Source organism: Gouania willdenowi, chromosome 10 (genome assembly GCF_900634775.1).
Source record: "Gouania willdenowi chromosome 10, fGouWil2.1, whole genome shotgun sequence".
Classification (NCBI taxonomy): Eukaryota; Metazoa; Chordata; class Actinopteri; order Blenniiformes; family Gobiesocidae; genus Gouania; species Gouania willdenowi.
Genome location: NC_041053.1, coordinates 22454933 through 22573651, shown reverse-complemented (window position 1 = coordinate 22573651; position 118719 = coordinate 22454933). Strand labels below are relative to the sequence as shown.

Genomic DNA, 118719 nt, shown 5'->3' with positions numbered 1-118719 from the left:
TAACATGGTTCATAGTCAGCATTAATACAGGTAAGAACAAAGAGTTTTGTATATTTTTGTTATCATTTTGTATGTTTTTCTGTATTTTTTTTCATCTGTTTGTTTAATATCTGGTTTGCACAAATACAATGGGTTTTGGCCAAATGCACTGTTGTGCCATCAAACACTGGAGGATTGGGATTTATGAGAAGATATTTGTGGAAGGCTAAACCAAAGGAGAGAGTATCTCTGCAAGAAGGCTGTATTTTAGTTGTTCAGAGATATAAGTTTGCAGGTGCATCACTATAGCAAATCCCACTACGGTCACTTTATTGTCTTTTAAGATCACTCTTTAAAGCCTAGAGTTTGCTTTTTGCTTTCATATCACTGCATTGACAGAGGTTTGTATATTTTAGTGTATTTGTTGAGTTTTATTTTTAGCCTGCTCAGTGTATTCAAGTATATGTTTTTGCTTCTTATTCAAAGCTGAATGTTTAGTACTTGCACTTTTAGTCGCGTGCTTGAAACTACTGCTTTAAATCCTTCAAATACTTTGGAGGGCCAAGTTTGCACTAGTTGCTTTAAAAGAACACTCAGTATTCCTGGCTTTTAATGACCATATTTGAAGTGCTTCAAGGGTCTGAAAAACTAGGATATATGTGATTGTGAATTAATGTTTTTCAGTTCAGTTTTATATGTGCTGTGTTCTATCTGAGATTTGTGAAAATAAGTAAGTGTTGCTAACAGGCAAGGACATTTGTACTGCAATCGTGAAAGATCTATTTAAAGCCTATTCATGCTTTCCACATAAACCTCTCTTTGCCCCCATTAAGTGCAGCACTTTATAAAAAGCATTCAAACTTCACATAATGACAATGGAGGCCAAAATAATCTTCAGCAGACTGAGAAATGTTGGCTCTCCAATCTGGAGGTGATGTGGGTTATTGTCAATCAAGTCTCATCACAGTTTCTGTGGTCTGTTTCTACTTGCACAGACTCACTAACATTTCCCTCCATATTCCTTTGATTAAAGATTACATCTGACATCCATTAGAGCTTCCACAGGCAGATACTGCAACAGTTTTGGAACTTTGAAACCTTTTTTTCTTCATTTTCTGTTCTATTTATTTTTAGACGATCAGACGTTAAAATCACTAAAAAGTGACATTTAAATCAAAGAAGTTGTAAAATTTAAGATGTTACAAAAAATGGAGCTACGCTGTATGCAGTGACGTGCAGTCAGGGTAGGCCAGGTAGGCAGTACCTCAAGGGTGAATTGATATTTTGATTATTTGTTTTAATTACAAATTATTTCTGATAGCCTACAGTACCTATAAGTTTGAAAATGTCAGCATTTTGTGCTTTTCATAGCCCAAATGACTAAACATCGCTATTTCCTGGTACGGCAGAGACGCTGCACAGTCTCCGCTGTAAGGCAGGAGGAGGACACACCATCTCCCAAAGGCACATTGCTGCTCTGCCTCTGTTCCAGTGCGTGTTTTTATGTGTTTGCGCACTGTAGTCAGTTCCACAAGATGAAAACCATTTACGTAAAAAGGCAGCTCTCCACGCTTCCTTTGGACGTAACCGTGCTATGCTAAATGCTATATGTACCCAAGTGCATTAATGAATTGATCCACCGTAGCTGCTGCTGCTACGTTCTCTAGCTAGTGGGCGGGACGATAAAGAAACTTCATTTTGAGGAAAAACGACAGCTTTTAGAAGATGGGAGACCAACACCTGAGCTACCAGACCTTCAGCAAAGGTAAAGTCAAAAAATTATTCATACTTTCCACAGTGAATGGTACAAAAGAAAGGATTGGCTTTGTGGATGCGCCTCACTGATGCTGTTCTGAGTGGTTGTTGTCATTTTCTCCATGTTTGTGTTTCCAACACAAACAACGGATGCGCTGCCTTGTCATGAGATATATCTTGTTGGGAGAGAATGGAGGCTGCTATTGAATAATTGTTTGTTTCTTTAATGGTGTTTTATGATGTTGGTTTTGTTAGATTAACACTTGCCAGCAGAAACATATGGAATTGTCATTGGTGTTGTCATCGGTGGTCTCGATTTGCAACGCCCTGCCTACCCAACTCTAGTGCTCATTGCACGTCACTGGCTATATGAAAGCACAAATGCTCAAAAAGGTGCCGTAGATTGGAAAAACCTCACATATTTGTTGGCATGTTCTTCAGGACGTATTAATCTAGTGACAGGCTGTAAAATATATTGGAAGAAAAGCTTCAGATTGTCCAGACGACCCTGCGGCTGGGTGTAGTGCTGTGGTCGGGAGAGGCAAAGAAAATCTTCACTTTATTGTCTTTTAAGATCGCTCTTTAAAGCCTAGAGTTTGCTTTTTGCTTTCATAACACTGCACTGACAGAGGTTTGTATATTTTAGTGTATTTGTCAAGTTTTATTCTTAGCCTGCTCAGTGTATTCAAGTATATGTTTTTGCTTCTTATTCAAAGCTGAATGTTTAGTACTTGCACTTTTAGTCGCGTGCTTGAAACTACTGCTTTAAATCCTTCAAATACTTTGGAGGGCCAAGTTTGCACTACTTGCTTTAAAAGAACACTCGGTACTCCTGGCTTTTAATGACCGTACTTGAAGTGCTTCAAGGGTCTGGAAAAACTAGGATATACAGTATGTGATTGTATGTGAAGATTTTTCAGATAAATAAGTACATTACATGTGCTGTGTTTTATCTGAGATTTGTGAAAATAAGTAAGTGTTGCTAACAGGCAAGGACATTTATTCTGCAATCATGAAAAATCCATCTACAGCCTATTCATGCTTTCCACATAAACCTCTCTTTGCCCCCATTAAGTGCAGCACTTTATAAAAAGCATTCAAACTTCACATAATGACAATGGAGGCCAAAATAATCTTCAGCAGGCTGAGAAATGTTGGCTCTCCAATCTGGAGGTGATGTGGGTTATTGTCAATCAAATCTCATCACAGTTTCTGTGGTCTGTTTCTACTTGCACAGACTCACTAACATTTCCCTCCATATTCCTTTGATTAAAGATTACATCTGACATCCATTAGAGCTTCCACAGGCAGATACTGCAACAGTTTTGGAACTGAATGGAAAACCTTTTTTTCTTCATTTTCTGTGCTATTTATTTTTAGACGACCAGACGTTAAAATCATTGAAAAGTGACAATTAAATCAAAGGAGTTGTAAAGTTTAAGATGTTACAAAAAAGGGAGCTACTCTGTATGAAAGTGCAAATTTCACTCTTATGAAAAGTTAAAGTGAAAATGCTCAAAAAAAGGTGCCGTAGATTGGAAAAACCTCACATATTTGCTTGTGTGTTCTTCAGGACATAATAATCGAGTGACAGGCTGTAAAATATGGAGGAAGAAAAGCTTCAGATTGTCCAGATGACCCTGCGGCTGGGTGTAGTGCTGTGGTCGGAAGAGGCAAAGAAAACCTTCCTAATTGAACTTATATTCCATCGAGAGGAAGGATGCAATCAAGCTATTGAAATAAAGATTGCCAAACACCAGGAATTCATGGAGGATTGTAAGAAGACACGTTTGCCGTTCCCAGTTAAGGTCGTGTGTAAAGAGCTCTCTGTGTGAAAGAGAATCTATTCACTTATTTTATCCCATTTTGGATCATTTCTGAAAACGACATTAAATTCCGTCCATTAGTTTTTGAGTTATACCGTTCATTCATTGTCTTTACTGAGGAACAGTTGTCTCAATAAATGAAACATTAACATATTATTCAAAAAGAAGACAGAATCTTGCTGAAATTATTACGCAAAAGTCAAGGAAACACAAAAGTCGCAACATGTCAGGAGATCAAGGTGGATTTCCTGCCAAATAGTTGTCTCAATAAATGAAACCTTAAAGCTAGGGTAAGAGATTTTCTCTCGATACACTTTTTTAAGTTTTTGGTTGAAATTGTCTTTATGTCCTGACAGAAATTAAGATCTTATGTGCTCTGAAAAAGGAACGAAGAAAATCTGTCAACTGTAGCAGCTGTAAACCTGTAATAACTTCAACCAATGGAAAAAAACACTATTTTAACCATTCACGTCTCTCTGTCTCCCTGCACGTTCTCAATCCCTCACAGGCACGAGCTCACACTGAAAGCGCGTCACCGCTGATAGAGATAAAACAGAGTTTTATTTATCATATATAATAGTAAAGTTTATTGTTGTTGGAAGCTGCGTTCAAAATCGTGCTAGCTTTTGAAAATTGCCTACCTTACCTTTAACATATTAGAACATAACCTTGTTGGCAGAGGTAATAATAATAATCAATATAGGAGAATTTACTCGCTAATAAATGTCGAAGATTGAAATTGCCGCTTGCACGATCCAATATAAAGAAATTGAGTTTGATGATTAATGGTCATGTGACTTGAATTTTTTGAATATTTTTGGAAATCCCTTAGATAAAAGCATGGATGGCATCGAAGCCTCAAGGTTTCATGACAGATTTGGCGAGAATATATAGGTTTAATCTGAAGTAAAATCTATTCTTTTTCATGGTTTTGTCATAACTTGAAATGCCTGACGTTATTACACAAATTTATGATACAAGGTCAGACGGCAATGTTCAAAGTTACAATTCTGAAATGTGAGAACTGTTTTTATGTCAGTCTTACAGTTTTTCGTGTTTCTTCACCAGACAGGGAAGACATTACTTCACTTGACGCCGTGATACGACTTCATTTTGCGATGATTTAAGTTTTGGTCGTATGAAGGTGTTTCCGTGGAAAGTCACAGAATAAACCTCTGCATAAATTGTTTCGCCACAACTTTCAATCGTGAAAACACCAGAAATGTGTTGGGAAGTCACTTTGGTTAAAGTGGCATCATTAGTGAATTAGAACAACTTCTGAATGAAACAGGTACAGTTTTAAATAGCTATGGATTGTCGCGGGACCTTTAACCGACAAACTCAATATTAAACCCTGCAGCTCAATAGCACAGAGATGACTGGTGACCCAATGCATTTGACAATATAGTCATGCATTCATTGCTTGCATGCATGTGGCAATTTATTGTTTTCATATAGATTTTTTAATTATTCCTGTAAAATATTGAAACTCCGTACAAATGCATTATGTTGCTAACTAATATTGAAAATAGAAGTTTGATATGTTTTTTTAATTTACTCAAATTCTACAAACAAATTTCTTCAACGATAATTAATCTTAGTCCTCAACAAAAATGAGCATAAACTGTCATTTTAAAATATTTTGCCTAATCTTTAGGCCAAATTGAGATTTACCAACGACACCTGTCCTACAGCACCTCTTTATTACAAGCAGATTATTGGCATTAGAAGTCTGGCCATTTCAGGTTACATACCCATGCTGCAACACCTCCAGAATGTTGTAATTTGAGCCTGTCAACAGGAATTTATTGTCTGCTTTTTGCCAGAAAACATAAATCAGACTCTGCATGCCTTCGGTGTCAGCCCTCTTCAGCACTGCGAGGGGCAGCCAGGGGTATGAGAACCTTTGACAATTATAAAAATTCAACTTGGTTTCAGCAAACAACGAGCCCAGAAAGTTGAAATGGTCTTTCCGACAGGAGGTTGAAAGTGTGCACAAAACATCTATTAACATCTGGACACCAAGTTAGTCATTGCATATATCCAATGGAGGAATCCAGCATTATAATGATAATAATGCTTGACTGGTTGCTTGTTTTCACGAGGCCCTATTTCCTGAACGTCTAGGATCAGATAAATGTTTGCAAGGTCTAAGCTAAACAAAGATGACGTTGGTAGCTTGAGCACAACCACATACCTTCATCCAATCTATCTCCTCATCTCAGTCTAGATCCTGTCCAGACAATACCCAGCTTCCCTTGGCTGCACCAATAAAAACATACCATTATATGCCAGCCATTAGAAAAGCATGGAGACAAAAAGGCTGAATGTGGTAACAAGGTTATTTACAGAGAAAAGGGTTGAGTCAAATGAACAGCACCAGTTGGGGAGAGGTTTTTATGTGGTCCATTTTGACCACCCTCTCCACCTTTGTTTAGCCCTTTTTAGCTCCTTATTTATGGAATCAGATTTGTGTCAAAAAGACACAATCAAAAATGTGTGAGTTGCAAACAAGAAAATAAGATTTTTCGAAAAAAAAGTAATTTAAAAAATAAAACGTATTATGTTTCCACATCCTCCTTCTTTTCTCGTGCTTGCTTACTTTTTGATCACGATTCTTGAGTATTTCCTTTTGATTCTTCACTTTTTGCTTGTGATACTGTTTAATATGCATTAAGTGCTGTTTTTACGCCCTTGATTTCAGTTTCTGCTCTAAGCGCTCATGCGTAATTAAGGAAGCCAAGTAACACCATAGTTGTTCTTCTGTTGGTTTAATGTAGTGTTTGGGTTAATACTCCTGCCCCCGCCTTAAAGTACCATAGACACAGATCAACATCTGGGTCACTGAATGAAAACACACTACTAATAAACTCCACCCACATGAGACGTTTGTGTCAGAATGGCAAGCAAAAAGTGAAGAATCACATTCAAGAACTCAAGGATCAGAAGCAAAAACTCAATAATCGCAAGCAAAAAGTAAGGCAGCACAAGCAAAAAAGCAGGATGAGGAAACAAAAGGAATGTTTTATTTTTTTAGATTACTATTTTTTTTGTTTGCAATTCAAAAATTTTTTGCTTGAGTTTTTTTGACTCAAATCTGATTCCATACTCATTCCCATGGGTTTGCTGCATCGACCATACTCTCCATAACAATTAAAAGGAAAAAAAACAACAATTAAACAGAACTGAGTGGCTCTGTGATGGACTTGGAAGGATGGAGCTGCTGGTCAAGCACAGTGAACCGAGTCCTCCTCTGGTGCTTTCTAACAGTCACTAATCCATTTAGCATTAGCCCTGGCAGAGAAGCTCAAGGCTGACAAAGTCCAAGTCTGTCCCTGTGATCCGACAGACTCACTTTTAAACTTTAACAGATGCGTAGAGAAAGTAGGCACCGACTGCCTGAGTCAGGATGGCCGACTGACTGAACGCAGGGAGTAAACCTGCTTTTCAATAACAGCCTGATGACTTTTTCACATCTGTGTTCCGACTCTGTGCAGCGCAGGCAAACACACACAATGAAACAGGATCACTAATGAAAGATATGACAGCTTTCTCATGCTTTTTTTTTTACTCTTGTTGTGTACAAGGCAGGGAGCCAAATTGCTTATCAACCTAGATGTTGTTCTTGGTCTTAGTCCCAGAAGTAGAGGAGGGTCTGATGAAGAATGTAATTTCTTTGGACTCAGATTTCAATTTGTCAGAAGATGTCACGCAATCCTTATCAAACAGTACTCCTGCAACAACAACAAAAAAGACAACATCTCTCCCATCAGGCAAAACCAAGCAACAATTATTTGACAAGAAAAGCTTCAAAGGACATTAAGCATCAAAGCACATGGAGTAAATGGGCTTAGATGACTGGCACAACAGCTAGATTATGTTATGGCACATGAATACAAGACGATTTATTCAGTGTAACAATGGAACAGATGTCAGCATTACATTAATGTATGAATGTCACATTGTTTCCTTTTCCTGTGAAGAAAGGAACTCACAGGCTTGTCTCGAGTCAGCCGTGCTTCACACCCAGCACTAAAAACTCCTGGTCCAATGAAGAGAGAAATAATCTTTTTGTGAAAAAGCAAAACAATGGACTGTCGTCTTAAATAGACTATTTCTGTGAGGTGAGGAGGAGAAGGAAGACTGTATGATTTACACTCCTGTTGCTGTGATAAACACACACACTGAAGCAGCGCTGAAGCCGGGTGTGTGTTTACGCCCACTCATGAATATGCATGAAGGCACAAAAACAGCATGTTTTTAGGAGCGCTCTTAAAGTGACTTTTCAGAGGGCTAAAACTCCAGAAAACAGGCAAGTTTGGGAAAATATACCTCAAATACTATGTTGTTGGGGTTCTTAGAACAATTGGAGATGGGTAATACTGGACCTTTAAGTTATCTGTTTTTTATAAAGCATATCCCATGCTTTTATTTTGAAAGGCTGAAAGTCGTCAGCTTTTATGTGTGTGTACAGTTATTGACTGTGTGAGCTCAGAAATAGGGTGAATATAAAATAGTCAAAAGTCAAATTAGAGGTGGATGCTCTTAAAAGTTTGAACAAACTAAAATATAAATGTGTAAATATATAAATAGCTGTAGGCATTAAAGAAGGAGTCTCTTCTGGATTGGTCTCTTTGTCTTTGTGGTAAATTTAGCCTGCTTATTTTACCTCACCTCATTCCCAATTATTAGAGTTTGACAGCCTTATGTGAGCCATTATAGCCTATTATATTATATTCATTGGTCCTCCACTGCAGTTTGTTCAGCTGTGTCACAATAATTTGACTTGGTCAGGTTGAACAGATGATATCTGATTCATAACTGAGATGACACCTAGGCGTGTATGCATGTGTGTGTACTGTATATGTGCTTGTGTGCGCGTGTGTGTAGGTGAGGTATGACGGCAGCCCTCTAACACTGCATACACAATTAAAAAGGCACAGCTCGCCCACAACGCTCTCTTCTCTCACTCTCAGTCCACAGCACACTGACAAGGTCAGACTCCATTTGAACAAATAACATCACTCATCATCCGGTCCAAACATTTCCATAAAAATTGAATAATTCTGCACTGATGTGAAGTCTGTACTTTCAGACTTTCAGCTGAGTCAAGCAGTTCTTACATTAATTCACACAAACAATGAATAGCTGAGCGTTTGAGGATGGAAAAGGAGCTGGAGTTTATTAGAGGAGTGACAGCCAAAGAGGGTTTAAAGAAAGAGCAAATTTACTGCTCTAAATGAAAAGCTCATTTTTTAAGATATGGGTTTTGTAATTTTTCTTTAGCATGACTTGATGAAATTGAAATGTGATATTTGCAAAAGTGGTCGAGTGCAAAGCTTTCCTCATTAACTGAAAGCCTGACACTTGAGACGAGCAGTTAATTAGAGAATTCGTCTTCTTTCGGTGGATTTAATATTTAGAAGAGCTCATATGAATTTGCTTTTAATATGGTAATGAAGAAAAAGGAAGGAGAAAAATGAGCGATCATTGTGTGATTTATGTAGTTACCCACATATTGGCCCTGGTACGATCCAGTAAACTGGCCAAGTTATATTATTGTACGACCCTATGAGAGTAAAAAAAAAAAGAGTCAGGTTATGAATGAATGGATGCTCTGAATCTGCTTCACGTTCAGCCATTGGACTGTCTTTAATCCTTTTTAATTTTATCATTTGTTTCTTAGTCATCTTGGGTTTTTTATCCATCCATGTGGAGCCATTAAATTATAGGGAAAGGAAAGGTGTAATCTTCTTAGATACTGTGCATTTTTTTAAAATTTTTTTACCAATTTTAGCTGTTAGTCGGATACTATTCACAATGCGTCCATTTCATTCATCCTACCAATCGTCATTACCCTTCGTGCAACTGGGAAAGAGTTTGGAAAGAGCCTGTCACAAATTTATGTAATCAAGTAAACATTGCTGATAAACACTGAAGATAAAAGTAAAGAATTCACACAGCCATCCGTCTCAACCGAAGAAGAAAAAAAATATTGTACATTGCTCAGCAACACAATAGCCCAACACAACATGGAGTGTTTATTACTCTTATCATCTGTATCATAAATATATGTCTAGTCAGAAATTGAGGCTGGGCCTTTTCTTCTTTTTGTTTTGGGTTTTCTTCCCCACCAACACTTAGCTTTTCCAAATCCCAGTCCATTTGCTATGCTTACCCATGGTGAGACTAATTACTGCCTGCCGTCTAAATTTTACTGACAGTTTGGGTTTTACTATATTTTGTACTCTTAAACCCTCCACCAAGGCCTATAACAGCAAATGGAAAGAAGTGGGTGAGAAATTTCCATTTTCTAGTGACCTGTACAACAGTCATGAGTTACAGATGTTAAAGAAACACATCCCAGGAATGAGCGGCTTCCTCTGAGCTGTGGATCAACACTCACGGTGTATTTAAACAGTCCGTCTTTGTTTTGAGAAGTTTTAATTAACGTTTTTAGATGATATTTGATGAGTTAATGGAAGATGAGCTGGTAAAAGAAGACATGAAAATACTTTCAATATTTTAGCAGAGTATTCCTGTAAAAAGAAAAGCAATCGTAGAGTTGAATTAAAATGAAAGAATAACATGAAGAAGCATCTCTGGCAACATGGAGCCGTGAGTAAACTCACTCACTGGCTTTTGGAATGGTAGTTATGTAACTTAAGCAGGCCTGGAGACACCACCAAATATAAACAGCCTGAAATACTTGTCCGTCACTCTAACCAACGGTCACTACATGTGCTTCTCCAGTTTCTGTGCTGATAAGAAAGTAGAGATAGTGAAGAGATATCTGCACCAGGTATCTGTTCAAGCTGACTCAATGAAACTATCTCTTTCTGTTGGGGCTCATGGGCGATCAAGCCAGAGTTAAAGCCTGCCAGGAAATTCTGCAGCACTCCTCCACTAACCCTGTCGGGGATTTAGGATCCATATTTGACCTTTTGGCTTGATTCTGTTCCTGGAACTTTTTTTCTCTCCTGAAGGCTGTGTCAGTCTCCAAAAAGTCCCACTGGAATCATCTGCTAATGCTATGGCCTTGGCTTTTTAAATGCTATGCTATGCTTGAAGAAAGTATTACAAACTGGTTAGAAAACTAGCAGCTAATCAGTTTAGCTTGTTTGCATGGTTTGTAAAACTCCAAAGTGAGTTTATTTTTACCCTCAAATAAAAAGCAGTATAGTAAAACAAAGAAAAAAGCAAGAGAACTACAGAGAAAGTGTTTCAAGATGGAAAATGCATCAAGGAAGTGACTGTTATTATTATCTACGAGGTCGAGTTGTTTGTGAACTTCAGCATAAAAATATTTATACACGCGTAATTATCTAAAGAGGGGGGAAGGGCTATCTCAGACTTGAGCCAGTTTGACTTCTTGTGAATAAACTTGCACAATCTTGAGCAGAAACATGAAGTCACTGCAATATTTAGGCTCCCACCCACATGTTGTCCTTAACAACTGTCTCGACAGCAACAGAAACATTCTTCCTGTGACTTATCTGCACAGAGCGACACTGCAGAGGTGGTCACTCCTGAACACGCTGCCAACCGGAAGTTTGTCCGCAGTGATGTTGATCAAGGCGGGAATGTGTTGCTCTTGCTTTGGGTGTGACCGAGGTCAAGTACTGAAGGGTGCAGCTCATCCATCCTCCAGAAAATGGAAAGATGTCAGGCATGTATTAGTGCTGCAAAGACTGCCCTGCACTTCCATCTCGGTATTTGCAGGAGTGCTGCTGTGAGCAGATAGCAGTGAGTCATGACTTTCCACTCCGTTGCCCTGCTAATACTGACATTTCTCTAGATCGAAAGTTGCATTGCATAAGCATCTGCTTTCAGCTCACAATTGCATACAGCCTCAGAAACGTTTAGATTAAAAGCATATGTGATTTGATGGCTGAATGCAAAAAGAAAACATCCATGTTTCATCCTGTTGGCTGCGTGCTGTATTTGACAGTAAGATTGGCAGTCGCTTCAGTCGTTTGGATAAAAACAGTCTTTATATTGTGCTGTGGTTCGCAATGACTTTAACAAAAACATATTTTTTTTATGATTCCTGTTAAAATATCTACCTTCTGCCAAAACTATAAAGCAAAAGCAAGATAGATGTGATCAACATTGTGAGTAAAACACAGCATGGGTGTTTTTTTTCTTCTTTTTGTTAAAAAAGAAGAATAAAATTGTCAAAACATCAAAATCGCTCTGTTTTTTTCCCTATCTTTAGGTGAAATGTAACTGATGGTGTTAAATGAGTGTATATTATTGTTTTGAATCAATCGAAAATACCTGGATAGAATCAAGTTGAATCGTGCCAGACTTTGTTATATTGTCAAATATACAAATCAATATCTAATCAGATCGTCATGAGACTGGTGATTAACACCTGTTCTGCAGCAACAAAATCTGGCCCACATTGGGTCAAAACCAGATGCCAGCAGAGTTAACCTAACCACTAGGAATAAAGTCCTAAACCTAAAAATAGGAACTAAAAACTAAGATTATATAGTAGAACACCAACACTATATTTAAACACAACCCACCATCTACACATAGCTCTAATGGGCTGCAATGGGTGAAGTCCAGTCAGACAAAGTTGTGCCAAGTTGTAGCCAATCCCCCACTTCTGAACCTTGTATAGCCATCACACTGATGACCACCCCATATTCATTCTCATTCCACTGTATTCCTGTATCAGGTTTTTCTGCACTCTGTGCCTTCTCCTCGCCCTTCTCTCTTTTTTCTGTTACAGGTGTCTTGAAGCTAGAGTTGATAGTTCCTGATCTGTGGTTTGTGGCTCAAATAGTCTGGGATGTTCTCTCTCTCCAGCCTGTTCTGTTCCCCCTAATGTCCACTAACCCCAACCGGTCAAGGCAGATGGCTGCCACCTCTGAACCTGGTTCTGCTGTAGATTTCTTCCTTTTAAAAGGGAGTTGTTTCTTCCCACTGTCACTACAAGCTTGTTCATGTGGATCTTTTTTGGTTTTTTCCTTTTTATTATGAATTTATTATTTTGATCGTGCTTTGGAAAGACTTTGTTGTAATTTGCACTATATAAATAAAGTCGAATTGAACAGTCAAAGTTAACCCTCCAAAGGTCAATTTGACCTAATTCAATGTGTATCATTCAAAAACAATAGTTGAATCTTTTTTTCTGCGTTATATTTCATGACTTTTCCTAATGTGATGGGTACAATTGATCGAGCACAATATTATCATGATATTTTTTCATTGTGCTGAACCCATATTTCACGCATTGGTGGTCCTCTGGGGTCAATTTGACCCCAAGCTGTTTTAGCTGTGTAAAAATTGTCTGTCTAAAAATAAGTTATTAATTATGTTTATGAGAGGAAATGGTGGTCACCAACATCAACAGGTGCGCGCCATTCTTAGTAAGCAAACCTCTTCTCCTTGTTCGAAAAAGAAGGGTATTCTGGTGAGACATCTCACTCATATTACTCATAGCACCGGGGTTACAAAAGTAACCTATAGTTCTATTTCATAATAATTTGTGAGATGTCTCACTATGGGATATGAAAACATCTGTAGTGAAGACATGCTTACCGAACGTCACCAGCCCAGGGGGCAGGAATCTGCTTACAACAGGAGAGTAAAACCGCCCATGCCACCCATGGGGTAGATACGTCCAGCATGTAAAAGCAAACGTGAGGGGCAAGGCCCAGCTCGCTGCCGCACAGATGTCCTGGACAGACACTCCCCTGAACAAGGCCCAGGATGTGGCAAATCCCAGAGCAGAGTGTGCACGCAAACCCGTAGGCGGCTGCAGACCCTGACACGAGTAAGCCAAAGCAATAGCCTCCACCACCCAGTGTGACAGGCGTTGTTCAGAGACGGGCTTCCCCTTACGGGGGTTGGCCCAGGAGACGAACAGCTGATCGCTCCTCCCGAGCCCCCTTGTCCTGTCCACGTAAGTGCAGCTCGCACGAACAGTACACAACAAATGAGGTCGCTGCTCACTCTGAGGCAGAAAAGGCAAGCTGGTCAATGGGAGAACATGAACCCACAACCTTCAGCACAAAGCCCGGGGTGGGTCTCAATGATTCTCGCATCACCTCAGAAAAGCTGAGCACACAACGGGTGAACCGAGAGTGCATAAATGTCATTAACTCTTTTGCGGCAACAAAACAGCTTTAAGGGAGGCAAACGTCAGGTCCGTCTCACTCCGTTCAAACGGAGGTCTCTAAATGCCCTCCAGAACTACCGCCAGATCTTACGGTGGAACCACCGATCTGGACACGGGGAGGAGCCTGCGCGCACCCTTCATAAACTTGCATATCAGCGGATGCTAACTCGCTGGTTTATCCGCCACGTGACAGGTGGCGATCGCCGCCAAATACACTTTCACAGTAGAAAAGGCCATCCGCCTGTCAATCAGGCCCTGCAGGAATGACACCCACCGAGCACTGAAAAGGAATGTGGCCTCCCTGGAGACACCAGTTCTCAAACACCTTCCACTTAGAGTCATAAAGAGATCTAGTGGAGGGGACCCGAGCGCTCTGTATGGTAGAGATCACGTCCTGTGATAACCCTACGGCCAACAGATTGTGCCACTCAGGAGCCAGGACCACAGCACCAGACTCTGGGCGTGGATAGAAAACTGTGCCTCCCACAGATCCCTGCGCAGCAATTAGAAAGGAGGAAAGAGGTCAGGCCGTTTTTTTCTTTCTCCGTGCCTGCGTGCGCTGGGACTGCTGCACCAGTGCAGCGGCAGCTGGGGCCGGGGACTATCCAAGCCAGGCAGGCGGGCCTAGCTGAGGTTGTGGAAGCAAGGCGGAGTGTCTCGGTGCCTTGAACAGTGGGCCCTGGGGAGGAAGCTGCGGGGCTGTTCTCCGATGCACAGGTGAAGACGTGAGAGGAGGCCTCATAGGGAGGCATAGGTGCAGAGCCTCATCCTCCCTTTTCTTCACTTCACAGCGCCGCTGCATGGAAGATAGGGCGGAGCCAGCGAGCACGCTCCTGGATCGCCATATTTCCCATAACCTTCCCCATAGTCTGTAGTGAGCAGGCTTGGGTACGGAGGCACACATCCATCATTGTGGGCATCTCCTGGTAGGCGGTGAGGAGGGAGAGGACATTCATGGCCCTGACAGAGAGAACTGAGCTACTGCCGACCCAAAGGTCATCTCATCACCACAACCAATAGGCTTCATACTCTCGTGGTCATTAATGTTGTCAGTAAAATTGAGAAGATTTGGATGAAAAGTATCCAAGATAAATTAATTATAATTTAAAAGATGGTGGCGCTAGAGAACAGGTCATGGTTTCATTGTCAAGGAGTTATTTACGTATTCCACAAATAAGCAAAGTTCTTCACACAAGAACTTTGTCAACATTTTTCTGGAGGCAAATGTCCTTGGGGTCAAACTGACAGTAAAATGTGTTTTGTAAAATTTGAGGATAAAAGGAGGGTTAAAGGACCACACAGCATCAACAACAACTGGTAACAAGCCCTTGCAATGCATCAGGGTTATCTTAGCAGTGATGACCTCAGGCCACACCAGTAGATAAACTCCCACTGAAGTGCTCAGAATGCACATGTCTGAGTCATTGTTTGCCTTGGTTAAATTTCAATATGTATAAATGTTGTGAACGCTCTGTTCCAATTGGGGGTGTGTCAGGAGACAACTGATGTCTGTCTGTCTAACCTCAAATACATCTACAGATTCTCACAGTATTGGTGTCATACTTGGAGTCGTCCAAGTTGGACTTTGAATCAATATTTTTAGAATTGAACAAATGTAACCACTTCTTACCTGTCAAGTAAGTTGTAAACAGAGGTGAAAGTAACATATCACAAGTACTCATGTTACTGTAATTGAGTTGGTTTTTGGGGTTGCAATTCAGTAATATAACTCATATAAATCAATACATTTTTAATGAAGTAAATTATTTCATTACATTTCTATACCCAACTATTAGTGAGTAAATTATAGTTTTTTGTTTAATGATTTTTTGTTGAAATGATCAACGTACATTGTGAAACTACAAAAAAATGAAATGATCAGACAACAATCAAATGCATCCCATCATTGCCAACCAACCAGATTAAACGTAATGCATCGCACTGAAACAGCATTGAATGGAGGTTATTTTCTCACTTAATTTTGCTAATTTTGAATGGAATTCTTTGGCATTATTTTATTTTAAAAAGAACTGTACCTCTTGACAAACCTTTTATTTCATACCTTTCATACCCTGCCTTTGTGGAAAGTACTTTACGTTCCAATTGTGCCAGATTTCATCTAGTCATTTTTAAGCTAATAAATTAGATGTTTATTGTACGCAAGGTAAACCGTGGCCAGATTCATTATTAAAAATAAACACGGGGTGTAAGTAACTAGTAACTTTTACTTTGAAAAGTATTTAATTTGGCTAATTTTTACTTGTACATGAGTACAATTTCAATCATGTAGCAGTACTTCTACTTGAGTAGGACATATCAGTTTTCTAACCACCCAAATAAAGGGAAATAGCCAATGGTAACAATACACACCATGTTTTTAAAACTTGTCTGTAATGAATCTTTTCTAAGGTGAATTACTATAGCTCTCAGGTTGGGGTTTGAATTCCATTTCACTAAGAAATCAAATAAGTCCCTCCTGCCCTGCACTCCTGCATTGACTGCACTAAAGCTGATCAAACGCTATTTTTTACTTTGTCTCCTCATCTTCTTTGTAGACTCATCTTGTTAAAGGAGCAAATCTACTTCTTCAGTATGTGACATTTCAAATGCTTAGACACAAACAAAAAATCCACTGATACTCTCCTTTATTCCACACATTGATCCAAGTCAAGCTCTTGGGAGGGAACTCCAGCACTTCTTCTGTGTGTCTATGAAGCAGCCATGCATAAAGAGAGGTTTGGGATGCTGGGCTTTTGTGGGTTTAATACACACCGGATAGTTGCACATTAGAAATGTGTTGTAATTATCTCCAATGTCTCCCTGCACACATTCTCAGCTGCCAGCTCACTTTTTATATCAGGACCTAATAGGCCTGAACTGTCCAACACGCTTGCGGCGTAACTTTCCTGAGCGAGACAACAACAGTGGTTCTGTTCCGATTGTTGTCCTAATTGAAATAATCCATTTACTTTACAGGGCATTATTGTTGGCGTGTTGCTGACTGTCTTTGGGGCATGTAATTCATTTATTTAATTAATCTTGTTAGGGAGGATATTGTTAGGGAGGAGATTGCAAGGGATTATGTTGTGCCTCGCATTAGTGAATTAAGATCTTGCAAGGCAGGTGCACAGATTCATGACTCCTCGCTATAACGGTCAGGAATCTCATCCTCTATCCTCTTTGCTGAGTCAGCTAAATGCATGGGAATCCTGCGCATAATGAGACAGCAAATCTCATTTTCAAGATGATATCCTGGGTAGTTTGCTTTTGAATCAATTTATTTGTGTGCCTTCAAGCGGTCGGATTATTCATAGACATCATAGATAAAGCTGTTATCAGTTTTTGTTCTAAATGGGAAGCTGGAGATTTAGGGTTGAGAAGCACAAGAGACAGACAAATAATCTTATCGAGTGTTTGGGAAAAGAAAATTCAAATAAAAAAAAGGCAGAACAAATAAACAGAATCACTTCCTCTGTTCCTAAACAGCTGTTTGGTTGAAGGTGGCTTTAGGCATCACTGTCTCACTGTAAGAAGGTGAAGTGTTGAAGCACGTGTAGGATTCTTTTTCAAATGAAAACAAAATAATTTCAACATTAATGTGCCCAAATTTGTACTTCCAGTTATAAATTTGACATAAAGTCTGGAAGGCATCAACTGCCAGTGAGAGACAGATACTTAAATGTCATTTGATTTTTCTACCATGTATTTGATTTGGGGACATTTTGCAGAATAATTTGAGAAAAATTGCAGAATTTTGGAAAAATTTAGAGCTTTTTCAACAACAATTTACAACCGAATTATTTGGTAATATACACAATGATTCATGTTTTCTCTGTCATTTTCACTTGCTCCTGGGGGCAGAATCGGATGTTTTTAAGTTTCGTCAATGGTGAGGGTTAGGGATTTTTTTTTTTTATTCTTAAACTGAACCTGAATCAGTATATTGATCTAGATCCTCTCTAAAATGTCATGAATCTTCCATGGCGTAAGGTCTGTCTTTGGTAAAAATGTTGACAAAATTTGTTAATGTACTTAACAAGCAGATAAACAAACGCAAGTGAAAATATTTCCTTCTAATAATCCAGACAATAAAGACAAGTCACTTTCCTTCTGCTCAGATATAGCAGATGAATGAGCTTTGAGGCCCCCTAGGGACCTCATAGCCAGCTATGCTAATAGTAACACCTCCATCTGATTATATTTAACCAGTCTAAATGAATGGAACTCTGATCATTAAAGGCACACTAACATTTGGCCACTAGGGGCGCTAGACAAGTAACGTTCACACAAGCGCCCCTAGTGGCCAAAGTGCTGCAGCACTGTCACAAAAATCAACAAACAGTCAGTCGGGCCAGCCTCCCTTGTCTTTTGATTGTGTATGCAGACAGTAGTTGACCTGTAACTTCGGGGAAAGGATTGGCTCTGAGGGCTGGGGTGCGAAGCGGGCCTGGGCTTGCGTTGCGGCTACAGTCTATGGGCTGGAGGAGCAGCCGCCACAGCCGCTGGAGGCCCGGCCCTCCTCGCCGCGTCGGTGGCCCTCTTCCCCTACTCTCTGGCCTTCCCGCAGTCGTTGGCCCCCTTCGCCGAGGGTTGGCGCGGCGGCCAAGGTTGGGACAGACAGGCGAACCCGAGCACGCCTCCAGCCCCTGGCAAAGGGGGCCGGCAACGTTGGCGACGCCAGGGAGTAAGGGAGGAGCGCCATAGACGCGGGCCTATCACCGGGTTTCCGGCGGCAGGGAGAAGAGCGCGGCGGAGGCGGCTGCTCCTCCAGCCCATAAATTGTAGCCACGGCGCGAGCCCAGCCCCGCTTCGCACCCCAGCCCTTAGAGCCAATCCTTACCCCGAAATTACGGATCTGACTTGCCAACTTCCCTTACTAAAGAATTCACATTTAACTGAACTACTGCAGCAATTAGTGCACCATTAACTCAACACGAAACTACCATAATGTGCTCTTTTGGCTGTAAACAGAGGCTAAACGTGAAATGCCGTATGTTGTGACGTCATGTGGGAACAATATCTGAGCCTGTGGTCACGTGACTACCGTAAAGTAAAACGGTCTCCAGGTCACATGACCTGGCCAAAGACGGTCCGTCTCTCCAAACTTACATGGGTGGTATTTCAAGAGGGCAGCGCCACTCGGAACATTGATATTGTCAGGTGCTGTATATTGGCCTGAGGAATCATTTAAAATAACTCATATGGATCAATTCTTTAGGTCAAAAAGTCCACGATGTGCCTTTAAATAGTTTTATTTGTTGAATGAAAAAAACTACAAATGTGTTTTTTTTTTCTTTTTTAATATTAGTCAATTTCTTGTATGTAGTGATGCTTCTGCTAAAAAGTGTTGATTTAGGCGACACATTTTATTTTGTCTAATAATACGTTTTAGTCGTAGTCTTCCTTAGAAACCCTTTTCGGCTAATTCTAGTTTCAGTCAAATACATTAATTATAATTTCATCAACTTTATTGTAGCAAAAGGTTTGACTAATTATCAGTTAATAAAAATTAATCAAACGTTTAATTTGTCTTTGTTCTGAGTTTTATGCATTATATGTACGTGTGTGCATCCGTGCGTGCGTATGTGTGTGTGTAAAGCAGCAGGTAATGAGATTGGAATGACAATCAAGATTTATTTCTCATCCCTTGACACAAAGGCTGAGGTTTCCCAGGTTTGGAAGCCCACATGGCTAAATTTATTCATCAGAACGGGCATCATCAATTACAGATAATTAACCAGATGATGGTCTGGTGAGCAGAAAATGAAGGTGGTGATTAATCACTGGGAGCTCATACAAGCCTGCTGCTCAACCTAAGGTAGGGGGATATGTACTAAAGAGCTTCTGTGGGTTTCATGCTTATAACCAGGATGTCAAATCCCCCAGTATGCATCAAATAAAGAAAATGAAAACTAGAGATGTAGGATTATATTGATAATATAACCCATCCAAATATGATATCCGGGTAGTAGATGTCATGCTGACCTATTGGAGAGATATAACACAGCAAAGCAATATGAAAGCTTCTATATGCTTAATTTTTATGAGCCGAGGGAGTTTTCTCGCTGCGTTGATGCTCTTTTCATCTCTGTGCCAGGTTATTTTCTGCGAGGGAGTCGCAGGCAGTTCGGTTGATGATGTGATTGTGGAAAAATCTTGGGTGCAGAGAAACTGCGGCCAAACTCACTGAGGAATTTTTCATCTGGTCAAAGCTGCGTGCGTGCTTGTGTGTGTGTGCGCGTGTGTGTGTGAGATACTTATGTGGACTAACCTGGCAAGGCTGAAGAGACAAAGTCTGTCAAATCAATCAACAACACTGGAGATGCTTGAGATTGAATTGTAATCCTTATTACAGTCCTGTTTACAGTGTCAGGCTCTTCAAATACGATGTAGCCGAGGCTGAGCATACAAATGACTCATGCTTTTCAATCCAAGGAAATATCATCCTGGTCTGAGAAATACGGAATTTGTTATGCAGATGGTGTTGTTGGGAACCATTCAAGGAGTTTTCTACAAAACCAGTTAAAAGGTTAGTATATAAAACCCCCACATGCATGCATGCATTCCAGCCATTTATCATCATGATCGCCAAAGCTGTGTTCAGTTTTAGTAATCATCCTACATCAAAATTTAAAACCCACAATGTGTTCGTGATGGAAATTAAAAAAAAACCAAAAAAAAAACAAGGTAATCCAGGTGCAGCCTGATGCCACTGCTGAAAGTCATGCTCCAATAGTCTCCATCATCTGTGTTTGAAGAGTGGGAGTCAGGGCCGTGTCAGTGCAGTGCTGGACTCGCCCTATGGGTGCTTTATTACCTCATCTTCAGCTGTGATTTATGGCTCTCACACAGGCTTCTTCTTTTTCTGGGCTGTTTAAAATCTGCTGAAGATAAAAAAAAATCATAGCTTTATTGCAGGGACGATGTGGGATTACACACACACACACACACACACAAGTGCTACGTTCCTGCATCACAAACATGTCTGATGATGTGTGGTAGCATCATTTAGTGAACTACACAGAAAAGTCACACCCTGGGACTCTCGGTGCATTATCATTCAGACATTTTGTTCCTCCCACGTCGAACACACACACACACACACACACACACAGTCTGTTTGTGTGGATGAGGACTCCTTGTGCCTACACAGTGATAATTACAGTGAATGGTTACAGCTTTTACACCAGTGTTAAATCAGACTTTAGGGCTATACTGTGTGTGTCCTCAAATATCTCCAAAGCTCACCTTCCACAGATAAAGCTGAAGCACAGCCTGGTTCTCTTTGGCTCTGGCCCCACCCTGTGGACAGGAGGAGGACAGCACGACACATGAAGATTTTAATAATTCAATCTGCAAACATCGTCTCAAGCAAAAACTTGTTTAGGCCAGTGTTTTTCAACCTTAGGGTCATCTGAAATGTCTAGTAATTGAGAAAAAAATATTCCTAATTAGAACAGGGGTGTCAAACTCGTTTTCACTCAAGGGCCAAATACTGAGTAATTTGATGTAGCGGGAAGCAGATTTAAGACAGTGGGGGAAAAAAAAAAACAAATTCCTTGATTTTGAAACCAATTTTTGTGTAAGTCTGTACAAAAACAAAATGTTTTTAAATAAATAATCAAAAAGAATAACAATCAATAAATAAATATAGATATTTAGCCATTTATCTAGGTTAACGCTACATGCAGTGCAATCTTTTTTTACAGCAATGCATGGTTTATTCTTGCAAAAATTAAAATAATGTAGTTTTTTTTTTACAACTGTGAGACAAGTTAATTTGTTTGGTATTTTACACAATGATAAATGTTTTGTCTCTGTCATTTTTACCTTCTCCTGTGGGCCGAATTGGATGCTCCCAAGGGCCGGATTTGGTCCCCAGGCCATGAGTTTGATGCTTGTGGATTAGAAACACATTTTTGAACTATTTCACTTTTCACAACAGTGTGTTTTATACTGTGTTCTAAACCAGGGGTTCTCAACTGGGACCCACATTTTTCCACGGCCATTAAATCACGACCCACGTTTTTCAAAAATAGCTGTTGAAAACACACACACTCTTTTTTAAAAACATATATCTGTATTTTTTCCTGTGCAACATGCACTTCACAGCATGCCTGTCAAAAGAAAAGTTTCTTTCAAAATAAAAGATAAGTCCAACATGAGAGACTTTAGGTATTTATTTATTTTTGACCAGCTGTTTGCGACCCACTCAGTTCAGGTCTGCGACCCACTTTTGGGTCCCGACCCACCAGTTGAGAATCACTGTTTTATACTTTCACGTTGCAGAATATAAATCTAGTTATTATTATTGATAATAATAAAATGCAGTTAAAATGTCTGCGCTGGCACAACTTGTCACTAAACCTGGCAACCCTGTATTTTGTCAATGATGTACGTATAAGCATTTCACCGTATGATGGTAAATTTTTTTGGAAAAAAAAAAAATCAAGTGAGCGCATATACAGTATACTAAGTTACTACGCATTTTCTATCTTTTTATGCATTTAAACCTTTTTGTAACTAAAAACAGTAGGTGCCACGTTATCGACCCAGTAGTATAACAAACATGATCAAGAAGTAATTCAGGAAAAAAAAAAATGATTTCGGGTCCCCAGAAATTGTTGATATCCAAATGGGGTCACAATCCAAAAAAGGTTGAGAACCACTGCTATAGGCTTCCATACACACATGCGCAAAGATGATGCATTCATGTAGATGACAGCTGTATGAGTGTAACTAGGGATGTCCCGATACAACTTTTTCACTTCCGATACGATACCGATATTGCAGCCTTGAGTATTGGCCAATACCGATATCAGCACAAATCATACATACTTAATATTAATTATTATGTCGTGTGGAATGTTAGAAAATACTTGATCAAGTGCTGTTACTCAAACAGAGAACAATAGTCTCTGACAGTAGAGATGAGAAAAACTGCTTACATCCGATATTCGTTTTCTGGCTGATATCGGACCAATATCCGATATTAATATCGTATCGGGACACCCCTAAGTGTAACCTCTCGTGATGCAGCTTTCAGTGGGCTTTGTGAGTGCAGCTCAGTGTATGTAGGTGTTCTACTGCACTCAGTGAAAATGCTCTCTAAAAAGAAATAAAAAATAAAATAACTCAGACAGGCCAAGTTTAAGGCGAGCCAGTGAGCTCAGTGTACCATTTAAAAGCTGAGGAGATGTGTAATTCTCCCAGGAGTCAGCGTAGAGAAAAAGCTGAAACAAACAGTGTTGATGGTGACATTAGGAGCTACACAAAAACAAGGTCCCAACGGGTGTTTAGTGACTGTAGGACAACCAATTGTTTCCATTCTTCATTGTGTTTTTAAGGAAAACAAAGAATACACTTACCATAGCCAGTGTTTAGATGTTGGGAGTTTTTTCTCATAAACCAAAGCTTTATTTTCTATTGTTTGATTTGTATTGTTTTAAAACACATTCATTCAGGGTATATCCTCCTAATAAAAGGACCAAATAAATGAAGACGGTTGCCGTATCAATATGCCGACATTCTATCCATACGTAGCGCCCCTATTTGGCCAGTTTAGGTCATGTGATTGGTCAGTCTAGGTCACGTGACTAAGACTAACCCTAACCCTAAAAATGGTTGTGATATTGGGTTATAACTTAACCCTAAACCGCTACGTATGTGTACTTCTATATATATATCAGAGATAACTAGACACTTGAATCAGCTGTACTTTATTGCCATGGTCATACCACATGTGACAGTTAGGCACTGGCATGTACAATTTTCATTCTGAAGAACTCAGACAGCTCTGAGGCTCTCAGGACTCAGGAGTTCTTCAAACTACATGTTTGAGGTTTAGACAGAGGGCAGTCACCGTCTACCAATCATGTGCACCTGGTGTCTAATAAACCATTTTAAGCGGGAATAAATGTGAGGGTGTCCTAACTTTTGCCTTAGTTAAAATATGCATTTCTGAAAATCTGCTTTTATAAGCTTAAATATACATATTTATTCTTCTTATTTAATTGCTTAGATATATTACTTTAAACTCTCAGTATTGATAACATTGAGAATAATGCTACAAAAATGAACAGGCTTCCATAGGGTGTACTTTTTCTTGCTGTGAGGTGGACGTGCTAAATTTTCTGTTTTCATTTAAAAAAAATATATAAAATGTTTATGGCATTGACAATGTTTAAGTATTATTTTAATGATAGTTAATTTAACTTGATTTGATTAGGTAACATGACAATCACAAAGAGGGAAGTAAAATTGTGGAACAAAAGTTCCAATTTCACAGGAAATTTGAACGCTATACCTGTTCCTGTTCTGTTAATGTTTATTGTCATTTATAAATATTTGATAAATGTTTTTTTTTTTCCCATTTCATTTCATTTCATGTACTGTTGATTGCTTTTTTCTTTTCAAGTGGAGGTATTAAGAAAAATACGCTTTTGCAGTTTTTTTTTCCACATATGAACTTGAGGGTCCACCGGCACACAAAATGTGAAATAAATCCATTCAGTTTTTCTTTCTTTGTGTGTGGTCTTTGTAAATCTTGCAACACAGAGAAAATTGCTCCGTTTGAAATTTTCCAGATTTGAAAGGTCACAAGTTTTTTGTTAAATTACATGGTGGAGGCATCTCATAAGCTTGAGTGTTTGCCTCTTCTTTCAATGTAATTGTAAATGTGTTGTTGTTCTGTGTTTAAATGTGCAAGTAAATAAACAAGTCTCAATATTATGTGGTGATATATGATGAGGTAAAAAAAAAAAATTTCCAGGTTTTCAGGTACAGTGTTGCATTATTTATTATCAGCTCTTACAAGCAACAACAGCTGTGTCACTGCAGATCCAAACATGATGACAGCAGTTTGGTGCAGACAACATGGCATCACAGCAAAACAAACACATTTGTAACCCGAGGAAACAATAGTGTTAAAGTTAACTAAATGTAATCTGAACTCGACTTGTAATCCTTCTTTATGGAGTCTCCCTGTGCATGTTCACACCAAAACCTTTTGGGATCAAAGGAACTGAAACTGATGAAATATTCCGTGCAGTCATTTATGACGGTTGGCTGGTGAGGCCAGCTCTGTCGTCTACAGACATGTGTTGATAAAGGTTACTACAGGTTACTGACGTCTGTTTAACTCTTATTTTATGATACAAACAATTGTTTAAACTATCACATAAAGCTTTTAATCTACCAAACAGAACCCAGTCCTTCAATAAACGTCTCTCAAACACTGACTCGTAGTGTTGGCTGTGTTGTGTTTTAGTCACATGCGCTGCAGATTTAATACTAAATTAAATATTTATACTATATAGGCGATGATTCATATATTACACAAATAATGCAGCACACAGAGCTCAGCTGTTAAATACGCTGGAACGTTTAAAAGAAGTCACTCGCACATGTCCATGAGCCGAATCAGAACTTAGGGACAAATTGATCGCACAGTAAAAGAAGTTTAGAGCCCACTGGGGCGGTCCCGCTCAGGGAGCGAGGGGCCCAAGTCGCAGCTCCACATGGTGTGTGAGCCAGACGGCTTCCACCGCCGCTTCACTGCTTTCCTCGCTGGGCCTGATGGGTGCGGTGAGGTTTCGGAAGTCGTGGCGGATCTTAAATGAAACGGTGACGTCCGAGTCTTCCTCCTTCTGGGGAATGACTTTTATGAAGAAACCAATTTTGTTGGATTTCCTGAAGGCAACAACGCTGTGGAGCAAAGGGGAAAGTGTGGCTTATCTTAGCAGATTTCATTAGTGTGTTGTTTTTATTTTTAGGTGTGTGTGTGTGTGTGTGTGTGTGTGTTTGGAGATGAACTCACTCTGGGTCATCCTGGAAGTCCTGTGGTTCAGCCAGCTCGTCATACTCTGCAGCAGCGTCCTTTCCTGCTAAGGCCAGCTCCTTATTTGGCAAAATTACCTGAAAACAAATCATTGCAATAATTAATTCAATAATCAATCAATACCAGCTTTTTGTGTCAAATCAGTCAAGTTTGTATCCTTTTGTGCATCAGAAACACACACAACTGTACCCAATGCAGTAAAACTCACAAATTGTATTTCTTAAATTGAACTAGTTTTTTTTTCTTTAAAGTATTTTTTTTAGGTGGGGGGTTCCAATTAAACCTTGTTTTAAAAATGTTTTTTCATTCATTAAAAAAGGGCATTTAAAATGTTGAATCGTCATGGGGTAAAAAACAAAATAAAACAAAAAAACAATATAAATCTCATCTATCAGATCCCTTTTCAAATCACAACCCAAACCCCATTTCTACCAATCTGCATATTCTCTGTAATTCAATGTTTCATAATTTCTCCTACATTGTTGGGTTTTTTTGGTATTATTCTGTATTGTACTGTTTTTTATTATTCTGTTTTTATTGTAAAGTGTTCTTGGGTGGCCTGAAAGGCACTTTTAAAATAAAATGTATTAATAATATTAATAATAATTTTAAACTACAGTAAGTAGTGAAATTTGACCAACCATTCAAATCCCCCTAATCATCAAACAAACCAGGATGTTCTCAAAAAAAAAGAAAAAAAAGTGATTTCCTACATTTTGATCGTGCTCATTAGAACCAAACGTGGCCACTATCTAATCATAATGCACTAATGAATAAAATAAACACACTCAGTGAAGCCAGCCGTGGTTAAAAGGCAGCCAGTAAAATCAACTGAGCGTGTGATAATGTGGTTCAAACTGCCCTGTGGCTGCATGAATGTCAGACCAAGCAGAAAGACAGCAGTGCACGTTGGTTCTGCCCTGATGTCAACGTTAACAGGTCAGGAGGAGGTTCTGTCGTGGCTGGGAGCTCCTCCTGACCTGGGCTGCCCTCAGAATTCATCACTAAAGATGCTGAGGAGTCTGTGAAGATGCTGTGGAAGGCTCAGGTGAACATTGTTGTCGTTGAATGTATCTGTGTGCAACACGACCTCTGACCACACGTCAACATGAAAGTCTAACATCAGCGTCCACAGTAAAATGTATGGATTTGATCCAAGAAACCCTGACAAAGGTGACAAAGACAAATTCATACAATGCATTTACGGCGTACCTCTGCTGTGCTGTTGATGTCATCGGGATCTTCCTCGTTGGAGGCGCTCAGCGTGACGTGAGTGATGTTTTCCACTGGGTTGGTCAGCGTCAGCAGCACCTGACTCTCCTAAACACACAGGAAGTAAGAAACAATGAGTGTTATCCGACTGTGAGCTTAAGGGCTCTGCTAAAGACAGACAGAGTTCTTTAGATGATTTATTGTTATTTAGAAACATTTATACTACATACAGGAAATGTTTTTCATCAGAATATGCAGCATATGTTGTTCTCAAACTGTTCCTGTTGCACCCCCCTTTGAAGAATGAATATTTTCAGACCCCCATCCCAACAAATTTGGGTCAAAAATGTACCTTTCATTGAAAAAATTAAAAACTGTAAATATTATTTTTCAAAAATCAGAAAAATAACATCAAATACACAATAAAATTTTGGAACAGTAATAATAATCTATCTATAAAAACAAGAAACATTTGTGTGCGTGTGTGTTTGTGGAGCGAATATCTCCTCAACGCAGTGTCTGATCGACCTGAAACTTTGTCAATGACTTGCGCATACCCCGAGTGTGTGCATCCGTAATTCTGGAGTCATTTGCTCATTGCAAAACCAATTTAAAACCAATTTGAAATGACCAATCCACACTGTGGAACTCCTGTCAAACATTTTTTTAAGAACACTGATGTCATCAACAGTGATGTCTGATGATGTCATCAACAGTGATGTCTGATGATGTCATCAACAGTGATGTCATCGGTGTTCTAAGAATGTTCAAACTGATGATGTCATCAACAGTGACTTCATCATCAGTGTTCCATTCTATGCTAATGCTAAGCTAATGCAGTGCGACGCTGTCTGTACACGATAACTTGAAAAGTTACAAACGGATTTTGATAAAATTTTCAGGAAATGTTGTTAATGGGTCAAGGAACAGCTAGTTGCATTTTGGTGATGTTCTGGATACCAAAGGGAAATATATATATATATATATATATATCCCATTCACACTGTGGAACTCCTGTTAATGTCAATATGAATACATACCTCCAACGGGCAACTGTACTAGTAATAAATAATAAGGCCAATTTTAATTTTGTATTTTTTAAGGGGGTGGCAAACTGGTTCCTATCTATTGAGGTCATTAAATTAACTCACAGTATTCTGATGTGACTTACAGACACTCACACATCTGTTTTATTAGATTTAGAAATAATAATAAATAATAATTCACTTTATTTAAAAACACCTTTCAGGCCACTCAAGAACACTTTACAATAAAACAGAATAATAAAACAGTGCAGTGTCATGCTCATGGCACAGGACAATAAACAGGGCAGATACCACAGTACTCTTCCATTGAGAAATTAATCCCCCATGCTGGACAATTTTACCTCATGCTCTCTTATGTGCAATATGTAAATTAAACTTAGGTTATATTTATTTAATTTTTTGTTGCATATATTAATGTCCTTTGCTTGTTTTTGCACCTTTACTTATACCGTCTTGGCTGATTTGTTGTTGTTTGCAAAAATGACTCTGGGACATGCACAAGAATTCCGTGGTACTTGTTCTTTTTTTAGCATGTGCTTATGGTAATAAACATTATTCTATTCTATTCAAACACTATGAAACAATATAATACAAAAAAAAAAAAAAAACAACAATGTAGGATAATTTATGGAATGAGATGAAACATTGAATTACAGAGAACATGTGACATATATATATATATATATATATATATAAATAATAGTGATTCATCTGTGGCACTCAGCCTACTGTTTGTTTAATGGGTGTGGCTTAAACTGCTCCTATGTTGCTAATATCTGTTATATACGGATTAGAACAGCGCCTGCTCCTTTTTACCTACACTGTTTATAAATAAAGTGAATGTGAGAGTGTAACATTGTGGTTCTTTGAAGTTCTTTTTACTACATTCTGTATTATGAAACGATCTTAGCCTGAAGAATTAGAAATGGATTCTATAAATAAAAAGCAAAACTGAGCTTAACAAGACACACACGCACCTTCAAGTGACGAAGATTTGGAATGGACATAATCCTCACTTCTGGGATGTAACTCCTGTGGAAAGCAAACACACACAAACACATAAAGCAGAGCTTAACAATCACTTCTGTGTTCTTTAACAGATTATAAAATGAAGTGTTGTTTTGAATTCACAACCAGTACTCACACAGCCACTAGCTGTATTTTAAACTTGATTGATGTTGGATTGAACTCTGGTTTGCTCAAATTGTGCTCGCATTTCTGAAAAAAAGAAAAAGAAAAAAACTTGTTATCTGTTGGTGATCTTTGAACACTAGATAATTTGAAGGATGGAGCCCTGAGGAGGGACTGACCCTACAACGCAGCGAGCGCTTCATCAGGAGGTGTTTGTGTCTGGGGTGGAGCTGTGAAGCCCCCGCAGGCTGAAAATCTGGCTGGAGAAGGCGCTGACGCAGCGTGGTCACTGAAAGGACAAGAGGAAACATTGAGCTCCAGCTTGACCTCAATTACTGGACTTATCAGTATTTCTGCAGCGAGGTCGTACCTTCAGGTAAACTGATGGGTCTGCTGTAGCAATCTTCTGGCAGGGGCTCCACTTCATCCAGGGCCTGGGCCGGCTCGATGCTGATCTCCTTCTGGTCGTCTCCCTCTTTAAGGCTTATAGAGATACGTAAACTCTGAATATTAATGTGCTGGCCACACGTTAGTTTATGGCTCTGTTTTAATGGCTTTATGTGTGTTTGGTTGTTTTTAGATAGAGAGCGGGACTAAAGTGCTCCACTCCGTCCCACGTTTTGCCCACAGATTAGCAAATAAATGACAGACCAAGAAAAGCATACTTTATATCTGTAGAGCAGACATGGCCAACTGGCCCCAAAAAATGTAATTCAAGAAGTTGGAAGGAATATGAAGCCCAACATAATACACCCTAAAAATACACAAAGTGACTCGTAAAACATAAAAAGACCAGAACAACTTCAACAAAACGCACAAAACAACACATTACAGAATAGCTCCAAAGACACACAAACCGTTAACAAAACTACACAAAATGACAGGACAATAACAAAAATACAGCTAGGGACCCCAAAAAACACACAAATTGACAAAAAAAATGCAGAAAATGACAGAAAAATATACAAAATTACACCAAGAACACAAAAAAAAAATTACCAAAAACACACAATGACAAAAACTGATTAAAAAAAAAATCAAAACCACAGACAAGATAAAATAAAGACAAAACCCATCTTCCCCCTATATTAATGTGCAGATTGATCATTATTCTAAATGCTGACATGAATGTTGATATGTGGCAGACGGATCAGATAAATTCACATTTTGTGGCCCCCACTGTGATAGAGTTGCCCCTCCCTGGAGGAATAACACACTAATCCAGATCCATCTAAAACCAATGCAGTTGTATTATTTTTAATCTGATGGGACTCCTTCAGAGTAAAACTCATCTCAACCAGAGCCAAATGTTACGCTGGTTCTTGCTGGTCATACATAGTTTATCTCAAAATGTGTTAGTGTCGCTTCACCTCACATCTCGTGACACCCTCTAAAATGAGCACTTTGAGTCTGATAATCCAGCCTTTGTTTCAGCAACACTGGCCCTGCTGATGTGCACCATTAACTGCTTGTAATGTCAGACAAACTCATACAAAATGAAAACTGAATCAGTCTGAGGCGACATGTTTCTCAGTAGAGACAACACTCCAACGTATACTTTGTCAGCTAACCATTGATTCTGCTAAACAGGGTCCTTGACTTGATTTTGGTAAACAGATTTCAAAATGATTAATGCTGAGAGTTACAACAGCACAAGGTGACGACAGTACTTAGGAAGGAAAGACTGGTGACAAACGTGATGGATTCTATTCCCGCGTCAGGCCAACTTTCAAGGTTCTGCAAATTGATTCATACGGTGCGTTGTTATATTAATCACACCCAATGGCAGCAGTGAAGTGGGAAATCTGTTTTTCAGAGTCACCATTAGAATTTAGACAAACAATGTTTTGTTCCTAAGCTGAGCCGAACCAATATATAACAGGAGGGTAGACACACAGCTTCTCAGCAAAAAGATTATGGGTTTGGTTCTGCCAAGGCTTCAATTATTCTGGATAGAGTTTCCAAGTTTTACAAAGAGAAAACAAAAATAGAAACATGCATGTTTGGATTTTTACATCGTGCCATGGACTGGTCCCTAGACCATTTAGTGCCACATAGAAAGATTAAAGTTTCAAAAATGTTTATGTATTTAATTTCCATGTGTTTTATTTTGAAAAATTCCTACTTCTGATTTAATGCTCATCACTCCTGCGTGCCTTTAACGGCATTGATGCATTATTGTTTATTTATTTATTCAATTCAGTTTAAAACCTTAGAGTTCTAAGTAAAAAAAAAATGTTTTTTTAATGAATATAATAATAATCAAATAAAAAATAAAAAATACAATATCGTATTGATCCCACTAAACCAATATTGTGCATCATATTATGAACTCAGTGTATGCTCACACTCCTACATATACTTTGTTTTATGGGGAGAGATAAATAAATCCACAAATTTCACGTGTTTTTCAGATCCACAAATATATATTTACAATTTACACGCATGTTCTATAATTTGTGTGTGTATTTCTCATGAATTATCATGTGTAAATCTTCCATTGTGCTTGTGAATTTATTTCTCAGACAAACGCAAGTTAACGCAGTTTTGTTCAGATTCACACAAGCAAAGCCTCCTGAAAAACACATGTGCAAATTGTGGCACTATTTGTGAATATGCCTGAGACAAATCTCTCCATATATTCATATCGTGGTAAAAGCAGTGATTGTTCTAAATTGATAACAAAACGTGACTCACGATAGGCCGGCCAGGCTGGATATTGGCGCTCCGGGCCTCTGTCTCTGCAGTCTGGTGCCAAGGCCGTATTTTTCCTGTGTTAAAAAAAAAACAAAAAACACACACACAAAGAATAATCAGCTTGTCTGCCTCCTCTAATAATCTGGACTCCAGGTTATTTATAAAAATCAATCTAGAGCTATTTGTCTACTTAATCATTTATACAAAAAAATGAAGCAAATGGGGAAAAGATACAAAAAAAAAAAAGTAAGAGGATGATTTCTGACATTCACTGGACGAACAAAAGGAGCCTTTCTGTGCGGAAATGAGGGAGACAATCTATTCCAAAGAAAAGAGAACAGAGTGAAATGTTCCCTGCGGCTGAATTTGACTTCAACGCTGATTTTGTCTGCTTCGTCTCTGCCTCTGAGGAACAGAAAAGCTCCTCATGTGTGATTCTCATTCACGACAGGAGAGATTCATGTGATCTGTGAGGTCACTAGCCAACAGGAGCATTTCTAATAGATGACACAGGGTTACTGTACAGACCAGACTACTTATGTTGTGAAAAATACAACTCACCACCACATGAATAGTGTGTTGCTGGTAAGGGGGGGGGGAGAGAAACCAAATTATCAGAATGCAGAAGCAAAGGAAAACAAAAAGAGAAGACAAGGCGAAACCAACACAACACTGGAAAACTATCGTGACTTGTCGTAACATGTGACAGCGGCAACAGAAATGCATCAGTGATGAGGAGCAACTGCTGGGCCATTCATTTGTGCAGCAAAACGCAGGATGCAGGAGTGGTAAACAATGTGCCAACAAGCTGAAACCATAATGACAACATGGCACTCAACACAAAAATAGGTCATTCCAAGTCATTTCAACAAATTTTCAGGACATCCCACACACTTTGGACTCATAACTCTGAAATTATTACCAGTTGTTCCGTGAATACTCCTATCATTAATCCTTTTTGAGATATGGCTAATATAGTGAAGGAGGTATGTGTCAATATTCCTTATTTTTCTTCCATTTTCAGCTTCCAATATGTCAGGAACTACGCCACATAGGAAATTTAAATTTGGTATAGTAATACAGCTCCACCTACTCTTTCAGAATATACAAAAACATCTACTATACATCCTATCTGGTGGACATGTCAGCTTCTCAAAATTGGAAAAAAGTTTTGGGGGGTTTCGACCTCAAACATGTTTGGGCCTTCAGTGAACAACTTTCAACAACTTTTAATTTGATTAGCTTTGAGCTATGTACATAAACTGTTCACATCATTAATGATTAGTCACATATATGCATTAGTTCTTTGGTGAAAGTCTCTTGGAATTCTTTTATTTTATTTTTTTTTACTATATTCATTGGCCCATAATTGCATGTGGGAATGTAAGGAAAAATCAGATCTTTGTTTTAATTTATAGCATAAAGGTTACTCTTTCTTGGGATATAAAAATGTATTTTTCATGGGACTTATTTCTATTTTGGATGCCAACTTTGGGTTATTTCACCACTCACGGATATTAAAATTCCCTTACGTGAGGCCGTTGTAGCTTGCCTTTGTGTCTTATAAGCATTGTTATTAAAAGTTTTTCACGAGTAACATCAAAAAACATTTTCAAGGAACAATAGGTAAACATTTTTGCATTGTTTGAGACCAAAGTGCGTGGACCATTTGTGAAATGGAATGACCCAAATGCCCTTTTCCCTTAGCTTTGAACGCATTGGAACCAATACGTTTATTTATTACTGCTTCAGTGAAGGTGCAGAACCTTTGAATTTTATCTTAAATACACAGCACCTCAGTTCAAAAAGGGAACACATGTTTTTGAGAAACAACATAAAGACAGCTGTGTGACATTTTAAACTTAACAGCTTTAGAGATTACAAAAGACAGTAGGGTAAGTCTGAAGAGGATGATTTTAGGTTTTTGATGTCAAACTACCGAAAAGGCCAGGGGCATGCACTGCCGTCTCCTCGCCAGCTTCTTCCTGTCTCTCTCCTGCTTCTCTCTGTGAGCCAACTGCTGGTAATACTCAATCAGCTTGTTGATCTGCAGGAAACAATAGACTGATCATTATAACCTCAGTAGTTTCCAAAATCATTGAACACAAAGACAAAGTACAGACATAACCATGGTTTGTAAATGTACATAATGTATGTCACAGCTAATTTCCCACAAAAAGACAGTCATCAACATCCCCCGCCAGATTGGTTCTCATTATAACTCACAATCTTTTCTTACATGTCATAAATCTGACTTAGATGTATCCATGAGGAAAATATTATCACCTCGAATATAAAATTACTAACTATCTTAAACGTTTTCTAAAAAAATTAGAGATGTTCGATAATACATTTTTCTAGAACAAATACGAGAACGCAGATTCGTTATACAAATACCCATTGATGCCAATTCATATGAATGATTAATCACAACACAATTTTGCTCATTCTTACAAACCATAAAACAGCCGACATTGTTCTTTCACAATCAAACTGCATATTTACTCAATGAAATTTATTTGGGTGGGCTACAATTACGTCAGTGGTGTCTTGGTATTGTCAAATACATTGTTAGAATAAGGTGCTTAACAACTTGTGAAATGGGTTTTTAATTTAATTAAATAGTAGAAATCTGGGGGGGAAAAAAAGACTATGAAGCAGTAAATGTGTTGCTTTGAGATATCCACAATAACTTACTTTGTTTCCTTTTTTGCATTCTATGTGTGTATGTTTTCTATTCAGGCATCTTAAAGCAGGCGGAGCATGATCAAAAAACATGTGAGCAACTCCAGACACATACTTAAAGTGACCTCGGGGTGGGGGCGGGGAGGGGTGACTTACCCGCTGAGTGTAAGGATTCTCAGGCTCCTGCCATCCACCGCTGGCTGTATTCAAAGAAAATGCCAAAACATCAAACTTTTAACACAATACAGTTCAGTCATTTCTGCTGAAGATCAGACCAATCTAGGTCCCTTTCTAAGGGTTTTTAATAAGCACCCACCGACTGATTTGTCAGCCATCCCAACGTCCCTTGACGTCCAGCGGCAGAAACCACAGGCCAAGTAATAAGCTTTCTTCATTGCCGTCTTGGTGGGATCATCAGGCAGTGGAGCAGGGATGTTTGTGGCCCGGGTAGATAACGTGTGCATGCAGCATGGGCAGTCAAAACAGTTTGCACACCTACAGAGGGGCACAGAGATCAGCAGGAGAACATCAGAAAGTGTTCCGTGACCACAGAGGAATTAAGCATTCTATTCATCTGCAGGTCAGTCTCACCTGTTCTTCTTCAGCTTGGCCTCTGCAGAGGGCATGTTCTCCAGACAGCTGGGGCAGTAGTGAGAGTCCACCTGGATCACCAGGAAAGTGGACATAACAGGCATTTAGTCACACATGGCATTACAAGATAGACATTCGGGAACTTCCAATCTAAGGGCAGAAAAAAATGTTTACAAAGACAGGAACTGCAGTTCATATGAAAATAAGAAAACTAAAAATATTGTATCCTCCTTGAGGTTTAAACCTGTGAGTTTTCCAACAGTTTTCCCTGAAAAATAAAGACAAGGAATAACAGATGATACGATTGAAGTTTAGCTGTTTATGAGGAGCTCAAAGCAGAGCTGCAGCTCCTCATGAACTACCTCAAATGGAGCTCTAGACACTGGGGCTGGGCAAAAAAAAAAAAAAGTCTATTTAATCGATTAATCAAATTTGGAGATAAAAATGATTTCTATTTTGCAAATTCGAGTTTCAAATTAATTTGAATTTTTTTTCCCCCACTTTTTCGTGTTCCAATGTGAGCCAGCCCCCTCTTTGTTTACATTTGTTTACCCTTTGAGTAGGCTATGTGTGTGCCACAGGCATGTTCCATTTTTTATTTCGCACTATACTGAAATGCTATGGGAAGAGTTTATTTTTTCAAAATGTAATATTATATGTTGTAAAATATGTAATTAGCTGATTTCTTAATCAGAAAATTTAAGCTAATGTGAAGTTGCTGTTGCACTTTTGCTTAAACCTGGGTTAAAGCTTGAAATTGTTGAATGACAGAACCTCATGTACTGTTTATTTTGGGATTGTATAATGCATTTAAACTCTTGGGGACATTCACAGCAATAAAGTTGCACTTTTGACAATATATCTGATGTCTGCAGTCATTTTAAGTGCAGTTAAATAAAAAAATAAAAATAAAAGATCGAATTGAAACTCGATTTTTTTATTAAATTGGAGATTTTTTTTTTTTTTAAGGCTAAATCGCCCAGCTCTACTAGACACTTTAATTGAGGTGGCACAGGGCTATTGCCAAGCCAACTGATCAGCTCTTTTGGAGTTTTACTTTTTCTACAGAACTAGGACTAATCCATCTGTCTTGTCTGTGGATAACTGCATACACTGAAAAAACATAAATAAAAATAAAATAAAACTGGACCAAACTGGGATGTCTGGGCATCTCTTGCCCTGAAACTCTTTCAACTAACTTGGGTGAACATGGAAATAATGATAATAACACTCAGCTGTGAGTAGGGAAAATCATTTTATTTTAGAAATTCAGGTAGAAGGACTCGATTAGTGTTTGCAGAAAAAGCCCTGCTGGATATATCTGGGTGTGGTTTCATTAACAGACACGGTACAATCAACATTTTAACCACATTGACGTTATCTATGATCAAGTAACGTGAGCTCAGATGTTCTTTCATTGTTAGTCAAACTCATTTCTAAGCCAATTTCAGCATTTCACGACAAATCTTCAGACTACTTGGGCCTTTTTAGCTTCCCAGCTAAAGAAACGGGTGGCTAACCTGTCAGCCAATCGCAAGAGAGGATTCCAGAAAACCAATTTGATTGACATGAAGCTTAGCCACTCACATTCCTGCATTCTTCATCTAAACCCGCCCAGCTGTCTGCGGTTCTAACAAACCTGCTAACAACAAAGTAGCTGGATGATGCTAACCAAAGACAACGAGTAATAACGGAGACAAACCTCGTGAGACACGCATTCCAGGGAGCGCAGTTCACTGCAGTAACGGCAGAAATAAAGCTGAGATAGTGGGGCTCTGATCTGCTTCTCCCCACGGACCAGATAAACCACTTTATCTGGCTGAAGAAGGGACGCCATCCTTCTCACAGTGAAGGGAGACCGACAGCTCTGTCTGTAGTCTGCCCTGTTGGAGGTGACGTCACAGGGTGAGCTCAGTGTCGCCCTCCTGTGGTGCACAGAAGAACAACAAACTCTGAGCAGTTGGTAATCTTGATCGGATAGATCACGTGTGTCAAATTGAAGGCCCGGGGGCTAAATCGGGCCCTTTAAAGCTCCTCATTTGGCCCGAAAATAAAGTAAAATTGACAACAAAAACACGACTCATTGACTCACTGTGTCAATCACCAACTAATTCAGTTGTAGATATCTAAGTCCCTCAATTTTATTCAAGAGCTCACATTTTTTCCCCAATGTCTATATCACACGTTTACAGCCATTTTTAACATGAAATTGTTGTTAGTGTTCAAAACCAAAAAACGGATTCTGAGATTGATCAGATCACGTAATCCAGTCTCGGTTTTAATCTGGATCAAATCATCAGTTTGTGTTGTTCCAAACCTTTGAGTAGGATTGGGATAACTTCAATCCCAAAGAACATGATCATTCTGATCCCAGCAGTTTGGTGGATTCAGGGGGGCTTTTAGGAACAAAATGTGATTTAAATCAAAATCTATGTGGTCAAATAAACAACATTTATTATGCAGTTCAACAGATTTTCAAACCATACAATTACACATACGAATTGCCTTACAGACCAGTAAGGCAGAATAATATAACACATAATAATAATAATAATAATAATAATAATAATAATAATAATAATAATAATAATAATAATAATAATAATAATAATCCTGTTAAAAGCTGTCTGAAACAAACATTAATGTATTCATCTCTAACTCAATCATCCAAAAATCATTGTTCAAAAATAGTTTCTGACACTGGTAAACCTTTTTCTGAATGTCATTCTGAGAGAAAGTCTGATCTATATATACTGTAGGTCTTCATTTTCAGCTGCTGAAGTGCATCATTGACCTCATCACAGAGAGGGACATTTTCCTTTGGCAATATTGTGCATCACTGCAGACCCCTCACACCCTGCACACAATCTGTTTAAACTCCTCCCCTCCGGCAGACGCTACAGATCACTGTACGCCAAAACTACCCGCCATAAAAACAGTTTCTTCCCCCAGGCTGTCACTCTGATCAACACTATACAGTCAAAGAGTGTCAGACCTGTTTCTGTTACTGTGAAATAACCTGGAACTAAACATATCAACCCTGGAACAATCCTGTCACTGTGAAATGTTCATGGACATCATTTTTTCATTTAAATGTTCACCTGCACTACTCATCAATGCACTACTGCACTATTATCTTATTATTATTATTATTGTATTTTTATTTTATTTCATTATTATTATTATTATTATTATTATTATTATTATTATTATTATTATTATTATTATTATTATTATTATTATTATTATTATCTGTTATTTTTATTTAGTTTGCACATATTAGTCTAACTACTCTTATATTTATGTTTATACTTCTTTTTTTTATTTATTTATTTTTCTTTACTTTCTTTGCTTTCTTTATTTTTCTTTATTCTAGTTGATTGTTATTATTTAACGTTACACTACCTGAGAGAGCACAGGTCACCATAAGAAATTCCTCGTGTGTATTCATACACCCCTGGCCAATAAAGTTGATTCTGATTCTGATTCTGATTCTGACAATATACACATTATGTTGGACACTCCTTGGGGTTCCACTGAGATATGCAAAGCTCCTCTTCAGAACTCCATTTAAATGCTTAATAGCACACTCGGTGCGAGAAAAGGTGTCGTCAGCCATTGGATAGGCGATAGACACCGTCTCCTAATATTAAACCATCTGATCAGTTAGTCTAGACTCTAGACAAGGGGTGTCAAACTCATTAATGTACCAATAATTTCACCATTATTGGGCCCTAGTTTGTACTTCTACATATACATAAAGTACAAAATATGTAACAAACTGACAATATCCAAGCAATAAGTGATAGATACCAATCCCAAAAGGATCTTAACTTTAAATTTTCGAGATTTTGTGACCAATTTCTATTTAATCAAGGAAAATGTTATGTATGTAATAATTGGGGGAAAATTTAAGTATTTTGCAAGAAGTTTGAGTCTTTTTCCATTGTTTAACATTGAAAATGACTGCAATCATGCATTGTAAGCACTTTTGGAAAACTGTGAGCGCCTGCAAAGATTGTTTGCCTTGGATGCTCCAAAGGGCTGGATTTGGCCTCCGGGCCATAGCTTTGACACATGGTCTGGAGCCTTCTGTAGAGAGCTTTCCCTCAGAATACATGCATCGTGGACAGAACCAGGCTACTTCACAACACAGTTTGTGATGAGTTCAGCATCACCTACACATTGTTGTGGTTGATGATGTACTCCCACTGTCTCATGTGGGCCCTGTATACACACATGAGTGCAATAAATAAGCCCTATAATGGACACTTTATTGGTGTATATGTTTGTGGGTCTTAACTGAGTGTGTCTCTGACTGTATATAAGTAGGTACCCCCCCGTGACATTGGGTTGTTGCTTGACGGGGTGGAGCACTAATGGTTTCTGACCACAACACCACAAACATTTATAGCTGGAAATTGTGAGGTGCGGAGGGTGAAAGGTGAATTGTTTGCATTAATGGAAGCATTGGTTTTTACTCCACTGGTGAACAAATCAAAACAAAATAAGTATACGTCATGAAGTCCTTCGTTATTCACCTCAACTGACAATAAAAGGTATACATGGTGGGCGCGTCAGTCACTCAACCCTTTAGTAGCCCATCGAGATAGCCAAGTACTGGTCTTGGCCACTACAACCTCAATAGTTTTGGACATGATCCTCAATGGTAAGAACTTGTGCTTGGTCTGGGACATCTGGTCACCCTTTGGAAAACAAACACACTAATTGGCGAGGCTGGTCAAAGCTTTGACCACAATATATATTGATCTGTCCATTCCTACTGTCACCAAACACTTGGTAAAAAAAAGCCAGAGCAATGAAGACAGACTGTGACTCCTGCTTCTACGTTGAAGCTCTGGCCTATGAGGTCACTGACTAATTATTAATGGAGGGGACTATTCCCATCTCTACATGGGATTCAGGGTGTTGCAGGGGGCGGTGAGCCCACAGTTGAAGAGGAAAGTAAGTCAGTTCCTACGAAAACTTGGATTCTTGATGTCAGTCCTGTTACATTGGCCAAAGTGGATCTGCACAACTGGAGAAAGTAATACCTGCAACAGGAGGTCAAAGAGACTTAAAACACCCTTTGCCAAGCAAAGAGGATGACGTTACCTATGATTCACCTGCAGAGGAACAAATATCACCAAGCTGAAGCAAATCAAAGCCAAGCTTAAAATCCTTCTTCTGAAAGGATAAAATATAAACCCTCAAACGTCCATAGAGGGTGTGGAAAGAGGATAATGTGTCCTTTCTAAGGTGTTACCTGGATTTCACATAAACTGGGATGGGTTAATAAGTAATTTATAAGTAACACATTCCCATTTTATTACCCATGATTAATTCAGGGGGGACAACACAATTGTAAAAGTCTTTGTTTATATAAGCTAGTGATTTAAGTCATTTATTTCAAATGAATTCAACGTCACAGGTAAGTGTCATTGCAGATGAGAAGAGTGTAGCGCAAACATCCATCCATCCATCCATCCATTTTCAGACCCGCTTTGTCCTATTTCAGGGTGTCTGTCTCCGGCTCACACTGGGTGCCAGGCGGGGCTACACCCTGGACAGGGCGGCAGTCGATCGCAGGCCAACACACAGACAGATAGACAACCACTCACACTCACTCCTACGGGTGAGTTAGAGACTCTCATCAACCTAACAGTTAGCTACATTTTTGGATTGTGGGAGGAAGCAGGAGTACCTGGAGGAAACCCACGTAGCACAGAGAAAACGTGTAAAATCCACACAGAAAGCACCTAAGTGTCCGCCCCAACGCTTGTACCCAGGACCTTCTTGCTGTGAGGTGGACGTGCTAACCACTAATCCACCGTACGCCCTTGCACTGTAAATTACACTGGTAATTTACACAAGGATAAATGTTTTCTATGTCATTACTTTCCCCTGCGTGCTGAATGTGATGCTCTAAGGGCCGAATTTGATCCCCGGGCCTTAAGTTGGACACGTGTTTTACATACAGTATGACGTTTTGGAGGATGATAATTGATAGACCTCCTAGAATGTATAGAAATGTGCCCCCAGCTGTTTTGAGGATGAGGGATCAACAACAATCTTGTAATATAAAAACTGTTCTTGCCAGTGTCTCAGTTTTTAACATGGGTCCCTGTTGTCAGGACTGCGAAGCTGACCTCAGCACTGTGTCAATAAAGACAGAGAGGTTTTAAATGGCTCTTAAAGGTCTCAGCCACTCACAGGGCTTATAGCTGAGGACCAGATCACCATGGCAACAGCTGATCACAGATGGGTGGGGGGTTATAATAGAGGGATAAGTCTGTCCTTTGGGGAAGGGTAATGTTTATTTTACGGCATTCAAACACAGTCAACCAGGCTCACCTGGTGATTTATTATCATGTTGTTTTTCTGAAGGTTTTTTATCTCCACTGATGGTCAGAAGTAAACATGTTTATGAGGTGTTGGTACATTATCTGGTCATCCTATCCTTTTGAGCTGATGTCTCCAGAAATGCTGGTTTTTGATGTACTGTACAGATGTATGAATGTATTTATTGTTGTTGTAACTTTGTCTGCTGCTGCCATTTCTAATCTCAATGAGGCTTTTATCTGGTTAAATAAAGGATATAATAATATTATAGAACATATATGTAATTCATTCAAAACCTTTAAATCCAGGTTTCCACAGCAAGTGTCATATAAACAACTTGGAACACGCTGTATAAATAGATTTTCACTATTATTCAATGATGCAAAAGGATTGTGGACGCAGAAAGATTTTTTTTTGAAAGAATCATTTTCATTCATGTAGTTTTTCTTTCTTTCATGGATTCATTTTATTTGTTTTTTGTTTTTTTCGAGCAATTTAATGCAAACAGAAAAGCTTTTGTAGTATTATATACATTTTTCCATTTGAGCCCACATGGCTAATATGTACACTACTCGAAAGAGAGTGGAATGAAGTAGCACTTATTATCTCCCACTCCTATCTTTCATTAAGTTTTCAATACGTATGTTCCTCACATTTTCATCCTTACATCCATTAATTATCATTATATACATACTGTACACAAGGCTGATAGACATGCATACTTCCACCATGTTAGATCTTCCTCAGCTCTATACTTTGAGAGTGTGGATTGTTTGTAGATTGATTCAAAAACTGTAGATGAATATTTTCATTCATTCGTTCGTTCCTCCCAGCTGCGTGACGTCATCATACAGCGGTGTGGCGCTGCCCCTGCCTGAGGAGGATTTATAAATACCGCAGTCAGGCTGACACACCTCCACATAGAGGTGGGAGCTCCACGGTCTGCTGGTGACGGTGTATCGGCTCGGCACCATGAGGCGTCTGTTCCCGCTGCTGCTGCTGCTGCTGCTGCTGCTGCTGCTGTCCTGCTCCGCCTGGGCTGCACACTCTCAGGTATATAATAATATTAATAACCTGTTGATATTACATACCAGTGTGGTTTAAACTAATGATGTTTAAAGCAACAGGCTTTTTTTTTTTTTTTTTCTAAACCAGGTTACTTAAAAACATGTAAATATGTCAGATTATAGCCATAGGCTAATTTCCATCTGTTGTTCCTAGAATGAAAACAATACCATTACATTTTAACATTTAAATGCATGTATTTATTTATTTTTTGTTGTTTATCCAATGTGTATTTTACAGTGGTTCTCAAACTTTTTTTTTGCCTCAAGTATTCCTTTCTCTTATTTCTGAATCCAAGGACCTCCTTTGTCCGACTACAACATTTTGCTTAGGAAACTATTTAAAAACAACTATAGGTCATAATGATGGAATGAACGAGTGATAACACACATTTTAAATAATCTCATTTTGTTTATAAGTTGAAAGAAACAGTATTTTTTTGGATCGTGACCCCATTTTGATATCAACAATTTTTGGTGACCCAAAGACATTTTTTTTTCCATATAATTAGGTTTTGACTAGTTTGAGCTCAGATATTTTTATTTATTTATTTTTACTGCATTTTAGCTTAACTAGATTTATTTTTTATAAAGTGAAAGCATATAAATCTGAGATTGAGTGTTTCAATAATAATAATAATAATAATAATAATAATAATAATAATAATAAAAGAATGATGATTAAAAATTTTTTAAAAAAACTATATTAATTTTTCAGAAATATCAGACGATCCAAAATGGCGTCCCAACCCCAAGGTTGAAAAACACAGTTTTAATGGCTCTGGAATATATTTTTTTTCTATAGGTTTTATCACACACTCTCTCTCTCTCTCTCAAGTATCCCCTGTAGTGCTATATTGTACCCCTATTTGAGTACACGTACCCCCATTTCAAAAACATTGACTTAGAATTATGTCACTTTTGAATTTGATCCAAAGGTTTTAGGATTATTTATTTTTAGTTTAGAGCTGAATCTTGGGGTAGTGGCCCCATATGGGGTCGCCTGGAATTTAAATGGGGTCGCCTGAAATATCGAGGATTTGGTTAAAAAAACAAAAAAATAAAAAATATTGATTAAAATTATATTTCTAAATTAAAAAAAAAACATTATTTATCAAATTGACACATCACACACACAATACATGTCAAAGAACTGTATTATTTACTTTGTGCACTATTGTTTGCAACTCTATTTGTAACACACGTTAATAAACATGTTCATTATTGACATTTTGTGTGGCACAGAATCATTTTCCTTTTTAGTAAATCACCAAATAGTGCCAAAAAAGGAGGATATGTTCATATCCTATGTATTGTGTCACCAGTTTGTTAGGTTTGACAACACAAACACAGATGAGGGCCAATCCCTTTACTTTGTGTGAATTCCAAAGCAAATATTTTGTGCTGTGCTGTACAGAACAAACCTTAACAAACCTTTTTTTTTCCTCTCCTGCCAGAACTGTGACTCATCCTCAGAAAACACCATTTACAAATACCAGGCCAGGACCCTCAATTACAGTCGACTTGTCAACTTCAGCGACTACAAAGGAAAAAGTGTCCTGTTTGTGAATGTGGCTACATACTGAGGATACACCTTCCAGTATGTCGGTAGGAGGCACAAACCTTTGATTCATTCGTCTAAACCAGGGCTGTCAAAGTCATTTCAGTTCAGGGGCCAAATAAGGAGCAGTTGAATCTCAAAGAGGGCTCCAGATTTAGGTGGGAAAACAAGCAATTTTATAATTGTTTGTGCCCTAGTTTGCACTTCCACGTATATTAGTATTTAAAGTACCGTATGTACTGTATGGAGAGATATCAGTCCCTGCATAATCTTAAATTTCCTTGATTTTAACCAATTTAATTACATTTTGGGGAATAATTTCAGGAAAATTGTTGGATTTGGGAAAAATTGAGAATACTTACAACAATTTGAGATTAAAAGTGATCTACAAATGAATCATTTGTTGATTCACACAATAAGTCATGTTTTTGCCGTCATTTTTACTTTCTCCTGTGGGCCGAATTGGGAGCTTTAAAGGGACGGATTTGGCCCCCAGGCCTTGAGTTTGACACATGTGGTCTAAATGTTTGTACGGACAGATTAACACCTGAGCTTTGTATTTTCTTCCCGTCAGAACTGAATGCACTACATGAGGAGATGAAAGAACATGGGTTCACAGTCCTTGGCTTTCCTTGTAACCAGTTTGGGAAACAAGAACCAGGACAAAACAGTGAAATCCTGAACGGTTTGAAGTAAGAAATCTGCCTTTCATTTCAGCTCTAGTAGTGATCAACAAACATGTTGCAAATTGAGGACATAAAAGTACCAAAAGTTTCCATAAATATAAGTTTATCTTTGGCAATAGGTCGGAAAGATCCTTAACAAGAAGATCAGCTTCTATGTGAAGTCATAGAATCCACGTCTTAGAATAGAAAAGCCTTCGTAATAAACAACACAGTGTAGCCAGGCCTGTTTTCCTTCTAGATCAGCTGCCAAGTCAATAAGTGCTCCCAGGCATGTTCAGTGATAAGCTGCTGCTCTCTGGATTCCAGACACGTTAGACCCGGAGGGGGATTCGTGCCAAACTTCCCAATGTTCGAGAAAGGTGACGTGAATGGAGCAGACGAGCAAGCGGTCTACACTTTTCTGAAGGTAATCTTTAGTGTGTGTCTGTGTGTGTGTGTGTGTGTGTGTGTGTGTGTGTGTGTGTGTGTGTGTGTGTGTCACGGTATGGGTCATCATCATCGTTATTATCCCCTGCCACAAAATGTGGAAGGTTTTGAGCTTTTCTCAAGTGTTTAAGATAGGATAAATTTGGTTTGTGGCTTCAGGGTATCAATACCTTGAAGGAGTTCGAAAATGAGAAGTGCGCAATTATTTTTTACGGCATCATTGCCCTTGTGCCGTTTTTTTTTAATTATTCTGTTTGAGGCATCTTCAAAGGGGACAGCTTTTCTTAGAAATTGTTTAAGATAGGATAACCAAATTTGGTGTGTGGCTTCAGACAAAACAGCATTAAACAGCTACAGCTGGTTCAGAACGCTGCAGCTCGGGTCTTAACCAGAACAAAGAGGTCAGAACACATTACTCCAGTTTAAAGTCTACACTTAGTCAGCCTCAGAATAGACTTTAAAGTTCTGCTGCTGGTGTATAAATCTGTGAATGGGTTTGGTCCAGAATACATCAGTGAAATGTTAGTCAGGTATGAACCCAGCAGGTCTCTCAGATCTATGGACACAGGTCAGATAGTGGAGCCCAGAGCTCACAGTAAACATGGTGATGCTGCTTTTAGTTGTTATGCTGCAAAGAAGTGCAACAAACTGCCAGCAGAGCTGAAGTCAGCATCCAATGTAAACATTTTTAAATCAAAGTTAAAGACACTTTTTTTCTCTACTGTGTATGAATGAGAGAGAGATTTTTGGTCATGTTGTTATGTGTTTGTTGATGATTTTAACTGATGATTTTAAATGTTCTTATTGATTTTAAGCTGTTGAATGTTTTGTCATGTAAAGCACATTGAGTTGCCTTGTGTATGAAATGTGCTATACAAATAAATTTGCCTTGCCTTGCCATGTCTTCTTGTTTGAACTGCAGCATCTCTTAACTGCTGCCTTCTCGTTGCCATGTGCACTGCTGTGTAAACCAGGATGTGCTTACACACTACTGTAACATGCAGAGCAAACATGAAAAAGTGAACTTTGACATGGAAGAAAGTTAAATATCATCATCTGACAAGAGAAGTGAGATGGCTATGGAGATGTCACACTAAGATATTTTGGTAACACTTTACTTAAAGTTTTCTACATAAAGGCTGACATCACGCTGTCATTATGACATGAGACATTAGTGCTGTTTTATTATTTGTTTTTTTATATTCCACTCTTTGCCTTTCTAATTACCCCTCGGGGATAAATATAGTTTATTCAGATTCTGATTCCGATCTAGGCTATCATTAAGTGTTGTTGCTACCCTAACCCTAACCTTTAGTTACCCTATCTTACCCCACTAGATCCCTCCACCCAACCCAAAAAATGCCAACACAGCTCCAAAGGTGCCACATTTTGGTGAACGACATTTAATGACTATTAATGACAGCTTAATTACACCTTATTCATGCCTGGTTCATGCCTTTGTCTCTTCCCGGCTTGACTACTGCAATGGACTCCTCATCCGGATCCCGGGCAGGAGCCTGCAGAGATTGCAGTACATTCAGAACTGCGCTGCCACGGTCCTGATGAGGGTGCGCAAATCTGAAAACATCACACCCATCCTCTATAACCTTCATTGGCTTCCTGTTAGGTTCAGATTGAGTATAAAATCTGCCTCCTGACCTATCAGTGTGTCTACGGCAGTGCACCAGTGTACCTCAAAGAACTCATCCATAGTCACAAGCCAACTCGACATCTCCGCTCCTCTGACAGTCACCAACTCCATGCCCCCAAAACAAATTTCCGCACTATGGGAGATAGGGCCTTTCAGGCGGTTGCGCCTCGGCTGTGGAATGCCCTACCCAACCACTTGAGGGTCCCACAGTCTATTGAGGCTTTTAAAAACAATCTAAAAACCCACCTCTTTTGTATTGTATTTTCTTAATATGTTTCTTGCTGTTTTTACTGTTTCTACATGCTGTCTTTACTGTTTTTATATGTTTGGTATTTTTATTTCCCTGTAGCACCTTGAGATGTGTTTTCATATGTAAAGTGCAATACAAATAAAATGCATTATTATTATTCATACTAATGACATATAAAAACAGCGTAATGTCAGCCTTATGTATAAAACTTCGAGTAAAATGTACTAATATTTTCTATATCCAAGAGTGGAGGTTTGATTAAAGTCAAAGCCGAGCTGCACGGCAGGTTTACTGTGTGTAAGCGTGTGTGTGTGCTTGTCATTTTCCTTCAGCATTGAGGCTGGTGTCACCTTACAAACAGTCAGCTATGTTTACTTTTCTGTGTATTAATATTTTTCTACAAAGTGAATTCATAGGTTACTTTAGATACTTTTTAAAGACCTGCTTAACTGTTTTTTGTTTTTTTTTTGTTGGTTTGTGGATAAGAGCTGCTTTCCATATAGTCGTGAGATCAACATTCCCATAATGGTTGTGTGTTCCCAACAAATTCTCTAGCTATTATTATTTTTTGTAGTCTCACAGAGGTATTCTGCACTGTCAGTTGTATAGCTTTGTGATTTAACTCTCCTTTTGTCAGTGTAGGGTTGAGCTGATATAAAACCTCTACTTGGCAGTTATGAGAGGTGTTAAAGCATTTACATTTTTTCAAAATAAAATGACAAAACACATTTTGTTTAAATGTGTATGTTTCAAAAAAAATCCAGTATGCATAGTTGATATTTATTTACTAACTTACTAATCTTTTCTGACACTATTTTGTGCAAAGGTGTTCCTTATCTCTCATAGATAATGGTTTAATTAGAATATTTCACAATTTTTTCCTAAAGAAATACATGTTCAAACTTATTATTTTATTAATGTTTTGCCAATTCTTTATTACTTTTGAAAAACCAATATGTAAATTGTCCCAGAGAGTGTCAGTGTGATATAAATATACAGGGGGTATTTACAAATATGTAAGATGAACCGTTTGAGCAGGAAAAGTTTAATACTGACAAAAAAAACTTTTGTCAAATTGAGCAGTAACATAACGGCTAAAACTTCTTCACTTCTTTATAAATATTGCCAAATTTAAAATGCACCAACATTACATTAATTAAGAAGCAATAATAATTTCATAATGACAATAATATGTGTGTGCTTTCTACATCACAGAGCTCCTGCCCTCCAGTTGGAAGCAGTTTTGGGGACCCTGCCGACAGACTGTTCTGGAAACCTCTGGAGCTCAGTGATATCAAGTGGAACTTTGAGAAGTTCTTAGTGGGACCGAATGGGAAACCGGTGAAACGTTGGCACCCGAGTGTCAACGTTTCTACGATTCGAGCCGAGATTCGAAAATACCTGCTTCAAATGTACACACACGATATGTTTCATTAGATCTGATAATCATAGTGTTGTCCATGTAATGAAGTCAATGGTTAGAGCTAGAATGGCACAGAGCGGTCAGATTGATGGGATAGGTTTGGGTGCATGAAGAAGACATGTTGAATGAAGAAGAGGCTTGAAAACAGAACCTGTGGTGCCTCTTCGGAATCTGGAGTCCAGGACAGTTATTTAGTGCATTCAGGCTGTCCTGCAAACCCACAGAACCATAGCTTCTTCTCATCCCACACCCAATATCCATTATCTCCGTCTGTGTGTTTATAATTACTGCCAATAAATGAAGTACTGAAAAAAAAAGGAATGGGCCAACTTAATGTGTGAATCAATGAACTTCAAAAAATGTGCTTTGTCTACAGCAGTGGGTCTTAACCTTATTGGAGGTAATGAACCCTGCAAGCTTGGCTAGTTGGAAAAATAAAATGATTTCATCAAAACATAGGGATATATTTTATTCAGACACATGTAAACCCGAAACTATTTTTTTTTTTGCTTAGTTGTTTTTAATAAATAAATATTTAGTATTACAATTTAACATTATCATAATGTATTTTCCCCCTCCATGTCTGCATATGTCATCAAAGGTTAAAACTATTCAAAGTGAAATATTTTTACTGGGTTTCCATTGAATTCGGTGGAGACAGGGTCATCTATAAGGGGAATAAAGAAAAGAGCTTTTTACAGCCCATCCATAAAGTCAGCAAAATAACGGTCGATTGTTATATGAATCTGTAACAACCACATTGATTTATTTATCTGAATAATATCCACTGTTATGAAGATTATTGTTTGCGCTTTAGTATATAGTCATCTTAAAGATGTAATTCCTTGTTTTAATCAAAAATAAAATGGATTAAAAGTTACCAAAAATGGTGATGAAATAGGATTTTAAAAACCACAGAAATTGGTAAAAAAGTTGCAAACTAGAGTGGCCAAAAATAGACAGAAAAAGTGTGAAAAAGGGTCAAAGTGTCAATATTGGCATAAAAGTGGCAGAAATGAAGAGTTGAGGTAATTTAAGAAGTAGGAACAATTAGTTTAAACTATTTTAAAAATAATGGGCATGACAAATCGTTAATGTGGATTAAATTGGCAAAAATAAGTGTGAGATAGGGTGAAGAGGTTAAAAGTGACGATAGTGGGACAACATGCGACATTAGGTGGAAAAAGTAATGGAAAGGGTTTATAAGTGCTGGAAATTTCTTAAAAGATAAAAAAAAAAAAAAGGCAGAAATGGCATTGAAATTTGATGGAAAAGTAAAATTATGGCGGGGAGGAGAGATTCAAGGTAGAAAAATGGAAGGGTGGGGAAGAGTTGATTATTGTATGGTGGTGGCTGTGGACAGAGAGAAGGAGTGAGTGGTCACACCTAAAACAGGTATTTGGGATCAACGTGTCTAAAGTTAAGCCCACTACGAGTTTTATCCCACAGTCCAAGGCATGCTAGTGCATCGTAGACAGATGTATGTGTAAAGAAGCCGCCACTGCAAACCCAAGCGCTGCCCCGGACCCGATGATGCAGGCAGGCTAGCAGAAAGAGCGGGGGCCAGGGAGCCCAGACAACACCCCCACGGCCAAGCAGCCCTCCAGACGCCGCCAAGACACCAAGCCGAGAGGCAGGCCACTGCCCCCCACATACACACCCAAGAAAACATCAAGGAGCTGAGGACCCAGCGCACCCCGCCACCGACTCCAACCCCAAGGCCCCCCACCAACATCCACCCCACCACCGCACCCAATCCCCCGAGGGGAGGGCCCAGAGAGCCTCCCGCCCGAGACCCCAGCAGAAGGGCCAAGACCCACGCCCAGCAGACGGCCAGAGCCGCGCTGAACGGGCAGTTGGCGGACACCGACCCAGCCCCCCAGAGCGCCCTAGGTCACCCTTTTTTTGACACCGCCAGCGCGATGCACCTTAGTTATTGCTAAAGTACCATGCCACCCAGCTCGGAAGACCCCCGCCAGGACAGGCCAAGCTCGCCGGTCCCCAAAAGCACCCCCCGGGACCGGGAACCCCCAAGGGTGAGCCCCCGGGCAAAGCCCCCCCGGGGAGCACTCCCACCCCAGCAGGACCGCACAGCCCCAGACGGCGCAAGGACAGCAGGCCAGGCCCTGCCGCCCACCGGACAACGTGAGCCCCAAGGCAATGTCACCCACCGGTGCGGGAGCGACCAGCGGCTGCCACCGCAGGAAGGAGGCACTCCAACGGCACCCACCCGGTATTCTTAGATTTTTGAAAGCATCTGGTGACCCATTCCCAGTGACTGGCGACCCCAACCCCAAGGTTGAGAACCCCTGGCCTAGTGAATAAAACTGACACGTTACCATGACAGACATTTACAGTCAATTTATTAAGCCAGTCAAATACAAAAAGTCTCACATGTGCTTTTGCCTACAGCAAAGAAGAAGAAGAAAGAAAATACGATTGCCAGTAATTACAGCGTACCATTCAAAGTGCAATTCTGTGATGTCTCACTTTAGCTCTCAGCCATCCAAATCTTCATCCCTTTTCCCATTTACACAAAACTAAACATCACCTTATGCAATTTAAAGCCCTTCAGCTGACAACGTGAAATACACCATAGTGAGGAAATAGTGACTGGTACGGGCAAGGTTTTATATATAGATAGATTTAGCCTTTTTATATGAATTGTAATAGTTGTGTTATCAATGTGTGGTTCCTGTAACTTCCATAATGGGCCTCTTGACTTTGTGTTAAAGCAGCTCAGGTCTGTCACATTGACAGTTTTTCCTGTGCTGCTGCAACACAAGCTTAATAATGGCCTTCAAAAATGATGAAAATCTTCCTCGCCGTGTTTCTCAGGTGAAATTTAAATGTTCAGCGCTTGTTGAAGAATAACTCGACATTTTAAATTCAGCGATTAGGAGGAAGACGGCCATCAATTTAGGCTGCCGTAATTCAGAGCTCAACTGTGGCCAGTGGAACATGATGCAGTGAGGCAAGTACAAATATCGGAGTGGTCAAATCAAGTAGAAGTGTTTAATGAAATTAGGTCCATCGTCATGGAGAACGAAAAAAGTTGTGCATGTCCTGTGCATTGTGTGACTGATAATAAACATACAATGTCAATAGCTACAATATATCTGGATTACACTAACAACATAGAAAGAACAGCGTTACTAAAGACAATGATTTACACTTATTCAATGCAACTATCAAAACAGCAGGTTATAAATAAATTATCAAGAATCACAATCAATGTTTTTGGTTTGATACCATCAAAAATCAGTTCCCAAAATTTTTGTATTTCAACAAGCACTTTTTAAACAGTTACACATATGGGACAGTTTCTAGAACATTAATGGTACTGAATAAACCCTCAAATTAATGAACAATCACATTGTAATTTCTAAGTTTCAGTGTACCTACATAACCATCCATTGTTGGAATCACAATCGATCTTGGTTGTATTGGGGAATGGCTTCCTGCAACCCTACAAGTAACAATCTGTGTCACACTTGCAGAGACAATCACTTCGGCAAACTTCCTGGAAGAAAAAATCTATTACTCCAAACTCAGTAACAAATTACTTTAGATCCTGATGAAAGAAAAAAAAAAGAAAAAAATCTAAATAATTCTCGTATATATTAAGAGTAGCGAAGTGTTTCACAAATAGCCTTATAAAACGCAAGTATAAACAACATTACAATAGGATATCAACAGTTCAGTAGGAAACTTAGAGATCAAATCACACCTTATCAACTCAAAAACAAACTGGTTTCATGCTACTACCCAGACGTCGTTTGATGGGTACGGTGACACGTTAGTGCTTTCCAGGGTCGATGTTCTGTCGCTCCCTTTTTCCGAACCCTCCTCCTCCAGCTGCTGCCGCTGTGGTCGCCGCTGCCGCCGCCGCCGCCGCTGTTGCTGTTGTTGTTGACGATGGATCTGCAGAAAGTGAACATATTTTATGGTGAAGGTCAAAGGAGGGGGAATTAGTGCAGTGGCCAGGCCCAGGAACTGTTGATGGTACCCCAACCGGAGGTATTACTAGAATTTTTGTATTCACTGAAGAAAATGCAAGTGAAGATGCAGGTGCTGGCCCACGTCACACTGCATTAGATTGGCATTAGCACTAACACTAGCATTAAAATTAGCCAAGCATTAGCATTAACACTAACCTAGCTTTAGCATTAACAATAGCATTCGCCTAATATTAGCATTAACCTAGCAATAACATTAACACTAACCCAACATTAGCATAAGCCTAGCAGTAACACTAACCTAACTTCAGCATTAACAATAACATTAGCCTAATATTAACATTAACAGTAACCTAGCAATAACATTAACCTAGTAATAGCATTATCCTAGCAATAGCTTTAACCTAACATTTGCATTAATCTAGCATTAGCACTAACCCAACATTGCAATAAGCCTAGCATTAACACTAACCAAGCTTCAGCATTAAAAATAGCATTAGCCTAATATTAGCATTAACCAAGTAATAACATTACCTAGCATCAATAGCATTAGCCTAATATTAACATTAACAGTAGCCTAGCAATAATATTTACTTAGCATTATCATAGCAATAGCATTAAATTAACATCAATCTAGCATATGCACTAACCAAGCATTAACATTCACCTAGCTATAGCATTAATCTAGCATTAGCATTAGTTGAGCATTAAAATTAACCTAGAAATAGCTTAACATTAGCTATAAGTTTAAAAGTTGCCAATTTCTAGAAATAAGACAAAAACTGAAACCCTTCTGCAAATAAAGGGTAAATTTGACAAGTTGTGCACATTTGTGGCACCTAATTTTTAAACACTTTTTAAACACTGTCCACTCAGACAATAACAATGACACCTATTAAACCAAGTTATACCATTGTTTGGATCACCAGATGGGAACGTTATTTCATGTTTCTGTAAAATCCGCTAAATATTTTGGGTAAAAATGTGGTCATAAATTGTTCAAAAGTTCTTCAAATACCTTGATTTATATCACTTATATCTTACATCAAATTAATCCATATAATGAAGTTTGGTTGGACTTCCAGTTGCATATTTCAAAAAAAAAAAAAAAAAAACTGGTTTTAGGCAAATAAGGGGTACATTTTTTTGACATGTTGTAGAAAGAAGCTGCAACTACAATATCCTTTTTTAGAAACTAGACATCCTCACGGTCAAAATAACACTAATTTAAACTTGTTATACCTCCGGTTGTGGTGTCTCCTTAATTAGAGGCATTTTTTAGCCTCGGCCACTGTTCTAAATGACAAACTGTGGTTGGCTGGTTGAATCTTACCTGCATTTTCTGGCGGCGGTCGTGAACTCTCTCCCACTGCTCTCACACCTCTCGGCTGAGGAAATGACATCTGCCAAGGAAAACCCTGATCAAAGAGAAAGTACCACCTGACTTCATAATGCAAATGAAACGCGATCTCCCAGAATGCAAAGCAGCCCCTCAAGTTTGAAGCAACCCCGACAGAGAATTTTTGAAAGTAAGCGTGCGGCTCCCAGCGAAGTAAAAGTAGGAGGGGGAGAAAAAGAGCCTTGTATCCTCAGTGAAGCAGTGTCAGAGGGGCCTTAGTGCACCCTTACCGGGGTAACAGGCTGGAAGTCTCGTACCGGGGGTGGAGCTGCGGCGGCTGCGGCTGGGGCGCCTGCTGCATTGGGCATCCGGGGAGGAAAATGTACGGGCCAACCCTCGAGGCCCTGCGGTCCCACCTGCACAAAGGGACCACAGTAGGGAGGGCTCAGCGGGCCATTCACCGAGCCTGACGTGGGGTCTGAGGTATGTCTTCCCTGATGCTGCCCCTACGAAGGGATCACAAGTACACATGTGATCCCTGGTCAGAGCGAGGAGGCTACTCTCCACCCACGCAGTGGCCCCGCCCTCCGCTGACCTTCAACCCTGCTAAGGAGCGGGTAAATTTCACCTGCAGATCCCCAACTGACATTAGCTAACTGGAGTGAGGCTCTTGTGCATGTGAAGCTACGTTCTGACACAAGGGGGCGCTGTCTGCTGGTTTAACCAACAAACGGGGAAGTGAACGTCTCCTCCCACAGGCTTAAAGTCCACTCACATTGAGTGCTTGAGTTTTCAAGTAGACATATTTTCAATACAGAGCTCAGCATTTCCCAGTTTAAAGTCCGACAGCATCCTTAAATGAGCCGTTGTGTGGGCCAGTCGGACTCAGACGTGGGTTGCAGTATCAGTTACCTGTTTGTGATGCTGCATCTGCAGTCGCTCCAGTTTACATCTCTCTGTGCGCTCTCTCTGGCACTCGTTCTGTGCTTGATGAAGCTAAAACACAAGGACAAACAAGATCAGAATGATAACAGTTATTCTATTTGAAGCCTTGTTGGGTTAACCAGAAAAAAAAAAATCACAACAGAGTGAAAATATATATATATATATATATATATATATATACATACAGAGGTAGACTGGGACAAAAATCCAGCCCTGTGTCCAAACCAGCCCATTATTTTATCAGGGGACACCATGAAGAAGTCCATAAATCTCGCTGCATTTTCTCCCATGCAAACTACAAAGCAGAGTGCTATTCCTTGATAGCAGTTAACAAATAAAGCATGTAGCTAAAGGACTGAAATAGGCAGCTATAGCAAAACATCAATCTTTGTTATTTATAGTGTCAGATCACAACAGAAGTTATGACATGACTAGGGATGAGGCAGTTTCTAGCTTTGTGGGGACCCAATGCAAGATGCTGTTTGGGGGCCTTTATTAGGATGGTGAAATTCCTCATCCATTAGATCCCAACCTGAGGTCTGGGACCCCCTAGGGGGGAGACAAAGATCTTAAGCGGGGTGCAAGGCTTTGTCTGCTCTGAGGCTACCAAAATTAGATTTGCAAATATCTACTAAAACCATAAGTTATTAAGTCAGTAATGCTCAACAATCCCACAGAAAACCTTAAAAAGGGAACAATTTTTAACCACTTTTTACCAATTCATTACGGGCATGTTTTAATCTTCCTTTGTCCCATTTTTGCACCTTATCATGATTTTTGACACTTTTTCAGATTTTAGGTACTTTTTGCCAATAAGTGGCTTATTTCTCTCTCCTATTTTCTGTCTATTTTTGCAAATGGTTTGACATTTTTACCCTTTCTATAATTTTTTTTTTTAACACTTTTCATTCAAATAAACTACCTTTTGACCAATAAACACCACTTGTTTCCTTTTCTTTCTACATTTGTCCTCTTTTTGTTCCACATTTTTGCCCTATTTTACTATTGTTTGCCATCATACCGGCCCACCAAAAAGATGCTCGGTATGCCAGATGACTAGTCCACCCTGTGTTTATATACAGTAGATATTGTTATACAGGGAGAATTCTGCCAGCTGCATCTGAACCTGGTTTTTTAACCCACACCGTTGGATTAGACCCACTGAGATAAATAATTTTAGCATTGATTGATTTTAGGATGGTCTCGTGGCAAACATTGGTAAAGTTCTCACCTGATTGGTCAAATTGGTGATCTGACCCTGGAGTCTCTCCACTTGTCGCCTCAAGTCCTCCTTTTCTTCATTCATTCGTTCTCGGTCGCTCCGTTCTTTCCTGAAGTCCTCCTCAAATATTTTTACCTGAAATGAATAAGTAAAGCAGAACAAAAAAAAAACAAAGTTGGGAAAATGAGTTTGTGCCTTGTCAGCTTGTTTGCATCCATGTGTGAAGTGGTCAGCGCACCTGTTCTTTTAAAACAGCTATTTGAGTGAGCAGCTCCTGTTTCTTCAAGTTATTGGCTGCTTCTGTAAAGTTACCCTGCCCAGGGGGTTGTTGGGAAGATGAGGGGGAGTGCAGGTTTAAGGCCTCCTCCAAAGCCTGAAATGTATCCAGAATTCACATTACAAAGACAGCTTTGTCAAATGTTTGTAAACCAACAGTTATACCACGCACACACTCACCCTGTTGAGACGTTGGATCTCCTTTTCCTGGTACTCTCTCTGTTTGCTGAGTGGCAGCAGCTGATCCTGCAGGTAGCGAACCTTCTGCTTCAGTTCTGTGGTTTCAGAGTTTAAACACTCCTTTTCGCCCTAAAACACACAAATCAACAGCAACAAGTCATGATTGATAGATGTCTTCATTTCAAAACATGGACAATTATAAAAGAACAACAGCTTAAAAAACTAAAAATCAAAAATGATAAATTAAAACAGCTAGGGATGTAACGATTCACTCAACTCCCGATACGATTCGATTCACGATACTGGGTTTACAATACAATTCTCTCATGATTTATTTTACAAAATGGGACTGTACACAAATGATGATTTCAAAATATTCCTTTTGAAAATACTGTACTATTTTCCTTTTATTTTTCATTGTCAAAAGAATCCCTTGATAAACTATTCAAAACAATGCAATTTAACTAAAAATAAATCTTGAATTACATAAATAAAGGAATAATACAAAAGTGTAACTGAAAATGTATTTTGTGCCTTAACAATTAGACTTTAAAAAAAAAAACAGTCTGCACTGTATTTACGTCAGATATTTGTTTGGACCAGCAGAGGGCGCTGGTAACCCAGTGGTCTGTTCGGATGCAGGTATTCTGTGCAGTGAAGATGAGATGCAATGCGCTAGCAGACAGAACTAATAGAAATACGTGACTTTTACAGATATTCACGTAATATTACAGATATTCTTTCGGTGATAAAGGGGTAAGGAATCATTTATGAACATGTTTAAGAGTAGAAGGTGGCCAGAAAGAAAGTAGTAGCAGATTCCGCCCGCCACCTCAGCATTTGGACAAGAAAAAGAGTAAATATAGAGCACCCTCTGCAGTTTAAAAAAAGTACTGCGATTCAATATTCAGAGAATCGATGTGAATCGTGATACCTATGAATCAATTTTTAACTGCCTTACGATTAATCGTTACATCCCTAACAACAGCAGAAATAGACCATTGATATGATCCACCAACGCTTAAATTTCACAACTTACTGTACATGTGCGAAAAGGAGTAGGAAGAAGTGTAAACTTATTTAATCCTACCCCTTTAATCACTGCTGATTTAGCTTTTTTTAAGTACAACTAATAATACAATTACCAGATATCATTAAACAAACAATCTACATATTCACAAATAGTCCATAGCTAATCATCATCATAAGAGAAAAACAAATGTTGATTAGTGATCAGATTAATTCCTGTAGCTAGTGACAATCATTTCTTTATACCTGTTTTTAAACTGAATTATGTTTGAACATTGTTTTAGCTCCACACTCGTTCTGTTCCATTGTTTTACTTCACAAATTGACATACAAAAACTTTTTAAAGTTGTCCAGACACTAAAAATCTTTCCCCTTCATTTGTAAGTAACTCCACTCTCTTTCCAAGAACATGTTTTGAATGTTTTAATAAAGCACGTAAAACCACTTCATTCATTTCTTGTGTTTATGCCTCTTGATTTTGAGGTGTCGGAGGCTTTGTGTCACCGTGTTCTCACCTGGACATTTTCAATCTTAGACTTTGCTAGCAATAGCTTCTTGTCATAGTCGCGCTGCCTCTGCTCTCGTTCAGCCTCGAGCTCAAGCACAGTTTTTTGGGAGTCAGCCAGCCGCTGTCGGAGGTCTGTGATCTTGGAAAACAAATTCACATTGTGAGTGGATTGTGCCCCTAACGCAGTGGTTCCCAATCGTTTTCTTGTCATGACCCCATTTTTATATCACATATTTCTGGTGAATCCCGGACACTTTTTTTTCCTCTAAAATTCATTTTTTGATCATGTTTGTGATACTGCGTTACAAATAGAGAGTAGCCAGGTTTAGTGCACAATAGTGACAATATGTGCCAGCGTAGATATTTTATACTGCATTTTATTTGAACCAGATTTATATTTGACGAAGTGAAAGCATAGAAATACAACTGTTAAAGATTGCGTGTGGTTGTTAAATTTGAAAACGAATAATAATTATTTAAGCCTCTTCCTGCACTGTATATCTATTTCTGTTATATTATGTATTGTTTTTTAAATGTGAAAAATAGATTAAAAAAAAAAAAAAAAACAGGAAATGTAAATCTTTTTAATTAAAAACATATACATGTAAATATGCAAGATCATAGCCAACGGCTAATTTCTATCTAATTTTTATTTTTAGTCCCTATTTTTTTTTATTCTATTACTAGACATTTCAGGTGACCCCCTTTTAATTTTATTTCTAGGCGACCCCACATGGGGTCACGACTCCAAGGTTGAAAAATTCTACTCTAGGGACACTGCTGCAATTAAAAAATTAATACATTTTATTATTATAAAATATAATTCTATGGAGTCATTTTTTACATTTTATTATTACTAAACATTTCAGGCGACCCAATTTTATTTGCAGGTGACTCTACATGGGGTCACAGTCCCAAGGTTGAAAAGCCATGCTCTAATGTAAACATTAGCAGGCTAAATGTTGGAAAGAATGTAAGCAAAGCCACCGCAAAAAAAAAACATTTGCAAAAAAGTGTCATTGTGCAAAACATACGGTGACCATGTGACGTAAATGGATAGATCTAGGGATATGCGGTTGAAACCAAAGGTCTGATCGACTTTTGCTTCAAGGTTTGTACATAGTGTGTGTGTGTACGTGTCAGTGTGTATCTGTGCATCTTTGTTGCCCTCTGAATGCACCGCAGCAGGAAGTCAGTGGTCATCAGTGAGGTGAGGGGAATTCTAACTCAAGTGTGACATGATCTGTGGTAAAAACACTGTGATGGCAGGTGTTTGTGTCACTGAATGTGCACATTAAGAGGACACGAGCGCCGTGCGCACACAGCCACAATGCTGCTTACTGACTTTGTTATAAAATCTACTTAATAACCTGGTTTATCGTTGTTTTGTCAACAAGTTCATAGAGAAATCAAAACCAGCTGTGTTACAGGAAGAATTTAAAATACATATAGAACAATAAAGTTTCAAGTATTTCACCTTGTATGAATAAATAAAAGTCTCAAAGTAACTCAAAATAGAAGCTGCATTCAAATATCAGATCAACCAGTGCTGAAAATCGAATACAATGTACTAGATACGATGACGTGAGTGCTCATGTACCTTCTGCTCAAACTGTGTCTTCATAGAGTTCCACTGAATGTCCCATTGCTTGTTCACCTCCAATACCTGTAATAATCCCCATGAAGTGAAACAAAGGCTTAACATTCGGGAAACAAAGCACACACAGACATTTCTCTGTTGCAAAAGAGGTGTAAACACTCACATCCTTTCTCTGCTTCTCCAAAAGTTTGATCTTCTTTTCATATACCTCGACATCACATGGTTTAGTTGGGGTTTTCTCTGACGTCTTTCCAATCTGGTAACAGACACACAAACAAAACAATCATCAATGTTATCCCATTATGTACGTGCTAGAAAAAAAAAGAAAAAAAGAATTTAATGTGTTGTAGAGGCAACCTTACCTTCTGTGGCGTGGTGGCTTCCATTTTGGGCCGCACTGAGGGGGCTTCCTCCTTCACAGGCTCTTCTTTGGCTTCAGGAGTTTCATTGTCAGAGGTCGGTGCAGTGGACGAGGTAGGCGCTGTTCCTCCTCCTCCTGTTACTAGCTCCTTAAGTTTCTGATTCTCTTGCCTAAATCCATGAGAAAATGAAAATGATGGCATTCGTGAGCAGAGCTTTAGTTTCAAAATGTAACCCAGGACTTCAAACCATCTTGGAAACAACCTGCAATAGCAACCGGGTCAGCTAAGCCCAACAGAAAACACACAAATAGAGTTTTTCAAAATAAGATTAATGACAGGTTAATAAAGTGAAGAAGAATGACTGTCTGCGACCAGTCAGTAGAGAAGTGATATTCTATAGAAATGTCTTTGTCCTTACCATCTATATAATCAAGTTTCTGCTACAGCAGAAGTGACACAAAGCTAAACCAACCCCATTTTAAAAAGGGAAGAAGAAACATCACCTGAGCTGTTCCAAGTCTCGATTCCTGATATGATGGTCCTCTTCCATTTTTTTCCGTAGCTCGTTGTTTTCTTGTCGAAGTTGCTCACAGAGAGTCTAAAAACCACCAAGAATAGTAGAAAATCACTTGTCATCCACTCTTTAATTTTACTCAGCATTGAATGTCAGCGTCAGACAGGAAGTCAAAACTAGTCATGGAGAGCTGCTGTATATAATATCTCCCTGTTCAGACACACCTAATTGTAGAGAGTGGAAAGCTATCAGCCTTTCTGCTGAGCTGTACGGAAAATTAAAAAAAAGCCTCATTAGATTCAGGTGTGTAGAAAGAAATGAGCAGGACTGCAGCCCTCTAGGACTAGGTGTGGACATCTGTTTAACTCTAGCAAAGCCCTAAAAAAAAAAAAAAAAAAAAAAAAAAAAATCACAGGATACACTTTTAATACTTTAAGTTAGTTGATGCCAAAACAAAAAAAAAAAAGGTAAAACCTCACAGTTGGCAGGTTATTCCAGCTAGTTTACATTATAATTTCAACTTAGAATAAAACAATTTTCTGACTTGACTCTTTTTACAGACTCTCTACTAAACTCAGTTTCTCTTTAGCTGTGCCAGAAAAAGTAGATTAACTTCTGACAGTAATAAAATGTTGTGCTCTTTGCCTTGAAATTACATGAATGTTTAACCTGTGGCAGAGTTAACATCGGTACGGAGATAATGCACCCACAAGTGGATATTTCTATCATTTCCTACTAACTTATTTTACAACAACAACAACAACAACAACAACAACAAGACAGTCATCAACATCCCTCGCCAGATTGGTTGTCATTATAACTCAGAGTATAAAATTGGCACAAGGGCAATAACTCTGGAAAAATATTTGCACACTTCTATTTTCAAACTCCATCAAGGGATTGATACCCTGAAGACAAACATCACATTTGGTTATCCTATCCTAAACAGTTTCTGAGAAAAGCTGCCCCCATTAAATCGGACAGGGCTCAAACCTATATCCCCCTTCCACACTTTGTGTTGGGGGGCAATAATACACCATGCGAGCAGAGCTTTCAGCGGCTCTGCTCCCTGGTTCTAGAACTCACTACCTCTGGATCTCAGGAACATAGAGTCATTCTCACATTTCAAAGCCAAACTCAAAACCCACTTATTCACAAGAGCATTTTCCCACCTGGACCACCTCTGTCCTGTCTCTGTGTTAATTAGCTTACAGTAACTATTACTGTTGTTTTTATACTGTTTTAGCTTAATTTTTATTGTGGTTTTATTATGTACTGTACAAGTGACCTGTGGTGACCTGAAATTTTCAAATAACATGTATTGTTATTATTATAATAACTTATTTTAGATATATTATGGCACATGGCATGGCCGTGTTGACTTTGTGAGACGCTATAACAGGCAGTGGCCAATGTTAAAGGTGTGTGTCTTGCTCCTCAAAATAACTTACAAATCATAGTCGTCGTAATCACAAAATGATTATGGAATAAATCACGTGATACAACTCATTTAGTGACAGCAGCATCGTGAATGTACACTGTAATATTAGTATCTAGAAATAGTTCACCTTGTTACTAGATGTCATTGAACCAGTTAATCATGATGACTCAGACCACAGTGACCAGTAGGGTTGGGGTTAATTACAATTTACGTTTTCAATTATCCATGTTAAATTACAATTGAATTACGGTGAACAGCATTTTTTCCAATTACAGTTTTTTATCCTCAGAAAGTCAATTACAATGACGTTCTCAATTACAATTTATCACAATTACTGAAATGAATGACCCTATAAAACTTAACCTTCCTCTTGTGTTAGCATCTTTTCTGAAAACGGGTCCTAAATCAGCTGTAAATACACTAAAAACAAATATCTATCATCTAATTTCTTTCCTCTCTATTAGTTACCTTGTTAGGCTTCCTAATCAATGACAATATCGATTTAAATATGTTTGATGTGGGCGTCTGAGCCTTTTTGTGTCAGTATACCTCTTGATTTTTTTTTTTTTTTTTTTTTTTTTTAAATGGTGAAATGTGGGAAAGCGTGATATGAAACACATTTTAATATTTGTTAACTACACATGTGTAGAACCGTACATAGAACTGTAACACGGCATTTGCAATTACAATGGCAAAGTCAGTTATCTAAAGGCATTTACAATTTAATTACGATTACGACAGCAACAGATATTTAAAAATTACAAGTACAATGAATATTACACCACAATTGTAATGAATGATCAATTATGTGACCATAATTGACCCCAACCCTGGCTGGTACTAACAGCTACTGTATCTGGTACTTTAGCCAAATAAAAAAAATATACCTGTAGAAAAGGAAAAGAAGAAGCGACAACAGTCAGCATTCCTGTGTCGTCATACCTGTAGAAGGGACGTTCTCTGCTCATTCTTTTGGACCTTTGAAGAAAGATGGTGGAACTCCACAGCCATGCGGCCGAGGTGAGCTAGCAACTGGTTGGGGTTGGACTCTTCTGCAAATATGCTGAAGGAGCTCTCCAGTCTTTTCAGCTGGCTCGCCAGCTCGATGTTCTCCTGAGGAAAAAGGGGGATCACTCCTGCCACTGACCCAGCCTGGAAATACGCACACATACAAGTGACTCAGCAGGTAAGGCTGTAATCACCTGCTGCTTACGACAGTGCATGACATAGAGTGTGTATTACTAAATATTTCCATTAAAAAAGAAACTGCTGACGCATCTCTACAATAGAAAACCAGTTTTTTCCAGTTGGAGAAACTGGTTTGTCCAACTGGATGAATTAAATTTAGTCGTCTTAAATGTCAAATAAGGTCATTACTGTTATCAAAACAACTGTGCACAAGTTCATTGCTGTGTTTTTACAGCGGCAAATGTGACTGCTCGTGCCCCTGAAAAACACAATAGAACAACACGATATCTTCTGTGTGAATCAGCAATGTAATGGTAGTCAGTAACAATCCTGGACTTTCCCCTGACTGACTCAAGCCAGCACTATCAGTAATGAGTTTACTGGTAAGTCAGCAGCCAAAGATGTGCTTTCATTATCAGGGAAATTTCTACAGGACGACACTAAACTAAATCTAAAGCTCGTTCATCAGTCTTGCGTGAAAACGGATTCAGATTCAAGCGCTGGCTTGTTTGTACGACAGGACACACGTGTGATTTATGAAGCATTCGTATCTGACCAAACCCAACTTATAAATGATTGGGTTTTAATAAATGAGGCGGCTAAATTCGATTGTCATTGACATGTTAACGGATGTCAAACATGGAGAGAATAAACACTGCCAAGGAAAGAAACGTTTGAGATGAATTTCGGCATCCTCACATCTGAGGGGGAGCAAAACAACGACGTCCTTTTTGAACATGTGAAAACTTGAACTAAAGGAGCTCACTTTGTGGAAGAGAATAACAGCGTTGTCGTATAGAAACGGACTCAGCCTGAGATTTGAATAAAATTCTCAATAAACACCTTAACCAACGCCTAATGATAATTTAAAATAATCTTTTATTCATCCACAGCATAAAAGCTAATGCCAGCTAATTGATCAAGACAATTATTTACATTTAGGTAAAAAAAAAAAAAAAAAAACTAAACGCACGCCGTAAAGGTTCTGGAGAGACAACCACAAATATGCAGTTTGTCAACACGCTTGAGGCAATAAATATATTAAAAGAAATCAATGAACCCCTTAAATAACCCTGAAATAAATAATATATTAAGGTTTTGCTTATTCAGGCAACTTTTTTCAGGAAATTTGATCTCCTGACATGTTTCGACTTGCTGGAGTTACGACTCAGAATAAACGTTGTCAGTATTTTACCAGGGATACTCCATCACATTACTGATTAAATTATGCAGCGCATTTGCAAAAGTTTATGGTATACATTTTCACTTCAGAATTGATAAATGTCAAAGATTGCATAGAAGTGGTCGTACACACAAACAACTGATAAATGAGGCACCTCATCTTTATCTTATCTACAACATACAAACTTTTAAAGAGTCACTTTTTTCCTCTACGTACAATCAAGGCATCTGAAGTTTTCCCGTCCATATTCACCACCTCAAACTCAGGGAAGGTCTCCTGTAAAAAAATTAAAAGAAAAAAATGAGTAAAAAATGTTGAATTAAACACCTTTTAGAACAACTAAGCTCACTTCAGTTAACGTACAAGACACAAATGACTTACATTAGGCTTCTCAGCCTGCAGCATCTTCCCTAAACAGTTTGTTTGCTGGTCCTTCTGGTCTGCAATGCGATGTAAACAGGGTTTATCTAATAAACAAAAAGGATAATTAAAGTTAAGTTACTTTTAAGTCTAAATCTGAATGATACAATTAATTTAAAACAGTCTAAAAATTGTGCTGCTGTATTGAAGTCTGCAACCTACTATGCATGTCACTCAGATTGGATCCTCCCATACATATACTTGCAGCAATGCTGGATGACTTGAGGGCTTCATTGTCCCTAACAAGTTCTTCAACTCGCTGCCGAAGCCTCGATGCCTCAGATTGGGACTCCTCCAGCAAATCACCTGCAGAATGTTGACAAGTGTTGTTTCTATCTGGCAACAAATCAGCCAAATGTCAAGAATTTTTTTATGTTCTGTGTTTGAAAACTCCAGCGCAGTCTAGAACTATCAGTCCAAGCAATAAACAAAAAGGAACTGACACATACATCTTGTGACAATTTACGATCACTTCAACTCAGTCCAAAAAGCTGCAATCAGGGCATTCCCAACAACACAACACAGAAACGCACGCTGATTTGCACGTTCTTCCACATTCCATTACAGCAGGCACATGAAAGGCATGTGTCAGGAATTTGTGAGTTTTTCATTCAACATAAAAAAGAAGAACCCATTTGGAAGATTATTGTAACAGTTTTGGATCTACATTAGCAGCCAAACTATTCAGCTTTAAATATATATTAATCAAAACAGATTTTTGTTAGGTTTTATACAAACAACAAAGGCACCGAGAGTGCAAAGCGCCATCATGGTATCATTCACATTTTAAAGGCTTGGAATTTTTTTTAATCTTTTTTAGAAAAAACCCCAAACAAAATTAAATGCACATCCCGAATCCGATCCGGCTGAAACTCTGTAAGGTAACTGAGGAACCAACCAGACATAACTAACTAAAATATCATAAAGATCGGTCAATTACACAAAGATGTGAATTTTTGATATTTCCCCTTCAATGGTGTAAGATCTATCTTTGGTTAAGATTTTGTCAAAATCTGTGGCGTACTTCTGACTTAATCCTGCTAACAAACAAATAAATAAAAGTCGATGAAAATGTTATCTTCTTGGCAAAGTTAACAATGTGCTTTCAACCTATATGTTTGAGTAGCTAAGACGTGCTGGCTCTGTCACAATGCTGAGACCTACCTAAGCTCTTCAGTCCCTTCATGCGTTCTCTCAGAATACTGTTCTCCTCCATCAGTTGCCGATAGCTGCTCCCACCAATGGCCTCTTCTCTGGCCTTGATCTCACTCCCACCTGGATCATAGATGCGGTACGGACCTTTTCCTTCCATTGTGGTGGCTCACTTCCTACACATATTCCAGAAAACTGTAAAGGGGGGGAGATATGATTTATCATTCCATACTTCCATGCTTGTTTAGGTTGTAGCTGGAAACCAAGTAAAAGTTGAAACCAAGACCATTGCAGACAAAGGCAATATAAATTGTTTTTGGAATGGATGATTTAAAAAAAACCAACAAAATAATCATTTAAAAAACAACCAGGAAGGAAACATTGATAAAAAAAAAAAAAAAAAAAAAAAAAGCTCTGCCACAGAGAAGAACAAAAAAAAAAAAAGCAAAGTCATGTCTCGCAAAAACACTTACCAGTAAAAAAAAAGAAAAAAAAACAAAACACAATACAATATGACTGAATAAAACTGATACAAGATGACTGGTATTCTTAAAATAGTATCAAAGGCCATACAGGATATAGAGAAGGAAGTTTCTGCCCTCTGTGTATTTAAAAGACTTGTTAATCTCCAGCTGTATTTACTGTATACGCTTTTGCCCCAACTGTGCCCACTAAACAGGTAATAAAAAAAGAGAACCGCAACTTTTCTTTACCCAGAAGCACAAACTGACCACATTTATTGTAAATGACTTAGTAACCGTGTTATTAAAGCATGCAATTTTACCTACATAATATAGTCGCTGAATTCTCATTGTGGCATATATTTATGTTACAATACTGTGTTATGCACCAACCGGTCACCCTGCAGAGCTTTGGATTTCTGTGACTTTCAGGACACTGCAAATTAATTTAAAGAGACATTATTAATTATTTAGCACCCTATTTGCAGGCATTACTGGAGCTGCTCCACATCTAGGGGTAAATACCGTAGTTAATTTCGAAGCTTGACAAAAATTAATATCGAAGAGAAAAAAAAAGAACATGTTTTCAACACATGCATACGTAATGCATAATGTATTTTCTTCCATGGACACAGTCATCAATATTTAATAATTATGAGCAAAGCGCCTCATATTTACACAAATAAATACTATATTTTGTAAATTGTGTCTTGGGAGGGAATATGTCAAATTTTGTTAATAATTGAAAGTGTCTATTCATACAAAAACATATCAATAGCCCCTGGGTACGTTTAGGGACCGTTTTAGGTATTTCCTGGATTAGAATTAAAATAAACGGGTTAGCGGGTAGCTAAAATAAATGAACTAAAATAAAACTGACAGAACCTTAAGTCACGTGGTACACCAATCATGTGACCTAAATGGATAGCGGGGCGCTGCGTATGCAGAGAATCTATTGATACGTTTCCAATAGCCATGGCCTTAATCATTTGAGTAATACTAAGCATATAACCTGTCTTTAGTTATAAAGTGGGCTATTAGTGCATATACTGTAAGTTGTAGTTGAATAAAATGTTCATATAGAATCGAAAACCCATTATTTATAGATATTATGTATTAAATTGTATAAAAGTATGTAACATTCCCTAGTAAATAATATATATATATATATATATATATATATATATATATATATATATATATATATACATATAAAATGCCTTTTTAACGATTTTAAATAAAACATTCATACATTGAATACATATTTGAAAGTATAACTTATAAACTCCTACCCCATCTATTTAACTAATGAATTACAATAGCAATCTTCGTTGTAACCAGACTATACCAAATACTTGTAAAGTGTAAAATGACATGTTGGATAATTATTTAATTTATTGTGAATGTTTGACTGTAGTAAACTTGCACCGCCCCTTGATACAGCATAGATATAATCTATATTCTATTTCCCACAAGGCACAAACATAGCTATCCTTTAAATTACAGTTGTGTCAACCTTATCTGAAGTTTTCTGCGAGTGGAATAAAATAAAAGTAAAGTAAAAGTGATCTTCTGTGGAAGACTATCAGCAATAATCTGCCCTCTCTGAATGAAACATACAGTGTAGCTTAGCGTTAGTCATTGATAAATAAGACAGTGCTCACACAACCAAAAGATGAAAAGACACAATAATGCTATGTTGCGAGATTAATACATACTACCTATACTCGGATGTAGCCAAGTCTAATGTCAACTAGCTTGATTGGCTGAAGAATGCTAATATTAGTTTTCGCTGTTGTCATGCAAATGTGTAGCAACATCTTCGTTAGCAGTCGGCTTGCTAACAGTAGCTGACAGGCAGCCACTAGCTACATATTAGCCTGCTACACACACTTTAACCGAGGCACTAACAGAGCAGGAGCACTAAGATAAGCGTCAAAGTAGAAACCAAAGCTGTGTGTTAGCTCCAGGTACCTTTGTGTTCGCTGTGGCCTGTCGTCACTCACACAGACATCTATTGCGGAAGTGGTGTACTAGTCTCTGCTGTAACCTGGGAAATTCCACCTCGCAACGTTTGATGTAAACAGCGCTGATTGACGGCCGAGCCGACCAATCAGAGCGCAGAACCAGGACGACGGCAAACCAATGGGAGCCAGCGACTGTAATGTAAACAGTCACACGTCCGTCCGAGGTTGATCTGTAGCAGTTTCCACTAATAGGCTCAGAATTAGCTTTAAATATACGTTCACCTTGCCGAAAAGTCCTAATATGCAACACAAGTAACTCACATTTTCACCCAAACATATTGTCTTATGTTTTCCCACATTTCTTTCAAAGCTTCTCAAACATGGACGATTTGAACTGAATCTTTTTTGTTTATTTGTTTGTTTATTTTTCTTTAAATACCTTTACAAAAACGGCTGTTGGAGCTTTTGTGATTGTATCAAACTACCTGATTTAAAAAAAAACATTTTTTGGTGAACCTCATTTTAGTTTTGTCTTAAGACACAAAGCATATTCCCCTTAATTCCACATAGGCTCTATTGTTTTTTTTATTTTTTAATTATTTTATTAATGCTTCAACATCTTTCATACAATCACAACCCACTTAAAGTTTAATGTTTATGTTGTGCTTATATAATGACTGCTGGTCACAGCAGGTCCTCAAAGTAAATCTGAAGTGAAAAGAATGAGAATTACAAAATTATTTGATGTATTTTTTTCCTTCTCTCAAATAATAAAAATAAATAAATAATGATGCGTGCAATGCATTAAAAATCAGTCCATGAAAGAATCTGGATATTTCAGACAAAAGTTGTAGTGACTGGTACTAAAAGTTCCCAATACTTTGTAGAAGGCAAGAAGGGTTTTTAAATTCACAAGTAATCATTTAAAACAAAAAGGCAAATAAACTTCAAGCAGATTTCAAGCTTTGCCATTGAGGCCCCATGGCAGAAACCCAGAAAATGTTCTACAATGTCCAATATTGTTTGTGAGAAAACAAAGTTTTTATTTTGTGCAATTGTTTACCAATCCGTCACAACACCATCTGCAGAAAAATCTGCATTAGAACCATTTTACAACTAAAAACGGCTCGTGTTCCATCAAGAGATGATGTATTGAAACATACAGAATAAACGTAAGGTTCCTTAATACCATTGTTGCTTCACAAGAGTAAACTTGAACCTTAATTGTGCAGCATTAACCCACTGATGTTCATTTTGATTCAGTGATTTCCTGTTTTTTGATGGAATTCTTAATTATTTAAGTGTCTATATCCTGATCATTAACTTTAACCATTGTATGGAGTTACTAAACTACTGCAGAGAAGAAAACATTCAACAAAAGCAGCAATTTGGGAAATATTGTTACTTCATCATCTTGGAAATTTCTGCTCCTGGGAAAAAATATTCTGTTGCAACCAAATAACTTGATATTCCCCCAATAATAATTTCCATCACTAAACAGATACATGAGCAAACATTGTGTGTCCTCGTCAACCCCATGAAAATTTTCTCTGAAATATCATACCTTTATTTCTAGCCATCGTCATATCTAACAGGCTAACGGTCACAAACATCATGTGCTGTCAGTGTATAGGAGAGACAGATATTTTGTGAACATAAAAAGAGCAATTACACAACTTTACATCAATGTTGATTTTGTCAACTAAAAATATTTGTCATAGTTTTTGCCATCTAAATTGTTTAGGTGACAATAACTATATATATACTAGTCAACTAATAATAACCAAACTATAATTTTGTCGCATAAGACAAAATCCAATCAGAACTTATATGTGATCATGGGGTTTTATCATTGATTACAAATTAATACCATCCCATATCCCATACAGTATCATGTTGATGAATGGGAATTGAAGCTTAAAAAAAATAAAAAAAATACATTCTTATGCTGTATTTTCAGTTGACTATATCTGGAACAGATTTAGTCGAATAAAAACATGTCATTTAGTTGACTAAAGCTGGACTATTACTAATATATATTCCTGATGACTAAAACTAAGTTGCATTTTAGCCAAAAGACTATGACTTAAACGAAATCAAAATTTGCTGACAAAATTAACCCAGCTCTATGTTTCAGGCTGTGAAACATGAGGGGAAAAAAAGGGTTTTATTAGTTGTTTTTTTTACCTTCCACCAAACATACATTTGATTTAATGGTACACATCACACATTAGTCACTACATGGCTGAGGTCGGGTGAAAATATCTATTTGCTTTTGACAAAAAAAAAAGAAAAACATTCAGGATACAGGAAATGTCACAAGTCACGCCGACCTCCTGGGTCATTTCATATCATCTACCTTGCCAGGTTTTCATAATATTGCAAAGCATAGTCATAACTTACTCACTCAGAGAAAGTACAAAACAATAATCCTTAATATCAATCAAATATTGGACAAGTGTGTTTCATCTTTTTCTGCTGATAAATTAAATGGCCATTCGTTTCACAGCAACAGAATTTAACGTCAACTTTTCAGACTCTGCCAACCTACAGGTAAATACACAACATTGTTGGTCCCTCACAATGTCAGAAAATAGGAGAAAAGCAAAAAATTATAGCCAATAAATGTATAAAACTGGACAGGACAAACTGATTTTGCAGTAACAAATGATTAATACATTTCGCTTTAGCCACACAGCTATTTCTTTAAAGGGTGAAATTATATATAAAAATAGCAGTTCATCTTTTTTTTTTTTTTTTTTAAAATCACACCATCAAAATCAAATATTTGCTTCCAAAATAAAATACACATTACACGTCAACATTAAACATGCGCTGCCTGTAATATTGTGTGTATGATGTGTTTGATTCAGTTTTACACTCAATCTACTGCAATCAAAAGAAAGCAGTCACTCTAACATATTGTTAACATGCTCAAATGTTACCACCTCACACATCTGTAGATACACATGTATGCATGTATGTACACACAAACATAAATAAACACATAAATATCCATTATCCGTTTGATACATGAACGTCCATAGTACATTTTTCTCTAACAACACAAACTTATTTCAGCCCATGACGAATAAAAAGCATAGATAAAATAATAGTTTTAAAAAAACAATAAAGATTTAGTGTACCTATCTATTTAACAGTAAAAACAAACACAACTCACCCCCTCATTCTGCTTGCATATTGGAGAGGCACTTTTTAAGGAAACTGTCGGGGGGGAAGCAATTTCACTGTGCGACTGGGGGAATTCCCATTACCCAGTAAAAGGGCCTGACACTGTCAGCCCAGCCTGAACAGAACTTGGTGTGTGTCCAAAAATGTGGCCCGCCTTCACTGAGGAACATAACACGTAGCAACAACACAAATGCATGTCCAAGAATCTGGATAATGATTTAGGAGTCGAATGAGAAACGATTCGACCTGACCTGCAGTTTTTCAGTCAAATGCACAAACTCAGGTTCCTCTATAGCTTGCATACAATGCACAAAACAGCAGCATCTTCGTAAACAGTGAGGGTTTTTGTTTGCAGTATTTTATGCTCTTTAAATATAATTATGATGCTTTGAAATGAGACACCTCAGTATAAATGCTCCAGGCCATCAAAGGGGCTGATTAAAAGAAAAATATGCATTTATAATACCACAGCTTTACATTAGCGATCTCCTGATCTTTTCAAATTACCATCAAATACTGCAATTTTAGGTTGGGCGTGCCATTAAACCTGACATGATGTTCTGCTCGACTTGATTGGTTGCCTTGGATTTTGGCGTAGTGCGGGGGATTTCCTCGCCACATACATCTTTTTTCTTCTTTCCTCTTTTAACTCTAAAGGGTCTGACAACAGCTGCACGCTCACATGCAACCAATTGAGATGCTGACAAGAAAGAAGAAAAAAAAAGAAACAAGAGTGTAGCAATGCTCTTTACTTCCCATTAGAGCCATTTTCTAAGTAAACAAACACATAGACACGAGTTTAACACTGTTTTGTCATTCAGCTATTAGCTGTATGTATGGGAACAATTTTTGCAGCCAAACAAAACATTTCATAGTTGTTGGAAAATTGGCTGTAAAGAACGTGAGTTGGAATACATTTTTAGTTTATGTGCTGCTACTTTTTTATTAAACTATTCACTTGTAGGTTTGGTTTATATTTGGAGTACTCGATTACTGTATCTCGAGCTTCAAAATAAGGTGTTTTTTGTGAATCAGAAGATTATAATTTCCGGTGGAGTTTCTTGATGTTAAATTCTATTATTCTCACTAGGTTTATCAGCATCGACAAAACCCTTCATTGAATTGCATTGATGAATACAAGCTAGGAACCATACCATAACATGAATTTGTGTTTAGGAGAGGAGGGGAAAATACAAATGTAATGCACAAAAACACAATATGATAAAAGTAAAACACTGCACTTTCATTTTCATTTAAGTATTTATTTATTTCTTGAGCTACCTTGAAGTCACAGTTCCTATGGGACAATCGTACAATCTTTAGCCACCCACGAGTGTAACTGAGGTGTCTGTGAAAAGCCAAAAAAAATGTACGCACTTCATGATGACAGTAAATAAAAAAAAAAGACAAAATCCTCTCGTTCTGGCTTTCAAGGCTGAGAGATCATAGGTCACTTGGTTTAACTGAGGTGTGAGAGCAGTAACAGAGTGCTACCACTGCCACTAACATTAAAACATTAAACTTGTATCTCAATACAAGCTTTTCCCAAGAAATGTTCTCAGGAGTTGGGTCGGTTTAATCTTCCCCTCCACAGAGGATGAGCAGAGTTTTACGGTAGTCTCCTGAGGTATCACCCTGGTCATGGATAGAAAACAAAAATTAGTGGAGTTAGTGGGGAAAACACAGTTTTTACCATTGGCTGACGTCATCACAGTACAGACACAAAACAACACGGTCACACAGTAACAACACAGCAGAGCCAGTGACGAGAAATCAGAAAAAAGTGTTAAAAGTGGAATTACCCTTTAGAATAGCGGACCTGTGTAAAAAACTAACGCATACTGGTTCATTTTGGTCATGATAACCAGTATGTCATTCATTTGGTAAAATAAGTTCCTCATTTTAAGAAACAGACTTACAGTATTCACATGCGTATATAGAGAGGCTATGTTTAACAGGGATGAAGTCATCCTGTTCAGGTCCTCATGTAACAAAGCTTCTGTAGGGAAATATTAAAATGATAATATATTTTCAATGGTTAATGTAGTTTAGGTCAGTGGTTCTCGAGGTTTCTTGGCTCAAGCACCCCCCTCTCTTATTTCTGAATCCATGTACCCCCTTTGTCTGACTACAATATTTTGCTTAAACTATTGATAATAATGATGAAATGAATGAGTGATAACACACAAATGATCACATTTTTATAAATAAGTGGAATAAAATGTATTTAGTTCCTTCTGAAGAAATGTATTTCTATAGTTTTTATAATGTCCAGTCATCTCCCACCTGGTGTGGAACCAAGACTGATCCTTGTATTTTCAGCTCATGTTCTAATCAAAATCATTATTATGATTGTCATTTTTAAATAAAAATAAACATAATTAAACCCCACTTTTCCACTGCTTTCAATTGTTATTTTTCCCTCTGTAGTTTCATCACGTACCCCTAGGGGGTACTCATACCCCCATTGGAAAAACACTGGTTTAGGTACTTGTTTCACTCTTACTCTTAAAAGTCGAGAGTCTGCAAATAGGTCTCTACTAAAGAGTAAATAATATAATGCCAAAAATGTTGTGTGCTTACAAAACAAATTAAATAAATTGAACAGTTATTGTGTAGTGTATTGTGAGCACTTATAAAAAACCCTTATTAAATCATAAAATACTGTCCCTAGGAAATACAATTTTATCATCTGAAAAATGCATCAAGCCAATTTTTAAACTCTAAAATTTGACTATATATTTGCACAGCTGACATGCTTGTCTGTACCAATGTCACAATTTCATTTCTAAGTTATGAAGCTGCTTTCAGAGGGCTTCCTGTCTCTGTATTTCCCAGCCAATCACGCAGCTGATGCACAGAGGAAGTTTAGCGTAAAGGGAAATTCCTCAACAGCTGCGAAGCAGTGGCAGAGCTAAAGTCCACGACAGAGCGCTGTGGATCATTGCACCCCACCGCCCAACCACAGCTGCAGAAGGATGTGCAACGCACACGCACACACACACACAATGAGATCACCACAAACCAGAGGGTTAGTAGAGACAAAGACTGCCACTTACGATCATTGTTTCTACCTGGATGAATTCATGGAGGGAGGCGTCATGGGTTTCTTTAAACTCCTTACGAATGTTAAAGAGGTCTATCTCACTGCGGGACACCATGATGCGGATCAGCGCTCTGTCATCTGTGCCAAGACCCTGAAAGGAGAAGCGGATCAATGGATGCTCCCTCTACAGTAGTGGATGAACCAATATGAAGCACATTTCAAATAAATGTGCACATATTATGTTCATTGGTAATACATTAAACACATTTCATGTTATATATGTTTATGTCGGTGTTTTTCAACCTTGGGGTAAATTGGAATTAAGAAGGGGTTGCCTGCAATGTCTAGTAATTGGTAAAAAAAATAAAAATAAAAGTAGGTAAAAAAACTGCGTAACATTACATTTTTTATTTTTTAAATTATTATTTTTTCCAATTAACACAACACACACTATAAATACAATGAAAACAACTGTTTTCTATACTTAAACTCTCTCAAAAAAAAATATCTGAGGTAGTGCATCTTGTCACTTTGTGCACTAATCCTGGCTACTCTGTATTTGTAAAACACTTTAATAAACATGACCAAAACACTAATTCTAAAAAAAAGAATGTCTCTGGAGTCACTCGACATTTGTGATATCAAAATAGGTTCACAACCCAAAAAAGGTTGGGAGCCTCTGGTTCATGTTCATTTTTACTACAAAGATCCTAAACATTTAAGTTGAAACATTCAAAGAATAGATCCCTCCTATGGCATTTTGGAGTAAAAATGGCAGTAAATTGTGTTAAATTGACATGAGGATTATGAGGGGGCCCTTGAAACATTTTCTTCCTGTAAGAGGTCCCTGGATTCAAAATATTTGAGAGCCCTTGTCTTAGAAGGATTTGAGGAATAATTATGTTTACAGTAAAATCTGTTCCAATTTATGATGGATCACAGGAAAGTAAAAAAACAAAAAACACCCTGGGCTGAAAGCCAGTCTGTTAAGAGATATTCATTTGTGTACTCATGTTGTCTATATGTTACCAAGAGAGAAGAAGTGTTTAACTCTCACCACTATGTGGCGCAAGTTTTTTTTTGGTCAGGGACGCATGCTGCGTCATCACGTTCAGGGTTTGTGAGCGCGGCCAAAAGTTGTTTTTTTTCTCCTCTCTTTTCGGCCTTGGATGTTGAGAATGTTCAGTGCAAGTGTGTGACAAATAAATATGCCAAAGAGGCTAAAGAAGAACATTGCCTTCGTCATGTGTTTTCCTCCGAGTTCAGCGCTGGTGAAGCTGTAATGCTCAACACAGTCCATCACACAACCATCACCGACACACAAATGTGCACACATACAACATTTAAATACACACTCCAACTGACCCCGACGTGTCGTGTATGAACGCACAGTGTGAGCAGTCAGATCGTGTCAGAGTGTCGGTCCATACAGTGTGAGAACATGAATCGTGAGCTGCGCACAATCGGGCTCTGCACCTGAGCCACACAGTTTGAGCTGGAGCTGAGTGCAGTGACTGAAAAAAATCGCAGTGTATACCAGCCTTTAGCCAAAGCAAATTCCTAGTTGTAAATTCTGTTCATCAACAATGGCAATAAAACATTCTGATTCTGAGAACATATATCCTCTGGCTCCAACCCTCCTCCTTCCCAGCAGTTGGCAGTAGGAGGAGCGCCACAAGGGCAGCGCCACACTGTGGCTGACCTGCGAACTACCCATCCTAAAGATCCATTCCCTGTGCTAACGTGCAGTTGTATTGAATTGTATGTTGTGTTTTCGTTGTAATGTTTGCTGAAGAGTTTTTTCATGATCCCAAACTCCGCCCCTCTCTACAAGGGCCTAGTTTGGTTTTAGCCTTTTTTATCTCTTCTTCCTACCCATTGTTTCATATTTCTCATCTAAGAAACGGAGCGCTGTTCTTGCTGGCTGCTCCCTAGTACTCCCGTACCTGTCCCCCATGTGGTATGTTATTGTCCTTCATGTTACTTGGCCAGGATGTAACTGAAACTGAATTTCCCCTTGGGGATTAATAAAGTTCAATCAATCAATCAATCAATCATGTATTTATTTTATTATTTTACACTAAAATTGTGAGAGTTCAACTTGACCAATAGAATATTAACAAATGTAACAACTTCTCAGTGTTAAAACGTGCCATTACCTTCATGGCCTTGTACAAGCGATCTGCCAAATAGGAAGGCTGGTTCTTCACACTGCGCACTGGAAGAAGAAAGAGGGGGGAAAAAAAACAATGAAGTAGTCAGACAGTGGATGATGTTAGTAATGGTATTAATAAGCATTAACATCACAATCAACCTTAAGGTCACAGTTGTTACCTATTGCATAGAAAGCATTTTTCACATCTCCTGACATTTCCTTCTTGATAATCTGCTCAATGTCTTTGTTTGTGTATTTGACAAACTCCTGGAATACTGAGAATGGGGAAGCGTATGATTAGTGTCATCACACACATAAACCGTTGTGTGACAAAAACAACACCTTGAGTTTTACCTTTCCTCAAATGGGAGAAGCTCCTGGTGCACAGAATACTCATAAACTTAATCTCCATGTCATCGGATTCTGCATTGCATGCATTTGCAAGTTCCTTTAACACCAGAGGAAATGACAGCATCACATTATTGAAGGTAAAATATGCCTTAGCTTGTCCTCCTATTATTGTTTTATCATCTCGGACACTTTAAATCACCTGAGCATCAGCTTCCGCTCTTTCTAAATCTGCGGGGCTTTCTTCTCTTGCACCCTGTTAAACATTTTAAAAATAATCTAAATAGTGATGCTCTTTTTAAAAGTAATCAAAAGCAGTGCTTCGTAATGTATTTCCATACACAAAGAATAAGCCTTACCTGTACAAGTGAAACAAGAATGCGACAGAAATGTCCAGATGTGTCAGACTGAATGGCATCCTCCAGAGACTTTTTGTAACCTGTAAAGATAAAAGTTGACCTCAGGATATAAACACTTTAGGGTAATAAAAAGTGTATTTTTGGCTTTAAACTCACCAGCTTTATAGGCAGCATTCATGGCCTGTATCTGTTCATTGCTTCGGGTAACCAGGATTTCAATCAGGGCATGTTCATCTGTTCCTGCTCCCTGACAAAACAAATATTCATCAAACAAAAAACAGGTTAGCATTGCAAATGCAATGTGCATTTAGTTCAAAACGTACAGGAAAGTTGTGTTTCTTATTTTTATGTTTACATAATCAAATACGTCATTTATGGGGATTTTTGTGATAAAATAAAATCTAAGTTAAGCCATATCTGCCTAAACACTAGCCCCAGTTCACAACAGAGAAGTAAAAAAAATCTTTACACAATTGTTTAATATAATGTATATATCTTACATAATAGATTACATTATAGGAGCTAAAAAAGAAAGCACAAAAAAAACATCCTCCTTTCGATCTTTCACTTAAGAAATCACGTCACCGGGGGAACACTTGTCTCAGGCCAAAAAGTGTGACTAATATAACACAAAAGTGATAATGAACTATTCATGCAAAAACTTTAGTCTGTGTAGCAAAAATAGCTTGAAATTTTTTCACTAGGGGGCACCAGAGAGTTACCATAGTCGTAAAAACACTCTAAAGCAGAAATGGGCAACTTTTATCAGAACGGGCCACAAAAATGATTGTCTGATCCAAGGGCCACATGATCAACATTCCTGTCAGCATGTCCATGTAGTCCTTTTGTGCGGGTTTGAGTTTATAGACATTTGTGTGTTTTGAATTTATTTTGTTTATTTCATGTCAATATGGCCAATTTTTGTTGCCTTTGAGTGTTATATGTTTTGGTTTTTAAGTCATTTTGGGCCTATGTTACGAATCCAGATTGGATTAATCTCCGTTAGCGGGCTTCAACTAATCTTATGACCGTCGATAAAAACACGCTAACCTAAGCCAAGTGATTTCACCGTTGGTAGGTGTGCGTGCACATGAGAGGGGTGGAGATTGCAGCACTGGAGAAAACTGGCAGAGCGAGCATCTCTACAATGAATGAAGGAACAGTTTATGTTCTTAAACAAATATAATGAATATAAATCTATCAAATCTATGATGACAAAGACCAACAGTGTTAGTGCAGTGCACAGCAGGAGGCGGAGCATTTATACTCGCTTAGATCTGATCCACTTCATAACTTGGTCCCGACCAGGTTAGGTGTTGCTTAAGTTTAAAATGATGAATAACTAAAATCCATAAGTCAGACCAAAAACAACACTGTAGTTACAGAAAAGGCAGGTATGAATTACAGTAACCGAGGCAGGAAGCTGCTGACACTGTTAATGCGTAAAAGCCAGTGATTATTTATGATATAATTTCATTGGATGATAAACGGACAGCGCTCTAATCAGTTAACACACATTTTTCTTTTACGTACACCTAATTATCACACACACTGGGATGAGAGATGAGAGCACATTGTTTAACTGTAGTATGGTCCCTGCTGAGATGGTCAGCGTATGATGAATTATGAAATATTTCACCCGTCAGCGCATACAATCAAGACAGCTTCATCAGCTGACTGTAGATCAGTCCATCAGATATAAATCTCTTCCTAAAGGATGTCATCGGTAAATGAAAGGATTGTATTTAGAATAATTATCTTCTTTCCTAAACTTGGCTGTCAGATCTGCACCAACCAGGATCATTTATCAATGGGCAGGTCGTTTTTCTACAAAAACTGGTGAGGAGTCTGGGATTTCGGACTCGCTAACATCCAAACCAGAGAAAAACGGTTAGTTGTTCAGTAACTACCATAGTGATTAAGCTCAGGCGAGGTTCATAGTCCAGCACATACTGCTTAAATCCCGAAGTTAGCGCGATAAGAGGTAATCTTGCTTCGCAACATACCCTCTTATGTGTTTAAGTGGTTTGTTTAGCGTGTCGCTGTTATCTTTTTGTGTACTTTTGATGACATTTTGCACCTTTTGCTGTCATTTTCTGTGTTTCTGGAGTTTGTGTGTTATGTTGGGCTTCATATAACTTTTAAAACTCAAGAATTACAATGTTGTTTTGGGGGCCACACAAAATTAGACTGAGGGCCTCAAGTGGCCCAGAGTCGCCAGTTGGCTATGTCTGCTCTAAAGGGATTGTGCATTGCCTTGTCTCTCTTTACCTCTATTGCCTTTCTCATCATTTTGGCGTCAAATTCAGCTGGAGTCAGCATTAGCCCAATGATTAGCCGCTCCAAGTTCTTCGACAGCTCAGACTTCAGGTCCTTCATCAGATCCTTTAAGTCATCAAAACAAAGAAAAAAAAGTAACTTATTGTACTGGCTACTGTTAAGCTACCTTTGTCATTATCCACACATTCTACAAGCTATTCATTTGATTATTTATTACCTATTTCTGTGTTTATAATTTTTGATAAACTTGATAACTCACCCGTCCAAGGAGGGATTTGAAAGTTTGTCTAATTTCCTGCCTCTGGGCATTGCTTCTTTGTGCAACAATGTCAATGATAGCATCTTCATCTGTTCCTGTTATCATGAAGGAAACACTTGTTACAGTAACTTGAAAGCAATAAACACAAGTTGGTTATCAGCTTTAGTCTTCAGAGTTGCTCACCAAATCCCTTCATTGCTTTCCTTAGAGCCTGTGCATCGGCAGCAGGGTCAAAACCAGAGGCAGGACGCACTGTGGGCCTCAGCTATAAGGCAATGGAATCAAGACGCGTGCACACACACACTTCTATTAGGTTTATGTTAGAGTTGTAGCACAAGACCTTTAAAGCATGCACAATCCAAATTATCATGTAATTGTTTGTAGTTCAAAGACTAATAGATAGAGGCAGACAAGCAGCCTGGTTGGTTTCATGGTAATACTGATTAAAATCATCTATAATTAGAGTTTTTGCACCAGCAGCAAAATCAAAAAGGCATTTGGCTAAAACAGGGCTAAGCACAGTGTTAGTCATATTAGTTTCTGTGGCCAAAAAATAAATAAAAATAGTGGTGCAAAACAAAGCATTACAACATCAACTCTTTGTTTTTAGTGGCACTTTTAGCAATCCCCAGCGACGCAAAGTTTGAACTGTGCACTCATAGCAGTGTTCACAGCACACGTTTGTGGCCTTGCTCCAAGCATGTGTTCAATGCAAGGTCAGGGCAGCAGAGCCAAGCCAAACATGCAGTGACACATCTAGAGTGGGGGCGATGGGGCTCAAACCTGCACTTTGGTCATGGCACTTAGTTCCCACATCTTGTAGGCTATCTGAGCAGCTTCAGGGAAGAACTCTCCAGCTAAGCTGTAATCATGAGTGTAACAAAACATTCAACCAAAGGGAAACCTTAAGCAGTGTGTGTATATGTATATTGTTCAGGCATAACTAATAGAGAAAAATCTGATGAGCTTTAGTATAAGACGACTATAGAGTTATTTGCAATAATATTCCTAATATAGCATGATGGTCAAACTCATGCTTCTTCAGGAGCTACAAAATAACTATCATAGATTAATTTTTAGCATTCTCTTGAGGTTTTCAAAGTATCGTGGTGGGCCAAACAGGCAACACAGACATGCCAGATTAGGCCATTGAACCGTATATAAGACAATCTATTAATCTTTATCCATCCTCTAATCGGTGCAGAACTTACTCATCATCCCCTCCGCACAGTATGAGCAGAGTCCTCTTGTAATCCCCCGATGTGTCATCCTAATTCACATAAAACACAATCATTGTTAAAGTCAATAATAGTTACATAACATACTTTTTTTTTTTTTAAATCTTTCAACCTTAATCATGTTATAGAGTGACTTTTCGTATCTGAGACGAAAACACTCTCGGATGTCCAACATGTCAATTTCAGACCGAGAAATCATGATGCGGATCAGTGTGTTGTCAGCTGTACCAAGACCCTGAAAGGAAAACAGAGAATACACACAAAGCAATTTTTTTTCAAGAATTAAAATCAGTGTTTAGTTTAAAAATATAAAACAGCAGCAGGCCAATATTGCTCTTTAGAATAAGCCAGTATATGCAAAGGCCCGATATGACTATGAAACAGCTTTACGGATATTACTTAAACAATGGCAGCCAGATCAACGGTTTTCTTAATCGGTTTTCAGCAGAACAGAGCAGCATGTATGCATTCCCCTTTCTTCCCTTCAGCCCTGACCCTAAATGGCTATGGCTGCAAATTAGGATCTTGTGATAGCTGACTGTAGGACACTGAATTCCTTGGGCCAGTTACAGGCAGGAGATTTCAGATAAGCAGGGCTTAACTATTTTGTATACATTTCATTTTTCTTAAGCAATGGCACCCCAGAGCACATAAAAGTTATGTACCAATGGCTCCTTTTAATAGTTACAGCAATTTACCAATCAATTGAATCCTAAATCAACAAACTTGTACCTTCAATGCAGTCCTGTTAAAAAAAAGGGCTTAATTTGTAAAATAAATTAGGAGAGCAATCAGTGAGTAAAACTGTAGCCAGACAAAATGTTTGCTCACCTTCATCGACTTGTACAGACGTTTGGCATAGAACATGGGAACGCTCCTTATGCACTGAACTGTTGGAACACAACACACCATAAAGGTGTTACATTATCAACCTGTATATCAGTATGAAAGGGTTGTTTCCAAGATGTTTTCTTACCAACAGCCAACATCAACCTCTCAAAATCTCCAGAAAGCTCATTCTTGATGCTGTCTTCAATGGACACCTCTGCAATCTTCTCATAAGCATCAAAAACTGAACCAAAGACAACATAATATGAATATATGTACTCTGACACTGTAGTTTGGCTCAAATCACCTCTCTGGTATCAACTTCATCAATCAGCTTTATAGAAGGGCCCCAAATCTTAAATTGTAATGAAGATGTGGTTCTATGATTCATTGTTTATCAGTTGACTTGCAACAGCTGGGCACTGTTGTGATGCTCTTGTGAAGTGTAGTGTACATATCTCAGATTCCTCATGCTGTTGTGAATTCTCTAAAAGCGCTGCTCACCCATACGAAGGTGGGTCACGCTGCGATTTCCCAGGATCATAATGAATTTGGCCTCATCTGTCCCCCACTGCTCTTCACCTGCAGCGAACAAGTCCTGGAAACAGGTGAAAAATAGTACACCTAGAAATAACTGCATTATGTATTACTTCTGACAAGGCGGTAATACATTCATTTATTACTTTCGAAAACCAAAAACAGTTTTCGGAAGTATGTTGGTCATTCTATTTGTGTGTGTGTGTTTGTTTGTGTACATGACATGTAACATGACAAGTTAAGAACGGATTTTAATTACATTTTCAGGAAATGTTGATAATGGGTCAAGAAACAGCAGATTCAATTTTGGTGATGCTCTGGCAACCAAAAGAAATTACATAGATGAATATCCCATTTTATTTCCCCATCCACACTGTGGAACTCATGTTAAACATTGTTTTAGAACATTGACAAAATTTAAAAAATCATATCTTGGTTTGTAATTGAATTATCTTTATGCAACTGGATCTTTATTGGAAATTAGGGTTGATTCCTTAATTACCCAAACGGGTTGGATCCATATTGTGCTTTTCATCACAAATTGTTGAAAAAATGGGGCAAATCTGGCAAAGAGGATATTTGTCACTTGACTGAGGTTGGCGCTCTCTGACTGCTTGTTTTTTATGACGAACTCAATAAAGATGTATTTGATTAAACATGGTTTATTGTCATCAAAGATTTTGTGGAAGTATGTATGTCTATCAGCCCTGTGTATGTATATAACATTACTTGATGACCCTGCAGCTGACCCGAGGGCACCGGAGGAGGTGAGACCGGCAACAATGCCTAGCAGGAGATTTCAGCTTCCTGTAAATCCTACTGATGTATGTAATGATGAAATGTGAGGAACACACAGTAAGTTTTCAAAACTGAATGAAAATGGGAGTGGGAGATAAAAAGTGCTCCTTCATCCCACTCCCTTTCGAGCAGTGTATTTATGTATATCTACAGTATTTATGTTAACACATATCATGTATATTAGCCATGTTGGCTCGAAATACAATAATTTTACTTTTAATTGAACTCACTTGTGCATCTTGCTCCACCAGGTCTGCATCAACCACCCCGGACTCATCTCTAGTCCCCTGCAAACATCAAACCAACACAACCCACTGCTGATCAGTTGCTGTTCCAACTTGTAGCAGGCACGCATGTGTCCATCTGTTTTCTCTGTGAACTGACCTGAAGCAAAACAATTAGCATCTTCTTAAAGTGACCTGAAGTGTCCGCGGTTATATCCTCCTCTATGTTTCGGCCGTAAGCTAGAAACCAACCCAGCAGTGTGAGAAACACTAAGAATTCAATGCATGATCATGATGCCTGAAATTGATCCTCACCATCATTGTATGCTGCTACCATCTCCTGGGTCTGCTTGTTGGTTCTCGATGCCATTACTTCTATCAGACATCTCTCATTGGTTCCAGCTCCCTTTAAACAAAATATAAAGTGATTCCATCACTGACTTTCACTAGAGAAGTAAAATAAATGACTGTAAGCTGAAGACCTTACTTTCAAAGCATCGTGTATTTCTTTCGCATCATGGTAGGCAGGCGTTCTCATTAGACTCACAATGAGACGCTCAAATTTTCCAGTGAGTTCATATTTCAGATCTTCAATCAGGTCCTATTTGAAGCGTTTGAGACAAAAATAAGCCTTTTGAGGTCACTACACAACATAGACATGACTGTAATATATTGGATCACACAGATGTAGTCACAGACCTTTCCAAAGCTGCTTTTGTATGCTGCAATGACTTCTTGTCTTTGTGCATTACTACGGGAGGTGACCAGGTCTAAGATGGCCTCTTTATCACTACCTGAGAAACAAAGAACAAACACACAACTGATCACCTGAAAAACTGCCTTGAAAATGTAATTGTGTAAAACTAAAAGCATGAAAAAAACGCACCAATCCCTTTCATAGCATTGTAAAGGTTCTCAGCATCAGCGCAAGGATCAAAGTCCGGGGCATCTGTTATCGTGCCTCTGAACACCTGAGATGGGAATTCATGGACATAAATGATTAATTACACAAACTGCAAGTTCATTTCATCAACTGTGATGATGTGAGCGAAAACTACTGGACACACAGCATTTAACATTTAACAAACCTTTTGCTATGATAAAACAAAACCATTGCACTCAACTAAACTGAGCTGCTGCTGTCATTATTATGATGATTATTTTAACTAAAAATTAACATTATAAAACTCCATTTTTTATGCTTTCATTTGTACATTTCCCTCTGTCTCTCTCTCCCTCCCTCATCTCCTGCAGTGCCTTTGCGTACCCCTAGGGGTACAGTAACCCCATTTGAGAAACAATGTGCTAATATATCAGAGTATAAAGAGATGTTACTAAAGCCACAAATGTAGCTCAATGTTCAAATATGAGCATTGTGTTTGATGTGTAAAGAGTCAAATTGACATCATGAGATTAAATGACCCGTTGCCTTTGCATTGTCAGAAAGTGTTTAACACAATAGCTAAAATACATTAATTAAGTCACAATATAGAGTTAAAAATACACTCACACAACTGTTTGTGTCTTTTTTTCTGTCTGTGATAATATGAGCTGACGAATGCAGGAGAATAAAAACTCATTAATAAATTAAAGGGCTCTGCACTGAAAACATAAGGTGCAGCTGAACCATCGGCTCAGACCCTGTCCAGGACATGCACGCTCAGCTTTACAACAGCTACCACCCCTGGTGACAGCTGCAGCTTCACCCACATGGCAACAGGAGCACAAATACAGAAACAAACAAATCAAGTTTTTCATAACAGACCCTCTGATGCTATAATTTTTTGATAAACTTCTCTGTCTTCCTGTGTCACCCACAGGCCAGAGAAACATGTTTTCAATGTGTTTTGTGGCAGTTGGATGCCATTTGTCCTAAACAATTCTACAAAGCGTTGACTTTGAAAAACAACACTGTACACGACTGCTTTTATGATGCAGAAGGCTCACATGGTGGCAGATGGCAGCAGGTGACCTCACTCTATCCACATCTCATTCAGTAGCACACTAAACTATCCAGACATAGGATCCTCTCTGGGGATTATTATAACCTTCCTGTACTGACATTATACACGGGGGTAAGAGTGATGAATACTTGCCATTTCTGCGCAGGGTCTTGTTTATCAATCGTGCAGGAGAACGTATTACTTTGGGGCTGAAAAGAACAAAAAACTTTGATTAAATTAATTATCTCAAACATAAAACACAACAAAGAATATAAACAAATAAGAAAAAGAACTAGAACTCATGCAATGCTTGAAAAGGGACACAAGTAAGCTTAAACGCTTATGTGGTCCCGCCCTTATATTTCCATACTACTTCATTCTAATAAATTCCAATACCTGAGCAAATGCCACGCACGCGCACACACACGCGATTTTCTAATCGCAAAGGCTGCAATTTATTTATTTATTTTTTTATTCTTGTCCTGTCTTATATTGTCCTGTTACATTCAGATAGTGTTTAAGAAATGCAGTTCACATGTTTAAATGTTTCATGAAACGTGAAGTTAGTGAGATATGTTGAAGAGGTAATACCACAGATTTGTTTGCTTTATTGTTGTGATCTGTGCTTTAAAATGTATATTTTATATTTATTTAAAGTTTAAATAAATCTGAAAATAAGGGTGTTCCGATCCGATATCGATATCGGATATCAGCCTGAAAACGAATATCGGATTTGAATTTCCGATTTTATTTTATTTTTGCAATTTCTTTTTTTTATTTTATTCAATTGTAGAATACTGTAGATATTATGTTAAAGGTTAAAATGTATGGAACCAATTGGTTATTAATAAATGGTCAGTTTTTCTTATAGCTACGGTCACTGACTATTGTTCTCTGTTGAGTAACATGATCAAGCCTTTTCTAACATTCCACACTACATAATAAGTAATATGATTCATGCAGATATCAAATCGGATCAATATCGGTATCAGCCGATATGCAAGGCTGCAATATCTGTATCATATCTGAAATGAAAAAGTTGTATCAGGACATCTGAAATTGTCTATTATGAAATAGATTGATTTATTGCTTGTGTTCATTTAAAAACACATGACAAGAGGCCCTTGAAAAAATAATCGCATATTAAATCGCAATATTGAGAGAAAAAAAAAAAATCGCAATTAGATTATTTTCCAAAATCGTTTTAGCCCTACTACCTATACAACATCTCCGTCCACACATGTCCATATCTACCCACAATATTCTAGTTCTTTGTACTGATCTATCTTGCTAATAACAAAATTTTACCTTTTTATGTTGTTACTAACTTAACATTGGCTAAAAACCATTGGTGTTAAACCAGTGGTTCCCCAACCTTTTTCTTCTCGTGCCCCCATTTTTATATCACAAAGTTTTGGCAAGCCAGAGACTTTTTTTCTCTAAAATTATTATTCTTATTTTTTTTTGTTTTGTTTTTTTTTTATCGTGTGTTATACTGTGTTATAACTACAGATTAGCTTAGATATTTGTATACTACATTTTATTTCAAATATATATATATATATATATATATATGTGTGTGTATATGTGGTGTTTCTGCCTTTTTGCTGCACTGTATATCTATTTATGTGATATTGTGTATTGTTGGGTTGTTTTCATTGTGCAATATAGAGAAATAAGAATTTAAAAACATTAAATAAATTGCTTTTATTTTATTTTGTCTAGACATTTCAGGCGACCCCACATAGGGTCACGGCCCCAAGGTTGAAAACCCCTGTGTTAAACCTTGAACTGAGATGCACATGTTTGCAACTGATCAAGAGAAGGATATCAGCATTTTGCACCACATTGTTTATGCATGTGAAGTGTTTTTCTCCTTTGATCGTGTGTGATAGCATTAAATACAGCATGTGAGAAAGCAGCACTAAAGAATTTAGACTAGAACACATACGATTGGCCTATGGACTGGGGTGGGGGTGGGGTTTGAATTAAGACAGATGGCAGGAAAGGACTATGTGGTCACTTTTTCCACTGCTTTACTCCTAGCTTTAGTGAAGCATGTCATGCATATTAAAACACATGAAGGTCCAAACAAGGCAATTCTTCCAGAAAACCAAAATTACAACAGATTTATATTTTTTTTAAAAAGCGATAAATAGATCATGTTTGAGTACATTTTAAAGTCCAACCAGCCTTCAGCTGTAGGCTACATACAATAAGTTATGAGGCTCATCCAAAAATAGTCCCCACAGTTTAACTTCCTGTCAGAATCAAAGTATGAGGGACTGGGTCCAAAGTCACACCCAGTTCTGCTCACCTCATTCCCCAGCGAACTTTACCAAACACCTTCAATATAAATGTAGATATTCTTTCTAAAAAAAATAAGAGTTAAAAACGTGTGTACACCTTTTGGAACCTAACCAAACTACACAGTGTTAATGACTGGGCTGTAAAAGAGACGTCTCAGCACATAGTCTGCTGCAGCCTGTCGCAGTCCCGTTACACATTCAGGGTCCGACAGAGACAAAGGGAAACAGTGACCCACCTCTTGGGTGGAGATGGCGGCGGTCTAGGTTCTTGTTGGTCCCTCTGTGTGTCTTTCAATCCCGTCAGTGTTCGGCGGTCAGAAACGAGCCCACTCGTTGGTACCGTGTCCCCTGTGTGGCGGAGAGGCTGCAGCGCGCGCGCTCTGGCGCAGCTGCTCCTAATTAGTGCGTGTGCGTCAGCACGTCTGTGGACGTGCGTGTGAACTTTTAGTTTCTGTAATAGGGTTTTATTTGTAATTTTTTATTTATTTTTTTTAAAAAAATGTAATTTCCTGTAATTATATTCTAAATGTAGAAAAACATTTATATGTATATATAAAAGGTAGTGTTTGCAGAAGAGTATTTTTTTTTTTAGCTTTCTGTGGAAAGACTTTCCAAAGCTTTTGGATTGTGTAAATATTTGACCATTCTTTCAAAAAAAATATTTTTGAGGTTATTGAACTTTCAATGACGTTGCACAAAACTGGGGAACTGAAGTGAAACCGCAATGAAAACCAGGGCCATACATAATAAAACCTCTTCATGTTTGAACAGGAAGGTGTGTCCTCTAAAGTTCTAGATGTCAATGTTGGAAGTATAAAATTGTCCAAAATAGAGGGTTTTCACCTACGTCATGTTCTGACAAGTAATCCGAATGCGCGGCCATATTGGAGGCACTCTGAGGTAGATACTGCGATGGATAAATATCCTAATCCACAGAAAAGCTCCTTAAAATGCGTTACAGATGCAAAGGCATGTACAAGGAAGGACTTTGTCCACAGGAAAGGACACGATATTTGGAAAAGTTACGGTGTATTGGTGGTGCAGATCCATACATGTTGGCTCGCTCGTCTTGGATCAATGACGACCTGGAGAGTCTTCCGTCTATTGCGTATCCTGATATCGTCAACTAGGCTTTAACCCTAACCCAGGGGTCTGCAACCTGCGGCTCTGGAGCCTCATGTGGCTCTTTGACTCTTTTGCAATGGCTCTCTGACGATTTAAAAAAATAAGAAAATGAATTATTTCCTACAGAGGGTACTGGTGATTAATGACATTAACTTAAAAAAAAAATGATGATAAAACAATTGGTTAACCTAAAAATGAGTAACTCTGCCACCATCCTACTTCAGCTCCTGTAACATCTACAGACCATTAACTTTCCTAACACCAGTGGCTAACCTTCAGTTTTAAATCTCTGGTCAGATAACTTAAATAACAAAAAAGACTATTCTGGAAGAAAATACAGACTTTATTTGAGTTGGGAAAGATTTATTTAACTGCTAACAAACCGGCTTAAGCTTATGCATGCTTGATATGTTGTAAGAAATTAGCATGTGTTGGAGTTGATAATGTGTTATCAAATTCAAGTTATTTTTGTAGCCCTTCAAATCCATTAACTCGTAAAATTATTCGATACTATTTTAACGGTATAGAATTTTATACGCTGTATTGTTTTCATAGAGAAGGTTTTTTTTTTCGGCTCCGGAAGGACTTTAATCCAGTCGAGATTAGGCAAAATGGCTCCTTAAAGAGTAAAGGTTGCAGCCCCCTGCCCTAACCTAATCTGGGTCATCCTTTTGATAAAGGTCAGACCTTTTACCTGTAACCAGCTCATAGCTCATAGTTAAGATGCAATAGGCATAGACTGCCGAGGGGGGTCTGGCATGCTCGGTTGGAGAGAGGTTGGAGAGGGCGTTAAGAGAGAGGTCATTTAGGTTAGAGAGGGACCGGAGAGGGTCCCATTCCTCTCTCTAACACTCCCTCTATGTCTGCTTCTTCCCTTGTGTGTTTGCTCCTGTACTCCTTCTGGCTTTTGTCTTGCAGGTCCGTGGGATCCTTAGTGTGGAGTTACAGAGTCTCAACAACTGTGTCTCCACCCTTTCCTCTGCACACACCCAACACAGCATAACGTGGATGGCTGTTCATCATAGGAATGGGATCCACACAAGGTTCCTGCTGCTTAACAGAAGGTTTTCCTTGCCGCCATGATGAATTCATGTTGGGTGTGGGATACATATGTATGTGTATATACGTATATATGCATATGTGTGTATCCATAAAATGAAGAGTCCGTCCTTAAGACTGCTCTACTGTAAAGTGTCTTGAGATACCATTGGTTATGATTTGGCGCTATACAAATAAAAGATTGATTGATTGATTGGTAATACAATGAGGAACACAGCACATTTTAGCTCTACATTTTCAGAACTGTGTTGCTACAGTAGCAGGCTGGAAAGGATGGGGAAGAGTTGATTATTTTAAAGTTAGAGTGAGACGTGAAGTTGTAGTTGTGCATATTGTGCTTATTGTGTTGTGTAATCAAGCCAGTCTGGTGACAAGTGTGAAGCTTATTATAATGATGGTGGCTGTATAGAGGTGTAGAGGGAAGGAGTGAGTGGTAATACCTAAAACAGGTATTTGGGATCAACGTGTCTAAGGTTAAGTCCAGTACGAGTTTTATCCCACAGCCCAAGGCATGCTCGTGCATGTGCAAGAATCGCTACTGCAAACCCAAGCGCCGCCCCGGACCCAAAAATGCAGCCAGCCCAGCAAAAAGAGCTGGGGCCAAGGAGTCCCAGGCCACCCCCCACGGCCGAGCAGCCCCCCAGATGCCCCCAAGACCCCAAGCCGACAGGCAGCCACTGCCCCCCACATACACACCCGAGAAAGCCCCAAGAAGCTAAAGAGCCAAGGCCCACGCCCAGCAGACGGCCAGAGCCGCGCCGAACAGGCAGCCGGCGGGCGCCAGCCGGGGAGCCCGGAGCCAGTAGGGACCGGACCCCACACCAGAAGGACACAGAATAAAAGCTTATCTATATTATCGTTATCTTTTATGATGTTTATTATAGTTGTTGGATTGTTATCTTTTATGGTTTGTTTTTTTTAATAGTTTTAGGATGGTTATCTTTTATGGTATCTTTTAGGATTACAAGGTATTTATGTTTCTGTTTTAATCTGGGTGGGTGTTTGAAACCTTGTAAAGCACTTTGAGCCGCATTCTTTGTATGAAAAGCTCTTTCATAAAAACTGATTGATTGATTGATTGATTGATTGATTGATTGATTCATTATTCATTCATGTATTAAGTGCTAATATCAGTTTCAAAGTTTACATGGAGTTACATCTTTATATCTTTATGCACAACTCTGGGCATTGTCAGGAAAGAAGCTCAGTTTGATTTCAGCTTGCTGGCACTGGTGTGAGCGTCTGCCAGATCTAAATTTGTCCCATCAGGAGTCCATTCCTGTCAGAGCGAAAAAAAAAAAAAAAAGACAAGACACGCAAGGATAACCTAGGCAGGCTGGGGGAGTTATCTAATGCACCATGTCCACAGAATATCTAAATTTAGAAAGACAAATATCTCTTTGGTGTGATACAAGAGAGCATATCAACTGACTTAATATTTCAGGACTGCACCAGTTAACCAGTAACTGATATGAAAAATGTTTGGTAACATTGTACTTAAAGTTTTATACATAACACTGACATTTGGATGTCATTATCTGTCATTAGCATGAATAAGGTGTCATGAAGGCTGTCATTAAGTGTTGTTCGCTAAATTACGACACCTTTGGAGCTATGTTGGCATTTTTTGGGTTAGGTGGAGGGATCTAGTGGGGTGAGTATAGGCTTATGGGTTATGGTAATGAAGGGTTAGGGTAACGAACAACATTTAATGACAGCCTTCATGACACCTTATGCTAATGACAGGTGTCATGTGATAATAATAACAGCGTAATGTCAGTCTTATGTATAAAAAAAAGTTTTAGGTAAAGTGTTACCACATGTTTAATGCAGTCATTTTCTGCACTGCACAGACTCCCTTTATTTCTAGTGATTAAAAAATGTCTCGAGTTTAGATCCAAATTGATTTTTTTTCAGTTTTGCTCTGGTAGAGGAAATACATTTTGACATGACACGTTTAACCCACTCTGTATTGTATTATGTTCATTGGGGATCAAGGGAGGTTAAGACTGAAGGAGGTAGGAGTGATGAAGGGTAATTAAAGTACACTAACCTCTTCTGCTCTGACGTTGCACTGCACTCAGCTTAGGCCAAAGTGACCTGAAAAAGAAGGCAAATGTATATTCACCGACACAAATTAGCTGATGCATTTCATTTATGACCTTAAAGTTGAAACTGTATATGAACTACATTTTTGTTTCATTTTCAACAGAACGAATGGATCCCAAAAAACTACCTTTTGTCCTAATGATAAAGTATCTCTTTAAGAAAAATCTGTTCCTGGAAAGGAAACAACGTTGAATCCATGAACATTTTGCACTTGTTCACAATAAAAAAAAGGATTGGAAAGAGCAGAGCAAAAAACTCATGAGAACAAAACAACAGAAAAAAAGAGCACATGTGTTTTTCACATTCTGAGTAGGATTTGGCATTCGCAACTTTCACCCTGCTTGCAATGCAATAATGAATGCATTATGACCCAAACTGGTTGGGAGTGAGAAAGGCTACTTTGTGAGTAATTCCAAAGTGTGGGAGGGTCACACAGGCTTGTTTTGTTTATATATTGCTGTAAAAATCCAAGTCAACAGCATTGATATTTTGGTTTCAGTGCTCGGTCAAAACGTCCATTACTTTTCATTGGACTGGAAACAAGGTAAGAAGCTTGAGGAGCATCTAATGAATATAAAGGAAAACATTTTTCAGTCAGATTTTGATAGAACAGTGCGCACATTGCTACTGCAGTGGTTACGCACCAGCTCAATGTCTTTCTGGAAATGATATCTCAGACGGGAAGATATGTAGATATAAAGCCCGAGGTCAGGTTTGGTCAAAGGTCTTCTAAAAAACCACAGAGGTAGACTTCCTGTGTGCCCCAGGCCTGCGCGTGCAGATGCCGAGAAGGATTAGGTGAGCTGAAGTTCTCTGAGAGGAAATGACATAACAAAGCTGCTTTGTCAGTTTGTTGCTGCATAGCTCGGAATGCAATGAGGTGAAGTTCAATATCCCCCAGCCACTGCAGTATGCATACAACTGATAATGCAATGCCTGATTTATCGTTTTCTACTTAAAGATTTAGATATTCTACGTTTAGCAATTTTAGTTCTTCATCTATTTATTTATTTGCCATTTCTTCTAACAGGAGACTCAAATAAGATAAAAAATTAATAAGTGTCTTGACGCAGGCCAACACAAGTAGATACACCCTAGAATACTGCATCACACATCCTGTTAAAAAGATAAAAAGGTCTTATCATCAGCTGTGGCACACCTTTGGTTAGGTTTTTTTTTTCTCTGTCTTCTTAGATAAGCAGAAAGCCATGAATTAGGCTAAAGGAAGACACTTTCTGAGCGGACACGTAACAGGTGAGAAAACCTTTCACAAACATTTCTGTAAACTACGTGCAAACATCTAAAGAGGCTGTTGTGTAAGTAACTGAAGGTTGAGCAAAGTGCAGGGAGTTGTTTTTCTTCGGGGACAAGGAAAACATTAATCATCAGCACTATCATATCATATCTGAAGGGTGATAAAAACAGGGCCTGTATATAAAAGAATATTGAAATGAAGAGAAATGACGCACCCTAATATTTGTCACTTTCGAGCACACTTGTAAGGTTACAGAAGAGGTGAGTGGCAATAGATCAAACACATATCAAACAGAAATGTTACTTTGCAAAAGTTTTGATATTAACAGATTGTGTGTACTGAGATGAGTTTCACTGTGTTCTCTGTAAAAATGCATGCATGATCTAATGAGTAGCTCCTGTTCAAAGGACTGTTGAGTAACAAGCCTTACCTGACAATTATTCACTGACACTTTTGCTGATCTGCCCTTTTTTTCTCATTCCACCCCTAACCTCACTCCCACCTGCTTCGTCCTGTATAATTCCCTCATTTCTCAATATTTACCCAAAGCCTCTTCAGAAACATGCCGTGTGGTGCACTGAAGTCATTGTTGGTGAGCCTGTCTCGGAGGAAGCCTCTGGAGCCTGAGGGGGAGCAGTCCACATTCAACCGATGCCTGACCACTCTGGACCTGGTGGCTCTGGGTGTGGGCAGCACATTGGGGGCTGGAGTGTATGTCCTCTCTGGAGAAGTAGCAAGAGACACAGCCGGACCCAGCATCATCATTTCTTTCTTTATCGCCGCTGTTGCCTCCATTTTTGCTGGACTGTGCTATGCAGAGTTTGGGTCTCGGGTTCCAAAGACAGGCTCAGCGTACCTGTACAGCTACGTGACCATTGGAGAGCTACTGGCTTTTATCACTGGCTGGAATCTGTTGCTCTCTTACATCATAGGCAAGTATTATGGTCAACAATTGTTTGATAAAAATTCAACCAAGCCTAGTGGCATTATTTTCAGAAACAATTCTTTATTGTCAAAGTTTGTTCTTCACTTCTAGATCTTATACATATAATGCAATTTTATTGTTTTTGTTTTTCTTCTTCCTGTTTTACAGTTTTTCTCCTGTTATTTGGCTCATTTACATTTACATTTTCATTCTCAAAACTCTACGATCATTTGACAAAACAGTTGCAAAAGCTCATATATCTTCCAAAACTGTTCACTCATGCTTCAAAACAAAATTCATTTCCCATATAAATAGTCAGTGCCACCAAAAATGCAAAGATCCTTCTCAATTGCTTTAAATCACTTTTTACAACAAACTGGACCTTCTAAACACTCTCTGTGCTTTTGCCAAAATGACCTGTATGGTTCGGCACAACATCATGTTTCACATGCAAAATCTCACATCTCTCCCAAAACAGTTTATCCATTTGTCAAAACCAAATTCTATTCACAAATGAGTAGTTAGTTTCCCCCAAAATGCATTGTCTTTGGTATTGTGTAAGCACTGCAAGTCATAATGTTTTGTCACTATGGCAGATGACCATTGAAATATCCCTCATGTCCACCTATCAGTCCTTCATTGAAAATGGTTTTTGTGCTAGTTTTTTTTTTTGTCTAGCTAACAGAAAACAATTGTGTATAAAACTTGGGTAATTTTTTTTTTTTTTCACTCAAACTTCCAAGGAAATTGTAACTTTTTATTCATACACATTACATTGAGAAACTTCCGCACATCAGAATAAAAAGAAAATGTATACAGCATAACATTCTGTAATATAAACATCCATCTATCCATGAAATGTTGCTGACATGTTTTGAAGAGAACAATCATTAGACTGAGAAGTGAACAATCAGTTCATGTCAACAAGATCTATTGACTTGGAAATTGTGCTAAATATAGGCTATCTGTATTTAATCATTTGCAAAGATGTAATGAGCCATTGAGACAGGTATTAAGACATTTGCATTTTGATCAATTGAAGAACAACTACCATTCTGTTGTGGACAATTGCCAAGAGATCTGGAGGTTTGTCCGTGTTGTTTTGAGAATATAATTTCGGTTTCATGAAATGAGCCAAAACAATGGAAAAAAAAAACTGTTACGTCTGCCCTTTCAGATTTGGGAATTGAATGATGTCCAGTTGATAAAAGCAACATTTTATGCAAGAATTGTTTCCGTTAGAGTACAGAAAACAATGAATGATTAACCATTAGCATGGGCGTCTTAATGTCAGCCTCTGACCTTTTACATGTGACTGTGTGTTTCTTTTCCACATGGCTTGTTAAAGCCTTATTGATAGCACCATAAAAACAAACAGATTGTGTGTAAAAATCATAAAACAAATGGAAGTGACAGTCGGTGTTTTTCAGCACTTTATGGTGTCCGTGAAATCCTGACTCAGGGAGTGTTTTTATTGTACCTCTCACTCATTACCTGTTCAGGAACGTCCAGTGTTGCTCTGGCATGGAGCGGAACATTCGATGACCTCATTGGGGGAGCCATATCAAAGTTCTTTGAAGAAAATGCGTCCATGGAACTTCCTGGTCTCGCAGCTTACCCAGATGTCTTTGCTGCAGCTCTCATTATGCTCCTGTCAGGTAACAGGCCCAAATCAACGTCTGCAATAGCAGGTTGAGAAAACAAAACAAGATACACCACTTTGGCTGCTTTTCACATAGGTCTGCTGGCATTTGGAGTACAAGAGTCAACCAACATCAACAAGGTCTTCACAGCAATCAACATTCTCGTTCTACTGTTTGTGACCATCTCTGGATTCATTAAGGGAGACATCTCCAACTGGCAAATCAGTGAAGAGGTTCTGCTTAATGCCACTGCAGAGCTCAAGTACTGTCAACACACATCACAACACAATACACCACTTTTTCTAAATGGTGTGTAGAGTCCAGTATTACATAATGATGATAATGACTGTCATTCCCGATCATCTCACAGTAATTAAAAATCTTTCTCTCAATTCCACAGAAACCTCAGCTCCACCGTGAACTTAACCAGTGTGTATGGACAGGGAGGATTTTTCCCTTATGGCATTGGTGGGACCGTGGCTGGTGCTGCAACATGCTTCTATGCCTTTGTGGGATTTGACTGCATTGCAACAACAGGCAAGAGGAACTATTTTCTAGAACAATCATCTAGAACTGTGGTTCCCAAACTTTTCACTGTCCCGTAGCCCTTCAGACATTTAACTTGAAGCCCCTATGTACCCCCTGCTCGTGCATACTTAAAAAACATTTCATAGTTTTCTGTTGTCATTATGTGGTATTTTGCGTAGAGTTTTTGAGGAAAGAGATGAATTTAATACGATTTTGAATAAGGCTGTGACATAACAAAATGTGGAAAAAGTGAAGTGCTGTGGATACTTACCCCCATGACAATTTGCGTACTCCACCTTGGGAACAATCTAGAACTATAATCACCACATTGGGCCATATTTGGTGGTCAACTACATGAACTAAAAGCTGTAAAATGACAGTCAAATATTATCTATTTAAATTCAAGAAGAAACACAAGATAACCAATCGTGCAGAAAACTACAGTGAAGATTTCTCTTAATGTCTTGTGTAAACAAAGGATAAACTATTGTTTCTTCTGTTGACGTGTGCAACTTGTAAAAAGGTTACTCAGTGACCACCATGTGCTAAATCTCCTTTAAACACTCAATTAAGTACGACCTAAAGTCAGAGCAGTTTTAGTCTTATTTCATAGCTGAGACTGAAATGGCTGTTCCATCCCAAAATCCAAGTTTGTAAGTGTTCAGAGCAGTATCCGCAGCTTTAGAACAGTTGTGTCACTTTTTGGGTTGTTGGCAAAGTTTTTACCCAATAGCAATAATACATTTATTACAATGCATATACATGTTCTTTATAACTTTACCTTGTGGACCACTAGTGTGGCCTTGTGGACCGCCATTGGTCTGTGGACCACACTTTGCGAATGACTTCTTCATTTAAATGTTCACCTATTTGCACTACTCATCAATGCACTACTGCACTATTATCTTATTATTATTATTATTGTATTCTTATTTTATTTCATTATTATTATTATTATTATTACTATTATTATTATCTTGTTATTTTTTATTTAGTTTGCACATATTAGTCTAACTACTCTTATATTTATGTTTATACTTCTTTTTTCTTTTTCTTTTTCTTTATTCTAGTTGATTGTTATTATTTAATGTTATACTACCTGAGAGCGCACAGGTCACCAAAAAAAATTCCTCGTGTGGATTCATTCACCCCTGGCCAATAAAGTTGATTCTGATTCTGATTCTGATTCTGACTACTCTGGACTAAATTGCCTTGTGTAAATGTGAAGATGTGAATGATGCTGGGATTAAATGATGGTTTCCCTCTTTGTTTAGAGGTTTCTGATAAAAATAAAATAAATGCGGCATTTACATCAAAGCCATTGTAATATATACTGTATAATATGTCAAATAAGTACATTTAGTTTCTCCTGAAATAGAACTGCTTTACAAAGTAGTGCTCCTTTTCTTGCACAATGCTACTATTAATGTTTGGACTTCACTTTGCACAACTATTGCCTATGGACTTTGCAAAGAGCAATGAATTATAAAATTAAAAAAATCATTTTAGGGCAGATGTGCACTCATGAGAAAAGACAATTAATTAATTAATTAATAAATGATCGAATGAATGGATAAATATGGTTAGATAAATAGATTAATAGATAGTAATTAAGCAAATAAATAAATGATTCAACTTACATATATTTGCTCTTTATTCTTCAATTCCTAAATTGACTTTTATGATCTATTTGTATAATGTATACACTTATTTGATTTTGTGTATACATATGTTAGTTTACTATTTGTTCCAGTGACGTGCCGTGAGCACCAGAGTTGGGTAGGCAGGGCGTTCCAAATCGAGACCACAGAAGTCAACACCAATGACAATTTCATATGTTTTATTTGTATAGCGCAGTTTACAACAAAGTCATCTCAATGCAGCTTATCAAAATATAAAATTCATAATAAGAAAGAAAAAACTCAACAAGATCCACATGAACAAGCATTTAGCCATCTACCAAAATCAACGTCGTAAAACTGTCCTCCATACTCACGCAACAAGATATATCTCATGACACGGCAGCGCATTTGTTGTTTGTGTTGGAAACACAGAAACACTGAGAAAATGACAACAACAACAACTCAGAACAGCCTCAGTGAGGCGTATCCATAAAGCAAATCCTTCCTTTTGTACCATTCACTGTGGAAAATACAAACAATGTTCTGACTTTACCTTTGCTGAAAGTCTGGTAGCTCAGGTGTTGGTCTCCCATCTTTTAAAAGCTGTTGTTTTTCATCCAAAAAAAGTTTCTTTATCGTCTCTAGCGCTGTCATCCTGACTGTAGTGTTATCCCGCCCACTAGCTAGAGAACGTAGCAGCAGCGGTCACGTGATAACAATTCACTAATGCACTGTGAACTTACTTATAGCATTTAGCATAGCGCGGTTACATCCAAAGGCAGCAAAGAGAGCTGATTTTTTACGTAAATGATTTTCATCTTGGGGAACTGACTGCACATGCGCAAACACATAAAAATACGCTATGGGAACAGAGGCAGAGCAGCAACATGCTTTTGAGAAGGGTTGTAGCGGAAATTGAAAAATAAATAATTTATAATTATATTATAATTAAAACAAATAATCAAAATATCACTGATTTGTTTCTTTTTCTTCTTTAAAAAAAAAGAAAAATCTAACTTTAAAGTGTTAGTGTTAAAGTATTTAATTTTGATTTGAAAAAGTTTTGATTTACTTGCCTTCATAGAGTCAGAGTTACACCTGAGTATCTTATTGTGTGCAGGTGAGGAGGTGAAGAATCCACAAAAGTCCATCCCTGTTGGCATTGTAGCTTCACTGCTCATCTGTTTCTTGGCCTACTTTGCTGTGTCTGCCGCTCTCACCCTGATGATGCCCTACTACCAGCTCAATGAGAAAAGCCCTCTACCTGTGGCTTTTGAATATATTGGCTGGGGTCCTGCAAAATATGTTGTGGCAGTGGGATCGCTGTGTGCACTGTCCACCAGGTATGACATTCTTGATGTCAGTTAGTCCTGATTCAGGAGCATTTAAATGGTAACAATTTAAATCATAGAAAATAATAATAATAATAATAATAATAATAATAATAATAATAATAATAATAATAATAATAATAATAATAATAAATAAATAAAAAAATAAAAATAAAAAAATAAAAAAATAAATAAATTGTCAGGGATCAAAGGGTAATTAATATTGAAAAATATTAATTATTAATTTTTAATATGTTCGTTGCCAGAGGTGCCATCTAGAATTGAGTTTTAAGTGTCCTAGACCACTTTAATTAATTGTTACAGTTCTCTGTTTTTGTAGTGGGTTCTTGATGTCAGAATAGAGGTTTAATAAAAGTTTAAATGTCAATAAAAACACAGCGTCTACAATATGTACATGTTTATTTTACAGGCTTATTAACATGATAATAAATTAGGCAGTTTAACAATTATTCACAGTTATTTTGACTCATTGGTATCACACAAAATGTACATTTTAACACGGATGTATGGTATCTACACATTCTGAGTGTTTTAGAGTTCGTATGAATTTGAGATTTATAGGTATTTTCTAACGCTCTGAGGAGGAGGAGGAGGAGGAGGAGGAAGGAGAATGGAAAGTTAAAGTAATGAAATTAATAAAACTTTACCAAAATGAAAATTATGGACTATGAATCTAGAATTTTCGATTGAGAGAATTTGTTAAGTTATAAATCACCTTTCTGCCAGAATTGTGTGTGCGTGCAGTTTTACCCTCCATCGAATAGGCGTGATGATGACAGCTCCTTCTGCGTAACCAGCAGTGTGTGGGAAAAGCCTTTTCCTGCGTTTTTCCGAGGACGTTTTCTGATCATTCACTGTACGGGCCCGCGGGATACTGTCGGCCTGGCTGGGGTTCTGGTTCTCCTACACGGCACCACTCCTGGACGTCGATGGGTAGTTTAACTAACATGTTCTCAAATCAAAGATACTAGAGTTCGTTAAAGGTTACTCATGGGAGGCTATAAAAATTGACTGGCTCCAAAAATGAAAAACTGCTTGGTTAATTTCAAAAATGGAGATAAAACTTAAAGTTAGTCATTGTGGAAGTGGCTGGTAGGCACTTCCTGACTGGAGAGAAGTTCAATCAATTTCTCAAAAATTCTGCATCACTAAACTGAAAAACTTCTGTTTAAGTCAGATGCAAAGAGGAGGACTAGACAGAGGTAAGAGTATTGGAACTGAGCCTATTATAAACATGTCAAGAGGTTATCTGATTGGTTAAAACACATCTGCAGTGTGGGAATGAGTGAAACCTGATTGGTTGGCAGAAAGGAGCGGGAGGCTTAACTTTCCTGTAAAGAAGACAAGATGGTGGGCTGTCCCACATGTGCTTTTTAAACAAAGAGTCATAAAACTAGATAGGGCGTTACCACGTTAGGTCTAAAATGGAGCATGCGTGTGTGCAGATTGTATGAACCCTTGAAAAATGACTTTCAATTGATTATCCCTTAAATGACTGATTTGAATTATTTCTAGCTTTAAGCATAACAAAAGAGGACAAATACACTTTGATCAATGATCATGGAATATGAAGTTATAAACATTTCCCTTGAAAGGTGATTGCATTAGTGCTTAAATATGTCAGATGGAGGCACACGATGAGTCTCTTTCCTGTAGAAAAATGGTTAAAATCGAGGTCCCATGTCTGAAATTCGTTTAAATCACAGTTCTGCCTTTAAAGCATCAGATGGTGTATAGGTTTTATTTTTATTTCTTCCTTTTTAATCTTCATGTTGAAAAGGATGTCTCTGGTGTAGGGTGTCAGGTTACACCCCTGTTATCTCTGTGGAATGTCTGTTCTTTGGGGAGGATGGGTGTCAGCAAAGAGTCTGCAGGAAGACGGGCTGGGATTTGAAGAAAAGTTCCTTGGTCCATTTTTCCATTGTCTGTTTTTGAGTCATAAAAGTGTAATAAAATTCCAAATGTGCGACAGTGTTTTTACCGCCTTTTGACCATCGACCAGGGTTCCTACAATATATATATAGTAGGTTTTACAATTCATTAATTCAAGATTTGTTTTACAAAATCATTTTCAATTTGCATACATGAAGATTTTTTGATAAAGTTGCATGACTTAAAGTCCAATAAACTGAGCTGTACACTTTATAAATAATAATCATGTCTGTTTGTTCCCTCAGTTTGCTGGGCTCCATGTTCCCAATGCCTCGAGTACTTTTTGCCATGGCCAGAGACGGGCTTCTTTTTCAACCTTTGACCAAAGTGACCTCCAAGGGCAGTCCTGCTGTAGCCACCGTTGCATCTGGGACTGTGGCAGGTAGCTACAGATGTTCCAGCTGTTTGTGTAAAACACGGAGTAAGGTGTATGGCATCAAAGTTATTTGTTTCCATTATAACTCTAGCGATCATGGCTCTGCTGTTTGATCTGGAAGCCTTGGTGGAAATGATGTCCATTGGTACTCTGTTTGCATACACACTTGTGGCCATATGCATCCTAATACTGAGGTACTATTCAGCTACTACTCAGTATATTTATTTAATGTGTGTTTCTTATTTCATCAGTATCTTATTTTTCTCTTTTCTATAATTTTTTCCTTCATTGAACAAAATGTAAAAATATTTCCTATTTCTTGTTTGAACATTCATAAAAATCCAGGTACCAAGAGGGTTCATCTGAAGACACAGATCTTAAGATGAGAGAATCAAACTCCATGCAAAGCTTAAAGGCTCCATCCTCTCCCACCTCATCCACATCAAAAAGAGTCACAATCTTGACTGTAGTCACAGGTCAGTCAGTGATGTTCGCAGTTAAATTTTTGCAAAATGTTGAATTTGCATTATTTAACATGCATTTCTGTCCTAGCAACATGCTCAATAATCAACTAAGAAACAAATTGTACTAATTCCTCCCTTTCTGCAGTTGTTTGTGTGGTGGGACTGTGCATCACTCTCAGTCAAGGACTGGATGCTTTGGCTAATATGGAAGCCTGGAGTATAGCAGTGGTCTGCATCTTAGGCGCCATCATTGTGATTAACGTCTTCCTCATCTGGAGACATCCACAAAACCCCACCAAGGCATCTTTTATGGTCAGAAGATTTAACTGTATTTTTTAACCCTCCTATTATCTTCGGGGGTCAATTTGACCCATTTTAATGTTTATCATTAGAAAAACAAGTTAACTTTTCTTTTTTTTTTTGCTTCATATTTTGTAACTTATCCTATTTGAATGGGTACAATTGATCAAGCATAAACTTCACATGATTATATTTTGCAATGTGTTGAACACATATTGCTCGCATTAGTGTCAATTTGACCCCAAGCTTTTTTAGCTGTGTTGATTGATTGATCACCAACATCAATCAATATGGTTTATTTTGTGAGAGTCAAATTAGAAAAATTTTCAAGATACACTAACTCTAAAACTGTAAGTTTGACTTGCAGGAAAGGTCATATCATCACCACAAAGTCATACTCCTGTGGTCAATAATGTTGTCAGTAAATTTGAGAAGATTTGGATGAAAACTATTCAAGATAAATTTATTCTGATTTAAAAGTTTAGCCTGATGGTGGTGCTAGAGAACAGGTCAAGGTTTCATTATCAATGATTATTTATGTATTCAACAATTAAACAAAGTGCCTGACACAAAAACTTTCAGCACCATTTTCTGAAAATCCTTTTCTGGAGGCAAAGATCCCTGGGGTCAGAATGACCCCGAGGGTAAAAGGTGTTAGCAGTATTTGAGGATAACCCCGAATTATACCCCTTATACTCCCACATGAATGCATACTTCCAATGGGCACTGTACTAGTGTACATAATCGAGAACGCAATTAAAGGTGTGTTATAAACTCAACAACAAACAGATAAACATGTGAAGTAACACCTCCTGTGAAAAGAGGTCAAGACAAAGGCAAAGTACAAGACATCCCCTCACAGAAACCAATCTACAGAAACTTAAACTTAAAACTTATTTACTTTACCTAATGTCAAGTAACATCATAAATATATGTTTAAATTACAGATCATGGAACTTTATATTATCACCTACAATACCTATATCTATCTATCTATACATATATACATCAGTACTGAAGACAATTATTATTAAAGCAGAACTAAGTAACTTGCAGTTAGCGCTCCCCTAAAGGTCCCATTTGGTTATGTCACTGTCGTGAACACTCCGCACCCCGAGGCAGCAGCTCCTCCCTCCCACTACAGTGAGACGGGCAGCGGTAGGCTTCCTAAATGTACAGGGGCAAAATTAAAGCGGTTGCCTTCTTGAATAAGCCAACATTCTGAGTGAACTTATCCTTTAGTAACTCCGTAAGTTGATCACTTATACCGTAAAAGCGGCGCTGTTTATGATAAGTGAAATAATCAGCCACCTGTCTCCCCTCATCCTGCTGCACACACGCACACGCACACACACACATACACAATTGTTCCCTGGTAATGACGTCACTGGAGTGATGAAGTGATGGAGTGCCCAAAAAAAAACACTACTAATTTCAAGCAACACATCACGGGCGACTGAAGTGACTGCAGTCACTACAGTCGAGTTCGGTGTGAACGCACCTTTAGTGTATATTGGGCTGCTGTGAAACATTATGTCTTGTCGCAAGAACAAAAACAGAGCTGCAAGATTGCCACTGGGAAAGTTGCAAGTGTGGTTTTCTGGCCAGAGACAATAGGGGGAGATGAAAGACCCCACAATCACACCATAAACAAGGTTTTCCTCTGCCATGGTGTCGTCAATGACCCCTGAAAACCCTTACCTGTTGACTCCGGAACTGGCCCCGCCCATTATGACGTTTTGGTGATGTAGTTACTTGAAATATGATCTCAAGTGTTTTATTTTGAAAAGTAACCGGATGTTTTAATGTTGAGTATGTGATTATCTTCCTGTTTTGCTATATTTGCTCTGTTCTGAGTTGCTGCGTCATGTTCTGGCATCCGCCAGAAATAGAAGCCCTGCTTATATCTGCCGGAGAGCTCCGGACTGTCGGAGCTTGGACAGAGCAGATACGCAGCGCACCGGACCCGGTGGAAATTAACACATAGACTAAAATAAGCTTTGCTGGCGTGGCGGAGACGTAACGCAGCAAACCCGTACCCAGTGGAAATTGGGGGTAATCGGAGGGTTACATTTCAGATTATCATTGCAATAAAAATGCCTCACATTTTATGTTCTTCTCTAACAGGTCCCCTTACTTCCTGTGCTGCCTATCCTGAGTACGCTCATCAATGTTTACCTGATGGTGCAACTAGGAACAGACACGTGGGTACGGTATGCCATCTGGATGCTCGTCGGTAAGCTCTGATGTTTGCTTGTGTTGGTTGTTTTGCTTGTTTTAAGTTGCATTCAGTGCAATGATGCCCTCTCTTCTCACTGCAGGGTTACTAATTTATTTTGCATATGGAGTCCGTAACAGTGTCCAGAGGCAGCGTCTCAAAGGAAACCAGAAAGATATCGAGACAATCAGTGGCAAGATAGAAATCATCCATGAAGAAAAATTTTAAGTGTGTGTTAAGATCAGATGTTACAATGAGAGGCTGCGTTCACTTTCTGCTTAAATTTACATTTCAAGTCCTGATTCTAACACAAAAACATGGAACTTGTGCCTAAACCTTAAACCTTTAAGAGACTCACAGCAGCATTAATGGAAACACATTTAGACATTTTAAGATCAATCCTCTCTTGTTTTTTCACTTGTAAAAATGTTAATATTGCACCATAAATAATGACACTACTATACTTTCTATTGACTGTTTTAGACACAAAGACAAAGACATTATCCAAATGATTTAATGAATGAGAAATATTAAAAAGGTTTACACTTTTTGTATGGAGTGTGGAAAATACATATCCTATGTGTAAAACACATCAAATGTGTGTATTTAACATATCAATTGATGGTGTTAGTGAGTAGAATGTATATAAAGTAAAATAGGTGTTTTTTTTTTGTTTTTTTTTAAACACTTGTTAAACCATGCTGTATTATTTCTTGTTTCTTGGTTGTAAACACTGAAACTATTTGTTAATTGCACTGTATGCAAACATATTTTTTGATTAAAAAGAAATCATCCCATTTTCTGTGTGATCAATTTGATTACAACAACAACAACAACAACAGCAACCAAGTTGTCATTAATTCTGAAAAGTTGGTAGAATCTATTGTGTTAAGAATTTGAGTCAGTTTGGAAATGATCAGAGCATTAAATTCAACATGTTAGTCACTGCTAAATATGAGCAAAGCAAAAGATGGATTAGTTACATTATCTCCGTATTAACCTTGTGATGCTCTCTGCCCTCTCACACATACCTGTCAAGTATTCCGTTTTGGCCGGGAAACTCCCGTATTTTACCCGTCTTTCCCGCCATCTTCCCATATTAGTATTTTCCCGTAAATATCCCGTATTTTAATGTAATCATGATTAAAAGATGCCTTACTAAACTGAACGCCGTCACAAGTCTCACGAGAACTGCCACCTGAAATGGCCTGGGTGGCAGTTCTCGAGAAATTGGTGCCGACAGCGGCAACAAACCCAGAAACAACTCAGAAAAGAGATGATGAATGAAGACGTTCCGCCGAAAAAAAACAAAGAACTGGTGTAAATGCGTTGTAAAATGTGACAGTTTATCTCCATAAAGAGCAGCAGGATGGGACACAGTTACACGTTCAGTTAGATTAATAAATGAGATTTTAACGTCTCCCACAGCGGAAGGAACCACGTGGTCATCATGAAAAATCAGCCAATCACAAGCGTCACAAATACACACTGCTTTCAAAAAGTGTTAAAGGATGTAAAGTCTGCAACAAATGTGTCTAATAAGTCATTAGTGAATACCAGAGAACCACATGAGTGAGCATGAGAAATTAAAAGAAAATATATAATGAAATTAAAATGTTAATGTCTAACTTAAAGACAAGCATTGTGAAATTAACAGTAAATGTGCAACGTGTTGACTTGTATATGAACTGTAAGTATATTAAATAAACACATGTGCTTCATGTACACCTTTATGTTTTTATTTATGCTGTTTTATTATTTAGGAATTAGGGCTGGGCGATATATCGAGATTCAAGATGTATCAAGTTTTCTATTTTGGCTATAAAGAAAACTATAATATTTCATATATATATATATATATATATATATATATATATAGCTTATTATGTATCAAAATACTAGTTTTAGGAGTTGCTGCTTTTACTTTTCAAAACAACATGTAAAACTCAGTTAGATGGATTAATGAGTGCACATATTGTGCAGCTGTTTGTAGCATTTTGCATCAGCACATTTAACCCAGAATTGTTTTTCTGCTCAGACTTTATTTGATAAAATTATCAAGATTTATATCATATATCACCATTTGAGAAAATATATTGAGATATGAGTTTTGGTCCATATCACCAGCCCTAGCAGGAATGTTCACAACATTTCAATGTTGTTAAAGGTCGACCTACCAGATTCTAATCACATAATTGTATTTAGTAAGTGGTTGACAAGTGTCTATTTTAGATTTCCTGTACACCTGTCTTAAAATATAAGGGATACTGGAGCTTGGTTGGGTGGATGGGATGGATCAGAGTGGGTGCCAGAAAATTTCCCTTATTTTCAAATCCAAAACTTGACAGGTATGGTCTCACATCAACAGGCCTCGCTGGACTTTCTTAGCAGAAATTGCATGTTAAACATGAATTGGTTTCTTATAGTTGTTCTACCTATTTATTATTAGGTTTTGTCTTGTGAGAACCTCTGTTGTAATAGAAGTTTAAAAAAAAGGGCTGGCAACACGATTATAATAGAATTAAAATCTCCTTACTGTTAAAATAAATACAGTTTTATAGTCTATTTTGATTTTCACAGAACGTGTGTGCAATATCACAGTAGTTTTATGTTAGCATGATTCTATATTTTAAAGGAAGGTTAGCAACCCTAGCTCTACTGGCATGGCCTACAACATCAAGAAAATTTAATTATATTCAATTCAACTTTATTTATATTGCACAAATTACAACAAAGTCATCTCAGCGCGCTTAACAAAATATAAAGTCTATAGCAATCATTACAGATGAGACCCTGACCGCTTTAAGTTTTTTTTAATTTCTTCTTTCTCTTGTCTGCACATGCTGTCAAAGGTCAACACTACAAGAAGTGCAATTTTTTTTAAGACAGCAATGCATGTTTTGTTATTGCAATGAAATAAATTCATTTATTTTATTGCGTAATTGTGAACATCACCAGCCCTCCCTAAGGAAGAGTAAGAAACACTTAGTTAAAGGGAGAATATAAAAAGACAAGGCAGTGTTACACCTGGGTGAAGGGGTGGGGGAGGAGGAAGGGAACAGGAAGGAGAGACTCAAGGTAAGAAATGGAAAGGGTGGGGAAGAGTTGATTATTTTAAAGTGACAGTGAGATGTGAAGTTGTAGTGCATATTGTGTGCATATTGTGTGGTGTATTCAAGCCATTGTGGTGACAAGTGTGAAGCTTAGGTATAATGGTGATGGCTGTGGACCGAGGGAAAGAGTGAGTGGTTATACCTTGAACAGGTATTTGGGATCAACCTGGCTAAGGTTATCCCCAGTACCAGTTTTATCCCACAGCCCAAGCCATGCCAGTGCATCGTAGACCAATGCGCAAAAACCGCTACTGTAAACCCAAGCACTGCCCCAGGCTCGAAGATGCAGCCAGGCCAGCAGAGAGAGCGGGGGCTAGGGAGCACCAGGCCACCCCCACACAGCCGGGCAGCCCCCCAGACACCCCAAGATCCCAAGCCGAGAGGCAGTCACCGCCCCCCCACATACACACCCGAGAAAGCCCCAAGGAGCCCAGGACCCAGGGCACCCCGCCACCGACCCCAATCCCCAACCCCAAGCACCTCGTCAACATCCACACTTCCACCCCCACCCACACCCAGCCCCCCGAGGGGAGGGCCCAAAGAGCCCCCCACCCGAGACCCCAGCAGGGGAGCAAAGGCCCACGCCCAGCAGAAGCCAAAGCCGCACCGAATGGGCAGCCGGCAGGCCCAGAGCCAGAAGGACCTGGAATAGGAGCAGCACCGGGAGTAGCTCGCCCAGGGACGACAAACACATCCCCAGCCGCCTAGGGCATCGAGGGGATGCTGCAAGTCGCCCGACGGCCCACAGGCGCACCGACCGAGCGCTTTATTCACGCCGCCCGCGCGATGAGCCTTAGCTATTGCCAAGGTCAAGCCCCCCGCCCCAAAGGCCTAGCCAGACCACCATACCGGCGCGCGCAGCCCAGAGGCGGCAGAGCCGCAGGGCACCACCCAAGCAAGGGCCACCCCGAGCTGCACCCACAGGCATGCAAGGGTGCGGCCCGCGCCACTCCCTCCGGAAGAGCCCAGCCAAGAGCACCCCCGGGACTGGGAATCCTCAAGGGCGAGCCCTCAGGCGGCGCCCCCCCACCCCAACCCACAAACCTGGCCACAGTCCAGCAGGACCACAGAGCCCCAGATGGCTCAAGGACAGCAGCCCAGGTCCCGCCACTCACCGAACAGCGCAAGCCACATGGCAATGCCCCTCACTGGAGCGCGAGCGACTGGCGGCCACCCCCGCTGGAAGGAGGCACTCCAACAGCACACACACAGCAGCCCCTAGCCCTGGGCACCCCGGACCCACCCACCGGCCCGCAGAAAGCAGGAGCGACCTACCAGATAGCCAACAGCAAAGTCAACCACCGGAAGAGCTAGTGCCGCCCCCCAGCAAACACGTCCGCTTTAAGTTAACGCTATTATACAAAATATGCTTTAGCAAACAAGTAGTTTTTGAGTTTAACGGTCGCATGTAATGGTCTGAGGTGTTGACCATTACGTGTACTATTCAGTGATTGTGACCATTACAAACGCCTCCTGCCTCCTGATTGACTTTTGGACACTTTAGGAAATTCCAGAAAACCTGCAAATTAAAAGTGGAGTGTTCTGCCCAGACGCTAGGGCACTAACATGTTTTTTAGATTTGAAGATGCTTGATCATGTTGAGCAGGGCTATTCAACTACACTTTGCTGTGGGCCATATTGTTGGAAGGCTATGGTTTCTGGGCCGGTGTCACGTACTGAGTTTATCTCCGTACTGAGATTTTAACTCTAACCCAACCTAACTCTAACCCTAACCCAATAAACAAATAAAGCACGTCTGTTCACTTTGAAAACAAAAAAATAAAAAAAAATTAATTATTTTTTTTTTTAGCAAAAAGTAGTGCGCATGCACATGCACATATACAATCTCAGTACAATGCAAACTCAGTACATGACATCGGTTATTCCTGGTACAGTTGCTCTCGTAGTGCACTGACACACAGCACTATCACATTTTAAATATTCTTTAAATTCTGTAAAGAGCACCAGTTTGATTTTTGTACAAGTAATGAAAAATACAAGCAGCTTCAAGTTTGATTAAATAATAATCACAGCACCTGCTGGTTAAAAAGTGCAAGAACATGCACAATGTGCTCTCATCCCAGTGTGGGTGATAGAGTTCTACTTAAATAGAAACACATGTGTGCTGTAATAAAGTTTAACTGCAGAGCTTCCGACCTAAGTTCTCTTATTTCTGCTTTTTCTGTAACAACAGTGTTGTCTTTGGTCTGAATTATGGATTTTAATTATTCATCATTTTAAACTTCAGCAACCTGGTCGGTACCAAGTTACGAAGTGGATCAGATCTGAGCGAGCATAAAAGTTCCGCCTCCTGCTGTGCACTGCACTAATTCACTATTGCTCTTCACTGTCATTATGGATTTATATTCATTATATTTGTTTAAGCTGTTCCTCCATTAATTAATAGACCATATATATCATATATAATGGCTACATGCCTTACGGCAGATTCTGCCATGGCATCAGTGGCCATCTTTCCCCGGGAAGCTCTCTGAGGGAAGGTGGGTGATCTGCCGAACGTAAATACTTTTATCTCGCTAAAATCTTGATGTATTTACATACAGTTTGCTTTCTTACAAACATTATTAAAGTGGCTACAATTTTGGATGTTTTCAAATGTTAACATTGCAGCATTTCTTTTTAAAAAAACGACTTAATCATGCATATGATCTTCAGTCTTCGATCTGCCGGTCTGTCGGTCTGCGGGCTCGTCAGATCGTTGCGTCAGATCGTTGCGTCAGAGCGCACCGGTGTTTCATTCATAAAATTGATGAAAGGCATCCGGTGTGTCTGAGTGTGTTTGCAACTCGGCATTTGCAGCGTGGCTGCAGATCGTCTGTGTATGTCTTCGGGTGAGTGATGGACCTGTTCATGTGCGTTGGTAATTGTGATTTACTGACTTGTCTGTCGGAATTGTGTGGTTTCTGGTGCGGAGTTGAGCATTGGTTAAAGAGGATGACAGTTTACTGACAGGTGCTGCTTCCTGTTTCTATCAGTGGTTGGCACTGTATGGGCGTCCTGGTATATTAATTGTTTTGTTTTATTTCCTTCATTTTATTATTTTTGGTGGTAATCCTGGGGTGGGGGTGCACTGCGCTGGGATTGTTGCGGTGGACTGTGTCTTGGTTTTCCATGGCAGTCTGAGTTGAGTGTCGCCTCGGGCTCGGCAGGCCACTGAAGATAGTGAGTAAAATGTGTTTGTATGGTGTATAATTCTATTCTAATCTGTGATTTGTTAAATATACAGTATATAATAAAATGTTTGATGTTGCTGTTTTTGTTAAAGCACCCTAAGAGCAATATTTGGATAAATGCTCTAAGGATCAGCTGCTTAAGATAGCAGACCATTATAATGTTGAAATTTCTGATAAACGTCTAAAGGAAAATGTAGAAAATATTTTATGGGCAAATTTGAGTGAGCAGGATGTATTTCACAAGGAGCCTGTGTGTGCCCGTTTTGCTGGTCCACCATTTTCTGCTGGGGTTTCAACTTTAACGTTTGAGCAGCAAAAATAACTTCAGATGTTGCAATTAGAACGTGATAAGTTGAGGCAACAGGCTGAAATTGAGGGACAGTTGGTTGTGGAGAAGCTGCGGGTTCAGTCTGAACAGGCTAAATTATCATTGGAGCAATATCGGCTCAATTTAATTAAAGCTGGAAAATCCGAGGTGGAGGGACTTGAGGATACACTAACAGGTTGTTCAGGGTCTTCATTTGATATTTTGGGCAATGTGCGTATGCTTCCAAACTTTTGTGAAAAGGATCCAGAAACTTTTTTGTTGTTGTTTGAACGTGTGGCTGACACTATACAGTGGCCTGAGACATCTCATACACTGATGCTTAACGGGTAGGGCACAGGAAGCGTATTTGGCTTTATCCATGGAGGAAAGTCAGGATTACACTGCCGTAAAGTCTGTTGTAATTAGAATTTACGAGCTTGTGCCTGAGGCTTATCGTCAGCGTTGCCGTTCACGGAAGAAAAAAATATCAACCAGTTTCATCTGGAGTTTGCATGCGACCTAAACAATCATTTTATGCGTTGGTGCACTGCGTCACAGATCTTTCTTTTAACAATCTCTGCGATTTGGTAGTGTTGGAACCGAGGCTCTGGGTTTTCACACTTTGCAGCAGTGAAAGACAGCACACACAAGCCCAGAGGCGTCAAGTGGTGATGTCCGGGAGCTCTGGACCTGTCGGTGCAGAGCTCAGAGCAGCTAACAGACACCGTGAGTGAGAGAGCCGCTCGAGGACCAACGGGGGCCGAAGCGACAACGCTGGAGGAGAGCCGACAACCGGAGCTGGGGCTCTGAATTTCACTTACCTGTGAAGGAGCAGCGCTTACTGAGCAGAGCAAGGTAAGTGCTTTTTGCTTCTCGACCTGTTGTGGTCCACACAATGCGTTTTATACTTACCAGCGTCCGGCGACTGGAAAATCTGAAGAAATCAGCCTGTGGACAGTTTAGCCGATAAGAACGCGATATGTGCATGAGAGAGAGAAAAGGTGTTTAAATGAGGAACTGTACATTCGCCCTCCCACTTATAAAAGGTGGGAGTGTCCCTGGTGGATGAAAAGTTCTTTCCAGCCAATCAGGGCTTGGCAGATTGAGAAAAGCGCTTCTGAGGGCGACAGGGAGTGTGTACCCCATAGTGAGACATCTCACAAAATATTATGAAATAGAACCCAGAAACATCTCAGAGACATAGTAAATTCTGCCTCGTACTACTACTGCATGCACAGGCTGTAATATCAACAAGTTTATCATTGGACCAGTTGTTAGAGATACTATCTTTTCCAGGGAGTTTTATTGGGCTTTATTTATTAACGACTACTTCCTTTTGCTCGGAAACACATGGAAACCAGTTGTATTTTTTTATTTATTATATTATTATTATTTAAAAGGTTGCCTCATTCAGATGTAGCCTATATGTCCATAACAGGAACTATACAGAATAATAAAATTATATGTATAAATTTGCAAATATGCAGTAGGAGCTAATCATCCGTAAATAAAGCCCTATTGAACCAAAAAAATGTTTTCCCTTAATAGAAGATATTACCTGTTGTTTCACTTTGTTGTTTGTTACCACTTAATTGACAGCGACAATTTATTCTTTCACCATTTCTGCATCGGTAAATGACTGTTTCTTTTTTGCAAGTATCCATGCTACTCGGAGAAAGGCTATGGTTGCCTTATGGTAGGTAGACGGAGAGGACGCTAGCTCTGTTTTTTCGCTGCTTCTCTGCAAATCCATCCTACGGTACTGTATTGTTTTGCTGTAGTTACTGTAGCCCTCCCAAACCACAACCAACTTTCATCCCTAACATTCACAATTTCCTTATCTCACTCAGCACAACATATTCAAATACTCTGGTTATTGGTGACTTCATCATACACATGGACTCCAATAATTGTCAACTGGAACTCCAATTTCGAACAGATCCTGGACTGTCTCAACCTCCAGCAGCTTGTGGATGGCCCCACATACAATAGGGGCCACACACTGGACTATTTACATGCTCCCCCTGGGTCGAGTCCTCAGCAGGCATGGAATTAATTTCAATTGCTATGCTGACAACACACAATCTCAAAGTCACTCCCTTCTTTTCCTTTCTCCCACACCCCCTGCCATGGCTGCCCGCCTCAGATCCTGCCTGGATGAAATAGGAGCGTGGATGAGTCAAAACTTCCTGCAGCTAAATGGCTCAAAAACAGAAGTCATTCACACTGGAACCTCTCATCAACTCTGCTCCTCCGTACACTGCACTGGCTCCCCATTCAGTCCAGCATAGAATATAAGATCCTCCTGCACACCATCACTGTCTGCACGGTGCAGCCCCCACTTACCTCACTGAACTGCTCACACCACACACCTCAAAACACACTCCCATCATCATCCTCTCATCCTGTTACTATAAGTGATAGAACTGCAATTTAATGCTGATAAAATGTTAATTATATTTAGTTTATTCAGTTTTTTTAGTTTAGTTTATTTGAACATGAAAAAATAAGAGATATAGAAAAAAGAAAAAAAAAGCAAATGCAGAAAAGTAGTATGGACAAACAATGCAAAACAAGCTCTCAAATACCCTCCATACAAATTATAATGTACACGTCCGTTAAGGAGTGGGAAGAAGTATAAACTTATTTGATCCCACCCCTTCTACATCAATTCATACATTCTCCATTAAAATAAGTTTCCAACAAATGCATGTTTTTATATGAAATATAAATTGTACAGCACGGCTGTACCTTATTCCTGCATACATACAGCATATATATATATATGCACACGTGCGTGTGCAAACACCCACATACCGTCAAACAACTAAATACAAACATTATCATGTGAAGACATTGTTATTTAGAGAAGAAGTAAAAAAGAGGAAAAGACAAAAATAAAACAAAACAATATTTTTTAAAATAAATGAATATGTAAGCAATAATCCCTGTAAACACCCGGTGATTTTCAAAGCCCTTCTTCATCTCGGTATTTTGTGAAAAATATATTTTTAAACCTTTTTTGAACCATCTTATGTCTGGACATTGCTTAAGTTCCATATTCAGACTGTGCCACAGCTTCACTCCATTAATTGACACACAAAAGCTTTTTGTGGTTGTCTGTACACTAACTGTTTTAAAGTTAAGTTTATCCCTTAAATTGTATTCCACTTCTCGGTCATAGAACAATGTCTCAATGTACATCAATGTATGGCAACTGTTGGAGTTTGTATAAAGTTTTATGTACACACTTTTTGGTATGAGTCAAACACACAAAGAACATTATCATCCATGTCTATGTGAAAACAACACTGCATAAAAAACTGAGAAGGTGGTGTGAACTGTGTGGTAGCAGGTTATTATTTTATATAAAACCTGCTCATCTCCCATTCAGGGTGTTGGAGCATTTTATGGCTTATACAGTGCAAAAATAGAAAATGAATAAGAACAGCAATGCAAGTCTCAAATTATATATATATATATATATATAATCCGTATTTTTTCTCCAAAATATGATCTCTATGTATTCACATTGAAAGGACTTTAAGTGTATCCTTACACCCCTAGATTTGAATTGTTTACATTAATGGGCAAAATGTCAGGAAAACACAAAAAAAAGTATTAATTCTCTTATTAATGTCGCTGTAAGTTACCATTTTTCATGGAAACATTTTGTGATTTTGAATATAAATATTAAGTAACTAATAGTAAGTTGGGGGCTCTTTTAGAGGCTGAATGAAGAGGCCAACACTGCCATCTTACGGTTAAAGATGGTAGTACAATAATATTAATCTGCAAAACACAGATGCCTCTATATGTCGCTGTCTTACTAAATATACATTAACACAGCTGAACCAATGGTAGGTCGTTTTTTAAAAAGAAAAATGCTAAATTATGCTAATATATCCACAAAAAAATATAGTTGATAATAATGTGGATTTCAGAAATTTGGAAAAAAAATTCGAATTATAAATATTGCATAGTGTTTAGATGTTTTAATCATTAGGATTTTAAAGATATCTCTAATTATTTACATGTGTTATTATGTCATATTCTAATCATAGGAGTTGTTTTAAAAAAAAAAGTGAAAATGTAATAACAAATAATTCCTGAATACTAATAATCCTAAATAATAATTTATTTATGTAGATCATTTGCTAAATGGTTGTAATGTTTGTCCTTTCAGAGCCACCGTACTGAATACATGCATTTACATGTTGTGCCAGCAGAGAGCGCACTTGGTTCACTGCATGTCAGACTGCACGTTATGCTGCGGTGTCCACACGGACGTGTGTAATAAAAAATATTCCAGTGAGACAATTTATTGATTGTATAGTGAAGCAGAAGTTATGTAATCAATAAATAAATAAACAGGAACCTGTTTCCAGAAAGTAGAACAATAAAGTTATAATTAAGAGCTATTCATAAGGTTTATGAAAATATAAAATTTTGAAATGGGATACAATGACCAAAAAGAGTTTGTTAAAGAAATGTTTTTATTTATTTTTTATTGAGTTGTGAAGCAGAACTTATGAAAAAAAAAAAAAAAAAAGCAGGAACCTGCCTCCAAAATATGGAACGCTCTCAAATGGAGAGTTGTATTTGTGGGCGGAGCCTCCTGTCTGACGTCATCACGTGGCATAGTTGTCATGTACCGTTCATTTTCTGCAAAGGCTTTGAACCTTGAACAAACACAGGTGTGTCACAAGAGTTGAGAAAAATCCCTCCTGTATTTAAAAGTTTGAGAGCTTTAAAAGGTAGTCTGTGAAAAATAGATATTTTGTAGCTGCAAAATCTATATGGGAGAAATTCATCAACAGGTGGGGTACACTAACTTTGTGAGAGAAGAGCATCAGGTTCTTCGATTAGCCCCAAAATCTAAAATGGAAATGAAGGAGGGAATGGGTCCACAGCCGGGGTTAGAGAATCAGGGTTTGTTGCTGGGTGACCGCCCTAACTTTGAAAAAATTATGGAAGTGTCACAGCTTGCAGCTCAAGTAGCTCCAATAACTGTAAGGGGGATAAAGGATGAAATGGGGCAACACCAGGAGTTGGAAGACATGGAGAAACTTCTGGATTTCCCCACTAACATTCTGAAAATTATGGAAGACAAGCAGCAGACTGCTCAAATATTTCCACTGTCTATAATGGAGATGAAGGAAGGAATGGGTCCACAGCCAGGGTTAGAGAACCAGGAGTTGCTGCTGGGTAACCCATTTGACTTTCTTAACAATGTGGAAGAGTCACAGCTTGCAGCTCAAGTAGCTCCAATAACTGTAAGGGGGATGGAGGATGAAATGGGGCAACACCAGGAGTCGGAAGACAGGGAGTTACTGGTGGATTTCCCCACTAACCTTCTAAAAATTATGGAAGACGACCAGCAGACTGCTCAAATATTTCCACAGTCTATAATGGAGATGAAAGAAGGAATGGGTCCACAGCCAGGGTTAGAGAACCAGGAGTTGCTGCTGGGTAACCCATTTGACTTTCCTAACGATGTGGAAGAGTCACAGCTTGCAGCTCAAGTAGCTCCAATAACTGTAAGGGGGATGGAGGATGAAATAGGGCAACACCAGGAGTCGGAAGACAGGGAGTTACTGTTGGATTTCCGTACTAACTTTCTGAAAATTATGGAAGAGGAGCAGCAGGCTGCTCAAGTAGAGCTAACCAAAAAAGAAGCTGAACAACAGCTGCAGAAAATACGACAGGAGGAGTTGTCCCTCTTATTGCATGAAGAAAAGCAGAAACGAGAAGAGGAAGCGGAGAAATTAAGGATTATTAATCTGCTGCAGGAGTGGACGAATGATCAGCTACAAAAGGGTCAGCTTCAAAATAATTTAGTCCAACAAGAGCTGACTAAGAAAAAAGAGGAGCAGGAACAGACAGATCTCCGTTTGCAGGAGTTTTCCATGTCATTGCTAGTAAGGCAGAATGAGTATGTAGAGAGGCAGCGCCAAAATGAGCAGAGGAAGATAATGCTGACTGAGCGTTCTAAACAGCTGACACTTAATGACCAGATTCAACAGGAAACCTCAAAAGAGCTAGCTCGGCAAATAGTCATTGTGGAGCAAGAGGAACAACACCTGAAGGAACAGTACCTCTCACTGCAAGAAATTGAGAACGAGCACCTAAAGAAGTTTGAGGAAATAACAAAGAGGGAGGATCAGTCTCACGAGGACAGAAAGCAGCTACAAATAACAAAGAGGAACATGTTTCAAGAACTGCAGGTATTTGAGACGAATCAGGAAATTGATATGAAACAAATTCTGATACTGGCTGCTAAACATGCTACTTTCAAAGAAAATCAGCTGGAAGTAGAGAAGATGGCCGAGGAACTGAAGCGCTCAGAGGAGGAAACCTGTGAATTATTAAAAAAAGCTCTTAGCGCTAAGAGGAGGGAACAAAAACTTATGGAGGAGCTGTTTGAGCAAGTGGAGATACTGAAAGAACTGCGCTCCAGGAAGAAGACAAGCTTTTTCAAAAAAATAAAAAAGAGTTTATGTCATTGTTGGCGAAGGTGTCTTAACTGCTTCCCATAATCAAGGTGTGATGGGGCACAAGTAGGGGATTTTATTTTTGTTTGGGTTTATTGTGGTGTGGCTTTTGATTGCATGTTGTGTGCTTTTATTGTGGTTTTTTGGTTGCATATTTTGGACACCGCCCCTTTTAGCCTGTTGCCCCTAGCAACCCCAGCAACTGTCACTTTTGGCTAATCAATGGCCCCCTGCAATCAAACACACCTGCGACGCATCAGACCGGACCATAAAGAGGAGGGCACGGAAGACAACAAAAAACGCGGACGACAGACGAGCCTTGCCGAGGGAGAGAGCGGACGCACACCTGATTGGAAGCCCTGGAGCACACAGCAGACCCCGCGAGCTACAAACGCGAATCTACAGTAGAGGCAGGGGAGACCCTGCCTTGCCTGTAAGTATACAGACGCCCTGGGGCGGTGTGTAGCACAGTGGGTTGAGCGCCCGCCCCATGTACGGAGGCTGTAGCTCCTCACCTGCAGCGGGTCCAGGTTCGATTCCCGGCCTGGGACCCCTTCCTGCGTGTCATTCCCTGCTCTCCCTTACCCCCTTCCTGTCAAGCAACTGTCATATATAGGCCACTAGAGCCAAAAAAATCCAAAAAAAAAAAAAAAAAAAAGTATACAGACGCCCTAGGGGCGTGTCGGCTGTGGGTTCGGGGGGACGTGGCGCTGTGTGCTGGCTGTGTCATTCTGTGACAGGGAGGATCGAGACCCAGGGGCTGCGGTAGCCCACCAGAGCGGCCCGGACGTGCAAGCGGAGCGAGACGGAGACTGTACCCCGACGCGAAACTACAGTAGAGGCAGGGGTTTCCCCTGCCTTGCCTGAGAGGTCCCTGAAAGTGGATGAGCTGCGGTATTTACGCACGGCGCCCGGACTGGTCTATACCGGCCTCTCTGGACAATATATTAGATTGGTGTTCTGTGTTTGTTTTAGTAGTGTTGTGCTAGCCTTTTAGGTTTGCAAATATTAAATGGTTAACGTGCATCCACTGTCTTCTTTTTATTGGGCCAGTTGCTCTCACTACATTGGGTTTTAATATTTTATTGGTTTGACCAATTTAATCGATTTAGTATTTCTAAAACCCTCTCGGTACCAATACA

The 118719-nt window shown here is 38.7% G+C and overlaps 6 protein-coding genes across 19 annotated transcripts; 3 read left to right on the top strand and 3 right to left on the bottom strand.

The window, feature by feature from the left end:
• Positions 1 to 24956: 24956 nt before the first annotated feature.
• On the bottom strand, positions 24957 to 36815 carry dctn4 (dynactin 4). The gene is made up of 13 exons (XM_028460246.1): positions 36599 to 36815; positions 34897 to 34967; positions 34622 to 34800; positions 34462 to 34505; positions 33560 to 33667; positions 31621 to 31694; positions 29294 to 29406; positions 29103 to 29212; positions 28937 to 29010; positions 28770 to 28824; positions 26747 to 26854; positions 25514 to 25611; positions 24957 to 25401 (listed from the first exon to the last, which is right to left on the bottom strand). Exons 1-13 carry the CDS (start codon positions 36731 to 36733, stop codon positions 25182 to 25184), a joined length of 1389 nt encoding a protein of 462 aa, XP_028316047.1. The 5' UTR covers positions 36734 to 36815; the 3' UTR covers positions 24957 to 25181.
• Positions 36816 to 42147: 5332 nt separating this feature from the next.
• gpx3 (glutathione peroxidase 3) lies at positions 42148 to 48444 on the top strand. Its single transcript, XM_028459722.1, has 5 exons — positions 42148 to 42291; positions 43760 to 43910; positions 44438 to 44555; positions 44856 to 44955; positions 48092 to 48444. Exons 1-5 carry the CDS (start codon positions 42211 to 42213, stop codon positions 48311 to 48313), a joined length of 672 nt encoding a protein of 223 aa, XP_028315523.1. The 5' UTR covers positions 42148 to 42210; the 3' UTR covers positions 48314 to 48444.
• A 2201-nt stretch (positions 48445 to 50645) lies between these two features.
• tnip1 (TNFAIP3 interacting protein 1) lies at positions 50646 to 71371 on the bottom strand. 11 transcript variants are annotated; one of them, XM_028459563.1, is made up of 18 exons: positions 71227 to 71371; positions 65630 to 65812; positions 64628 to 64771; positions 64427 to 64512; positions 64262 to 64321; positions 62617 to 62826; positions 60223 to 60317; positions 59720 to 59888; positions 59521 to 59613; positions 59358 to 59423; positions 57765 to 57896; positions 56221 to 56349; positions 56003 to 56137; positions 55774 to 55899; positions 54510 to 54593; positions 53888 to 54103; positions 53592 to 53676; positions 50646 to 52223 (listed from the first exon to the last, which is right to left on the bottom strand). In XM_028459563.1, the coding sequence occupies exons 2-18, from the start codon at positions 65775 to 65777 to the stop codon at positions 52099 to 52101; spliced, it is 2103 nt and encodes a 700-aa protein (XP_028315364.1). In that variant the 5' UTR covers positions 65778 to 65812; positions 71227 to 71371; the 3' UTR covers positions 50646 to 52098. The 11 variants fall into 11 exon arrangements, with proteins under 11 accessions (XP_028315364.1, XP_028315363.1, XP_028315365.1 ...); XM_028459562.1 differs by lacking the exon at positions 71227 to 71371 and adding an exon at positions 68053 to 68189; XM_028459564.1 differs by lacking the exon at positions 71227 to 71371 and adding an exon at positions 68053 to 68189 and having other exon boundaries at positions 53592 to 53661.
• Positions 71372 to 72478: 1107 nt separating this feature from the next.
• On the bottom strand, positions 72479 to 87996 carry anxa6 (annexin A6). Of its 3 annotated transcripts, none has more exons than XM_028459575.1 (25): positions 87798 to 87996; positions 85406 to 85461; positions 84196 to 84280; positions 84009 to 84103; positions 83797 to 83910; positions 83625 to 83715; positions 83470 to 83549; positions 83316 to 83372; positions 82255 to 82348; positions 81899 to 81994; positions 81754 to 81812; positions 81035 to 81157; positions 80896 to 80954; positions 80468 to 80546; positions 79868 to 79949; positions 79685 to 79779; positions 79417 to 79530; positions 77302 to 77392; positions 77146 to 77225; positions 76989 to 77042; positions 76793 to 76886; positions 76618 to 76713; positions 76443 to 76501; positions 74312 to 74434; positions 72479 to 72872 (listed from the first exon to the last, which is right to left on the bottom strand). In XM_028459575.1, the coding sequence occupies exons 2-25, from the start codon at positions 85406 to 85408 to the stop codon at positions 72813 to 72815; spliced, it is 1983 nt and encodes a 660-aa protein (XP_028315376.1). In that variant the 5' UTR covers positions 85409 to 85461; positions 87798 to 87996; the 3' UTR covers positions 72479 to 72812. The 3 variants fall into 3 exon arrangements, 2 of the variants coding, with proteins under 2 accessions (XP_028315376.1, XP_028315374.1); XM_028459573.1 differs by having other exon boundaries at positions 74297 to 74434; positions 87798 to 87995; XR_003674939.1 differs by lacking the exons at positions 72479 to 72872; positions 74312 to 74434; positions 76443 to 76501; ... (5 more) ...; positions 79417 to 79530; positions 80468 to 80546 and having other exon boundaries at positions 79762 to 79779; positions 87798 to 87987.
• Positions 87997 to 92320: 4324 nt separating this feature from the next.
• LOC114471042 (cationic amino acid transporter 2) lies at positions 92321 to 105266 on the top strand. 2 transcript variants are annotated; one of them, XM_028459577.1, is made up of 13 exons: positions 92321 to 92398; positions 93049 to 93108; positions 93659 to 94041; positions 95537 to 95692; positions 95774 to 95939; positions 96078 to 96214; positions 98948 to 99170; positions 101357 to 101493; positions 101579 to 101681; positions 101833 to 101963; positions 102097 to 102263; positions 104379 to 104487; positions 104573 to 105266. In XM_028459577.1, the coding sequence occupies exons 3-13, from the start codon at positions 93672 to 93674 to the stop codon at positions 104695 to 104697; spliced, it is 1824 nt and encodes a 607-aa protein (XP_028315378.1). In that variant the 5' UTR covers positions 92321 to 92398; positions 93049 to 93108; positions 93659 to 93671; the 3' UTR covers positions 104698 to 105266. The 2 variants fall into 2 exon arrangements, with proteins under 2 accessions (XP_028315378.1, XP_028315377.1); XM_028459576.1 differs by lacking the exons at positions 92321 to 92398; positions 93049 to 93108 and adding an exon at positions 93197 to 93369.
• A 10504-nt stretch (positions 105267 to 115770) lies between these two features.
• On the top strand, positions 115771 to 117644 carry LOC114471290 (trichohyalin-like). The gene has a single exon (XM_028459994.1). The coding sequence runs from the start codon at positions 115883 to 115885 to the stop codon at positions 117620 to 117622; it is 1740 nt and encodes a 579-aa protein (XP_028315795.1). The 5' UTR covers positions 115771 to 115882; the 3' UTR covers positions 117623 to 117644.
• Positions 117645 to 118719: the final 1075 nt, after the last annotated feature.

Coding starts and splice junctions, on each gene's coding strand:
- dctn4 (XM_028460246.1), bottom strand. CDS start 36,733: ATGGCGTCCCTTCTTCAGCCAGATAAAGTGGTTTATCTGGTCCGTGGG. Junction 34,506..34,621: donor GATGGCTGACAAATCAGTCG/GTGGGTGCTTAT, acceptor CTTTGAATACAG/CCAGCGGTGGATGGCAGGAG. Junction 29,407..31,620: donor TCCAGCCTGGCCGGCCTATC/GTGAGTCACGTT, acceptor TATCTCTATAAG/CCTTAAAGAGGGAGACGACC.
- tnip1 (XM_028459563.1), bottom strand. CDS start 65,777: ATGGAAGGAAAAGGTCCGTACCGCATCTATGATCCAGGTGGGAGTGAG. Junction 62,827..64,261: donor AAACTTCAGATGCCTTGATT/GTACGTAGAGGA, acceptor GCGTATTTCCAG/GCTGGGTCAGTGGCAGGAGT. Junction 59,889..60,222: donor CGAGACTTGGAACAGCTCAG/GTGATGTTTCTT, acceptor TCATGGATTTAG/GCAAGAGAATCAGAAACTTA.
- anxa6 (XM_028459573.1), bottom strand. Junction 77,393..79,416: donor TGATGAGAAAGGCAATAGAG/GTAAAGAGAGAC, acceptor TTGTTTTGTCAG/GGAGCAGGAACAGATGAACA. Junction 76,887..76,988: donor GAGCGGAAGCTGATGCTCAG/GTGATTTAAAGT, acceptor CTGGTGTTAAAG/GAACTTGCAAATGCATGCAA.
- LOC114471042 (XM_028459577.1), top strand. CDS start 93,672: ATGCCGTGTGGTGCACTGAAGTCATTGTTGGTGAGCCTGTCTCGGAGG. Junction 94,042..95,536: donor GTTGCTCTCTTACATCATAG/GCAAGTATTATG, acceptor TTACCTGTTCAG/GAACGTCCAGTGTTGCTCTG. Junction 101,494..101,578: donor TGCATCTGGGACTGTGGCAG/GTAGCTACAGAT, acceptor TTATAACTCTAG/CGATCATGGCTCTGCTGTTT.
- LOC114471290 (XM_028459994.1), top strand. CDS start 115,883: ATGGGAGAAATTCATCAACAGGTGGGGTACACTAACTTTGTGAGAGAA.